Source organism: Pantherophis guttatus, chromosome 5 (genome assembly GCF_059756535.1).
Source record: "Pantherophis guttatus breed Tessera chromosome 5, ASM5975653v1, whole genome shotgun sequence".
Taxonomy (NCBI): Eukaryota; Metazoa; Chordata; class Lepidosauria; order Squamata; family Colubridae; genus Pantherophis; species Pantherophis guttatus.
In genome coordinates, this window is record NC_142067.1 from 49,692,012 (window position 1) to 49,815,255 (window position 123,244).

General features: G+C 36.6%; 1 protein-coding gene across 2 annotated transcripts; it reads right to left on the reverse strand.

Moving 5' to 3' along the window:
* Positions 1–58,509: 58,509 nt before the first annotated feature.
* On the reverse strand, positions 58,510–120,207 carry MRPL39 (mitochondrial ribosomal protein L39). Of its 2 annotated transcripts, none has more exons than XM_060686377.2 (10): positions 119,723–120,207; positions 117,886–118,092; positions 117,122–117,261; positions 115,853–115,952; positions 114,655–114,722; positions 113,296–113,408; positions 112,547–112,612; positions 111,495–111,645; positions 110,522–110,569; positions 58,510–58,853 (listed from the first exon to the last, which is right to left on the reverse strand). In XM_060686377.2, exons 1-10 carry the CDS (start codon positions 119,769–119,771, stop codon positions 58,848–58,850), a joined length of 948 nt encoding a protein of 315 aa, XP_060542360.2. In that variant the 5' UTR covers positions 119,772–120,207; the 3' UTR covers positions 58,510–58,847. The 2 variants fall into 2 exon arrangements, with proteins under 2 accessions (XP_060542360.2, XP_034283091.2); XM_034427200.3 differs by lacking the exon at positions 58,510–58,853 and adding an exon at positions 108,748–108,875.
* Positions 120,208–123,244: the final 3,037 nt, after the last annotated feature.

The following is a 123,244-nucleotide window of genomic DNA, read 5'->3' on the forward strand; positions in this document are numbered from 1 at the left end:
AGTGTGGTCTTCCGAGCCAGTCAGAAGGACAAAACCAATCTATGTTACAGGGAGATGATGTTCCTAAAGGTGGGCATCATGTTGAAAAGGGCTTCTTCCTGGGTCTCATTGCATACAATATTGCAAATTGTAAGATGATTCTGTCATATGGTTGGGTGGATATTTTGATAATGTCCTCATTTTAATAGACTATTTTATTGCAATTTCAAACCCACAAAAATATTAATGTGAGTCTTAACAGCTACAAGAGCTAAAATAATTGCTTTCAAAGTGGAAGCAATGTCAGCCAATATAGAATTAACAAACTCATTATAGATTGATAGTTTTCATAACCAAGTTTGGATAGATACCTCTACAGTTATTTCAATTTTAACAAATAAATGTAATCCAATAATGTAAGTCAGTTTTAAAGTTTACCAATCTGTAATACATTAATTTCATTAACCACATATTAATTAGTCAGCAACTACACACACTTATGATGCATTTTACATGTGAAAATATATGGTATAATTGGAGGGAAGAGTAAGATACACAATGGGATTCCTAATACATCCCCCTGTAATTATCTTTCTTATCACAATCTTGAGAGAGCAATGAACTTTTGCATTTTTTGTTTTCCAAATATATGTTACCTAAACACAGTTTCTACACAATCAGGGCTTAAGTATTTGAATTGTTGCATAGGAAGTTAGTTACTTTTCAAATCTTACACTAATTTGCAAGATACAATTGTTTGTAAAAATGTTGAGTACTGATCTTGGGTCTCAAAATATTGGGAGTGATTCTTAGCCACCCCATTAAGACTATTGTATGCTGTTATCTATGCTGTTTCTTATTTAAAATATGATTGTTTTATTGATTCCTATTTCTACCTTAATTGCTACTTCCCCTTCTTTGTTTCCCCTTTGCATGCTTCATGAATACTTTTCACATTTTGATTGTTTTATCCCTCAATATTGTTAATGTATTTAATGGTTATTTGTTCTTTTAACTAATTTGTTTTTAATAGTGATTTTATTAAAATTACCATGATAAAAGCTAATATAAACAAATGAAAGAATAAAAAAGGAAAGGAAGAGAAAATAGAAAGAAATAGTAAAGGAAGAAAAGTGAATTATAGTAAAGAAAAAGAATACATATATATATTAAGAAATGACTCCCATCTTTAATTTAACAAGTATAAACAATTTTAGTAACATTACTTTCTTGTAAAATGCAACAAATTATCTTCAATCCTATCTCTTATCTGTAAAGAAATCAATACTTTGTCATTTTAGTTCTGATTAGTAAAAGTCCATTAAAAATTACCAGAGATAATAACATATCTATTTTAAGCTTGACAAAACAAACTTTATATTCTGTCCTTTTATTTTTAATAATCTTGATCTTTAGTCCCTTTGAGTAATATCCCAGAACTTTGTTTCTTTTCATGTTTTCCCCATCCCTTTTCATAAAATTCTTCAAAGCTATAACAAGTCTCAGTTATAAACCAATATAGGAAAATTATCCAGATCACTTTTCTGGTTTGTTATTTGTATATTCCTTTTAATTATTAAGACATTCACCAGGTTTTTTTATACATCCAATGTAGTATGTTTTTCTATATCATGTTTATAGCTTGTCATTTTTAAATCCACTTTCATGTCGCTCTTTTATGGTAAAACTTATTCTTTTACATAACACCTTTAAACACTATAATTATAAATACATACTAATCTTAAAATTAATTCTGGGTTCATTGTTCAAAAATACCTTTAATATATCCACTACTAAAATATTTTGCTTCATGCTATATTAGTAAGTCAAATTGAAGCTTTTTTTCTCTTTTAATTGCAATCTTTCTTTCTTTCTAGTTCCCTCTAGTGCCCAATCTTCAAAATTCTATCCTATCACATTTTTTAAAAAAAATCAAACAAAAGCATTTTCCCATCAGAAGAATTATATTTAATTCTGAAACCTTATTTCAAATCCATCCGCATTCTTAGTCGGTTTGTAACTTTTTAAAATCAAAGGTCTAATCTTCCTTTCCTTTTGCTGCTTTTTTTTTAAAAAAGTCCTTAAATGTGTTTAAAAGTTGTTTTCACTAGGGATTGAGGGAAACTCATCTGGTGTTTTCAGACTTGTCAATCTAAAGGTTCCTAATGACTGAAAAGCAGTTAACAAGCAATTTTGAAAGTGATTAGAAAAGGAAGTATGCAGAGTCCTTTCAGAGGTGCCAACCAGAGTTTGGATAAAATGGCTATTCCCTCATCTCCCACACCTCTAACCTCACTGAAAACTGCTGTCTTGTGGTCTCCTTGAGAGCAGCAACTGTTTGAAGCACTTGTGGGTAATCTCAAATCCTCTCCTTTTTCAGAGAGGAATTACAAAAAGCTGGTCTACTCACTGGCACATTATTCTGTTGTGGTCATTGTCTCTGCTTTTTGGAGTCATTTTCAGTCTGCCATTTCTTCCCTGAAAGTTTGTTCAGCTTGTAAAATTAGCCAATTCTATCACTTCTATGTAGTGTAACATTCTCTTTTGAATCCTCTTTTCCTTGTACTATTATTTCCTACCTTTTCCCACCCTTACAGTTTGTCACACATCATTTTACACAATTTTATATATTTGCCGCTCAATCACATTTAAACTTTTTTCTCTGAAATGTGTGTGGTCACCATTACTGAAGCTCAAATTCACTCAGGGATGTGTAATTTTTAAATATTCTTGGTTAAAGTATTCTGCTTGGTTACTGGTCCTTGCTAAAGAGTCCTTGAATAAGAATATTACACATGCATGCATAAACATACACACCTTCATATTCACATATGTAACATTTTGTCAGGTATTCTAAGACAAGATCTGGCTACCTTGAATAAAATTATACCAAAGACTACATTCTGAAGTTGAAATGTTTCAATACTGAATAAGTTTTAATGTTAAATGTAAAAGATTTTCAGAACCTCATTCTACCTACAGTGTGATTATTTTAAAAACAAAATTCAGTAGGGATGTATGGTTGGGAAGGACAATAGCCTTGCTGTGGGTTTTTTAAAAAATCTAGTTGCATTAATGTGTATGGCTTTTGAAATGTCACATTTTGCAAATAGATCTGAGTTTCTTGCTCTTCTTTTACTTATGACAATCAGAACCTTAAATTACTTTTCAAGCACAGCCTATCTAAAGCTGTAATATATTACGTGGCCATGAAAAGCAAGAAGGAGTATAACTTTCAGAGCTAATATGATCCATTTATCTGAAGAGCTACACAGAGTGTCTGTAAGTATAATGACTTTTTCCCCTTTAAATGTGATATCTGAAGTCTGCATGAAATTCAAAGGTAGAACTTCCTGGAAGATTTAAACTCTTTTATTTTAAACTTCACTTTGATTTTATTTTATTTTTTAAAAAAATCATGTTTACATTCAGCAATATGGAAAATATTTTTTTTCTATTGTAAGCAAATAACATCAACAATGTTCATCATTTTTACATTTCAAAGTTTGAGTTGATGTAATATAATATTCATCTTATGTACAGCGACCTGATTTTAAATGCCTGAATATAGCGTTCGTTACAAGATGTTAGTAAATTTCCCCCACATACAGGGGCATTTGCATGATGTCAAAATGGGGGCACAACCTGGCAATTGATGCGCTGCTACTTTTTACTAGCATATGATGCATATTAAAAAAGGAATGGAACTACAGTTACCTGGCTGCACCTACTATTTTGTCATTGTTGATGACTCCTATAAAAACTCTTATACCAGAACTATATGGACCTATAATTTATATGTTTTAATGAATGTATCGTTGATGAATGCCATTGCTGTACATAAGATTAGGAAAATCTAGTAAGGTGTGCGTTCACACAGTACAATACTATAATTATTGGGATAGAGGATTTACTACAAGAAGATGATCTATGTGGAAAATCTTAGGAATATGTACACCGCTTCACTTTCAAATGCAAATGCTCCTGCATGGTCAATGCTTTGGACCATGCAGGAGCATTCACATAACAGCTAATTTCAATTCATTAAAATAGTCACATCTGTTTTAGAAACCAAGCAACTGCATTCACTAAGCGCAGCGCTAGTCAAGAAAGAATGTGTGAGGTAAACAGGTGCTATGCACACTGTGAAGCACCATTTTATCCTTGAATCAAAAGCACAAGAAAATATATATATCTATGTTTGGGCTGAGAATAGTAGCCTTCACTGACTTCACAATAAAAACATAGCCCTTTCATCATTTACTTCATCTTTTGTGTCTCTCCGACAAGATCAAACCAAACAATTCAAAATGTTTTGTCACCTCAACCTTATCAACTATTTTTTTTTTATGAACAGTAATTACAGTTATATCTGTGAGGCACCTGCTTTCTGTCATAGGGTCTTCATGTAGCTATGTGTCTATGTGGCTACCTAAACAAAATAGATTTTACTTGTTTTGATAAGGAGCTTAGCATAAGGGTTAGCTTAAATTCTTATACGAAAGTCTCATCAGAGGACTGCAGATGGGGGGATATCATTTGTCATGGTGATATTAGAGAATGAGTTTTAAATAGTATCTGGGAAGGAGAAACTTTGTGAGAAAAATACTGGAAATGGAGGTGAGGGTTGGCAGCTAAAATGACTAAAATTGGATTTGATAGCAACTAGCTGTTAAAGTTGGGTTTTTGTTTTTTTGTTTTTTCTTGTAAAAAGTTTTTTATTTTTTTTAAACACACAAACAAACAGTACATTTTTTCTGAATAGAGTATTGACTGAGTCAACCTTTATACAGCTTATTTTCCCCAAATTTAATTTTTATATTTCCATTTCTGCCATACTATTCCTTTTCTACTTTTTTATTTTCCATCTCTATTTAATATTTAATATATAGTCAATATTGCCATCCGCCCTAACACCTAATTTTATTTTATTTCATTCTCTTATTTCTCCCTTTATCACATATATTTCTCAATGTCTCCTTTTTTCTATTGAAACCCTTTAATTTAAACACAATCATTTCTATCCCTAATTTCTAATTTTTAACGATATTTCATATTTATTTCTTAATAACAATTATTTTCTAAAGTGGACCAATTGATCGTTTCTTACTTCCTTATTAATCATTTTACCATTTTATCAAAAACAATATACTTCTTCAAATTTATTATTCATACCACTTTTTTTTACTAGAAATATCTTAGTTCATTTCAATTATTTAAGTTTCCATATCTTATCCCCTTCTAAGTAACTCATTTTATATTTCACAATTTGTATCATTTACATTATGTTAAGTTCAATTTTTACAATAATAATATTAATACAATTCACTCAGTTCATTATTTTTCTCCATTTTACCATTTATATTACACAATATGTTTCATCTTATTCAAATATTACAATCACCAATATTAATAATTATATAATTTACTTGTTACTATAAGTATATATCTTATTATCCTTCCTCCTTTCCATTAATTGATTTTTTTAGCCATTTTCTCTTGGTCCATCCAGCAATCCACCTCTTAGAATTCCCCTTTTTTTATCCCATTCTCTCATTTTCTTTTTTTTTCTTTTTCTTATTTTTATAGTTATTATGTTTTTTTCTCCTGTATCCTTCCTTTGATTTTTAAATCCATTACTCACTTAGTAGCCCTTCTAATCTATTCCCTTTTTCTCCTCTCACCTTTCTTATTTTTCCATTGTTAATCTCAGTGTAATCATTTAATTTTTTGTCTCTAATCTCTTCCCCTTTTCTTGTCTCTCTTGCTTCTTTCTATCCTCTCTATTTTTGCCACTGTTAATCCCAGTGTAATCCTTAAAAGTATTTTTCTCTAACCTTTTCCCCTTTCCTTTCCTTCCCTTAATTTGCTTCTTTTTTATTGATAGTTTCCTCCTAACCCTTTCTCTTTTTTTCATTGTTTCTCCCAATGTAATCATTTAATTTTTCATCAATGTCTTTATCTTCAGTGCTGCTTTCTTGCTTCTCACTCATAGCCTGTTTATCCAATTGAATATGTCCTGATAAAATTCTTGATTTTTTCCTATCCAAATTGAATGATACACGTATCATTTTAACCATCTCAATTAATTCCTGCCACATTTTGACGTCCTGGTTCATTTTTAATTCCAATTTAAAGTTTTATTATTTTCCCTCTCCTTGGATTATCACAGTTGAACAGCTAAAAAGAAAACAAATCCTCCTTAAAACTTCTCACGGCTCTTGTAGATCAAGGTCACTGTAATTTTTTCCAAATTTCAAAGTGTTCGATGTAGTGCTTTTTTTTCCACCAGTAGATGTCTCTCTCCAGTCCACAAGTTTCAAATCAACAGCTTAAGAAAATATCCAATTTGTGTATTAAATCCACTTATCAAATGTTTTTCAAATTTCTTCTTTCTCTTCTTAATTCTGATATGTCCCAAATTCAAGTTTACAGTCCAATTTCAAATCCATTTAAAATCTCCTTTACAAGGCTTTTCTATTTTGAATACATCCACCCAGATCAAAACGGCTTTGTGCCAAAAAGGCAAAAAAAAAAAAAAAAATATGAGAATTATAATTGATGTATTAGAATATTATGAAACAAATCCAGATAAACAATTGGCATTAATATTTTTGGACACAAAAAGCCTTCAATAAGTTAAATTGGAGATTCCTTATTTTACAATTAGAAAATATGAAATTCGGTGATAAATTTGTAAAGATGGTAGAAAAAATATATTCAACTCAAACAGCAAGGATAGCAATAAATGGAGACACTAGCGAACAATTCACAATAGCAAAAGGAGTGAGACAGGGTTGTCCTCTATCCCCATACTATTTATCTTAACTCTAGAGATAATGTTAAACAAAATTAGAAGTGAAAATGAAATAAAAGGATTGAAAATAAAAAAAGGAGGAATATAAAGTCCAAGCCTTTGCTGACGACCTGGTCTTCATCTTAGAACAACCAATACTGTCAGGACCTAAATTAATAATGCAAATAGAGGAATATGGAAAAGTAACGGGACTTAAAATTAATAAACTCAAAACAAAGGCACTAACAAAAAACCTTACCAAGCAGCAGGAGAAAGAATTAGAAGACAAAATGGGTATCCAAATGACAAAAAACAAAAAACAAAAAAAACTTTAGGAATATGGTTAACAAATAAAGGTTCATCGATCAAAGAAGACAACTATAATAAATTAATACTACAGATAAAGAAAGACTTGGAAATTTGGAACAAATTACAATTATTCTTTTTAGGAAAAATAGCATCGATTAAAATGAAAGTGCTACCATGATTACTATTCTTATTCCAAATAATCCTCATATAATTAGGATTTTTTTTTTAAAAGATCTACATAAATTAATAGCGAACTATATTTGGCAGGGAAAAATATCAAGAATCAAAATATAATCACTGCAAGATAGTAGAGGATTTGGACTCTCAGATTGGGAAATCTACTCTAAAGCAACATCACTTATATGGATCAAAGACTGGATGGAATTACGAAATAAAAGAATGTTAACATTAGAGAGATATGATTTGCAGAGAGGGTGGAACGCCTTTTTATGGGAAGGAAAAAATAGCATAACTATTTTCAATGACACTTAATTAGAGTTGCACTACTACAAACATGGCAAGGGATAAAAAAGAATCACTATGATAAAATTCCAGAATGGTTATTCACAATGGAGGCACAAATCTACCCATATGCATTAGACATTGACAAAATGAAAAGATATAAAGATTTGTTAAATAGTCAAGGGGAATTGAAAACAAGGCAGGAATTAAAAGAACAGGGTACAGACATTGATTGGTGGCCTTGCATGCAAATAAAATCTAGATATAAGACAGATTTGACACAATATGGATTTCAAAGAGAAGTACATGAATTAGACAAAATCCTCCAAGGCACAGAAGATAAATTGATCAAAAAAATTTACAATTATTTATTAAGATACAAATTGGAAGAGGAGGTAGTAAAGGAAAATATGATAATTTGGGCAAAAAATTTTGAATTAGATAAATGAGAGAAATTATGGAACAAAAATTGTAAACTGACAATGTCTGTATCCTATAAAGAAAATTATATAAAATGTTTTACAGGTGGCACTTGCCACCAGCCAGATAGCAAAGATGTTTCCCAATATCTCACCAATGTATTACCACATGTGGTGGTCCTGCCATAAAGCGAAACAATATTGGAGTAGAATCACATCACAATTAGAAGAAATAACCAAACAACAGATAGAGATGAGGCCAGAAACTTTGTTACTAGGAATACTCCCAGGGTCGTATGAAAAAGAAATACAATATTTAATTATTCATATTATCACAGCAGCAAAAATAATCTACGCTCAGAATTGGAGAAATAATAATATGTACTATCCGAAGATAATTTGATCAGAAAAGTTTTGGAATGTGCGGAGATGGACAAATTAACAAAGGAGATACAAGAAAAAGAGGAAACAGAATATTACTTAATGTGGAAGAAATGGTATGAATGGCTGGAGGAAAGAGATAAAAGCAAGGAAAAATTAAATAATGGTTGAAATAGGAGTAGAAGTATAATTGCAAATATGAGGAAATAAAAACTGTAGAAATGAAAGTGTGTACAAGGGTATTTATATGTATATGTAAGCAAATAAATTAATATTAGATGTATATGTACAAAAGATATAGTAGAATAAGGAAGGAAAAATGTATAAGTATGAAATTCTTGACTGATGCAAAACTGTTGAAACGGAAAAAGTGTTAAAGCTTTCTTTTTGTTTTTAAAAAATGTTTAATTAAAAAAAAATTAAAAAAAGAAAGAAAGCTTTTGGTGGGGCTGAAGATGACTGAGGAGAATATTAAAGATTTCTTTGCCAGAAAGAAAATCCAGCAAACTGCAAATCTGATTAATTTATTAAGTTAATAACCCACCAATGTAAAATATTGCTTTAGGATATTGATACCAGCCAGCAAAATATTAAGTTATTTATTAATTCTACATGGAAATAAGAGTATTTAGCAACAATTGATTGATTGATTATATCATCAAGTCATTTTCAACTCCCAGGGACTACATAGATAGATTCTCCATGAATAAGGTGACCAGATTTTAACATTGGTAAAGAGGGACATTGTGGGCGTGGCTTATTTTGTGGGCGTGGCTAGCTGGTCATGTGACTGGGTGGGCGTGGCTAGCTGGTCATGTGACCGGGTGGCCATGGCTATGTGTATAGGGTAAGGTGAACAGATTTTAACATTGGTAAGAAGGACACCATTGTGGGCGTGACTTATTGTGTGGGCGTGGCTTGGAGGCCATGTGACTGGGTGGGCGTGGCTAGCTGGTCATGTGACTGGGTGGCCATGGCTATGTGTATAGGGACTACTCAGAGGGCTGAAAAGTCATTTCTGACAGGTCCTCACACTTTTGACTGGTCCTCACACTTATGACCATCCTCACATTTATGCCCGTGCAGCATTCTTAACAACCATGTCACTCATTTCACAACTGCTTCTCTTCAACAAGGTGACAAGATAGGGCAAAAACGTAAAATGTGAGGACAGTCGTAAGTTCGAGGACTGGACAAAAGTGCGAGGATCAATCAAAAATAACTTTTTCAGCCCTCTGAGTAGTCCATATGCACAAAAGGACTAACCAGAGGGCTGAAAAAAGTCATTTCTGACAGGTCCTCGCACTTTTGACTGGTCCTCACACTTATGACCATCCTCACATTTATGCCCGTGCAGTATTCTTAACAACCATGTCACTCATTTCACAACTGCTTCTCTTCAACATGGTGACAAGATAGGACAAAAACGTAAAATGTGAGGACAGTCGTAAGTTCAAGGACTGGTCAAAAGTGTGAGGATCAGTCAAAAATAACTTTTTCAGCCCTCTGAGTAGTCCATATGCACAAAAGGACTAACCAGAGGGCTGAAACAATCATTTCTGACAGGTCCTCGCACTTTTGACTGGTCCTCACACTTATGACCATCCTCACATTTATGCCCGTGCAGTATTCTTAACAACCATGTCACTCATTTCACAACTGCTTCTCTTCACCATGATGACAAGATAGGGCAAAAATGTAAAATGTGAGGACAGTCGTAAGTTTGAGGACTGGACAAAAGTGCGAGGATCAATCAAAAATAACTTTTTCAGCCCTCTGAGTAGTCCATATGCATAAAAGGATACAGCAATAGAGAGGGATGAAGGAAGGGAAGGGAAATTAGAGTAGGAGTGACGGTTAAGAGGGGGAGGAAGAGAGGAGAAGGAGAAAGGAAGAGGAAGTAGGGAGGAGAAGAAGAGGGGGGGAAGAGAAAGTAAGAAGGAAAGAAAAGAGAGAGGTGGTAGGTTTGAGGAGAAAGATTGCTGTACAATAAAAAAGATGAAAGGGAAGAAAGCCAATCCCAAATAAATATAAAGATATTAAGATAAAGAATGAATGGTTAAACTTTAAAGAATAAAAGAGAACAAATATGAATAAATAGCAGTAATTAGAAACACACATACAAACATACAATTTATTTTCTTTGAACAGAGTATTTGGCCGGTTCACAAATTTAAACAGTGTTTAGTCACTTCAATTAAATTTACAATTTCTATATTTCCTTTTTGCCATATTTATGCCTCATCTATTTTTTTTAAAAAACCAATATTACCCTTCATCCTCATCTCTAATCTTAATCAAATTCAATTTTTCCCTTCTATTCTATATTATACCCCTTTCCATTGTCATCTATTTTTATATCCATCCTCACATTGTTTAATTATGTAATTATGTAATACAGTTGTTTAATACAAATTCAACATTTTAATATAAATCAATTAGTTATAAAACTATCTTTTTTGTATATTAATCAATATGAACATGAATATTCCAATTATTTCCATGCAATCCAATTTCTTACAAATCAATTAATTATATTTACCAATAATAATAAACCAAATAATTTCCCCCATATATTCCTCTGAACCACAACTTAAACATTTCTGCTTTCAACACAATATACAATTAATAGTATCTCAATTCAATTATTACAATTCCCTAGTTAAATACAGCTTTTTTTTCTTTTGTGTTTTAAAATCTTGAACTCTCCTCCTAAATTTCCCATTGTTTGCAGTTTTTCACCTACCTTTTTTGGGGAGGAAAAATAAAAATAAAAATAAATCTCTCTCTGCCTCATTTTGTCACGTTCCACCAAAGATCCTGGTTTCGGTTTCGTTTCTGCAGTTTAGCTAGGGGAAAAAAAAACTGCTTTACACTGATTGCCTGTAGGGCGGCCCTTTGAAGCCCCGGCAAGAGTTTAAACAGTTTTTTTTTCTTCTAGCCATCAGCTGGGGCTCAAGAGGCAGCGGGACTGAGGAGGCAGAATGAAAAATCGGGACTTTTTTGAAACGCCGCGGGACGCGGGACAAATTGCTAAAAAGCGGGACTGTCCCGCCAAAAGCGGGATGTCTGGTCACCTTATCCATGAAGAACTATCACCTGTGTTTTCAAGTAACAGTATTCAACCACCTTGCTGCTGGTCATCTTTTTCCTCTCTTGTCTTCCACATTTCCTAGTATGAGAAATTTTTCCAGAGAGCTGGATCTTTGCATAATGTGTCTGAAGTAAGATAATTTGAGCCTGGTCAGTTCTGCTTCAAATGGCTTAACCTACAGGTTTAAAAGGAGAAAAAAAAAACTTGCTTGTTCTTTTTGCAAAAACTATGTCAAGTACATCTAGAAAAAGTAGGAGAACTGCATGCAAAATAATGCAAAACCATTAGGAAGATTTGGAGCTGTATAAATGAAATTCTTTGATTGGTCAAGCTTGGCTGTAATTGTTTCTTACTACAGGATCATGACAATGAATGTTAAAAAAAGGAAGGAGGAGTAAAATTGGAAGACCATGTGATTCTGTCTCTTTCAGTCATATCTGTTATTTTCTTAACATAGCCTATCACAAATACTTTGATCAATATTATATACAATGAAATATACAGAGGCTTTAAAAGTATGTTCACCATGTAGACTTGTTTTATGGCTCTTTGTCCTATGGAATTTAGGATTCTCAGTTTAGATGTTTCTCAGTTTTGAAAAAATAACTGCCAAATATTCCACTCCTTATATTTTTTTTTCCTGTAACTGGCAATAGAATTGGCTAACTTTTATTTAAATAGTTAAAAGGTGCAAAGAATACATTAACTCCTAAAGAAAGTTGCAAAAGACTGAAGAATGAACAGCTGGTAAATATAAAAGTAAGATTTTTCAAATTGTAATATTACATTGTTGATCTACCCTATGGTTTGAAAACACTTGCGATACTTACAGTACTTAAAAGTTTATTTATGTATGTGGAGGTTCAAAGTGATAAAAAAATTACAATCTCTTTTAGAGGACTGCCTAAATTTGGTGTCCTACATAAATTCAGAAAGAATAGTCTCTGAAAATCATGACATTTGCACTTCACCAAACGGAAATAGAGTGCAATATCTATTGTGTCTGTTATGGGGTGACAACTGATGGAGCAAACCTATAGACTTTGGAAAATTTGTTGAGAAAACATATTTCATAATATTTTCTGACATATCACAAAGCTCCTGATGATTGTTGGAACATTATTCTTGGGATGACAACAATGGGTAGCTTTCTGTGCCCATTTTAGGCATATTTATGTGATGTATTGCTTTCTTGTAGAAGATTCTAAATGTTTCTTAAACAAGTTACAGTAGATTCAATCTGCTTAAATGTGTTAGTAATTTATTTGAGACAATGAGCTACATAAAACATAGCTTGCTTTGATAGGTTGATCAGTGGTTTGACATGACTATGTTCATTCATAAAAGTAACTATTCATTTCGTGTTATTTTCCTTTTTCTCAATACATGAAAGAAATTATGCTAAACAAACAAATCTTAAAATGAAGGAATAAAATGTTGATGGTAATTAGAAAAATGACTGGTGAATGTAAAATAGAGTCTTTTTCAAAATAAATGTAGTAAAATTGAAGTAATTTATATGTTTTCTATCTTACTTTCTTTAGGTTTTTGAAACTATCAGTGAAAATATGAAAATATAATAATACTGTACCTAAATATTACATTTATTTTCTATTCAAATAGGGAAAAACATATTTTGCATTTGAAATTATAAAAGCCAACATTTATTTATTTATTTTATTTTATTTATTGCGATTTATATGCCGCCTTTCTCCCTAGGGACTCAAGGCGGCTTACAAAATGACAACTTCAATACAAATCACAATACAATACAAAATTAAAATCAGTAACCCAATTAAAAAACAATTTAAAATTATACCAGTGTACCCCCAAACGGATCAGTTTAATTGGCGGAAGAGCCACGTCTTCAGCTTGCGATGGAAGGAAAGAAGGTCGGGGGCTGTCCTGAGCTCAGTGGGCAATCCATTCCAGAGGGTCGGGGCTCCCACAGAGAACGCCCTCCCCCTGGGGGTCATCAGCCGACATTGTTTGGCCAACGGCACCCTGAGGAGGCCGACTCTGTGAAAGCACACAGGATGATGGGAGAACGGCTGGAGATGGTCCTGCAAGTACCCCGGGCCTAAGCCATGAAGGGCTTTATAGGTGAGCACCAGCACCTTGAAACATATCCGGAGTGCCACCTGTAGCCAGTGCAGCTCACGCAGGAGAGGTGTTACACCGGAGTATCTAGACGCCCCCGTAACTACCCGCACGGCTGCATTTTGGACTAGCTGAAGCCTCCGGACACATCTCAAGGGCAGCCCCATGTAGAGGCTGTTACAGTAGTCCAACCTAGAGGTAACAAGGGCGTGAGTGACCGTGGCGAGGGCATGCCGGTCTAGGAACAGGCGCAACTGGCGCACAAGATGGACCTGTGCGAAGGCCCCCCTGGTTACGGCCGTCAGATGGTCATCTAAAGACAGCCGAGAATCCAGGAGGACACCCAAGTTGCGGACCCTATCAGAGGGAGCAAGGGTTTCACCTCCGATCATTAAGGATGGAACCTCCAGATCCCGGCATCCACAGCCACTCAGTCTTGGAAGGGTTGAGTCTAAGCCTGTTCCTCCCCATCCAAACCTGCACCGCTTCCAGGCAGTGGGACATCACGGAAAGGGCATCCCTAGGGTGGTCAGGGGTGGAAATGTAAAGCTGGGTATCATCAGCATATTGATGATACCTCACCCCAAAACCACGGATGATCTCACCCAGCGGTTTCATATAGATGTTAAAGAGAAGAGGGGAGAGAACCAAGCCCTGAGGCACCCCACAAGTGAGAGGCCTCTGGCAGGATCCCTGACCCCCCACCCAAACAGACTGCAGACGGCCCGAGAGATAGGAGGAGAACCACTGTAAAACAGTGCCTCCTAACCCTATCCCCCTGAGCCGCTGCAGCAGGATACCATGATTGATGGTATCGAACGCCACTGAGAGGTCAAGAAGGACCAGGATGGAGGAGCAACTCCCATCCCTGGCCTGCCAGAGATCATTTACTAGGGCGACCAATGCCGTTTCCGTGCTGTGGCCATGCCTGAAACCAGATTGGTAAGGATCCAGGTAGTCAGTTTCCTCCAGGAATTGAGGGAATTGTTGTGCCACCATGGACTCAACAACCTTCACTAAAAAGCGAAGGTTGGAGACTGGACGGTAGTTGTTAAGTACGTCAGGATCCAGGTTAGGCTTCTTAAGGAGGGGTCGAACCACCGCCTCTTTAAGCACAGCGGGAAAGACCCCTTCCTTTAGTGAAGCGTTGACAACAGCCTGGATCCAGTCTCCAGTCACCTCCCTGGCTGCCGAAACTAGCCAGGAGGGACAAGGGTCCAGTAAACATGTGGAAGACCCCAGCCTACCCATAATCCTGTCCACATCATCCAATGAAACAGGCTCAAACTCAACCCAGATGTCTCCACCAAGACTAGGCCCTGTCACCTCAACGGACTCTGTCCAGTCGGAGTCCAACCCGGTCCGAATCTGAGTGATTTTATCTTGCAGAAACTGTGCAAAGTCCTCAGCACGGCCCTGTAAGGGGTCCTCCCTCGCTCCCTGATTAAGGAGGGAGCGGGTCACTCTAAACAGGGCTGCTGGGCGATTTTCTGCAGATGCAATGAGAGTGGCGAAATAGTTACGTTTCACCACTTCCATCGCCACAAGATAAGACCTAATATGGGTTCTTAGTTGTGTTCGGTCGGACTCGGATCGGGAGGATCTCCAACCACCTCTAGGCGTCTTTTCCGATGCTTCATTTCCCTGAGCTCCACGGTAAACCAAGGAGCCGCCCGGGATCTACGTCGGATCAGAGGCCGCAAAGGCGCGATTCGATCCAGGGCCCTCACTGCAGCCTGTTCCCAGGCCGCGACAAGGGTCTCAGATGAATCGTGGGCTAAGGAGGCGGGAAATGACCCAAGCTCCATCAGAAAACTTTCGGGTTCCATCAGGCACCTGGGGCGGAACCATCTTACTGGTTCCACACCCCTGTGATGGGGGATGGTGGAGGAAAAGTCGAGTCTAAGGAGGGAATGATCGGTCCATGACAGAGGGTCAGTAGATAAAGTCCCCTCTCCACGATCATTTATCCACTGTCCAGAGAGAAAAATAAGGTCGAGTGTGTGTCCTCCAATATGAGTTGGGCCCTGTACAATCTGAATCAGGTCCATGGCCGTCATGGAGGTCATGAACTCCCGCACCAACTCAGATGACTCACCGGCCGATGGCAGATTGAAATCTCCCACAACCAAAAGGTATCATAGGTATAGTAGAGAGTTGTACATCCTCTAGGTCAAGGGGCTCCAACCTTGGCAACTTTATGAGTTGAGGAAGTCAACTCTCAGAATTCCTCAGTCAACATGACTGATCTTCTGTTTCAAATTTCAATTTAAAAAATCATACATTTTACTCATTGCATGCTCATCATTTGCACACAATTCTATTTTAGACTTAGTCTTACAGTGTTCAAAACCATAAACTTTTTTGTTTGCCTTAAATCTTTCTATTAATTATAAATAAGAAAACTAAATAGTACTAAAACTCTTGTTGTTACAACCTTTTAACAGTTTTTGAACCAAGGTACCTGAAATGAGCTAACTTACAGAATAGATCTAAAATCTGGGATCCATTACTCTCAAGAGAATGAAAATTGGGATAGTTGTGACTATTTCAATGCTATTGGCTACTGCTATGATGCTGGGCTGCTGCAGTCATGGGATCTTCATTTTCAGTGTTCCATTACATTTTCCAGGCTTGTCTTGCAATCCCTTCTTCCCACCCCCACATGTTGTTGTTGTTAGTCACGAAGTCATGTTTGACCCCCATGGACAACATTCCTCCAGACCTTCCTGTCCTCTACCATCCCCTGTAGTCCATTTAAGCTCACACCAATTGCTTCAGTGACTCCATCCAGCCACCTCATTCTCTGTCGTCCACTTCTTCTTTTGCCCTCAATCGTTCCCACCATTAGGCTCTTCTCCAGTGAGTCCTTCCTTCTCATTAGGTGGCCAAAGTATTTGAGTTTCATCTTCAGGATCTGGCCTTCTAAAGAGCAGCCAGGGTTGATCTCCTCTAGGACTGACCGGTTGGATCACTTTGCAGTTCAAGGGACTCGCAGGAGTCTTCTCCAGCACCAGAGTTCAAAGGCCTCAATTCTTTGGTGCTCAGCCTTCCTTATGGTCCAACTTTCACAGCCAGACATTGCAACTGGGAAAAAACGTAACCTTGACTATACGCACTTTTGTTGGCAGGGTGACGTCTCTGCTTTTTAGTTTGCTGTCTAGATTTGCCATAGCTTTCATCCCCAGAAGCAAGAGTCTTTTAATTTCTTGGCTGTAGTCCCCATCTGCAGTGATCTTGGAGCCTAGAAAAATAAAATCTGTCACTGCCTCCATTTCTTCCCCATCTATTTGCCAGGAATTGAGCGGGCCTGATGCCATGATCTTAGTTTTCTTAATATTGAGTTTCAAGCCAACTTTTGCACTCTCCACATCAAGAGGCTCTTTAATTCCTCTTTACTTTCTGCCATTAGAGAGTGGTATCATCTGCATATCTGAGATTGTTGATATTTCTCCCGGAAATCTTAATTCTATCTTGTGATTCATCTAGCTCCGCCTTTCTCATGATGTGCTCTGCTGCATATAAGTTAAATAAACAGGGTGATAGTATACAACCTTGCCAAACTCCTTTCCCAATTTTGAACCAATCAGTGATTCTGTGTCCAGTTCTCACTGTTACTTCTTGACCCACATACAGGTTTCTCAAGAGACAAATAAGATGGTCTGAAACTCCCATCTCTTTAAGAACTTGCCACAATTTGTTGTGATCCACACAATCAAAGGCTTTAGCATAGTCAATGAAGCAGAAGTAGATGTTTTTCTGGAACTCTCTAGCTTTCTCCATGATCCAGCGTATGTTGGTAATTTGATCTCTAGTTCCTCTGCCTCTTCGAAATCCTGCCTGTACTTCTGGTAATTCTCGATCCACATACTGCTGGAGCCTAGCTTGTAGGATTTTAAGCATGACTTTACTAGCATGTGAAATGAGTGCAATGGTGTGATAGTTTGAACATTCTTTGGCATTGCTTTTCTTTGGAATTGGAATGTAAAGTAACCTTTTCCAATCCTGTGGCCACTGTTGAGTTTTCCAAATTTGCTGGCAAATTGAGTGTAGCACTTTTACTGCATCATCTTTCAAGATTTTGAATAGCTCAGCTGGAATACTGTCACTTCCACTAGCTTTGTTGTTGCTCAGACTTCCTAAGGCCCATTTGACTTCACATTCAGTGATCATGTCCTTCTACCTCCAAGAGCCTTTTATTTCCCAGCTGCACCCACTTTTTCATCAAAGCCAAATAGTACACTGCAAAATAAAATTTCAAATCAGGTAGACTCAATCTTCCTCTTTCCTTTGCATTTTGTAAAACCTTATGTTTAACTTGTGGTTATTTTTTCCCCTGCCACACAAATTTAGATAAATACTTCTGCCATTGTTTAAGTGGTACATCAGTTGTCAAAAAGGTATTGTCTTAAACAAAAACATCACTCTAGGAAAAACATTTTTTTTTCTTTTTTTTTCACAGACATTCTCCCCAGCAAAGGCAGTTGTAATTTCTCCCATCTTAGTATGTCTTTTTTAACATGATTCCATGCGGTGGTGGGCTGCTGCCGGTTGTAACAACCGGTTCACCCAGCACCAAAAATGTGAGTGTGTGCAGCCTTCCGCGCATGCGTGCAGCTTCAAAAACACGGCAATATAGGACAGGATAGCGCCAGGCCAGCTGGTCGCAACTACCAATTTTCCCGAACCAGTCTGAACCAACAGCAGCCCACCTCTGATTCCATGTCTGCATAGTTACTTTGAAACAACATGCAGTTCATTTGTTGTGGTGATTCCAAAATTTTTGCCTTCTTCATCATCATTTACAAGAACAGCATAGTAGAACTGTGAAACATCATACCTTGTAAAATAAAATGTTATTAGGAAGTCAACATTACTTGATCTTGAATTGGTAATTCGAGGAATCTTTTAAAAATACTGTAAATCATTAATAAATCCCTGATCAATCTTGTTTATAAAGAAATTTGGTGTAACTGTATTGAACTGCACCGATACATTTTTAATGGTACTGTTCAGATATAAGCATTAGTATCTCCAGATTAAGAACAAATTAATGTAACCTATATACATAAAATATAAAGATAAAGTAGGATACAACTATACAATACCTTCAAAGCAAAACATCTTCTGCTGATATCTATATATTTACTGTGTCTGCAGGAAACCCTGATGATGCCCAAATTATGACATGTGCTCAGTAACAATCATGTAAGTATGATCCAAGTAGATAAGTCAAAGATTTGTATTATGACATCATCAAGCATGTCCTCTCTTCCCTTTGTCCTTCTGATGATATGAAAATGAAAATAAAGAGACTATATAGGTAGTAATGCTGAAGACATACTTCCTGCAGCTAGTTTCTTCTTATTGGAACTTTCTTCTTTCTGTCATTTTTTGAGGGAAAGGGGTTAGAAATATTTAGAATGATTTGGGTTTTTTTAAATGTAAGTTAACATAGTTTTAAATTTCAATGAGTTTAACTTTCCTTTTATGAGTATTTTGCAGTAAAAAGTATACTTCTGAATTTTACCTGAATTCTAGTAACATAAATGAGAGTGAGATTGACCTGGACCAGATGTAAAATTGGTCTCCAGTCTCTTTGTAAGAGGTAACCCAATTGATTGAATCACTTAATGTGAACAAGGCTCCAGATGTTGCATTTTGCCTGCAATAATCAAAAAGAAATCCAGCTGTTAAGTGTCTCTGCTAGAATCACTATTTACATTCATAGATTATAAATATACTGTATTTATAGAACATAGAACACCCCAGTTCATAGATCATCTCTGTTTACATTCACACATCAGACCGATCATATACAAAAAATAGAGGGCAGGCAATAATAGTACAATTTTAAAAATAGATATAAAAATCCATGCAAATCATATTTCTGAGTATCATTAGCAAGTGTTATGCTAAACTTTTAAATGACAAAGGACCAAGCCTGGTTAGAAGCAAAAGATATAATCCAAGATGAGCAGGCAGGATTCAGAGAAGTGAGGTCAACAGCAGACCACATTCTAATATTCTACCATCTTGCACCAAAATACAGCCATAAAAAAAAAATTGTTCCTCTTTATGGCCTTTCTAGATTTATAACATGCCTTTGACTCAATTTCTAGAAATGCTCCTTGGAAAAAAATTACAAAACACAACTATTAACAGATGCCTCTTTTTCTGATAGAAATTATATTCCAGCACCTAAGAGTAAGGTGTTATCCCTAAGGATCCCTCTCTGACACACTAAATCACAGGTGTCAAACTTGTGATGTCACATTGCTGCCACATGATGTTTTGCAATGTTTTTTTCCCTTCGTGGAGCTGGAGTGGAGATGGCCTGAGTGTGACACATCCGGCCCGCAGGCCACCAGTTTGACACTCCTGCACTAAATGTTCAGAAAGGAGTGCAACAGGACATATTCTTGGCCTATTTCTTTTAAACTTATATGTCAATTTAATGGTGGCTCTTCTTCATAACCCAGACATTTATCCTTCTAAACTATCAGGGTACAAAATATACTTCTCTATGCTGGTGATGCTGCCATCATTTCAAAAACCCTTAAGGGACTGAAAAATTGCAATGGCAGCTATGTTTTGGTAGTGCAGGAAAAAAATCACTTGGTACTTAATTTTGAAATATCTATAATTTTGGTCTTTGCTAAGATAGCAAACCTGGACAGCAGAAGGGCACACCTTAGAGCAAATTACTGCATTTAAACACCTTAGAGTAGAGTAGAGTTTTCCTGGAGTGCACACCAAAATCTTATAGTACTGCTACCTTAGATCTACAGGTGTTATTAAGCACTTCATTTACACAAGCAAAGACTAATTAGTCCTTGCAGAATTAAAACGTTTTGAGGCCAATTACTGGACCAAATTCTTTACAGATTTACAGTGCATAAGTAGGAATTTATGTAAAGAAGGATACATTGAACAGTGGTGGTATTCAGCTGGTTCTATCCATAGCGGTGGCTGAGAGAGGCTCCGCCCACCCACCTGGATGTCATCACATCCCGTTTTTGACCTCTGCACATGCGCGCACTCACATTTGTGAACCGGTAGCGAAGGAAAGTGAATACCACCCCTGCACTGGAATCACTGCAAACAGCATTTTTGAGACCAATCCTTACTACACACAATGGAACAGCAAATACCTGGTTAAGGCTTGGGACAGGAATGCCTGAATCCAGATAAGGAGCTGGAGGATAATAATAAACTACTAGCTGACAATCCTGTTCATCCTAGTCAGCCTGACCCCTTTATTTTAAAAGACAATTTTCCTCCTCCCTGGAAGAAGGCTTTACAGCAGAAGTTGACCTTATATTTCTGCACTATTCCTGATTTCTTTCAGGTGTGACCAAGCCAAACAATACTCACTCAAAGAATAAGGAATAGGGAGTTCCAGGCTTAAGCTAATAGATTGCTCCAACATGGCAGAAACTGGATAAATAAGGGAATTTAGAAATCAGCAAAATACCTACAAATTTTAACTTTCTCCAAGCTAAGAGCACCATTTTTCAAAGTCAGGCATAACATTTTACCATCTGTATTGCTGCATGGCATATTAAGTTATTCAAGTTGCTTATGCATGGCTGAAAGGGGGAATATAATCATTGCTTATATATCTTTTTGTCTTATTTTTATTTTCTTCACCTTTTATATTTCTTTTATTTTATGTTGGTCTTTCATATTTATATTTGTAAACCATAATGATATCATTGCCTATATATAAAAAACACTCAAACCCTAAAACAAAAACGATTGTATCATGAAGTGGCTAAAGTCATCATAGACTAAAAATGCAGTTGCCAAGGATGGTATTAACTTTCTGCTGTGAAAATAAATAGTATTAAGACCATTCATCATTTTTCATGTATCTGAAAACTGAAGTTCTATTCAGGACTGAACATTTGCCACCTGAGGAGAGACAGCAAATATATCACCCTGAGGAAAAGTATATATTACTAAAGAATATTCAAGTTATTTTGGCACATAAAATCCTATGAGCAACTCTCTCATAGGAGATAAAAAAATATGCTAACCAAATAGCTAAAAATAACTGCCTAACAAAACTAAACTAAACTAAACTGTGTCTAACAGTAGAGCCAACCTACTGAAATCCGTGAGTTAAATCAGTGTCAAATTGATAACTTGACAACCGTTAATATAAGAGGTACAAGCCCAATTAACATTCTTTTCAGAGAACCTATAAGTCTGCAGTAGAAGAAATCTATAGCCATAGATTTTAGAATCAAAGGAAAATAATAGGCAAAAATCAAATTTGCAGATATTGACGTTTATTTATTTATTTATTTATTTATTTATTGTGATTTATATGCCGCCTTTCTCCCTAGGGACTCAAGGCGGCTTACAAAAAGACAACTTCAATACAAATCACAATACAATACCAAATTAAAATCAGTAACCCAATTAAAACAATTTAAAATTATATCAGTGTATCCCCAAACGGATCAGTTTAATTGGCGGAAGAGCCACGTCTTCAGCTCGCGACGGAAGGAAAGAAGGTCGGGGGCTGTCCTGAGCTCAGTGGGCAATCCATTCCAGAGGGTCGGGGCTCCCACAGAGAACGCCCTCCCCCTGGGGGTCGTCAGCCGACATTGTTTGGCCGACGGCACCCTGAGGAGGCCGACTCTGTGAGAGCGCACAGGACGATGGGAGAACGGCTGGAGATGGTCCTGCAAGTACCCCGGGCCTAAGCCATGAAGGGCTTTATAGGTGAGCACCAGCACCTTGAAATGTATCCGGAGTGCCACCGGTAGCCAGTGCAGCTCACGCAGGAGAGGTGTTACACGGGAGTATCTAGACGCCCCCGTAACTACCCGCGCGGCTGAGTGCATTAATTGGCTAATCCCAAAGTAGAATGATCCAGGTAATATTTGGGGTTTGAGGTAATTACCTGGTTCAATGGTAGTAACTGTGAGAGGGATCTTGGAGTCTTAGTAGACAATCATTTAAATATGAGCCAGCAGTGTGCTGCAGCTGCCAAAAAACCCAACACAGTTCTAGGCTGCATTAACAGAGGAATAGAATCAAGATCATGTGAAGTGTTTTTCTTTAAGTTTTATTGGATTTTTATTTTTAAATATATATCAATATCAATACATGAACAGTGTGGTTTCTGGGTATAATTCATTTTGATACAAACAGGAATGATAATAATAATAGTTGTTACATTAATCAAACTTATATAATCCTAGTATTGATATATATGTTTGTTTTAATATTTCAATGTTCCATTTTAATGTCAATGATATTATTAAGCATACATAGTATTACCATCTTTCAACCTCTAATCTTTCCATCTAATTATTACTTATATTCTATTATATAAAAAGTATATCTGCTAATATTCCCCCTATTTCTTATTTCTACCTCTATTCTAACTTCTAATCAGGCCATCATTGCTAATCCTAATATTAATACACTTGTTTATATTAAGACATAGTCCTTCATTATTTGTTCAAAGTCATAATGCGCCATTCAAGTACCAATCATCCTATTATTTAAACATACCTCATAATACCATCCTTCAACCTCCAATCTTTCCATCTAACTATTGCTTTATATAAAGGTGTGTGTTCTTATTTCTACCTCTATTCTAGTTTTTAATTAGGCCATCATTATATTAGAAAAAAGGGGGGAAAGTAATAATAATTCCTTTCTATCCATCATCTCTTACCTGTTTTAATACTTCAATTCTTATTCGTTTTTTGGCTTGCCTCCCATACTCCTCTCTTGGATCTTTGTCTATATCAGCATCTGTGTTTTCACCATTTAGTCTGAATATTTCTCCCATCTCTATCCTCCTAAGCTGCCAGGTCTCCAAAGTGTCCACCCAAACCCCTATCTCCTTTTCAAAAGTATCTTCCAGGTTATCCAATTCCATTTTTAAATCTCTTAAAGTACTTTTCCCTTGGTTTATTTCATCGGTCATTATTATCTTTATCGTCTCCTTCTCACCTTCTTGCTTTGTTTGCTTGTTTGTCTGTTTTATCTTTTCCTCCATTCTTTTTTCTGACTCTTCTCTTTCCTGGGCTCTTTGATCTTTGTTCATTATCAGTTGTAGCATATTTTCTATTTTCCCATTTATGTCTTGCATTAGGTTCTTTATCTCTCTATGATTCTTTGTCATAGTACTCTTAATGCTTTGAAACATCAACGCCATTTCTCTTGAAATCTCACTCATTTCCCTATGATGGAGCATCTTGTCTTATTTTAATAAGTCTTGCTCTTACTCAAGTCCAAAAACAATATATTCAATTCCAAAGTAGCTCCTCAGAAAGTTCAATAATCATAGTTCTTTACGTCAGGATTATTAATCAGTTCCATTTAAGTAGTCTAGGCAGCTTCCAAAAATCAAGAATCACTTTACTTTACTTAAGAGTCTTCCTTATTCTCACAATAGAGTCTCCAGTAATCATAAAGTAGATAGTTATAGAACAGTAAGTATCACCAAAGTCCTCCAGATAAATCTTGTTTATTTATCTTATTAAAAATTGTCCTAGTGTTGTAGGGGTATGGTATATTTTCCATTCACCAGTAGATGGCCCTCAGCTTAGGTTTCAGCATTGTTTCAAGACTGATAAATTGATTAATGCAAATTTAGTTCAATTTATGGAAGCAAAGTTGGCTATTCAAGTAGATTCAAGTAGATAGTTCCAGCATTTTATAATGCCTTTCCAAAACAACACCTATCCAGTTTAAAAATCCAATTTTCTATGTTTTAAAAGTTCTTTAGCTTTTCTCCCTTTAGTTCCTTTCTTTTGGGTCTAGGATTTTTCTCTCTATGGTTGTTCGCTGCTTTAAGAAATAGTTCTAAGAGTCTCTTTTCCTGGATTTTCCTCTTTTTTTTCATTAAAAAAATGAAATAAATAAGGAATCTTCTCATCCAGCTCCAATCACTGTTCATCTACACTGCTCCTGCACATTTCTTTGTTGCCTCAGCTGTCCCAGCTTCATGGCAGCCATAATGGATGCCTCTTCTCCTCATTGTGGATGAGAGGGAAGAAGCCCTGGGTCAAGCAGGAGAGTTGCTCCTCTCCGCAACCTGCAGGGTACCCCTGGCTTTAGCTCCTTTAGGAGCCCTCCAATGGGGAAAACTCAGCATGGGAGCATGGAAACCCCCTTCTCATGTCTGATCTCACCACAACATCAGCCAGAAGTCCAAGATCATAAGAAGTGTTATTACCACATTATAATGCCTTTGTAAGACTACATTTGGAATACTGCATTCAGTTTTGGTCACCATGATGTAAAAAAGATGTTGAGACTCTAGAAAGAGTGCAGAGAAGAGCAACAAAGAGGATTAGGGAACTGGAGGCTAAAACATATAAAGAATGGTTACTGGAATTGGGTACATCTATAATGAAAAGAAGGACTGGGGTGACATGATAGCAGTGTTCCAATATCTCAGGGGTTGCCAAAAAGAAGAGGGAGTCAAGCTATTTTCCAAAACACCTGAAGGCAAGACATGAAGCAATGGATGGAAACTAATCAAGGAGAGAAGCAATCTAGAACTAAGGAGAAATTTTCTGACAGAACAATTAATCAGTGGAACAAATTGCCTCCAGAAGCTGTCAATGCTCCAACACTAGAAGTTTTTAAGAAGAGATTGGACAACCATTTGTCTGAAATGGTATAGGGTTTCCTGCCTGAGCAGGGGGTTGGACTAGAAGACCTCCAAGGTCATTCCAACTCTGTTATTCTATATACTATGTTAAAAATTGTAGAATTATGTCCCTGGCAAACATTTCCCCAATCTTTTCAAAACTTGTTATTCTCAGCCACACAGATGAGAAGTCAAGCAGATGAATTTAAAAGTGATAAGAGGTGAAGCAACACATTTGTCTGTCAAATCATCTGGATTCACCTTTCCATCAAAAGTTTCCTGCCCTGTAGTGCAAGAGAAAAAATCTGTTACTTCAATAATTTCTCTCATTTTTCTTCATGTGAAAATTCATTTTGCAAGATATAGTTAATTAATTTCTCTCCTTCTCCACCCATAATATCTCAAGTTTTTTCTCTAAATGATTAAATGTAAAGTTTCCCCAAGTTTCTTTTTTTTTAAGTTTTAAAAATAAATTCTACAGCATGCACTGAGTGTGTTACTGATATTTGAAATACAGAATGATTCCAATTTAGAGAAACATTTTTTACAAATTTGCTGACACTGTAGAACTATTAAAAGAGAAAATAATCATGTGGATGATTGTATTTTCAGACAAGAACAATAAAAAAATCAACTGTGAGTGTTTAAAAAGTACTGCTAGCTTTTTTTAAAAAAAAGGTTGTTAAAAAGGAGATTGTTTAGTTATTTTTAATTTATTGATTTTTATTTATTAATATTATTTTATTTTTTGTTTATTTTTAAATTTTTGTCAGATGCTAGACTTGTATTTATCCCAACCATGTTTAAACCCGCTACCTCCACTGGAAGTTAGTTCCAAGTTTCCACCGCTCTTTTTGTGAAGTAATACTTTCTAACTTTACTTTTGAACTTCCCTCCTGTCATGTCCCTATGTCCTTGATTTTTGCTTAATATTGAAAATATGGCCTTCTAGAACCTTATTCTCACCCTTAATATACTTAAAGGTTTCAATCATGTCCCCCATTTCCCTTCTGTCCTCCAGATTATACATATTCAGTTCTTCCAATTTCTCCTCAGATAGGATACTGAGATGGAAAACATCAGCTTACTAAGGCTACCGAGTGAGTTCCAAGTTCAAACTGAAAATTGAATAGATGTCTTGATAGGTCTGTCACTTTGCCAGACATGTTTTGTACCTCAGACTATGCACCATTTTTGTTGCCCGTTTGAACTCTCTCAATCTTACCAATATCTTTTTTTTTTAAGTGAGGTTTCCAGAACTGGACACATTATTCCAAATGGGGTCTGACTAAAGGCCTATATAGTGGGATTAGGACTTCTTTTTTCCTGCTGGTGATCTCTCTAGTGATGCATCTCAGAATGTTTATTGTATTTAACAACATATATAACTTTATTATTCAACTATAAGTAAATTAGTACAGGAAGCAAGATTTTTAATTTTCAAAGAGTTTTTATGTGCTAGATATAAAAACAGGCTAACATTTGGACAAACTACTTGGAGACTATAATGCATGAAATCTTCTGTAGGGTCTGCTCCTTCTAGTACCTTTCCAGTCAGGTAATTAAGATGCTCTTCATAAATGGCTGCAAATTTGGCCTGCTAGTAATCAAAAGTCCTATCAATTCCAAACATATTACCTTTTGCATTATAGTTTCATCCAACTATTAGAAGAAATATAAATCTCAATATGATTCTGCTGGTAACAGCAGGATTATGGCAGAGAAAAAAAATGAATAAGCATGATTATAATTATTGTTGATTTGGTATGAAACTTATTAAGCACTTAAAAGTATACTGATGAGTAATTCCCAAAAATGAGTGCTTACTCATTTTAATTGGAAGTACCCTTGGAAATTGGAGCTGGCACTTGGAGTTTGAGAGAAAGTGTGCATGTGTGTGTGTGTGTATTTGTGAAATTGATACCCTTTATGAAACCAAAGAGGTTAATTAAGTAGGATGAAAACACAAAGAAATTCAATGCAGATGAGAATTCAGTTTCTTCAAATCTATTTCCTGTACATTATCCCTCTACTACTTGGCAAAGTAGACTTTCTTCATCTTTTAGTGGCATTTTGAAAATTCTGAAATGAAAAGTACAAATCATTTTAAATACCCAGTATAAAGTTAAAATTATATATGCAATTTGCTATTCATCTATGGCAAATATACTAACAGAACATTTAACAACTCTAATTTAAATTAGTATAGTAATCTGAATCTGATTCTGCTTCATTTTCTCTACTCATTAATTCAGCAAAACGTTATTTCAGCCATTCATTCATTCATTCATTCATTCATTCATTCATTCATTCATTCATTCATTCATTCATCTTATATGCTGCCCATCTGACCTGGAAGCAACTCTAGGCAATCATTAAAAACCATAAAAACATTCAAATAAATAATAACATTAAATTAGCTTAAACTTGGCAAAGATGAGGAGGAAGGGAGCAGGATGCACATGGGTGAGAAGTGGTGTCTAGTCTATTATCTAGTCTACTAACCATCTCCAGAATGATGTGTCCCCCTTGAGGCCCCAGGCCAATTGGAAGAACCAGATCTTCAGGAGGCCAAAAGGATGGGTACATATCTCACCCCAGGGGGCACAATGTTCCAAAGAACAAGAGCCAGTGCAGGAAAGGCTCTGCTCTGGTAGCTGGAATTCCTTGGCCAATGGGATCTGCAGCATGCCTTTTCTGCCAGTACAGATAGGGCAGGCTACTCCGATTGGGTTGAGATGGCTCCTTGGATACCATGAACCTATACCATGAAGGTCTTTAAATGTGATAATAACACTTTGAATTGGACCTGGAACCAATGCAGCTCATGAAACAGTGGTGTAACATGGGCCATCCTAGGGGCCTCAATTGCCTGAGCAGATGCATTCTGCACCAACTGAAGCTTCCGAATACTTTTCGGAAGAGTAGCCCCATGTATAGCATATATATTCATAGTAGTCCAAGCATGAGATGACCATGGGGCTCCCAATCCATGAAGAAGCATAACTGGTATACAACACAAAGTTGCATGACTCTCCTAACCATGTCTGCTACCTGCTCTTCAAGCAGGAGTTGTGAGCCTAAAAGAACCCCCAAGTTACACAGACTTTCTATCTGGGTTGGTGCAACCCCATATAAAGATATTAAAATCCCAGATCCTGAAGCCCCATGCACCCTAATCCACTTGGTTTTACAGGGTTCATCAACAGTCTGTTGTCCTCTATAAAGATCCCCACCATCCCCAGACACCATAAGAGGACAGCGACAGCATCACTTGGTCATGGGGATGGAGATTTAAAGTTGAGTATCATCAGCATACTAATGGTACCTCATCTGTGGTGGCAGATTATCTCACCCAATGACTTCCTGTAGATCAGGGGTGTCAAACTCATATCATCATGGTGGTGTCACATGATGCATCAGGACTTTTTTCTCCTTCACTAAACTGGGTGTGGAGATGGCCAGCATGTGATGCATCTGGCCCATGGGATGGGAGTTTGACAGCCCCGATGTAGATATTAAAAAGGAGAATACTGATCCCTGCAGGATTCAGTATTGCAGCCATGAACTGGATCTCTTACTCCCTATCAACAATGTTAATAACATTTAGGGCAACATTAACTTTAGAGGTGGGTTTCAGCAGGTTCTGACCAGTTCTCGAGAACCGGCAGCAGAAATTTTGAGTAGTTCGGAGAACCGGTAGTAAAAATTCTGACTGGCCCTGCCCCCATCTATTCTCTGCCTCCCAAGTTCTAGCTGATCGGGAGGAAATGGAGATTTTGCAGTAACCTTCCCCTGGAGAGAGGTAGGAATGGAGATTTTACAGTATCCTTCCCCTGCCACGCCCACCAAGCCACACCCACGAAGCCACACCCACAGAACCAGTAGTAAAAAATTTTGAAACCCACCGCTGGTTAACTTGCCCTAAAGTAAATATGACTTCAAGGCAAAATATTTAAAGAAAAATGTATCCATCTGAAATAAGTGCACTTGAAGAGAAGAATTGTCAATCACAGTTTAATCAAAGAATACCAGAAATGATTCTTGCTAGCATCACAGTAATACATCTTGTATTTATGCTGCCTTCTTTCTACAAGACTTGCTTGCATAAATTGACTACTTTATAGAGTCAGTAATTGTGGTGCAGATAGACTCATAACCTAGTTTCCAAAGAACACAAATCTAAGATACAAAAGCAAATGGAATATTTTTGTTAATAAGATATAAGACAGCAAAAGGAAAAAAAGCTTAGGAAACAAAGCTGCTAAGATACTTAATAATGAATGAATAATGAATAGATAATGAATGAAAAAAGCAGCCTTCAAAGTGCAATGAACTTCAAATGTATCAATGCAATATGGCTTTAACGAACACGAAAGAAATGTTTCTTATCCTTAGCAGCTTTACAACATGATAAAGTGTTTCCAAGATACAATAGGCTACAAAAGCTCACTGAGCCATCTCAATCCATCTTGAGATAATGTCCTTTCAAGTGATCCAGAATGAACTATGGTGGAACAAACATACCTCCTTGCTCTCCCTCCACCCAACAAAAAAAAGGGGGGAGGAATTTAAGAACTATAAAATTTAGTCTATACTGCAAAAAATAAAAGAGCAACAGAATTTACTGCACTGGAGAAAGAAACTGCCATTGTTTTTGCTCAGAAATCATGGGAGGCCAAAGAAAACCAGTCTGAAATCAGATTAAATAAGAATAATCAGAATGAAAGATCATAGACAAAACTGGTGCTAAATCGTTTAATAGTTTGTTATCTGTTTGCTTCCCCTCTTACACTTTCGTATAAGTTTATCACTCTTTTGTTATTAATAATGAGTAATGTAGAATATGCCGTAGTTTTAGATTCTTAACATAGCCTCTCTTATCGACAAATCATTATCCATTTAATTGCTTTTTCCCTTTCAGCCAAAACTACATCTTATCTTAAAAGAAAGCACAAGGCAAATTATTTTTCAATGAACAGAACAAGGAATGGAGGGAAACATCAGAGAGGAAGGAAAACAGGGTCTAAAAACTGCCAATGGCTACCCACTGGAGTCTGGGTTTTTACAGACATCCAACATGCCTAATTTTGAATATGAGATCTAAAAGGTTATGTTGGGATATTGAGTATGAAACATTACTGTTACTGATTTAAATTGGCCAGCCATAGAACTGTTGCAGCCTTTAACTTGCTTTCAGCATTGTGAGGAACAATAGTTGCTTTTCTGTCTGATTGGCTTTGATATTTAAATTTCATATTTCTCTCTGAAATCCAAAGAAAAAAACTATTTACAAAATGCACTAGCAGCCTTTGAAAACAAAACTTAGATTTCATTGGTTTTCTTCTCATATTAAAAAAATGGATGCAGAGAAAAAAGCATAGTTTCTTTTTCTTACTTATGTAACAGAGGGCTAGTGAATATGTCCATCTTCGCCTAACTTTCTATCATCTGGTTTCTTTTGCAGTTAGAGGTTTATGATTTATTGTATCTGGGTTGTCTTGGCAACAGTAGTCAGCTGAGCCAAGAGTTTATTTTAGGATTTGGAGGCAATAACCATACTTATTATGGCTATTGTATGGGCGATGCAATTTGCTATAGCTATATGGTTTAAAGTACAATAAGAAGCATAAGAGATATTATATAAATATACATTGGTTCTGCTGCCAGAAGCTCCTTCAAGACAGCAGACAACACTCCAGCTGGTCTGATAGACGATAGTAAGCATTTGTTGGTCTATGCCAAAGCTGCCAAAAATGCAAATGTCTCTTACTGCCTTTTCTATTGTAAGAAGAAATATCCTTCTGGGTTCAGCTCCAAGTGGGGAAAAAGACACTGGAAACATGGAGACTGCTTGGAAAGATGGTTTAATGGTGGACAGGATCACATGGTTTGAGTTTCTGAACAGAAAAGGGCAGAGATGCTGAGCGTGCCTTGGTTTATGCACTCTCTGTGCTTTGAACTTCCTGGAGCACAGGAAGAGTATCCTGAGTGGTTGTCGGACTCTCAGGGGCTGGGGGTCTTAGCTAGCCTTGCTGGTTGATGTAATCTTCCCAGGTGCCATGTGGTCAGTTTCTGTTGCCAGATGGGTCCTATTGTGTTAATTTCTGTTGCTAAATGGGTCCTATTGTGTTGCAGATGATGGTCCATTGACAAAGATTGAGTTTCTGCCTCTGGCCCATTGACAAAGGGTGGGGGAGCAAGAAGGTGGGAGCTGCTTGGTCTTTTAAAACATGCTTCTCCATTTCTCATCCAGGGAAACATAATATTCTGCCTTTTTAATACTTCCTAAAATATTTCATTCTTCTAGGAAAGGGGTGGATGCTAACTTCCTACACTATTTTAACACAACATATTTTGTTCTGACCATAAACTTCATTGGGCCAAGGTTAAGGACATCCTCATCTGAGTTTGCAGATGTGCTTGATAGAGAGTAGCCTAGTCCTAGGGCACAGATCCAGTTCCATATTATGTAAGTTTTTCTACACTGGAAAAGTACAAATAGATATAATTTCAACCTGTGCATATGAGATGAAAAATCTAACACCCCACTATAATCTCCCAGCCAAGAGAGCCAATTTATTTAAATAAATAAGGTACAGTATTAAAACATTATTAAAACAAAACAATTTTAAAACAAAATAATCAGGCTCCATTGCCACCTTTTGGGAAGCATTACTGTGATTATTACACCAGGGGATCTGATTCTTTTGCACATGTAAATTGCTAATTTAGGGTTGCTAATTAGCAAAAGTGACTAACATACAATAAGTATATGGACTGTTAGGAAAACAAAGGTGACATTTTGGCCCACAGACAGTGAACACATTGGTATCATCAAGTGCACACACAAAGATATGAAACATAACAAGTAACTTCAGAATAGCAAAAAATATTATCCAGGATAAGATGGCATTTCCATAACCTTTCATGGCTCAATCGTTTCTACATTAATATGCTACTTTAATTGGGATGAGGGAGGGGGAATAGTAAGCTTAGGTATAAAACAGAAAGGAACTGATTTAAAATTAGAGAGCTTTAAATAAATTGAAGAATAAATTGGAGTCCATAGTAAATTAGAGTAATTGGGCAATGAACCCTGATACTTCTTTTCTAGAATATTCATTTAAAAATACACATACACTTTTCTAATTTTAAGTTTAATGATAATACAAGACTTTGATAAGATACATTCCGCTTATACTAAATTAAAAATAGACTGTTATTTAAAAAATCTGACAAATTAACATTCATATAATGTATTTCCTAGGGCAACATTAGAAATTAAATGAAATTAATTTGGTAAAGAAAAGTTAGTGTTATTAAATTAACAATTATTTAATTAAATTGATGCTTGTCTATTCTCAATTGCAAATTTATTTTCTTGGAGCTATATTCTAAAAGAATGAATGTTGTTTTAACACTATATTCCCATAATTAATTAGAATATTTATTATTTGTTATCCTCTTGTTCATTAGAACATATTTATAGATAGATGAACACATGGGAAATTGCTTTACATTGGCTTTATATGACTCTGGGATCAGAACATTTATATTAAAGCAAGCAATATGAATGAATAATTATGTAAATTATAGAAGAGAATCTGAATCTAGGTTTGGAAACCAGTAGGGTTTTTTTCATACAGTATATTTCAAAACAAAAATCCTCCATCTCCTTACTACCTGAGGCTGCTGAGAATGGTCCACAACATTTGAAGGATCATAGAGTCCATATTCTTATATGGATTGAGATTGAGCCAGAAAATAAAATCAAAAAATAAAGTGAGGAACAGGCAGATTGGAGAAGGCTGTTTCCCGACAGGTTGTAGTAATCTTGATCTGAAACATTAAAAGCATGAGTCTCCACACTCTTTTTTCAGGATTCTACATAGACAGGATTGCTGCTTTCCCCACAGTTCTTATCAGTGACAAAATAATCAAAATCACTGAAGCAGGAACAACTTGAATCCTCTCTGTCACAAGTGATTTTTTTTTTTGCCAAGGTATATAAGAGAGCATATAAGAGAGAAAGAGAAGTTGAAGAACAGTTTAGCTTCTTCATTTTCTATTACCTTGTCTATTTTGTGGTCCCACCAGTTCTCGCTTGCAGGCCAATGATGTTTCTTGCAGAGGTTCCGAAGCACCATTGCTGCTATTTTGTTATGCTGTTTTTACAGTCAGTCTGTACAATCTTCTTGCTGGAGTTAACTAGGTAGTTTCTGTTTCTTCAGCTTCTTTGCAGAGGCAGCATTTGCTGTCTGTTGCCATCTTCTCAATTCTGGTTTTATATGCACTTGTTCTTAAGGCTTTGTCTTGTGCAGCCAGAATTAGCCATTTATTTATTTATTTATTTATTTATTTATTTATTTATTTATTTATTTATTTATTTATTTATTTATTTATTTATTTATTAAATTTATATACCGCCCTATTCCTGAGGGACTCAGGGCGGTGAACAGCGAACGATAAAATACATGTAATACAAACGTTTAAAAAAACCAATTAAAATATACTAAACACTCTGGTCCTAGATAATTCAAGACATCCCAGTTTAAAACAAAAGCAAAAGCAATATAAAGGGAAAGTTAGGCCAGGCCGGCCTGCTGAAACAGGAATGTTTTGAGGGCACGGCGGAAAGTGCGCAGATCCGGAATCCTCTGTATCTCTGGGGGGAGCTTGTTCCAGATGGTGGGTACCCTCACAGAAAAGGCTCTCCCCCTGGGAGCCGCCAGTCGACACTGTTTGGTTGATGGCACCCTGAGAAGCCCCTCTCTATGGGAGCGTACTGGGCCGTGAGAAGCTATTGGTGGCAGAAGGCGGTCTCGTAAGTACCCCAGTCCTAAGCCATGGAGGGCTCTAAAGGTGGTAACTAAGACCTTGAAGCACACCCAGAAGACCACAGGGAGCCATTGCAGCTTTAGTCTCTTTCTTCAATTTTCTTGCTCTCAGACATTGCCAGGTCCTGTTCTAATCTGCTTTGCCTGCTATTTTTTAATGTACTGGCAATGCAATACTTTGTCTTGCCATGCCTCTTTTTGTTCTTCATTTGATCTTTCTTGTAGGCCAGTTTGCCCTCTCCAGCATTCAGCAAATCTTCATGGTATACTAGCTTCAATATTTAGTTTTAGTATTATTATTTAAATTTGATTGCTTCCACAAACTCAATCATGGAGGTTTACTCAAAATTAAAATTATACTGGATTAACCCAGACACAAGGTAAACCTATTGTCAGGTTTCGAGGTCGTCTCAAATAAATTGCATTTCAAACAAAGTCTTTGAAGAAAAATTCCCATTTATTAAGCATGACATTCTACCTCCGACTCATCGAAGCCAACACTGACTTCCAGACCCAAAACCCTCCCTTTCCATTCCCCACTCCCCTGCACTCATTGGCCATCTTCCAAGTCATTCTACCCCTAATCTACCGCTCCAGCTCAAAGGAATTTCCCTCCTCCCATCCCATCTCCTAAGGGATATTATCTCCAGGGAAAATAAGTAGGTGAAAAGTCAAATGTCCCTTTCCAGATGCCTCCAATTCTCCTTCTTATGTCAGCACTAGAATAAATGCAGCTTGAAGTGCTGACATCTATCATATGATGTCATAATATACAAATGTTCTATGTACTCAAGAATTATTTTGTTAATATAAACACTGTATGAGAGGCCATATTTCATGTATTTCTCACTTGATCAATACAATTATTTGTATTGTATTCCATTTACATCAGGGGTGAAATCTACTTACCTTCCTTACCGGTTTGGAAGCGCACGCGCCACATGCATTCTTGCTTCACTTGTGCGTGTGCATCACGTGTGCATGCAGACCTGCGCATGCACAAAACTTTCTGCACATGCACAGAAGGTAAAAAACACATTACTTCCTGGTTAAAACCAGGAAGTAATGACACCCGTGGGTAGGCGGAGCTTTGCTCCACCATCGCTACCGGATTGCTGAACCACCATCGGGTGATCCGGTCCGATCTGGGAACATTTCACCCCTGGTTTACATGTGCTATACTTGTCCCTGTGCTCTTTTTTTAAAAAAACTCCTTATTTGGGTTCAATTTCCATCTTAGAAAGGGTAGCTTTCTTGCCTCCTATCCTTTATTTGACTTTACTTATTAATTATTCTATATCACTTTGTTCTACAGATTTGTGCAGCTTCTCCCTGACTAAACGTACAGTTAAAAACAAAATTACAAACAAAGTTAAAATTTAGAAATTAAAAGACTCAAAGTTTTAAAATTCAGATTTTATAGGTATTATTTCTTTTCTTTTGTATGAAAGCTTGCTAGAAGCTCCTAACAAGGAATTGGCATTGTCAAAATTGAAATGAATGAATAAATAATCAAATAAACAAACCCTATTGTCATAGAACTGCAATCTGCCTCAAAGGATATTTATCTCTTGGCAGCGTGAAGGCAGCTGAATGCACAAAGATTGGACAATGTTCTCCAAAAGTTCTCTCAGTTCACATTAATATAAACATGTTGATGATTATAGTATTATGGATATACCCCAAAAAGAGAAAGACAAGGAAAAAGTATTCAAATTTCATATAAATATTCATTGTACAGGTTTTAGAAACTAATAGACTGGCAGTCTGTAAAGCTTTCAGTCATAGCATTTTGAATATGGCTGTGGCTGCTAAAAACTATTAGGATCTGGACTATGTTATTACTAAATGCTTCCATGGTTTCAAAAATGATTAGACTTTATTAGCTATTCAAAATCTGTCTTTGTCCTTACAAATTATTGTTGGGCCACCAACTAGACAGAGAGTACCTCTTCATTTTAATCCAGCACTGTTCAGGTCATTTATTAGATAATTGCTTCTCTATAGAAAAGCTTAATTACTCCATGTTTTTGAAAAAGAAAAAATGGAATTCCATTTGAATACTGTATTGGGATGTAAACTAAAATCCACATGAGGACCGTGGAATTTCAAAAAGTTTTATTTATTACCTACTTAAATGGAAAAAGCTAAATGAACTTGTACATTTGGGGTTAAAACAGACAAACAGTCTTCTGTAGAGAAGATAAAAAGCATGAATTTTATGATGTTTCCAAGCTTAACACTAAACTGAGGGTACAAAATAATTTATGACTCCTATAATATAAGCTTTTCGGCCTATGGAAGCCTACTGCCCCCTGCTGGAATTATGGATTTTTTTTCAAATCCTCTCTCCCTTTTATCTTCAGTCCATATAGGCAGTGAATTTATTGCAATCGATATCTTGTTAAAATTCTGCTTTTGTTGTTGTGCTTATTGTTGATATTGTTAACAGTAATAACTTTTCAGTCTTGCACACAAAACATTCCACAGTGTCATCAAATTGAATGAAGAGCAGCACAGCAAACAAAAAATCTCATTTCATATATTTCAATACTAATCAGTTCCCAAAATTCCACGTGGTTTACAATAACAATGGATGAAAACACAACAAAAGCCAATAGTCTTAATAAAACCAAAACTCCCATGGCCAAAGAAATACAATTCCATTATGATGTTTCATCTTTTTTTTCCTTCTATCTACTGGCTGAACAACTACCTACAATATGAGTTTCAAAACAGAGATCCTCTACCTTCTAAAAAGAATAATGAGCATAATTCATAATTCATAATTTAATTTAATTTAATTTAATTTATCGCATTTCTATGCCGCCCAACTCCCAAGGGACTCTGGGCGGCTTACAGCATAAAGTTTTGACTGTATTACAGTATAAAAATTCAAAATTATTTTCAAGGAAGTCCATTCACAACTGGAATGGATCTCTCCTCCCATTACAACCACCTGGCAATGACCACCCAGGCATATAAATCATTGTTGCTACAAAGGATTGGATTACTGTCTAAAGCAGAAGTGGGGAAAGAGGGAATGAAAATTAGAGGCAGAAGATGAGGCAAGTGGAGAAAACGTTGGGTGTGATCATCAGATTTCTTACAAGACTGCTCATTACAAAGTCTCTTTTAAGGCATCTGCAGATTTACTGAAACAAAATAATGTAGTATAATAGGATATGAAGGAAAGGTTGACCAAAATTAATTGCTCTGAGTTATACACACAAAAGCAGTGTATTACAGCAAAACTACCATTGGATGTAATCTTACTCAACAGATTTTTTTTATTACTATCAATTGCCCTACAAGAAAAATACTATTTACACTTTCTAAGGCAGGCAATAATATATACTGCTCGAAAAAATAAAGGGAACACAAGCAGAAGACATCTGAGATCTGAATGAATGAAATAGCCTTATTAAATACTTTGTTCTTTACATACAGTAGTTTATACACTGCTCAAAGAACTAAAGGGAACACAAAACTAGTTAGATAGGAAACTAGTTAACCTGGGATCCCCAGAAAATTGCATGCTGAACAAGTTTTTTTTTCTCCCTGCCAACAAACAGCTGACTTTGCTGCCAAAATGGGTTCTTTGGGAACACAGTCCCCAGATTTGAATGGAAGCAAATAGGAATGAGCCATGACAACTCTTGGACAACCGTATACTTGCTTGGCAAGAGAAATCTAGAGGATTACGATTCTTGGTAAAAGCAGCTGGAAGATTGAGTCTCCATCTTTTCTAGTTGGTGCTTGTATTTTTAGGTGCATCTGCTTTTAACATCACTTTTTGAAATTTGTTAATAGTCTGACTGAACGCCGATTTGCTCTTTGCTGGATTACAAATGTAAACTGTCATTGTTTTACTCTGAAGTTTTAAAACACGTTCGTTTTCGCCACAAGGAAGTCGGCGGTTATTTTTTCTCTGCCATGAAAGTGATCTGATTATACTGGCTTTTAACTCTAAGGATTTTCCATTTCATTAGTCGTTCTAAAATAACTTTTTTTTTTATTTTAAAAGGGGACAGGAACTTTTCATTTTATTTCTGCTGTGAGAATTATTATCTCAGCTGCTTCTGTGGTTATTCTGTTATGGAATATCTATTCTCCCTGTCCTTGAAAAAGAATTGTTTACACTATACTGTGAAAGCTTGGCTATAAGAGAGAGTTGGACAATATTAAAATCAAAGCAACAATAAATTACAGGCAAGATAAAGGAGTCCCTATGGATTTTACTCTGCTAGTATTGCCAACTATAGGGGGCAATGCTCATCTCCATTTCAAGGGTGATTGAGCCAGCAGTCTCAAAAGAAGTTTCTGCGGTCATGTGGCCAGCATATCACAGAGCACTGGGACCTTAAATTAACTGTTAATAATAAATTATGTACATTGATTATACATTATATATTCTTTAAAAGCCCCACAAAAGAGATAAATAAGAGATATAGGACTCAGATGTTTTTAAAGTTAAAGCCTCCTTGGAAACTTTTTTTTAAAATGTTTGCCAACTTGCAAGTTTTAAAAGAAAAATTAGATAAATGTTTTGATGAATTCATAACAATCTCAAATCATCCAAAGAAGACATCAGTGATATTAGTGCTTGCAGACACATTCTGGCTGAAAAGAAAAATGGTCATACCTATTTATTTATTAATTCGTTACAAAACATCCCTTACCCGTTGCTGTCTGGTATTAAAATAAAATAAAATAAAAATTTGATCTAAAGCAGTTCCCTTTAGAGCTCGGCTGACTGTCTGAGCGTGCATCTGCTTGCATATAGTCAAATCAGTATTCATATTTAGATAATCTGTATTGCGCCTCTGCTCTCCTTTTTTTCCCCTCTTCTATCATTAACTATCATTGAAGGAAAATAGATACAATATATTTATTTATTTATTTATTTATTTATTTATTTATTTATTTATTTATTTATTCAATTTATATGCCGCCCTTCTCCGGAGACTCAGGGAGGCTTACAATGCATTAAGCAATAGCCTTTATACTATTTGTATATACCTGTTTAGTAGGGCTTTCAGCCCCCCCTAAGCCGTGTTCTTTTTATATAAAGTCAGCTTATTGCCCCCACAATCTGGGTCCTCATTTTACCTACCTCAGAAGGATGGAAGGCTGAGTCAACCTTGAGCCTGGTGAGATTTGAACTTGCAGTAATTGCAGGCAGCTGGCAGCTAAGTGCTACTTAACAGCACTTTAGTTCGCTGCACCACCAAGGCTCGCATAACAAGTATGCCAATTCTTTTAGAATCTGCTACAAGAATAAGAAGGAGAAAAAGGACACATAAAAGATAGTATTTTGTCACATTGAAATGGTACATGGAAATATAAAAATCACATCACCTGAAAGTATCCATAGGTTTGTGAACCAGAAACTGGTGCTAAACTGGGTCATCTGAGCTGAACAATTTATTTGAGTTATACAATTTATTTATCTATCAGTGAACTGAAGAAGTATTTGTGCAATGGGACTTATGTTTTTTCTCCTCCAGTTTATTCATACACCCAAATTTTTTGAAGAGGGTTCCTCAATAATCCAGAACAGATATAGGCGCAGCATAGGAGACTGAAGATGAATATGTTTCACTGCAGAATCTATGATCTTTTGATTGTAGGATGAAAGGAAGGGACAAGAGCAGAGCATGCAAAGTTTAGCAGGGATCTAGAAATAGCCCATCCAGGATAGACCTTCCATCTTTGCTTCCAGAATGTGATTTGGAAAAACAGAATTAATTCTTGCAAGGAAGCTACTTCTGGAATTATTAAACAAAAAAAGCTATCTTTGTGTCATCCCTCCTCTCTCTTTTATCTGAGAAAGTAATTGGACCATGGCTACTGTGATGGAACATATATATCTAGAATTAGGCAAAGAGATAAACTGTGCTTGACCCTGGTGATATCCAAAAGATGAGGAAAAGGGTTTTATTATAATTTTTTTTGCTGAATTTATTCCTGTTATTTCTGTTGTGACCGAGGTCCAAGTAGTGATTACCAAACACAATTCAGTCCTCAACAAACTTATTTTATTAAAACAGTGGCGAATTAATTCATTCTCAACTTAATCCAAAACAAAATTCTTAATAACCCATCCATCGGCCTTATCACCAACCTTTGATGTCTTTGGCAACCTGCCAAAGGCTTTTCTTGGCAAAAACCCCACAAACTTCAAGAGATGCTGACAACAAGCACGGGAATCAACGTTGCTTTTCTACAAAAAACCCAACGGCTCGTTCTTGCTCTTTTAAGTCTTATGGGAGTGATCAATCATCTTCTGGCCTTATTCCCGAGTTGTCCTTTTTTCTTCAGCTGCTCTTGCCTTCTGGCAGCTCTTCGCATGCGTGAACTAGGAACAGGCTCCTCCTGTTCCTCTGCCTCTCTGCTGTCCGCCTTTGGAGTCTCCGGAGTCTGCACATCGCTCCCAGATGGCCCTGGCCCCATCTCTGCCTCTGACGCAGAGCCCTCATCCGGGCCTTCCCCTGACTCCAGGACTGCCCATTGTCCTCCCCAACCTCCTCACTGTCTGACTCCACTGCCAGGTCTTCAGACAACAATTTCTCCAGAAAAGATCACAACCCTTACTCTGAGAGCACATCCACAGGTTTCATTTTCCAGTTGTATTGTCCTCACTGCTGAAATACTGAGGACACTCCAACCAATCACTGCTTATCTAGGTAACAGACAATCAGTGCACAAGATGTCACTGAATCAGTACCATATCCTGCTTTCCTTACCATCCAAGATTTTTGTTCATTTTGGTTATATTTGAAGAAAAAAAGCAGTTAATATAAGGAAAAGCAGCAAAATTACTCTGACATTGTTTTCCTACTGAATGTAAAGATCTATGAAATGATAATATCTTGGCATATATGGGATGGAGGGAGAAAGACCTTGACTTAAGTTTAGAAGTCATGAAGAAAGAGAAATTTTACATTTATTCAATAGGAATTAGCTCACCCAGAAGCTGTATGGTAACTGAGCATTTCAAATTAAAGATCACCTTTAATACGATTTCAGATATAGTACACTGATCTGGAAATAAATTGATTCAACTGCCAGCACTAAAGGATGGTATAAGATCATCCAAGTGGAACATGTATTATTCATAGCCATGTAATGGCCACCTGTGGAAGTACTCTGAATTATAGATGTTTTTTAATATATTGTATTTTGTATTTTGACCAAAGCAAGATTTGTTCAGGTTGTTTCAGTCTTCACACGCTTCTGGTAATATTTGAATGAGTCCTACCGTACTTTGATTTTTGACTTAATGTGGACTAAAAATCATTCTGAGGAAAGGCTGAACAGATTGTTTACCACCCACCAAAGTATTTTATTTGCAACCATTTTTTGCTTCACTTTCTAGAAGCTGCTATTGCATGAACAGAAGCAAAGCTTGGCAAAAAGTTATTAAAGACTGGAATATGTTAGAGCTGTTTGACATACAATGGAAAAGTAAAAAAATCTCAGGCTGTTCTTACTCATTATTTAATGGGGTTTTTTTCCCTGACCTAGAGCATGTGAACACACATATAAACATAGACTAAATACAGATGTAGAAGTATGTATGTCTGTATGTGAATATATATCAGTGTTCTAACAAAAACAATAATAATAAATCATGTCTTCCACCAGGAAATTGTGAAAAGGTCGGAATGAATTATCATATTAGTAGAAATGTATAACAGAATATCTATCTTCACAACTTCAAATCTCCTGGACTGAATGAATTACATCTTAGGTTACTCAATATACTGGCTTGTATCTTTGAAAAATCCTGAAATATTAGTGATGGGTGAGATGACTGGAGGAGGGCAAATGCTGTTCTTATCTCCAAAAGGGGAGGGGGAGGAAGACTAAGCAAACTATAGGTTGGTGTTTAAGCCAGATGTCAGCATGGATTTCTTAAGAACTAATTGTGGTCACTTCTTATGTCATAATTTGTGTAGTCAATTTCTTTAATTAATTGTTAGAAAGGTATTTACATACTAGATAGTATATACATGTTAGATGTGTATACACACACATACATACTAGATAAAGCTTTGGCAAACATTTTAATAAAATATTCTACGGCCTGTTGATTAGGAAGCTAAATAAGTGAATAGCATCCTAAAAATAGTATTCATTAATGGTCTGTCATCAAATTGGAAAAAGATATGAGAGTCTCCATCAAGGATCAGCCCTATATTCTTCAATATTTTCAGTACTAATATGAAGTAGAGAGAATCTTTATTAAATTTGCAATTAATACACGATTGCTAAGATAGTTGTCCAAAAAGAAAAATTCAAAACCATCTTGTAGATGAGAGGAATGGAAAAAAAATGAAATTTAGCAGAGAAAAGTACAAAGTTCTTCACTTATGAAACAAATTTTTTGATACCATCGACCATGGTATCATGCTGCACCGGTTGGAAGAGTTAGGGGTGGGGGGCACTGTGTTGTGATGGTTCTCCTCCTTTCTCTCCAACCAGTGGCAGTCTGTGTTGGCAGGGGGGCAGAGGTTGACCCCGAGGCCCCTCATATGTGGGGTGCCACAAGGGTCAGTCCTCTCGGCCCTCTTGTTCAACATTTATGTAAAGCCGCTGGGCAAGATCATCTGTGGTTTCGGGGTGAAGTACCACCAGTATGCTGATGACACCCAGCTGTACATCTCCACCCCGGACCATCCCAACGATGACCTTGAAGTGATGTCCCAGCGTCTGGAGGCCGTGCAGATCTGGATGGGGAGAAACAGGCTCAGGCTCAACCCATCCAAGACCGAGTGGCTGTGGTTTCCGACGTCCCGATATAGTCAGTTGACGCCATCGCTGACTATTGGGGGTGAATCACTGGCCCCCACGGAGAGGGCTCGCAATTTGGGTGTCCTCCTGGATTCACGGCTGTCTTTAGAAGAGCATTTGACGGCCGTGACCGGGAGGGTTTTTCATCAGGTTCGCCTGATTCGCCAGTTGCGTCCCTTTCTGGATCAGGACTCCTTACACACAGTCACTCATGCCCTCGTCATTTCCCACCTGGACTATTACAACGCTCTCTACATGGGGCTCCCCTTGAGGAGCACCCGGAGGCTCCGACTGGTGCAGAGTGCGGCTGCGCGGGTGGTTATGGGAGCACTCCCATGTAACACCTCTCCTGCGTGAGCTGCACTGGCTCCCGGTGGTCTTCCGGGTGCGCTTCAAGGTTTTGGTTACCACCTTTAGAGCGCTCCATGGCTTAGGACCTGGCTACTCACGGGACCGCCTACTACCACAAATAGCCTCCCACCGGCCAGTACGCTCTCATAGAGAGGGGCTCCTCCGGGTGCCGTCAGCCAAATAGTATCAACTGGCAGCCCCCAGGGGGAGGACCTTCTCTGTGGGGGCACCCACTATCTGGAACGAGCTCCCCCCGGAGATACGGAGGATCCCGGATCTGCGCACTTTCCGCCGCGCTCTTAAGACCTTCCTATTCCAGCAAGCTGGCCTGGCCTAACCTTTTCCCCCTTTTCTTTTAAATTGAAAATTTTAAATCTATTTTTAAATTATTGGGATGTTTTAAATTTGTCTCGGACTAAATTGTTTAATCTGGTTTTATTTCTGCTTTTAAATTTTGTATTTATGTATTTTATTTTGTGCCTGTTCACTGCCCTGAATCCTTCGGGAGTAGGGCAGCATATAAATCTAATAAAACAAACAAACAAACAAACAAATATATAAATATAAGATAGGGGATTGTAATGTACTTGAGGAACTTTTACTTGGGAAAGTTGTTGATTATAAACTAAATATTAGCACGATATTATGGTTTCAAATAAAGGAAAGGCAGTTTTAGGCAACATCAACAAAAGTATAATTCCAAATCTAGGAAGAAATTATTCTTCTCTTTTTTGCATGATTGGTCTATAATTAGCAAAATCATCTTTTTCCCCCTTTTTTATATATACAGATAATGATCACAAGCTCCCAGTCCTTGGGGACTCAGCCATATGTGGTGATGAAGAAAAAGAATAAGATTGAAGATGGGGATAGAAATCCAAGGCCTCTGGAGGGATAAAAAATGTGCAAAATTTCAAGACAATGATGTAAAACAAAGAAAAACACTGACAGCCTTCAGTGCGGAAAAGTCATAACCAGCTATCTAAAGAAAAAAATGAAGGGGAAGAAAAAGTATAAGTACAAGAGAGCCCAAAATATTGGAGGGATTTCAGGGTGAAGAAAAGAAATGTACATGATCTTCTGTGTAATTGAAAGCAAGTAACAAAACTCACCAATGAATGTTGCGTATTCTTTCTCAGATATAGTTTCCTTGCCATTCTATAAATTTCATCTTTTGCTTTTTGCAGACCTCCTTTCAAAACTTCCCCCAATCTATTTTCTTTCCTATCCAAATTTTTTGTAATCTTCTGATCCATTTGTACAGCAGGTAGATCTTTACTATAACTCATTTCATGAACTTATAATTAATATAAAAACTTTCAGTGTTAATTTTCTCATGATGATTGCTGGTAGAAATAAATGTTTTATTTCTATCGTCATCTGAAGCTGTAATTCTCATGTCATTTAAAACGAAGTTGTTCAGTATACTGCAAATGTTTGCTTTATAAATGCCAGTAAAAGTAGTCCTCAATTTATGACCACAGCTGGGCCAAATTTCTGTTGCTAAGCAGCATGGTTGTTAAATAAATTATGCCCTATTTTGTGACCTATTTGCCACAGGTGTTAAGAAAATCAATGAGGTTTTTAAGTGAATCACACAGTTACTAACCATATGCAGCTTTCTTCATTGATTTGACTTGTGGAAGCAGCTGGGAAGGTCACAAATGATGATCACATGACCCCAGGACACTGCAAACATTGTAAATATATGCTGTGGTCAATAAGCCAAGGACACATGTACCTTAATGTTTAATATTAATCTATTTTAAGTCTGTTTGTATCTTTATATTTTCATAGCTATCTTAGATGCTCACCAAAGCAAAAATATTTAATTAAATCTAATTAATCCATTAATTAGTACATGTTTTTATTTCCATGATCAAAAGCTACTTAGCATCCAAATAACAATAGCAATAGCACTTAGATTCATATACCACTTCACAGTGCTTTGCAGCCCTCTCTAAGCACTTTACAGAGTCAGCATATGGCCCCCAACAATTTGGGTCCTCGTTTTACTGACCTCAGAAGGATATAAGGCTGAGTCAACCTTGAGCCAGTCAGGATCAAACTGCCAAACTGCTGGCAACTGGCAGAAGTAGCCTGCAGTACTATATTTTAACCACTGCGCCACCATGGCTCATTAAATACTATAGTGATCATTAAACATTTTGTCTTATTTCTATTTGAAGTAAAGTTCCCTTTGGGGTTTTATTTGCACTGGGATTTTGATTTATTTGAAAGTAGTGTATTGTGATTGTTCTTATCAGCTCTATGAACCTTTTTTATACACAACCTTGGATATATACTAATTTAGATAACTTTTAATTCATCCATGTTGCAATACATTGCTGTGAAAAGAATAAAAACATTAATCAGTTCTATGAAATCATGTCTGCATGAATTAAGAGCACTTGTTTTGCCTCTGAGCAATCATATCATCTTTCTAGATTGGGTGTGGGCAACAGAGCCGCTTGCAGCTCTTTGGGTCCTCTGTTGCAGCTCTCTGTCCCATCACTGGCTGCCCCGCCCCTCACCCTCCCCTCCCAGTCACCCCTTGCCTGGCCTGAGAATGTAAGGGTGATGGCAGGGGGTGGAGAAGTGGCCAGGGCTGATTCTCCGGTGCCTCACTCTTGTTGGAGCTTCTTCCGGCCCTTGTTGGTGCTGGGCATGCCTCGGTCACTTGAGGAGATTCACAACCTGCTCTCTTCCCCAAGACACTGGCCCAACCCAGCAGTGACTGATGCCAGCCTCGCTAACATGAGGGTTGGCAGGGTGGGAATGGGATCTGGGAGGAGGGGATGACAGAAAGTGGGATGGGCCCAAAACACCCACCTGCGGCTTTAAGAAGCTCAGGGCCGTGGGAAAAAAGGGATGGCCCTGCCGAACCTTGCACACCCACCATCTGGATCAGGAAAGCTGAGGCTGGGCCAAGCAGGCAAGCTCTCCTTAGGGCTCTTCACTACTCCTTTTCTTTCTTCTTTTTGGAAATCCGGTCTGGCTATGGAACGAGCATTAACTGCAGTGGAGGCTTCCCTTTGGGCAACTCTCCTCTTCCTTCTCCTCTCATATTCCCCTGGCCAGATGTGATGGGCTGGGAGTGTGCACACAAGCAGGGAGACCCTCCTCAAGCAAGCCAGCGGGCTTGGCCAAAGCACAGCAAAGGGCCATGCTGGGTGGGTGGCCACTTGCTTGAGGAGAGAGTGAGAAGAGATACAGGCACAGACACAGATACAGAGAAATACATAGATACACACACACAGAGAGAAAGAGACATATATATATAGAGAGAGAGAGATACAAAGGGGGAGAGAGGGGGGAGAAAGCAGGAGAGAGAGAGATACAGAGAGAGGGGAGAGGGGGATGGGGGAGAAAGATAGAGCTACAGAGAGAGGGAGAGGGAGAGAGAGAGGGAGAGGGGAAGAGAGAAATACAGAGAGAGATACAGGGAGAGGAGGAAGAGCGAGACATATACAGAGAAAGGGGGAGATAAAGAGAGAACAGTTTTGTGGTTCCTGGTTCTCTGCCCTAATGACCAGCTGGGTAGGCGTGGCTAGGTGGTCATGTGACTGGGAGTGAGGGACGTCGAGTTGGCCATGCCCATCCAGGTTTTGTGGCTCCCAGTGGGTTGGTTTTTTTTTTTTTTTTTTTTTGGTGGGAAATGGGTCCAAATCACTCTTTGAGTGTTTAAGGTTGCAGACCCCTGATCTAGACCCAGGGTGAGAATAAATATGATGGAACAGCAGGGGTGAAATGCTCCCAGTTTGGACCGGATTGCCTGATCTGGTAGCGATGGAGGCGGGTGGTTCGGAGAACTGGTAGCAAAAATCCCTGCCCCCCCCCCCCCACCATGCCCAGCTGAGCCGCATAATTATCAGAGGCTTTTTTTTTACTTTTAAAAGCATTTTTTCTACAACCTCTTCAGAGGTTGTAGAAAAAATGCTTTCAAAAGGCTCTGACAATCCCGGATGAGTTGCCTGATCTACAGAGGCTTTTTTTCTTTTAAATGCCTCTGCCGATCAAGCAACTCAGCTTGGCTTGTTAGAGGCATTTAAAAGAAAAAAAACCTTTTTTTCTTTTAAATATCTCTGACGATCCAAGCTGAGTTGCCTGATCGGCAGAGGCATTTTTTCTTTTAAAAGCCTCTGACGATCCAAGCTGAGTTGCTTGATCGTCAGAGGCATTTAAAAGAAAAAAAAGCCTCTGCCGATCAGGCAACTCAGCTAGGATCAGCAGAGCCTTTTGAAAGCATTTTTTTACAACCTCTTCGCCGAAGAGGTTGTAGAAAAAATGCTTTTAAAATTTTTTTTTTTAATTGGCCACGCCCACCCAGTCACATTACCCCCCTCCCCACACACACCAAGCCACATTCACAGAATCGGTAGTAACAAATTCTAGATTTCACCACTGTGGAACAGGCATGCTGGTGTTTGTATATTTGAGAAAATAACTGCATGAAAGAGACCCATACTCTGTCTGCAGAAAAAGTCAGGATACTCTCCTTCCAGATTACTTTTTAAATATTACTGTCAGCTCTACCAGCTTTCTACACCTTCACAATATCTATTAAAATCCATGTCTTCTGCTTTTAGAATAGAAGTCAGGAAAATATTTCTTGTTGCCAAAATCCAGCTATTTTGGGGGTGAGTGGGGGATTTAAGATGGTATGATAATCAAAGACACCATGATTGTTTTTTCTACTTCTGTAGTGAACTAAAGTTCACCTTAGTGCCATGGCAACTAAAATATAGAACAAATGTAAACTTCTAAATGCATAATATAAACCAAAAAGAAAAAAAGAAAGAAGAAAAAGTACCACTAGCTCTAAATTCATTTTTACACCATCTGTCAAATGACTTTTACAGAAAACTCTGCTTTTATTCTCTATTTAAAGATTGTTTTAAAAAGTAGTCTTGTGAACTCATTGCTCTGACCTTCATAAAGAGAAAGTTTGATGTTAAATTATCTTAGATCTTGACATTTTTGATGTTGGATTATCACAGACCAGGTTTGTGATTCATCCCAAAAAATGATGATTAACACTTTGTGTTTATTCTTATAAGAAAAAAAAAATACTGAGATACATTTTGATGTTTGTATCACATTTTAAAAGAACTATTTCTTTAGCTCTTATTTAAAATCAGTCCTGAAAAGCTACCACCAGTGAAAGCTTTACATTATCACATTCTTGCCTCTGATGCATTTAATCAGCTTCCTACCCTTTCTAGGTTTTTTGCATATGTGCGCTGGCATTTATACCAAATAAATAAGATCAGTGTTTTTCCCTGTGCCTATTTAATTTTGAAGTGAAAGTCTAACATGGTAGTCAACATTTTGTTCCAGAAAAGAGGTCAGAAAATGTTGGGTTATCTCCTGTACTCATACAGGATAATATTGTGTGTCCATGTGACTGTGCATGTGATGAGACAGAGAGAGAGAGAGAGAGATGCAGTCAAAATATGGATGTAAATTTAAATAGACACAGAGAATGTATAGGTGTAATTGTAGACACACATACACATTATACATATACATCAGAGGTGGGTTTCAGCAGGTTCTGACCAGTTCTGGAGAACCGGTAGTGGAAATTTTGAGTAGTTCGGAGAACCGGTAAATACCACCTTTGACTGGCCCCGTCCCCATCTATTCTCTGCCCCCCAAGTCCCAGCTGATCAGGAGGAAATGGGGATTTTGCAGTATTCCCCTGCCATGCCCACCAAGCCATGCCACGCCCACCAAGCCACACCCACAGAATTGGTAGTAAAAAATTTTGAAATCCACCACTGATATACATGCACATAAACACACACACACAGGTGGAGATATATAGAGAGAGGGAGGGGGAGGGAGGAAGAGAGGGAGAGAGAGAAAGAGAGGCAATTACATATGCAGATATAGGTATATACACATATAAACACATATTTGTTGCTTCATTTTTTCCAAGAAACAGCTGGCAAAGTCTTCAAAGGATTATTAAATCCTATGTAGTGTTTTCTTCCACATCACTACCTGCTTTCATAAACAGCAACTTAAGTCCATTAGCCATAATATCAGAATCTGGCCTCCTGTGTAAGATTTCAGTGGATATATCACAGTAGTATTTGAACCCACCATTACTTATGTTTGTTCTTGAAATTGCCAGCAGATGGGTAATGTTCCTCCAATAGAACAGTTACCTCCAGGCACACATACTGGCAGATTACCATAAAATGCTTTGTTTGTCCCCTTTATTGCTTCTAGATGAAGTGGAAAAACTATTTCAAAGTTAAGAAAAACAACTGTGATTTCCACATCAGTTCCAAGCACTGGAAGAGCAGTCAATGAAGTCAGAATCTCATAAAACCACGCTGAAGAACTCAAAAATATTTATTTACTTTGTTCTCCCAACTGGTGCCAAACAATAGAAACAGAACACTTCCTACTACTCTTACAATATGTAGTATCTTATGGGCCATTTTTGTTGCCCAGAAGATGACTGCAATGATGCATATAATTCACAATAATGTTCAATTATTAAGCATTATATCTTATTTTTGTAACAGTCTGTCTTTCTTTAAATGTCCTTATCTGTCAAGAACATAAATTGAGACAAAAACTCTTTTTTAGGAATGGGCACTAGATGCATTTGTTTTGAGTTCCAGATAAAAAAGGAGTCTCAATAAGATATGGTTCAGAATCCAGATGATCATATAGATCAACACTTTTTCTACAAGGCAGCAAAACTAATAAGTGAAAATATTTTTCCAGTTTTGACTTTTCCCATACACTTCACTTTTCTGGACCATTAACTTCAATGAACAAATAGGGTGGGGGTGGTCCAAACCACAGGAGGTAACTGGTTCCAGAGAGCTGGGGCAGCCACAGAGAAGGTCCTCCCCTGCGGGCCCGCCAGCTGGCATTGTTTAGCTGACGAGACCCGGAGGAGACCAACTCTGTGGGATCTTACCGGTCACTGGGAGCTATGTGGTAGAAGGCGGTCTCAAAGATAACCTGGCCCAGGAATAGAGAGTTGATCTTCAGAGAGTATGCTAAAAGTGAATGTTTGGGAGACTAGCAAAAATATCAGAGCTAATGTAAGGATACATATTTAAAAATGAAAAATATTGTCACTCAAGAGTAGTTTACAACAAGAACTCCACATATTCTCATTAATAGAGAATTTTTCATCTGTGAATTAAACAGCCAAGTGTTGATGTGGATTTGGCAGCAACTCATCTTCAGTTTAATAAAAGTTCTCTGCTCAGATAATTAAGCTTGCTTAGAGCAAAAACAAAAAGAGAGAACTTCAGCCATTATTGCACAACCCTATTATACAGTTACCATGATAAATACCTCTCCCGGAGAAGCAATTTAATTTGAAATTCAGTTTTCAATAATTATATGCCACTCCTGTCTCACCCATAGCCTCTGTTTTCAGCACAGTGACTAGTTGCTGTTTAGCTCATCACCACTATTGCAGCCTGATTTGGATACTAATAGATTTTTGTTGTTGTTGAAAGTAAATAGATAGTAATTTCTCAGCCACAATTGTGAAGGAAATTATGCTGAATAATTTCAGATTAGGTTGACAAAGAAATTCAATATATTTATTGACCCAATTCTGTAAATTCTGCTTTTGATAATGTTAGAATAAATTACAATTAATGCTATCAAACAAGATCAATTCTTTTAAAGTTGAAGAGTTAACACTAGAAACTTTTACATGGTTCATAAGTCTGATTTCTAAAAGGTGGAAAGGGAACTTGTTCTTTTAATTTTGTCTTTATGACAGTATATTAGATTAATATCCTAATATGCTTGGAGAAACTATAGATCATTAGAATCACAAACATTCCTTTTTCTGATGCATAGTACTTTTTTTAGAATAAACTGACAAAGTCATGGTGTTTCAATAGAGACATATGTGTATGAATGTTCATCACTGTCTTAAATCTCTAGGACTATTTAGTCTTCTTTGCAAATATACTATAGCTAATTTATTTTCTCCATAAACAAATTGTCCAACATAATTTTTATGCATTCATTTATGTTAATATCTTAAATCTGTGGTTCAGAATATATTCAATTGCAGTTTCTTTGAATCTGGTGGCATTTACTTCATATGCTCCCTTTGCCATGAATTCTAAGTGGATCACAGTATTGAGCAGGACTCAGATTATGGGATAAAATATATTTAATTTTCCATCCATTGGTTTTTGGATGCAATCCTGAAAAGTCTCCTAGTATAAATGGAAGCTGCTGCTTAAAATAACAGTTTTATGTCTTTTTACTTGCTCTGTATAATGTTTAGTCAATATGTGCTAGGCTATAATCTTATTTTAACTTTCTCCAAGCTGAGAAGGAGCAGTTGTTGTAAAGGACAGGTCTAGACACATTCTGAAAATAAATGTGTTTCACTGAATAACCTAAAATATTACAGCTGAGAGTTTTTGAAAAATGGATTGATTCTTTTCAACAGCCTAACTTCCATTGTAAAGCAATTTCTCGTTTTCAGCTAGTTGCTTTAAAATGGACAGACCCATACTGCAACCCAACTACTTTGGCAGAAAAATAAGGGCAGAAGGGGGGGTGGCAGCAAAAAACAGTGCATCAGGGTGATCAAAAGAGATTATCTTTCTTGTAAGCTATTTTCGCTGCATTATACTTTTATGAAAATGTATGTATACAAAGCACTATGATATTTACAAGATTTTGTGCAATGCTGAATGTTTTGTTTTAATGCATAATATTTATCTTACACATGAGAAGTAAACAATCTGGAATGCATGAGGCTCCAATCATCTGATCTAACCACCACTCTGCAGAGGGAAGAGGGATTGTGACACTTCTGGACATAACTGAAAGAAAGAACTAAATTTAAGGCTACAGAGCAAAGAGAATAAGAGTCAGTGTTGCAGGGTCTTAGTGCTGTGGTGTCGGGAAAGATTTTTTTTCCTATTATTTTTTTCTCCTATTTTTTTTTTTTTAGGTGAATGAACATGGCTGCCCTGAAAATGAAACCAGTTTTTAAGAATTATGCCATAAGCAATAAGTACAAGCTGATCCTGATTCAAATGCAAAAAAAAAAAAAAATCATAAGAATGCATTTGTGTTCACACATAGCATCTAGAGCTCCCTATAAATTAAATGTATTCTTTCATGGGATTGTGCATGGCAATCACACAGGTCTGATAAAGATGGAGTTTTTAAAAAAGAGTTTCCAAATGCTCCAATCACCTTCAACTCTAGATTGTTACACAAGCCTAATTAACAAGGCATCCTTTCCTTTAAAATGTTATTTTACATTTGATGGTGGGTTTTTTTAAATGTTCAAAAAAACAGCTTTATTTTATAAACTGCATGGTTCTACTATAGCTTTGTTTTATATATGCAATAGGCTAAAATTTAATTCTTGAAAAATAATTGGTATATTTATTATTTTAGAACTTTATCCCCAATAATTGTTTTTCTTCATGGGAGATGGAGGTAGTCATCAAATTCATTTATCATTTTAGGCACTCATAGTATTGCCTTGGAGGTAGTCATCAAATTCATTTATCATTTTAGGCACTCATAGTATTGCCTTGTGTGGCTCTTCTTTACTCAAGAATACTCCTCACCTGATTGATGCCACACACTTTTGACACCATCTGAATCAAATAAGTTTATCTTGGTCTCATCGGACCACAGGACATGGTTCCAGGAATCCATGTCCTAAGTCTGCTTGTCTGCAGCAAACCGTTTGAGGGCTTTCTTTTTTTTTTTTATTGAAAAAGTTTTTCAAATACAATTTTCCCCCCTTTTTTCCCCCTCTTCTCTAACCCCCCCTCCCCCTCCCCTCCCCGTGGCTTCTCCAAAATAAAACCCAAGTTAATAACAGATTATATAATACTTTACCATCCTTTTATTCCACCCCCCATATACTGACCCTTTCTTTCTAACAATATTATTATATCCCCCTTATACTATACATTTCAAAGCAACATTCAACTGTAAAATTATATAATAAATCCTTCTAACAATATCATTATGTCCCGCTTATACTATACATTTCAAAGCAACATTCAAAGCAACATTCAGCTATAAGACTATATAATAAGTCCTAATTTAGCAATTTCAACTCATAATCTATCCATTTCCTCCTCCCCCATACATATATCTCTTAATTCAAATCTTTTACGTATATTGATATAACATAACATCCCTTTTCCTAAGCTAAACAATCAGTAAACTAACCTATCTCGACCCACTTTCCTACAGGTCTACATACATAATATTTTCAATATCTTTATTCTTCTGCCCATTCCACTAAAAATTTTTTTTTACATATATATATAAAATCCTCAATTGGCTTTAAATTTGTAATCCATATGATATCTTCTGTAATGTCTCTCAACTGGATAGTGAATTCCATTACCCATGTTAGGGTAACATCACATCCTAATTCCAACAGTATATTCGGTATCTTCAATTACCATCTGCCCACATCAATAATAAATGTTTTCATATATAAAAAACCACCCGAGTGACTTTATATTTATATTCCATATAGTGTCTTCTATAATGTCTTCCATCAAGATTATTAATTCCAACCACCGTGTTAGGGTAATAGCCAGATCTTCTGCATGCCCCAATCCCTTAGTTCTCTTGCCTTATAGCTCAGCATAAATGTAATCCATTTGTCAAAGAATCCAAAATAGAAAATTCCAATCCACTCAATTTAAGGCCACCTTCCACATCCCAAGAGTACAGCACTGCAGAGATCTGTCACTCTCCTCAAGATAATATAAACCAATACTTTGTCTCGATTATATTTCTATATATTCAATCAGCTCTTAAGTAACTGGCATTACACTGTTGTTTGGTCTAAAAAATTTTATTTTTGTAAGACCTGCTTCTTCTTTTCTTAACTTTTTGTGTAGATCTCCATCCTGGTTTCCTTTCTATGAGTTGTATATCAACTGTTTGGTTTCCATGCTGGTCTATAGCTTGATAAGTCATCACATTAGAATCCAAAGCCGCCTCTCTTGTAGTTATAGGTAATCCAACTGTAGCCTCTGAAGGAGAATCCAGAAGCGTCTCGTCCACAAAAGCCTCTGTAGCTTGTTGTTTTTCCATTACCTCCACCTCTATCTGCTTAGCCTGAATTTCAATCTCTTGTTGATTTTGCTTTTCTTTATTCCCCTTGTGTATTATACGTGGAGATGTTAGACATTTGATGGTGGGGGTTTTTAAATGTTCAAAAAAACAGCTTTATTTTATAAACTGCATGGTTCTACTATAGCTTTGTTTTATATATGCAATAGGCTAAAATTTAATTCTTGAAAAATAATTGGTATATTTATTATTTTAGAACTTTATCCCCAATAATTGTTTTTCTTCATGGGAGATGGAGGTAGTCATCAAATTCATTTATCATTTTAGGCACTCATAGTATTGCCTTGTGTGGCTCTTCTTTACTCAAGAATACTCCTCACCTGATTGCTGCCACACACTTTTGACACCATCTGAACCAAATAAGTTTATCTTGGTCTCATCGGACCACAGGACATGGTTCCAGGGATCCATGTCCTAAGTCTGCTTGTCTGCAGCAAACCGTTTGAGGGCTTTCTTGTGCATCATCTTTAGAAGAGGCTTCCTTCTGGGACAACAGCCCTGCAGACCAATTTGATGCAGAGTACGGTGTATGGTCTGAGCACTGACAGGCTGACCTCCCCACCACCACTTCAACCTCTGGAGCAATGCTGGCCACACTCATATGTCTATTTCTCAAAGCCATATTCTCTGGATATGACGCTGGGCATGGGCACTCAACTTCTTTGGTTAACCATGGCGAGGCCTGTTCTGAGTGGAACCTGTCCTGTTTAATTTAATTTTTAATTTAATTTAATTTTTAATTTAATTTAATTTCCAATTTATATACCGCCCTTCTCCCTGAGGACTCAGGGCGGTGTACAGCCAAGATAAAAAACATAGGATACAAATATTAAAACATTTAAAAATATATATAAATTTTGGCCCGAAAGTTAAGAATCACAGACTAATTAAAAGAATTTAAAAATTTTAAAATTTTAAAAATTTCTTCTTAGGCCAACCCGGCTTGTTGAAAAAGATGGGTTTTCAGGGAACGACGGAAGGCATTGAGGTCCTGGATTCTTCTTATCTCCGGGGGCAACTGATTCCAGAGGGTGGGAGCCCCCACAGAGAAGGCCCTCCCCCTGGGGGCCACCAGCCTACATTGTTTGGCTGATGGCACCCTGAGGAGGCCCTCTCTGTGGGAGCGCACGGGCCGATGGGAGATCGTCGGTAGCAGCAGGCGGTCTCGAAGATAGCTAGGCCCTATGCCATGGAGCGCTTTAAAGGTGATAACCAACACCTTGAAGCGCACCCGGAAGACCACCGGGAGCCAGTGCAGCTCGCGCAGGAGCGGTGTTACATGGGAGCGCCAGGCTGCTCCCGTCACTACCCGCGCTGCTGCATTCTGGACCAGCTGGAGCCTCCGGGTGCTCTTCAAGGGGAGCCCCATGTAGAGAGCGTTGCAGTAGTCAAGGCGAGAGGTGACGAGGGCGTGAGTGACTGTGCACAGGGAATCCCGATCCAGAAAGGGCCGCAACTGGCGAATCAGGCGAACCTGATAAAAGGTCCCCCTGGTAACAGCCGTCAGATGTTCCTCCAAAGACAGCTGCCTATCCAGGAGGACTCCCAGATTGCGAGCCCTTTCAGTGGGGGCCAAAGACTCGCCCCCAATAGTCAGTGATGGAGTCAACTGACTATATCGGGATGCCGGGAGCCACAGCCACTCAGTCTTGGAAGGGTTGAGCCTGAGCCTGTTCCTCCCCATCCAGATCCGCACAGCCTCCAGGCACTGGGACATCACTTCAAGGGCATCGTTGGGGTGGCCTGGGGTGGAAATGTACAGCTGGGTGTCATCAGCGTACTGGTGGTATCTCACCCCAAAGCCACGGATGATCTCGCCCAGCGGCTTCACATAAATGTTGAACAGAAGGGGCGAGAGGACCGATCCCTGCGGCACTCCACAAATGAGAGGCCTCGAGGTCGACCTCTGCCCCCCTGCCAACACAAACTGTGACCGGTCGGAGAGAAAGGAGGAGAACCACCGCAACACAGTGCCTCCCACCCCCAACTCTTCCAGCCGGTACAGCATGATACCATGGTCGATGGTATCAAAAGCCGCTGAGAGATCTAATAGGACCAGAACAGAGGAATAACCCCTGTCCCGAGCCCTCCAGAGATCATCCGCCAACGCGACCAATGCCGTTTCCGTGCTGTGCCCAGACCTGAAACCCGACTGGAACGGATCTAGATAGGATGTTTCCTCCAGGAATTGTGGAAACTGTTGCGCGACCACACTCTCAACAACCTTCGCAATGAAGCGAAGGTTGGAGACAGGACGATAGTTAGCCAATATTGCTGGGTCCAGGGACGGCTTCTTGAGGAGAGGCCTCACCACCGCCTCTTTCAGGGCAGCGGGGAAGTAACCCTCACTCAACGAAGCATTAATGACGCCCTGGAGCCAGCCTCGTGTAACCTCCCGGGAAGCCAGTACCAACCAGGAGGGACACGGGTCCAGTAAACATGTGGCCGCACTAAGTCTCCCCAAAATCCTGTCCACATCATCGGGAGTCACAGCATCAAACTCCTCCCAGATAACATTCTCAAGACTGTTCCTCGTCACCCTGCCCTGATCTACCCAGTCAGAGTCCAAATCCCCCCGGATCTGAGCGATTTTGTCATACAGGTATTGTCCGAAATCCTCCGCCCTGCCTTCTAAGGGATCCTCCCGCGCTCCCGGATGGAGCAGGGCGCGGGTCACCCTAAACAGGGCGGCCGGACGATTCCCTGATGACGCAATAGAGGCGGAAAAGTAGTTAGACTTTGCCGTCTTTATCGCCACTAGGTAGGTCTTAATATGCGACCTTACCAGTGTTCGATCAGATTCAGCGAGACTGGCCCTCCAACCGCTCTCCAGGCGTCTTTTCCGGCGCTTCATTTCCCTCAGCTCCTCAGTAAACCAAGGAGCCGCCCGGGATCGGCATCGGGTCAGAGGCCGCAAAGGCACAACTCGGTCCAAGGCCCCACCAGCCGCCCGATCCCAGGCGGCTACCAGGTCCTCGGCCGAGTCATGTGCTAGATCCTCAGGAAATGGCCCAAGCTCCGTCTGGAACCTATCAGGATCCATCAGGCGCCTGGGGCGGATCCATCTAGTTGGGTCCGCCTCCCTGCGGCGAGGGGTCGCGGTTCGAAGATCTAGGCGAAGGAGTGAGTGGTCAGTCCATGACAAGGGTTCCATGTCTATATCCCCTATAACAAGACCACTCAACCACTGGCCAGAGACAAAAATCAAATCCAGAGTGTGACCTCCCCTGTGAGTAGGGCCATGAACTAACTGGGTCAGGTCCATGGCCGTCATGGAAGCCATGAACTCCCGAGCCACCTCAGACGTTTCACCGACGGATGGCAAGTTGAAATCACCCATGACTAAAAGCCTGGGTGTATCTACTGCCACCGTGGCTATCACGTCGAGTAGCTCAGGTAGGGCTGTTGCCACGCGGCAGGGAGCCAGGTACGTAAGCAACAAGCCCATCTGAACCCCACGGCCCCACCTCACAAGGAGGGACTCACATCCGGCTATCTGAGGCACAGTGGTCTCCCTCGGATCCAGATCCTCGTTAATAATAACCGCCACCCCCCCGCCCCTCCCCTGGGCCCTCGGCTGATGGAATGCTCTGAAGCCTGGTGGGCACATTTCAACCAGAGGGACGCCACCCTCCGGGCCCAACCAGGTCTCCGTAATACCCGCCAGGTATTAAATTACTGTTAAATTACTGTATGGTCTTGGCCACCGTGCTGCAACTCAGTTTCAGGGTCTTGGTAATCTTCTTATAGCCTAGGCCATCTTTATGTAGAGCAACAATTCATTTTTTCAGATCCTCAGAGTTCATTGCCATGAGGTGCCATGTTGAACTTCCAGTGACCAGTATGAGAGAGTGAGAGCGATAACACCAAATTTAACACACCTGCTCCCCCATCACACTTGAGACCTTGTAACACTAATGCATCACATGACACTAGGGAGGGAAAATGGCTACTTGGGTCCCATTTGGACATTATCACTTAGGGGTGTACTCACTTTTGTTGCCAGCAGTTTAGACATTAATGGCTGTGTGTTGCATTATTTTGAGGGGACAGCACATTTACACTGTTATACAAGCTGTAGACTCACTACTTTACATTGTAGCCAAGTGTCATTTCTTCAGTGTTGTCACATGAAAAGATATACTTAAATATTTACAAAACGTGAGGGTGTGTACTCACTTCTGTGACATACTGTTTGAATAAGCACTGAGGCATTCTAAAAGTATATGCAAAATATGATTATTTCCAAACATTAAAAATACATTTTTTTTATCAGAGTTTTGTAGAGAGTGCTATTTTTAATTCCTTCTTCTCTGGAACCTGAGAGTTAAGCATCTGAAAAAGATTTGCTGAGCTGAGACAGTCAGTTTCAAAGAAAAGAGAGTGTCCTTTGATCTCATTTAACAGTGGCATGTCAAGAGACATTGATGCATACCATCTTTTGCGCATATCAAATAGCGAATACAAATCGGTGTTAAAGCCAAGTTGCATGTTGGATAGAAACAAAGTATTCTTCATTTTGATATTCTTCTGGTACACGCAGCAACCATTTTCCTTATATCTGAGAGAAACATTGGAAAGCAGAATTAAAAGCAGTATGGAATAAAATTTATCCAAAAGATTTAAATTATCCTCAAAACAATGTAGAGTACTTCAAGATTTCCTTAGCTTTCCATTTAACAGTATACTTTTTTTTTACAACAAGAAAGTAAAACTAATAAGTAAGTGGTAGAAGGCAAGATTAAGTATTGGTAAATATGAATTCAAGTTTACATCCACAGCACATGCTGATTTCATATAGCTACATTTTTAGCAATAACTTTTGAATCCAGCATTAATGGAGCTCATCTGAGAATATACAGGTAGTCCTCTACCAGTAGTGGGTTTCAATTTTGGTCGCTACTGGTTTGCTCATGGGCGCAGACACGCTCACACACGCACGCGACGCTTCAGCACATTTACAGAGACGTCCGGGCAGGTGGGTGGAACCTCCTGCCATCGCTACCAGTTCGCCCAATCTTGGGCGAACCGGTAGCAACCCACCACTGTCCTCTACCTACAACTACAATGGAGCTTACAGTGATAAATGGTGATAGCCATTAAGCAAGATGGCCACATTTAAGAACACTCCTTACAGATGAATGCAATCCCAAATCCAACCTAAACAGCTATCCAATTGTGCAATATACATATATAGTATATAATATACACACACTGTACACCTGGAAATGATCAACAATTCAAGTAAAAGAATAGCTTAGCAAATTTTTATACCATAATTTATTTATTTTTTTTAATTTTTTTTTAAAATTTATATACCGCCCTTCTCCCTGAGGACTCAGGGCAGTGTACAGCCAGAATTAAAAAACATGAAATACAAATATTAAAAACAATTAAAATATATATAAATTTGGCCCAAAATTAAAAATACAAACCAATTAAAACATTTAAAATTTCTTCTTAAGCCAGCCCGGCTTGCTGGAAAAAGTGGGTTTTAAGGGCACGGCGGAAGGCACTAAGGTCTTGGATTCTCCTTATCTCTGGGGGCAACTGATTCCAGAGGGTAGGTGCCCCCACAGAGAAGGCCCTCCCCCTGGGGGTCACCAGTCTACATTGATTGGCTGATGGCACCCTGAGGAGGCCCTCTCTGTGGGAGCGCACGGGACGATGGGAGGTCGTCGGTAGCAGCAGGTGGTCTCGAAGATAGCTAGGCCCGATGCCATGGAGCGCTTTAAAGGTGATAACCAGCACATGGGTCATTAAGCAAAGCACATGATGTCTTGGGGGTGGAGGCCTGCCTGCCCCAGGCCTCCCAAGTTCTCTTCCACTCAAACACTCCCTATGGTCTATTTCTGGCCTCTCAAGGTTTCCACAGCTCTGGGCCTGCTTTCCTTAACCCCACTGGATCCCCACAGGCTTTTCCACCTGCAGAGGTTGGGCATGCTCCCCACTCCCCATATCCATCACACACCTTTTGAAGATCTCTAGAGCTCCAGAGGTTTCCTCAGTGTGACACAGACTGCTTTAGAGAAGGAAAATGGAGCAATTCATCCCTGGGCCTCCCAGAAATGGCTGCTATTTTAGCATGTCCATGAGGAATTTTGAGTGCACTGAAAATATTAGCTGCTTCTGGGAGGCTATTGTGTGGCCCAGGGATGAACCACTCTATTTTTCTTCTTTAAAGTGGTCTGTGCAGCACTATTTTCAGTGCACCTACAATTTGGCACACTGAAATACTAACTGCTTCTGGGAGGTTCAGCACATTGCAGTAGTCCTAACATGAGATGACCAGGGTTTGAATGACTGAGCACAGGGACTCCTGATCCAGGAAAGGCACAACTAGCACACAATGTGAAGTCGCACAAAGGCTCTCCTAACTGTTCATCAAGCAGGAGCCATGAGTCCAAAGATTGCATACTGGATTTGTCTGGGCTACTGCAGCCCCATCCAATATAAAGATGTTAAAACCCAGAACAGAAAGCTGCATGTACTCAAAGCCAGTTGGTCTTACCAGCACTCAGCCAAATTCTGTTGTCCCTAATCAGACCCCCATAGTCTCCAGGCACCACAAGAGGGCAACAGCAGCATTACTTGAGTCACCCTTCATGGGTCACTTCCCCATAAAAAAGAAAAAATAACAGGGTCAAATCCTGCGTGCAGATATTTCTATAATGTTTTATCAGATTTTCTGTTCATTCATTAGATGCCTGGGCCTGTGATTTATAAGTTGTCTAAAATAAACTGTGATGATGAGGTAAAATAATGACAAAATATATATTGCAACATCACAGCATGACCATCAGCCTTTCATACTTGTGTCCCAATGTTGAAAGTAAACACATAAGCCATTTGCTTTGCCTTGTTATGTCAGAATGTATGCTGCATCATTTGTCCCTCTTCCCATTCTTCCTTGCAGACATCTATGCCACCATCACTGCTGAGATAAAACACTACTCGTGAACTCCGTCTTGTATGCAGTTCTAATTATAAAGTCTCTGAGTGACTAATAAGAAGAAACACGCAGACAAGAAATCAATGAATGATGGATTTTGAATATCCCATTTAAGACTGACTTAACTGTTTGTTTGCTACCAATAGCAACAAATTATTTGTTTGCCATCAGTTTGTCACCAGTGGCCACTAACTATTCAAGGATGTAGTGCAGACTAAGATCTGTAACCACTTTGCCATCAGTACTGCCACAAAGTAGGCAAAAGAATGTACTTTCATACATCATCTCTCTCCTAGATATCTTTCTGGCTATAACTCTCAAAGTTATAGAGACCTATTTATACTTGGGTTTTACAGTGCACAAAAGGAAGATATTCAGCCTTTCACCTAAACAAAAGAAAATGGCAACTTAACATCATTAAGAAGTAAATCAATAAAGAAAATAGAATACATATGATCAGCCTTTATTTCATCTGCATCAATAACCACATAGCCCAAAATGTTCTATATTGAAAGCCAGATATCTGGAAAGCATCACACTGAGAAAGACTGGTCTTGGGAACAACCTTCATTCATCAGCCTGAGGATGTTTAGGGGATGATTCTCCCAGAATGCAGTCATATCTATAATTGTATTCATTGGTATCTGCGAGTCCTTGAAATAGTTATTAAGTAGTCAGCTTGTATTCTCAATGAAAATAAACATTGCACATTTTCTTTAAGATAAAATTTGGCCTTAGATGTGGTCTAAAACTCTCCAGGAAAAATCACTTTTCCTTCCCTTACACTATAGGATAAACACAAATAATTCCTAAAACTTTTGTGGTAGCAGTTTGCTTGATTATTATTAAAATAAACGGGAAGGTGGATATTGTCAATAAATGTACGTAGTAAGTCTGAGGATATTTCATATAGTGTTGGAGTTCAAAATTTGATTAAAAGTGAACCAGGGAAATGAATTTTTACCATTTATATTATGTGTGTGTGTGTTATGTTTGTGTACACTTTTGAGAGCAGGCAACAGAATTTTATTTTTAATGTGTGCCAGTATAGACAAAGAAAAAAATGACAATAAAGGTTATCTAACTATCTTTCTACCTCATAGACCCCACTTTTTTTCTTTCCTGTGTCTAATTTTTTATTATTTGCTTGCCTCAGTTTCTGTGTAATTGTTTTCCCAGAAATATATCTGCTGCATCAGCATTCCAAGGTACCATTTTCAATTAGTGCAATATTGCCATTAAAGTAAAACATCTATTAAGTCTCCAGTATAATTCTAACAAAGGAAGAAAGTATAATGTAGAACTGTGGGAATCTTAGTTAAATTAACATTATGGCCTTTTAAAGAGACAATCTATATAAATACTATTCCCCAAACAAAGAAAACCAAAACAAAATTAGTTTCTCATCAGACTCATTTTGTGGCTTTTACAATGTATCCTTTCCTGTTGTGATGGTTTGATCGGCCAAGGCTAGCGTTGGAAATAAACTGTAGAAAAATTATATTCTAATATATTCTGTGGAATGGTAAGCTCCACTTCACATGTTAGATTTATGAATTCAGCAGTATCTAATGAGAATGTTTCTCTTAGACTGTGGGTAAATACAAACCATCAGTTTTATTACTACCCTCACCCAAGGGATAAAAAAGCTGCAGTCTCTGTCTCAAGAAACTAGCATGCCAGGAAAAAAAGTTTCCACAGAAGTTTTTTCCCTTAGGTACAATTTTTTTAGATGCACACAGAAATTCTTTCCAGATATCTGCAGGTGTGTGAAGAAGTCCAACACAGAAGATAGGCAATACAGAGAACTTAAGAGCTCTTTTTTACAGCCCTAAGTTCATTTCTGACCACACCACTGAAAGCCAACACCAAAAACTGGAGATAAAATTTCCTACCATTTAATGATGACAAAGGCATAAACATTGTAGTGTATTTAATTTATTAGAAATGTCATCTTTTCCCATGTTCACAGCATGGTACCATGCATTTTGCAGCACTACTTAGCGTTGTTGTCCTCAAACTGTCAGATGTAATTGTAAGCACCAAATGTCCCTATCCCACACAAAATATATAAATATAAGGGTTACGATAGGGCAAATTATTCCAGAATTTTGAACCATTTTTTTCTTTCATTCAATTGTGTCTGATTCTCAGAAAATGCCTGGATTTTTCAGAAGTGGTTTGCTATTGCCTCCTTCCTAGTGCTGAGAGAAAGTGATTATTGTTCCATTTTCTAAAAATATGAATGTAAATTATAGATTTGTAAGTGATCATGAGGAAGGTGGAACTAGAAGAAACAAGGAATCAGAATAAAAATTGGAAGGAAGGAATGTCAACAATCTTTAATTCAACACAACTTGAGAACATAACTCTCCTCTCAGAAACCAAAGAAGGCCTAAAACATATGAACAAAAGGATTAAAAAACAAAGCAAAAAATGAGCTTCTTCCTGAACATCAAACATCAAAAAGACCAAGCTCACAAACTTGGAATGAAATGGAAACAAAAAAAGGTTGATAAAGAGATCAAATTAGTGCAGGAATTCACTTTCCTAGGATTGCAGATTGACCAAATTTAGAAGTAAAGCTTTGGATTGCATTGGGTTGTGCAATGATGACCATGAATTGAATATGGAAAAACAAGGACATTAGCCTGGCAATTAAATGCAGATTAGTCCACCCTATCATGTTTCCCATAGTTACCTACAGTTGCAAAAGTTTACAGGAGGAAAAATGACTTGTTCAAGTTACTGTGTTGGATAAGCTCCTATGCATTCCTTACACATCAAAGGTGACAAAAAGCAAATACTGGAGTGCATAAAACTAAATTTATTGTGAGGGCAAAATCACAAATTTATGCCTTATTTATTTTGGTCATGTCATGCAATAAAAATCACCGGAAAAGCCAGTTATGCTCAGAATGGTGAACATTAGAAGAAAATGAGGCCACCATAAAACACACAAGTACTTGCTTGTTTGGAAAATCTTTCTAATTATGGGTTGTGTATAATGTTATTAAAAATCTCACATACTGACTTTGATGGTCCCAAACCCAAAATTATTTAAATATTTTTTTCTTTTTACAACCCTTTAATAAATTATTAAAATATTTTTTCATGTTCCTCTAGCTTAGCTCTCTATTTAGGAACAAAGTCTTACTGAATAGTTCTTCAATCTGGAGGGCCTTCTCTGTGGGGGCACCTACCCTCTGGAATCAGTTGCCCCCAGAGATAAGGAGAATCCAAGACCTTAGTGCCTTCCGCCATGCCCTTAAAACCCACTTTTTCCAGCAAGCCGGGCTGGCTTAAGAAGAAATTTTAAATGTTTTAATTGGTTTGTATTTTTAATTTTGGGCCAAATTTATATATATTTTAATTGTTTTTAATATTTGTATTTCATGTTTTTTAATTCTGGCTGTACACTGCCCTGAGTCCTCAGGGAGAAGGGCGGTATATAAATTTTAAAAAAAAATTAAAAAAAATAAATAAATTATGGTATAAAAATTTGCTAAGCTATTCTTTTACTTGAATTGTTGATCATTTCCAGGTGTACAGTGTGTGTATATTATATACTATATATGTATATTGCACAATTGGATAGCTGTTTAGGTTGGATTTGGGATTGCATTCATCTGTAAAATCCTTCCCAAGGACCTGGGATAGGTAGATGTTGTTTGATAGTGTTAAAGGTATTGTTGCAGGATGTAAACTGCTCCAAGTAAACACGCCTTTTGCAATTGACTGGTGGTGATTTTATCCATGCCGATGGCATTCAAATTGTGCTCCATTTGTTTTGGGATTGCTGAGTCTGTCAACATCTGCATGGATGGGGGGCATGAGTCATTGTCATTATTTTTCTTGTCTTACAATCCAAGAGCTTTTAGTTCTGCTTGAGTCCAGTCCACTATTTGATACAGCTGTGTATCTAATGACAGGAATTGTCCAGGTTTAATTGACTTGTCTGTAATTCCTCCACTGAGTTTAGACTTTAAGATCTTCTTCACTCTCAGGAGTATTCACTTCTATCCTTCTTAATTTCAATTAATTAATTAATTAATATTTGCCTTCAAATGCTTCATAGCACATATATCAATAAAGGTAATAAATCAATAAAAGGGGGACCTTTGCCTCATTTTAATTGCCTCATGGAAACATGCTTCTCAAACCATTTTGATATTTCTTATATCAAAATGTGAGTTAGCCAAAAAGGTTGGCAGCTATAGTCTATATATAGTACTTTGAGAGATCAATAGCTGAACATAACATGTTTCCAATGAACTCCATAATTTTTACTCTCCAATAAAAAGTTCCAACCTTGCTAACATAATATACAAATTATCCAGTGGACTGAGAGGAAAATATTGGTCTCAGACCTTGTAGAATCTTATTCTACAACCTAGAATATGAATAGAAATATTATATATATACAGTCAGCTGGTCTTTTATCCAACAATTTCTCATGCATATTCTATTTAAGAAGTAGAAATAATCTCTGAAATATTAATCTATGTTCCACAATGCTGCAATATAGAAAAAGAGATTATGGCCAATGCCATCATAACTAAATGTCTCATTTATGTGGGTAAGAATGAAATCTCAATATTTGTTTAGTTTAAAGATTAAAATAACGTTTCACGCTATAAAGCACTAGAAAGAAACATTGTGAAACAGATCTCTATGTGGTCTGTATTAAAGTAAATCAGTGAAGGATCTGAAAGGCAATGTGAAGTGAGTGAAAAATAACTCATCTCAAGCAATAGACAATCAGATAAAGGAACTACATCTCCTCAACAACACGATCAGCATATTGCCATGTTAAGGATGGGAAAGGGTGCATATATTGTTTAGAAGAAGACGAGAGACTGAGCAAATGAGTTTAGAAACCTTTCTCATCATAATACATGCTGTCAATATCATGCAGCCTTACCCTTCATCACCTACCAATGTAAATTGCCCAATAAGATTTAATGCACATCTTCATTGCTGTATGGCTTGGAAACTTTATCAGAAACAAGGTTTTATTTCAAATGCATTGAGCTTTAAGTAATGATTTACAATAGCATAGCCAATTACTGTAGAAGTTACAATTCTGAGAATTTTAGGCCAAACTTATATAGAATTGGGTGATGTGGATACAAAGAGTTTTAATGTATTATCCAAAATATGGAAATTCCTGGGGTTTGCGGAGGGGAGAAAAAGTGTACAGTAAACTCTTCTATTGCAAGTCTGTGGCAAATTAACTCGGTAGCCTAGCCAAATAGTAAGCAAACTGGGGAGGAGTTAGGAAGGATTGTGGGGAGGGAATGGACCATTCTCCTTTCTGTCTACAACTACTCATGCATATTGTTCTCTCAAGAAAGTTGTAATTTAGTCACTTTTAAAATGACATTTTTCATTGCATTGCATTGCATTAGCATTCCATTTTTTGAACTCTTGTTTAGAAAACTGCAAAAATTATCATACGTTCAATGGAAGCCCACTCATGGCTTCAAAATCTCCTTTAATAAAAGCTAAACATTGGCTGGGATGTTAGGACTCTTTGCCAGCCACTTTTTCCAGAACTGGCACAGCTTCATTAATTTCTGCAAGAAAATAATACACAGAGAGAGTGCGGGGAGGGAGGGAGAGAACACCAGAGAACTTCTGGTTCCAATGAAATGGAAATCCTGCCAGCACAGCATTTAATATAACTTGACCTGGTCTTTACTCTTTGCTTATGAACTGGCTGTTTATCGATGTAACAGACAGACTAATCAATATTATTGGGCATGTGAGCAAGATTCTTTACTTTTTTCTTTCCTTAGCTTTTGTTTGTTTTTATTTTTTTTCCCCTTTATTTCTGAAAATATAAAATGGTTACAATTTGCAATGCATTTGCACTAAATGCTATGTCTAATTAATGTTAATTTTGATTAAGGATTTTGCTACTGCTGTTGTTGCTAATTTAGCAAAGTGTGGGATCTACTAAGATAGCTGTTGGTATAATTTAATGTATGAACCCAGAATATTGGTCAGTTCTGTAAGCAGTACCTGCCAGCCATACAAAAATATCCAGTATTCTATTCTCATACCGGCACAGTAGGGAACTCTGAGAGACTCATAGCATGGCAGAAACACAATAGTATCTTCTTGCTCAAGTTTTTCAGCATTTGGCATTAAGAAATACATATATCTTGTAACAAGAATACAATAACATCTGATTGCAGGATCCAAACTGAGTCAGTCAGTGAAACCAGAGGTTTACTTTATCATGCAGGGTAGGGCTGAGGATTTTGTACAATTCCTGCGTGATAAAGTCACTCAGATTCGGGAAGGCCTAGACTCTGATTGGGTAGATTCAAATGGGGTGACAGAGGTGGTCTTGAGAATGTTATCTGGGAGGGGTTTGACCTTGTGACTCCCGAGGACGTGGACAGGATTCTGGGTAGGCTTAGCATTGCCACATGTTTATTGGACCCGTGTCCCTCCTGGTTGGTGCTGGCCTCCCAGACGGTTACATGAGGCTGGCTCCAGGGGATTATTAATGCTTCGTTGAGTGAGGGTTTCTTCCCTCCCTCCCTAAAAGAGGCGGTGATGCGGCCTCTCCTAAAGAAGCCTTCCTTGGACCCGGCTGTATTAGCGAACTATCGTCCAGTCTCTAACCTTCACTTTGTGGTGAAGGTTGTTGAGAGTGTGGTGGCGTGACAACTTCCCCAGTACCTAGATGAAGCTGTCTATCTAGATCTGTACCAGTCAGGCTTCAGGCCGGGGTACAGCATGGAAATGGCATTGGTCGCATTGGTTGATGATCTTTGGAGGGCCCGGGAGAGGGGTTGTTCCTCTGTCCTGGTCCTATTAGACCTCTCAGCGGCTTTTGATACCATTGACCATGGTATCATGCTGCGTCGATTGGAGGGGTTGGGAGTGGGGGGCACCATGTTGCGGTGGTTCTCCTCCTTCCTCTTTGACCATACACAGTTTATGTTGGCAGAGGTTGACCTCGAGGCGCCTTGTTTGTGGGGTGCCACAAGGGTCGGTCCTCTCGCCCCTTCTGTTCAACATTTATGTGAAGCCACTGGGTGAGATCATCCGTGGTTTTGGGGTGAAGTGCCATCAGTACGCTGATGATACTCAGCTGTACATCTCCACCCCGGACCACCCCAATGATGCCCTTGATGTGATGTCCCGGTGCCTGGAGGCTGTGCGGATCTGGATGGGGAGAAACAAGCTCAGACTCAACCCTTCCAAGACCGAGTGGCTGTGGTTTCCGGTGTCCCGATATAGCCAGCTAGCTCCATCGCTGACTGTTGGGGGTGAGATCCTGACCCCCTCAGAGAGGGCTCGCAACTTGGGTGTTCTCCTGGATGCACGGCTGTCTTTAGAAGACCATATGACAGCTGTGGCCAGGGAAGCTTTCTATCAGGTTTGCCTGATTTACCAGTTGCGTCCCTTTCTGGACCTGGACACCTTGCACATGGTCACTCATGCCCTCGTCACGTCACGTCTGGACTACTGTAATGCTCTCTACATGGGGCTCCCCTTGAAGAGCACCCGGAGGCTCCAACTGGTCCAGAATGCGCGGGTAATTATGGGTGCGACATGGCACACCCATGTAACACCTCTCCTGCACGAGCTGCACTGGCTCCCAGTGGTCTTCCGGGTGTGATTCAAGGTGCTGGTCACCACCTTTAAAGCGCTCCATGGCTTAGGACCTGGGTATGTGCGAGATCGCCTTCTGCCATCGGTAGCCTCCCACGGCCAATATGGTCCCACAGAGAGGGACTCCTCAGGGTGCCGTTGGCCAAACAATGCTGACTGGCGACACCCAGGGGGAGAGCCTTCTCTGTGGGGGCACCTGCTCTCTGAAATGACCTGCCCCTGGAGGTTTGTATGATCCCCGACCTACATACCTTTTGCCATGCCGTTAAGACTCTTTTGTTCCAACAGGCCGGGCTGGCTTAGAATATGAATTTTAAATTGGGTTGTTTGTTAATTTTTACTTTGTAGGCCAAATTTTATATATTCGTTTTAAATTGTTTGTAAATTTTGTGAGTTTATGTTTGTTTTAACATGGCTGTACACCACCCTGAGTCCTTCGGGAGAAGGGCAGTATAGAAGTTTAATAAACTAAACTAAACTAAACTAAACCTGGACTTGAACGAGAACCCATCCTCAAGGAACTCTCCAGTGGTGGGATTCAGCCAGTTCGCACTTCGGGAGAACCAGTTGTTAACTTTCTGAGCAGTTTGGTGAACTGATTATTGGAAGAAACCATTAGGGCAAAGAACCAGTTCTTAAATTATTTGAATCCTACCACTGAAACTCTCTGTCTAGAATGTATGCACTGGGATGTTCTATGCATAGTATTTATGTAGTGCCTGGTTGTGTGTGGCTTTTAGTTGTTAATTGGGATATTGATGGCCGGCTATTAAGTCATTGATTGTTGATTCCTTGTGCTGCCATGCTGGAGTCCTAGTGACTGACTCAGATTGGATCCTGCAACATTATCCCTGGACATTTGTATTTGCCTTCATTCGTAATGTCTGATTACCTCATTTTCCATGACTCTACCCATAAATGGCATTGTCTACTTATAATGGCTATCCACCACTTTCATAGCAAACTCAAAAATAGTAAATAGCAAACTTGAAAATTGCAAATCTGTATAGATAGATGTTTTTACGTACAATGGGAAAATCTCTGAAAATATAAAAATCTTTGATAGGCCAGGTTTCTTTTGAAAAGTAAAACCAATTAAAATTTCACTGAGTAAGTATGTGCTTTAGATCTCATGCAGCATTAATGAGAATTTTTAAAAGATGAGAAGAGTCTACTGTCAGGAAAATTTCAAACAAAGATAATTCATGTGAAATTATTGCAGATACATTCCCCTTTTCAGAAGAAAAAAAAACTTGAATGTGATTTACAATGTACATCTAAACAGATCAGTATTTCTTTAGATAAGAATGTAAGAGACATTTTGTTTTTTATTTAGCCAGAATTCTTTAAAAGTTGCTGAAATTGCTAAAACTAAAAATACTACAAAATATGGTAATAATTAGTGTGGCTGAAGATCTAACAAGTGTACTGTATATCCCATGTGTATGATGCTTGCATAGAAATCTCTTTCTAAATACACAGAACAGAAATGAACCATGCAGGGTGGAAAAGGAATTATTATTATTATTATTATTATTATTATTATTATTATTATTATTATTATTATTATTATTATTTTAATTAAAAATGAAACTCAGTCAACTGGACATTTAAAAATGTGTAACAAATACAATTGACTGGTGCTAATGGTTGATATGGATTGCTGCTAGCATCCTAGGTATCAACCAAGTACCTTCTTAAAATATATGATGTTCCGAGTAGCGCACTTTGCAATTTGCAGTTCCGCTGGTGTTATTGCAGGAAGCTGCAATTTCTTGAAGTGTTTTGTGAAATTCTTGGACATGGAACCAAGTGCCCCAGTGACAATGGGTATCACTGTGACATGTTTCATTCATAGCCATGTAGTTTCTATGGCCAGGTCGCAATATTTCATGGTTTTTTCCAGTTCTTTTTCTTCGACTCTGGCATCTCCTGCTACCGCGATGTCAATAAATTGTACGTTTTAGTTTTATTATTTTAATTTATATTAATATATATATATATAATTTAATATTAAATTATTATTATTGTTGTTGTTGTTAAATCTGATGTGTTATGCGCCAAGACTTTATCAATTTGTATTCCGAAATCTCACAACATTTTTGCCTACACTTTTACCTATCAACTACTCTCTCAACTATATAGTGCAACATTAATTTTTATTACTGGCACATGATAATTTTTACAAATGTTCCAGTGAATCATTGACTGTGACTGTGTGATGTTGTTTACATTCAGTTTGTGTGATCTCTTGCATGAGCTACGTATATGATCTTCTGGTTCTTTGCATAATGTGCAAATCAATTTGATGATTAATAAAGAATATTGGTAGCTCAGGATTGACATGAGGGGCCCTTGGTGCTCTCTGAACATGCTTGTTTTCTTGCAGAAGTTTCATTACCCAAACTAGGTAACATCATCAGTGTTAGTAAAGAATGCTGTTTGCTGTCAGTTTATATTCTGGTGGTTTGCCTGTCAGTATTGGTGAAGGTCATCTTAGAGATTTTTTCTATGATTTTTCAATTCTGCTCTTAATTATATTAGTTTGAATAGCTTGCTCCTGAGAAGCCAAACTCAAGCCTTCAGGTTTTTTAAAATGTTCCAGTTGTAAGCCTTTGCCAGATCTTATGTTTACTCACTTTCCCTTCAATCTTTTATAAAAATTGACTGAGTAATGCTTTTCCTTTCCAGCATTCTATTTGTGTTTTTATTACATTATTTCAATATCCACATGTTGTTTCCTCTACTTTCAGTTAGTTCTGATTTTTAACTTGTATCAGCTTCGTCTTTTATGCAATTTGCCAGTGCATGCTTTTTTTCTTTAGCCCTTTGTTTGACTTGAAATAAACTTCAGCCTCCACTTCTGTGAAGCAAATAAAAAGGTAAAGATCAAAATTTCCCCGGTCCAACTGTGTTTGACTCTAGGGGGTAGTGCTCATCTGTTTCTTAGCCAAGGGAACCAGCATTGTCCCCAGACATTTCCATGGTCATGTGGCTGGCATGCTGGGGCATACGGAATGCTATTACCTTTCCATCAAAGTGGTACCTATTCATCTACTTGCATTTGCATGCTTTTGAACTGCAGAGTGGGCAAGAGCTGGGCAAGTAACAGGAGCTCACCCCATCGTGCAGCACTTCGGTCTTCCAGATGACAAGCTCAGAATCTTTAACGTATACCTATATATGTTATATATAAACTATAAAGTATAATCTATCAATATTACTATGTATATAATGCATAGTGAATAGTCATCAGTTTTCTTCTTTTTTGGACAAAACTGTTCAGATCAGCTTGTATCAGTTAATACCAGTAGTGTATTGTATAACAGGTATGGCCCAGGTATTGGTGGATTTGATGATGCTTCCATGAGTCATTTTGTCTATAGCAGTTTTCTCATTCTTTGGATGAATTTTTTACTAATCACATTTTTAACTTGTCCCTACTTTATATTATCCAATTGTTAAATGCCCAAATAGTTATAGACTTTATCCTGATGGGATCTGATGGTTTAGTCATTCAGTATTTCAATTCCATTACTGTTTTTGATTTTACTCTGGTTTATTGCTTCTGTAACACATTTTAATCCAAATTTCTTATATGTTAATTATTATATATTAATTAAATTTATTACTTACAACTATTATTATTTAAATATATTGGCCAGCCACCTCAATTACATTACAACTATCTGACTTTTCCAGTCCTCTTTACATTCAGAAAAAGATGGATGCAGAAAATAGGGTTAGAGGAAGAGGAGAACATGGAGGAGAAATAAAGACAGACAGACATACAGACAGAAAGACAGACAGAGAGATTTATTTATTTATTTATTTATTTATTTATTTATTTATTTATTTATTTATTTATTGCGATTTATATGCCGCCTTTCTCCCTAGGGACTCAAGGCGGCTTACAAAATGACAACTTCAATACAAATCACAATACAATACCAAATTAAAATCAGTAACCCAATTAAAAATGTTAGACTAGACAACCCAATGAATGAATGAATTCCAAGTTAGAGGATTAATTTTGGGGAACAATCAGACTGGCATATTCTTGAGAAAAAATAGAATGTTCCAGATGTCTCCAGATAATTTCATTCTGGAATAGGCTTTGCACATAGTAAACTAATATCACTCTTGTACAAGATTTTACACAATTGTTTGGCTGTAGTATATTTTCATATACAATATAGGAACTGAAGAGGCATAAATTGAAATATTATAAAAACAAACAAACAACAGCAGCAGCAGCAACAACAACAACAATAATAATAATAGGTTGGTTTAGTTGCTTTCTTTTTACTGTTTGTCACAAAGAAGAAGAGAGACAAAGATAGATAGACCCACAGAGAGAGGGAGAAAGAGGTATGAATAGGTAATGATTTGTCCTAAGAAACCATTCTATTTTTAGCAATGTTACCATGTTAAAAAATGGAACATTTCTGGTTGATATTTTATTTAGAATGTAAGCTCTCTTGATACCACCTATATCTGACATTTAACTAATTATATAAAATGTATTATGCGTTGCTGAATTTTCCTGAAGGATGTTTCAAAGGCTGTTAGTGAGGAATCTTTGCCACAAAACTAAAATAAAACACAAACTAAAGAAACCTGGGTTAAGCAAATTAATTTTAAAAGGATTTCGAGAATTGTAGTGTGCAGCCATCACTGTATACTACACAAAGTATGTTCTGAACAAAACATATGCATTTCTGTAAATCAATTGAGATGTCATGATGTTACAAAACATGGCATCAAGCCAGTGTGGCAGAAAATTAATCTACCACAAATCTTTAGGATTGAGTTGTATAGATTTCATAAACCTATTTTCATATACACAATTATTTCACCTCCTTAAGCTTCTAACACACCTGAATTTCACCAAAGATATAGCATAATTTTAATAAAGTGAAATGTGCACGTAGTGATCATAGTACTATTGTAATTGTTTTTAACCTTCTCCTCTATTGAAAATGTAAGTCAACATTCTTCCCCAATTCAGAATTTGTACTGTAAAATACTACTAAAATGATACAGCTTTTAAAAAACTGTATAGCACATGAAAAATCTAATCACTAAATAGAATGTGTGTTTTAAAAGAAGTCTACTCCATCTATATATTACGGAATGTCATAGTTGTATTTACTTCTGTATACAATATTAACTTTAAAAAGTGTCTACTATGGAATTACTATATACACCTCTAGTGCAGGAAAAATAGAAAATAAAACAGAAAGACAATAACTATGAAATTCAGAAATTTCTAGGTGGCATGTGATGCTATTGCCATCTTGTGGCTTTTTAGAAATTATTTCTAGAGGTGCCCAATTTCTTTCTTTCAACAGTTGATCACATTTAAGGTATTATTTTCTGCCATAATGCATTCTTTTTACAATGTGGGGTGATCTTATTTTTTCTAAACAACTGTTCTCTTCACATATAGTCTTACAGTATTTTCTTATTTAACACTACTAAACAGTGTTATATAGAATGCTATTAGACTTTGATGTGGACAATAAAGGGTTACAGATAGTACAGGAAATGGACTTTGAGAACAAAATTGAGGAAAATATGTCTTGTTCACTATGGGGGTGGAAAACTTATTTTTGTCCCCAGCAAAAATACAAGAAATGCAGCTTAAAATATTCCATAGATAGTATCACATCATGTGTGTACTTTCCCATATGACAGATAGTTATTTAATTTCATGTTAGAGACAATGTTAAGGTTAAAGCAATGTTCCCTCATTTAAAGTAAGTTGATACCATTAAAAGATTAAATATTTATGAAGCCAACCATTCACAGTTTTTCTTAATAGCAGCAAGACAACGTACTCTGGATGGATATACATGCAACGAGAAGGGGGGATTCATTAAACCTTGTCCTTTATGGCCCTATATGCTGTGGCGCGCAGAACACTTTTACTTTCCCACTGAAGTGGAACCTATTTATCTACTTGCATTGGTATGCTTTTGAATTGCTAGGTTAGCAGGAGCTGCGGCAAGAATGGAAGCTCAACTTGTCACACGGTGCTTGGGACTCAATGCTTCCAGTCGACAAGCTTCCAGTCTCAACCTTCCAGTCAAAAAGCCCAGTGTCTTAACTGCTAGGCCAGCACGTCCCATTGTGTGTGTGTGTGTTTGTGTTTATATTGTGTGGAGAGATGAGAGAAAAATACAGATATATATACACACAATATAAATCAATACATATAAATACACTGTATACTAATAAAAATAAAAATTAAATAAAAATAAAAATACTTAATGCTTATAGAGAATGACTATATGGTTAATTACATTTTTAGGATATTGCAACCAGTGTGAGGATTGGTTATAAGTCACTTTTTTCAGTGCCATTGTAACTTCAAACAGTCACTAAAACAGTCACTAAACAAATAGTGTAAATCAAGGACTACTTGTATTACTCAAATGGGAAATTACCAGGAAATTCCAGGCCTTTAAATTAAGAGAATTGATAAAAAAATATATTTTAAAAGGAAAAGGCAAGCAATTGTTTATTAATTGACAGGAAAACACTGTCAACTAACACTGTTCTAAGGAACACTTTACGGATATGTCCATGTAATTCACCAGGACTCAAGTTCAAATAAGTTTCCCTTCTTCTCTTTAATTATAAATAACATATTGTGGGAAGTTAACACCCACCCTTTCCTGGAAGAGTGAAATATTTTAGGAAATATGAAAAAGGCAGAATATTATATTTCCCTGGATGAGAAATGGAGAAGCATATTTTACAGACAAAGCATGTCCCACCTTCCTGCCCCCCACCCTTTGGCAATGGGCCATTAAGGCCTGGGCCAGTCTATTCTACATAACAAAGATCTACCTCCTTCAGGCAGAGCCATAGTAGGAATTGCCAAAGATTCAACAAAGATAGGATTAGCCCTCTACACAATAGCAGCAGAAACTCACCACATGTGACCATCAGCCAGCAAGACTCCCACCCCCTGGGAGTCTGACAACCAATCAGAGTACTCTTTCTGGGCCCCAGGAAATGCAGAGACAGAGAGAGCATAAAAACCCAAGGATTTACTGTATCTGCCCCTTTTCTGTTCAGGAACTCAAGCCATGTGATCCTGTCCACCATTAAACCATCTTTCCAAGCAGTCTCCATGTTTCCAGTGTCTTTTTCCCCACTTGGAGCAGAACCTAGAAGGGGATTTTTTCCAACAATATAATTCATTTGAGTGGCAGGATTCAAAAGCAACTGTTTGTGACAAAGACAAGAGCATCTTTATTATGAACATTTACTCAAATATTTAAATTTTCAAAAGAGCTATAGATTACAAGATTTTCTTTTTCTTAGATCCTTTTCAGCTGTTTGTTATATATAGTCTGTTTAATCTAGCATTGATTCCAATTTAGATCTAAGTTAGATTCTTATTAACTGCATCATTTGCAAATGTGTTCCCAGTCTGTGCAGCTTTTGTTAGTGTGAAGGTAGTTCCAAAATAAAATTATTATTTGTATTAATAATAACTACAAATTAAAAATAGTAGAAGCATAAATAGCATGTATAAATATCCAATTATGTTCAGCTATTTCAGCCCAGCCTTGTCCAATTGTGAACTTCCAGATGTACTGAAACATTGGTCTCCAGAATGTCAACATGCTGGCTGAGAATTCTAGGAGCTGCAATCCTGACACATTTGGGGGGTGCTGGCTTGAAGTACCTGAAAATCATGTCAGCAAGTCAAAATTCCAAAACAATAATTATGTTAACCTTGAAAGCAAGAATCAAATAAAGAAAACTAAATTTTAATCTCAGGGTTTCTAATAGTTGTCAGGTCATTTGACATCTCTATTAAATAAGGACAAGTTGCTGGGGAAAGTTATATTTCAGAGGTCTCCTGATATCATGGACAACGTAGTTTAAGAAGCTAAGAAAAGAAGATAAGAAGAGCAAATTCTCTAGAGCATTCTGTCTGCCATTGATAGAGATGCTAGTTACGGATATTCATGATAGAGCTGACAATGACAAAATAAGGAGTGAGATGGATACTAAAGTTTAGATTTGAGCTTGAATCAAGAGAAATAAGCTATTTTCATCTTGTCTGGGGGAAACAGACTGTATTGCAAGGTCAAATTTTGAATCAAATCATCAAGAGATTTTTGGCCATATTAAACTTGTAAACAGTGTTTTCTTTGGTTTAACTTACTGTTACCAGTAATATATAAATGAAGTTATTGCAATTATTTTACCTGTACTTATATCAATTCTCTTTTGTTTTTAAAACATCTTTGGAATGTTTCTTCATATTCTTAATTATATATTTTTGCTTTCACATTGTTTTATCCTCAAATTTCTTTTCATTCACTTAATTCCTAAACTGGATATTTTTTTCACTCATCAATTAATCAGCTTCTAACACCGTAATCTGATCTTCCAAATTAGAATGTAAACAAATCTCAGGATCGAATTTGGATGCTAAAATAAATCATGTTTTGGTTTCAGAATGTAGAATCCACCCTCAACCACTGCACCTCATTGGCTATTACGAGGCCAGTCATTTTTTTCCCACTGGACTATCCCATATTTTGTTTGGTGTTAGAATAATTGGAGAAAAGAGTATCATATACATCACCTGGACCTCCTGGGAGGAAGTCAGGAAATACCTAAGTGAATAGTCTGCATGCTGAAATATCTCCACACATATTTGACCCTATTGCTATAAGAGAAGAAAGAGGACAAGGTATAAGCTCAAAGCTTATGCAGGTCTCTTTATGTAAGGAAGGAGTAGGTAACACATGATTCATTGTTCACTATTGAAAAGCAATTACCATCAGCTCTACCCAATGCACTCACCGGTAAAGAATGTGAATTACTGTAATTCAGTAACATCTTGAAATTTGCACAATGTCTCTACTTGATGTAGAGATCATCGTTTCCTATTATATCTGAATCAGGCCATTATGAAGAACATCTTACACTTTATTTGCATTGTTCTCCCTCATAAATTTTGCAAAGTGTGTTCAGATTTTAATCACAGTGTGACTGGCATCAAATGAGTAACTACAGAAATGAGCTCTGCTTTCCTTTCTGCCCTTGGTAGATTATAGCATTCTAAATCAAGCAAGGATCTAAAAGAATCAGAAGTCCTGAGGTACACCTGTTGGATGGGGACCCAAGCAAACAAGACATTTCATCCATTGTGACCCTCATATGAAGTGACTTATATGAGATATGTTAATATCTTAATATGTTATTCTGTCTCAGCTTTGGAGATGGATTCAGACCAATACACAATAGTAGGGCTGTGCAACCTTCAAAAATTAGTCAGAAGTGTTTTGAATTTCACATGAGCACAGCATCTCTCTGCTGTTCATTAAAGCAGCTTATTACTTTTAGGCCACCACTAGAAACTGAAAAAAAGATATAGCTGCTTTAACAATCACCTTGTTAAAGTACTTTTTATAGTACCCACAATTTTTAATATCATATAGGAATTTGAAAGTCTCAGGCTTCTTTAATAAACAGTAAAAGTGGTCCACTTATCTGAACCCCTTCTGTTAAATTATTTGGAAAGCCTACATTTGAATTAAAGAGCCTGTAGTACAGTGGACTAAAGCACTGTGATTAACAACTACTGCTTGCAATTACTGCAAGTTCAAATCTCACCAGGCTTAAGGTTGACTCAGCCTTCCATCCTTTCAAAGGTAGGTGAAATGAGGACCCAGATTGTGGGGGCAATAAGCTGATTTTGTATAAATATACAAAAGTATATCCAACCATACTTCACCATGGGGGTGGGGGGGGTTGAACAGTATAAGTCTATTTTACTAGCCAACATGGCTCTGGCCTAGAGAAAGATCTGACGATGAACTCCAGTTTTCTCCACCAAAAACTTTATGGATCGACCCAAAGGTGTGGAAGATATGGTACCAAGCAGTGAATCCCCCTGGCTGGAAGGTACCAATAAAACTACAAGGGAAGAGCAAAGGGACTATCATAGTAGCAGGAACATCCCTGATGTGGAAGAGGTGAATTCTAATAGGACTCCAGCCATTGACACAGCTCCTAGTGAAAAGAGATCTCTCCACTATTCAAAGATTTTCAATTTAGGAACATGGAATATCAATGGCTTAAATCTAGGAAAGCTGAACATTTATCAATGAAATGAATAGGCTCAACATTGATTTACTAGGCATCAGTGAAGTTCATTAGACTAGCTGTGGCTTCTTCATATCTGATGGTCATGTATACTACTCTGGCAATGATACCATCAAAAGAAGAATGGGTTTTCATACTGCACAAAAAAGTGAGCAGAACCATAGAAACTTTTCGAACAGTCAGTGTAGGATAATGGCAATATGTATTAATGAAAAACCATCAACATGACAATTCTGCAAGTTTACACTCCCACTGCACTCAGCAGTAGAGAACATCAAAGGACTCAATTCAGGAAATTCTAAAACAAACATCAAAAAAAGATATTATCTATATTATTGCAGATTTCAACGCAAAAGTGGGAGCAATGAAAGAAATAGGGATCACAGGCAAGTTTTGCCTTGGTGAATGAAATGAGAATATCTGATTCAAGTATGCCACAGACAACATCATAATGAACATGTGGTTTGAACAACTCAAGCAGTGCCTATACACTTGGACTTCACCAAATGCAGAACATTGAAACCAAACTAACTACATATTATGCCAAAAGAAGTAGAAATGTTCCATCCTTGCCATGAAAACATTCCCTGGTGCAGACTATGGGTCAGATCATGAACTGTTAGCTGCCAAGTAAAATTCAAACGCTGTAGTGTCAAACAACCACCCATGATTTAGAAATTTGACTTCAAGACGATTCCCCCAGCATATGCAGTTGAAGTTAAGAACAGTTTTGAACTGCTCAACTTCACAGAAAGAAAACCAGATGATCTATGAGAGGAAATAAAAACAAACATCACTGAAGTAGTCCAAGAACATATTGCATACGAGAAACAACAAAACTGGCCATATGCATATCAAAAGCTACAGTAGAGATTACAGAAGAGAAAGGGAAAATAAAAGCTGTTGGTGACAGGCAAGAAATGCAAAGACTAAATGCAAAATTCCAGAGAAAGTCAAGAAAAGATACAGAAAAATAGTGGATTGAGCAATGTAAGAAACTGGAGGAAGTAGCCATGAGAGATCATACAAGAGAATATTTCATTTATATGAAGAAAACTAGAAACCTTTTATGGCATGAAAGACTATGGGCAGAAGATGTAATGGGCAGGAATTGCATGACCAACAAGCAATCAGAAAAAGATGATAGGAATATGCAGAACAACTTTACACAAACAAAAAACAAGCCAAGCCATAAGAGAAGAAGTTGGCCTACCAGAAATGGAACCAGATATCCTGGAGGAGGAGGTACTCTGGGCACTCAACCAGTTGCCTAACTGCAAAACCCCAGGAATTGATGGAATTCCTATAGAGTTGCTGAGATCACTGCCAACAAAAGCCACACATGAATGAAATTCTCTTGAAGATAATCCAATGTTTGCATCGCCAACAGAGAACTGTCCAATGTACAAGCAGGATTTCAGAAAGGAAGAACACATGATCATGCTGTCAATCTACATTTGATGATGGAAAAAGCAAAAGACCTCTCCATGTGCTTCATTGATTACACAAAAGCCTTTGACTATGTTGACCATGACAAGCTCTGGAACTTCCTTGAAGAACTGGGAGTATCACAACACCACATCCAGCTCATTCAGTCATCATACTCTGATTGGGCAGCCACTATAATAATAAAATATAGAGGCACAAAATGGTTCAGAATTGGAAAAGGTGCTTGACAAGGTTGTTCCTTGTCTCCTCCACTATTCAGCAACTACACAGCAACAGTTATGAGAAATGCATGTTTGGACCAATCTACCATTAGGGTTAAAATCTGTGGTAGAAATATCAGCAATCTCTGATATGTTGATGCAACATTGCTTGTAGAAAGCAAGGAGGATCTGGAGTGCCTAATCCTGAGAGTCAAAGATGAAAGTGAAAAATTTGGACTGCACCTTAACAGCAAGAAAACAAAGATAAAGACAACTGCAGCGAATACATAGGTCAGAACACAAGCAGATCAACAAGACTATTGAAACAGTAAAGAAATTCATCTTCCTGGGCCCTAAAATTGACTGAAGTGTGTGTGTGTGTGTGTGTGTGTGTGTGTGTGTGTGTGTGTGTGTATTACACATACACAGAGAGAGAGAGAGAGAGGCATAAACAAACCTACAGTTACAGTAAAAGATATTTGGTTCCACTTTGCTTTGGATAAGTTAGATTTCAGATGAAATACATAACTAAGCTTCTTAGAGCAGGCGGGTCAAACTCAAGGCCTGGATCCGGCCCGGGGGGGGTGCTTACATCTGGCCTGCAGGGCTGCCCTGGAAAGGACTGGCCTGGAGTGCCTCTGCCAGTGAAAATGGAGCTCAGAGGGCCGCTGATGGCCTTCCTGAGTTCCATTTTTGCTAGCAGAGGGTTGCAGGAGGCCATCGCAGCTGAAAACAGAGCATGCGAGGGCTGCGGGTGGCCCTCCCGAGCTCTGTTTTCACTGGCAGAGGTTACAGGAGGCTGTTGCAGCCAAAAATGGAGCTCAGGAGCCCATTTTCTTTTTCTTTTTTTCTTTCTTTTTATTGCATTTTTACAATCAAACAAATATTACTCACACCTTATGCATAACTGCGACCATTTACATATCGTAACATTCCAATTCAAATATATTCTATACATTTTTACTATACATTTTAATTCTACTTCTGTTTTGTCTATTTCTTTTCCATTTTTCTGTTCTCAATCCAATCATACCAACTTCTCCCATATTGCGTAGTATTCTGAATCTATTTGTCCTTTCAGTTCAATTGTCAACTTGTCCATTTCTGCACAATCAAATATTTTTTTAATTACTAAGCCTTCGGGAGGTATGTTTGTATTTCTCCAGGATTGTGCAAAAGCTATCTTTGTTGCAGTTATTATATGTAAAATGATGTATATTATTCTTTTTTCATATTTCCTTTTGACTATCTCTAGGAGAAATAGTTCTGGAGTGTATTCTATCTGAAGTCCTGTTAATTCCTGTAACCACCTGTGTATTTTCTTCCAGTATTTTTTCATTTCAGGGCACAACCACCATGTATGATAAAAGGTACCTTGTTTTTGGCCACATTTCCAACAATTCGGGCTTAGATTTGGGTATATTTTCGCTAGTCTAGAGGGTGCCAAATACCAGCAATAAAACATTTTATACTGGTTCTCTTTGTATTTTGCTGATTTACTTATTTTATAATTTCTATTCTAAATTTTTCCCCAATCTTCCAATTCAATATTATGTCCCACGCTATCATAATTCCCTTCATTATATCTTCAGCTCTATCAAATTCTAATAGATAATTATAAATTTTTGTTAACAATTTTTCATCTGGGCCAATCAATAGTTTATCCCATTGTTACGGCACCATCTCAATTCCATATTCATCTTTGTCTTTTTATATCGTGATTGAAGTTGCAAATACGGCCACCAATCTATGATTATACCTTGTTCTTCCAATTCCTGTCTATTTTTAAAGTTCCCTTGGCTATCTAGAATTTTGTTATATTTGGCCATTTTACCTATATCCAGAGTGTTAGGGTATACCATCGCTTCCATTGTCGATAACCAACTGGGGATTTTCAAATAATGCTTCTTCTTAATCTCTTGCCATATTTACATCAGAACTTCCCTTACTTTATGTCTAAAAAAATATAAATGAGATTTATTCTCCCTGTTCCATAAGAAGGCATGCCATCCTTTTTGTAGGTCATGTTCTTCCAGAGTAAGCAGTCTTCTATTTCTCAAGTTAATCCACCCCCTGACCTATACTAAAGTTGCCGCTTTATAGTAAAGTCGCCAATCTGGGAGCCCTAAGCCACCTCTGGTTCTACTATCCTGAAGATCTGTTAATTTTATGCTTACTTTCTTACCTGCCCATATAAACTTTGTTGTAATTCCAAATCTGTAAAGAATTTCTTGTCCAACTTTATAGGTATAGTTTGAAAAAGGTAGAGCAGTTTTGGCAAAATATTCATTTTGATGGTTGCAATTCAACCTAGTATAGATAACTATAATGTCCCCCATCTTTCCAAATCCAATTTTATTTGTTGTATTAATTTCACATAATTATCTTCTTTAATCGAGGAACACCTTGCTGTCAGCCAAATTCCTAAGTATTTAAGTTTTTTTCTCTTTGGTCTCAATTCTTCCTCTAATTCTCTTTTCTGTTTTAATGCTATATTTTTAACTATATTTTTTGTTTTTGCTTTATTAATTTTAAGGCCCAATACTTCTTTGTATTTCTCTATTTCCTGTATTAAAATAGGTCCTCTCTCCTTTGGGTCCTCAATAAAAAATACCAGGTCATCTGCAAACGCCTGTATTTTATACTCTTCCTTTCTGATTTTGGTTCCTTTAATCTCTAGGTTTGCTCTAATTTACTTTAATAATGACTCTAATGTCAGAATGAAGAACAGAGGTGACAGTGGGCATCAGGAGCCCATTTTCACTGGCAGAACACTCGGGCCCCCACAGGCGACCCAACACAAGTGACCTTGAGCTGCCTACACCTACCCTGGCCATGCCCACTCCAGCCCCCTGAGGTCAAACACAATCCTGATGTGGCCCTCAATGAAATTGAGTTTGACAACTCTGTCTTAGATGCTCTATAAAACAAGAATCCCCAATACTCTGCTTGTGACTGGACCCAGTCTGCGGCCCACTAGGAACCAGGCCACGCAAGCAAGTGAAGCCCCATCCACACAAATGCAGGATCCAGACCATGTCCCCCCAGCCCCCATTAAACCATGTCCCACCCAGTCTGCGGAAAAACTATCCTCTATGGAACCAGCCTTTGACATCCAAAAGGTTGGGGGCCACCGCTATAAAACATTTTCTGAAACTTCTTATTCTTCCTATTTATACAGAAAAATTTAGCCGAGAGTAAATGACAAAGCAGCCAAATATACTTGAGTACATTGGAAAAGATATAAGCATAATGTGTAAAAGTATTCATCATTTAATAAGGAAATCAATGAAAATCAGTGTGATTATTGAAGTTAAACAAAGTTCATACATTCAATTATGATTTCGATTATGAAGAAATCTCAGAATAACTGGATTAAATTTGGGGGAAAACATTGCTCAGTGTTCATACATATACTTTGCAGATTCAGTTTCTGGCATAGCCATTAAAAACTTAGAAACTAAGAAAAACTTAGAAAGGCCTCTAAGATCTAGGACCTATAGAATTAGTAACAGTTTTTGTACTCGACAGCCCAGGGGTCTGACAGGAAACCATATCTAAGTATTAGAAGCTCAAATAAACCACAGCTATCAAGATACAGGCTTAACTGTAGAAATCCTGCAGCAGTATACTTTGAGGAAACACAGACTTTAAATCACACAGTCTAAAATTGAAATTGTTTGTAAAGAAGAAAATAAAAACAGGGATGGAGAAAGAGAAACTATAATTTTAATTTCTGTAGACATATTGATTGCAAGAGATTTTGGGCACTCAAAATACTCATTTGAATCAGGCAAAATTGCACATATAATGAGTAAAAACAAAACTGCTAAATGCTTTTGATAAAAGGGAATTTTATGTGTGAATAATCTCTGAAACAACCTTTTTTCAGAAATTACTCATGCACTACTTTTATTCTTCTTTAAAAAAAACAACTGAGATAGAAGAAGTTAATATACTGCTCATAGACATTGTGTAAACATAACTTGTTCTTATGGTAAAAGTCTTTGGATTTCAGATGCATTCCATGCAACTTAATTCCAGTTTAAAGGCTTTCATTAAAATACACTTCCCAAAACCTGCACTTTCTAAGTATGTTCAAGTTTTTTCAGCTGTCTTCCCAATGGAGGTTGATGACAGTAACATTGCAACATAATTAGGTCACATATGCACCAGTTATTTTCAATCCCTTCTTCCTAAATATTTATGGTCACCTTTGAGCATTCTTTTGAGTGTCGTCTTTGTGCTACTGAGTAGACCAATGTTCCTCCTAGCCACGGGTGGGTTCTACTTACCTTTACTACCAGTCTGCAACGGAGCCACGCACATGTGCAGAAGCGTTTTGATGATGTCGGGGTGAGTGGGCGGAGCCTCCCTCCGGTTTTACTACCGCTTCTATAGAACCGGTCCGAACCGGGGGCAACCCACCACTGCTCCTAGCCATTTTGCACAGGAATGACAAGGCTACCTCAATTAGAAACAAGGGTAAGGAGCAAAATGAAATGGTACCTTGACTTCTGGAGAAAAGGAGAACTTTGGGGAGCCAAGAGACAGGAACTCCAACCTATAGGAAACTATCACTACTCCCATATTATTTTTGCAGCATTTTACCTAGGGCACCAGTTAAACCAAAATAGAATTATCCCTCTTTGTGAAAACACAGGGGTATGGTACTCATTTTGACTTTGTACATTCCTCGTAATAAAAATTCCTAGAATGCAACAGACTGAAGAAGGCTGTTTCATAAGGAAAAAAATAGCAATTTTATGTCTTTGTAAAGATTAACAGATTTAATGTGGCTTAAGCTTTTATGCACCAGATGTACAGTAGGCTGAGTTGATAAACACTGCTGTCACAGAATAACTGTTACTATTTAATAAGACACTATATGTATTGTTTTTGTTGTAAAAGACTGACTCAAGAACCATTTTGAATTGTTCTTTTTAAGACAAATTCTGATTTGAACTTTTGGAAACTATTATTTCAGATTGCCGATGGATGGATGGATGGATGGATGGATGGATGGATGGATGGATGGACAGATGGATAGATGGATGGATGGGGGAGACATTCATTTCTCCATGAATTGTTTACCATAACTTCTAAATTGGAAATGTAATGATCTATTTATTTATTTGCAACATTTATAGGCCATTCTAATCAACTAACTTTTGAGTGGTGTACTATTCCCTGGAGCTGTAATCTAGGCTAAGATAAATTATAATAATGAAGTGTTGAAGCCAAGGTGATATATTAGAAAGCAACCGTATACACCAGGAATCAAAATTCCAAAAATACAATTAAAAATAATTACTCATCTTGAAAGATAATCATAGCAGTTCTGTTCCCAAAGTTTGGTGACATGGCCCAGTCTTCATAGACTTTCTAAAATATCTAAATCTCTGTAGGAATATCATTCCAGAGGATTGTATGTTGAAAATATCTCTGTAGTTGGCAAAATCTGATATAGGAGAAACATATGAGGTGCAGTGGTACAGTGGTTAGAGTACAGTACTGCAGGTTACTTCTGCTGACTGCTGGCTGACTGCAATTTGTCAGTTCAAATCTCACCAGGCTCAAGGTTGACTCAGCCTTCCATTCTTCTGAGGTCAGTAAAATGAGGACCCAGATAGTTGGGGGCAATATGCTGACTCTGTAAATCACTTAGAGAGGTCTGTAAAGCACTGTGAAGTGGTATATGAGTCTAAGTGCTATCGCTATTGCTATTTGGGTGCTAAGTAGCTTTTGATCATGGAAGTAAAAGCATGTACTAATTAATGGATTAATTAGATTTAATTAAATATTTTTGCTTTGGTGGGCAATATAAGTCTAAGTGCTATTGCAATAATCTCTACTTGACATTACCAGATAGTCAGATGATACTGGAAGAAGGCAATCAGTTGTAGGGATCATTGGTACAGTTTATCACACTAAAGAATATGTTATGTTTTGTGAAGCATAGACCATAGAGAAGAGAGAGATACAACCCCAATATTTAAACCGCATTAGAAATAGCAAAGTTAAACTAACCCTGTGTGAGTTGATATCAGGAGGAATGTTGACTTAACATGACCTATAATGTTAAAAACATATATTTATTAAAATATATATCAGCATTTTTATTAATCAATAAGCATCAATCCAGGTAGCTCTACTTTCTCATTTCTATCAGGTTTTATTTTATCTGCAGATTGATGCTGACACTTCCAACTTTTTTCCATCCTCCAAAAGTTTTTAGATAGTTCAATACAGTATTGATTTTAGTGTAAACCTTCTTAGAAGTAGTTTCTGTGTAGGATATTCTGGAATTAATTCATCCTGACTATTGAAACTTTCAGCTTTGGTACCATCCTGCTCTTTAAAAATAACTGTACTATGAATTAGGAGAGCTTACTATTAGACTTTAGCTAGACACATAAAAAGTTTAGAGGTCACTAAAAGAAAGTGCATGTGAATATATATCATTGACTTTAAGGCGTTTCAAAATAATTTTAACTGCAAGTTGATCAGATATTCCTATATTCCTATTTATCACATTTCGGGACAAGTACATTACCATCCACCCAGATTTTTAGTCTAAATTATACAAGTCATTTTTCCTGATTTTTAACTTTCACTATGAGTTATATTGTGTTGGGGGGGGCACAAAGGGAGGCTCAGCCAATCTCATTATACACATGTTGTACTCTGACAATAAAGGTTTGAATTTTGAATTGAACACAAGAATTAGGGCACATATGTGAAACTCTTCAGCTCCACATTATCACTCTGTCTTTTCAAGCTCACAATCAGAAGGATGTATGCCAAACTGAAGATATATATGCACTAATTGAGCTATGTCATAAGCTAAATAATACACTTTTATTATAGTCTGTCAATTAATATGTGAAAGTCAGAAACAAGTACAATCCACATAACTCCAGTCTTCTTTCAGATTTTCAGAGAAGACTTAAAAATTACTATAGTTATAGAGATTTCTGTAGGATATTATGAAATCAAATCTGGTTTGATGTTGAATTTGGATATTACTGTTACTCATCAATACGAAAATAAAGTTACAGATATAAAGTTGCAAAAACTGGAATTATGATTTTAGTAATTTATTATTAATAAAGAGTAATTAGAAAGCCAATTTGGTATAGTGGTTAAGACATCAGGCTAGAAACCAGGAGACTGTGAGCCCCATCTTAATGTCCTATTTCAGTCCACATGCATGACATGCACAAGAGTTTTAAGGACTTTCTTGATGCCCTTGCATCAAGCCCTTAATGTGAATTTCCATGCAAGCCCTTAAAGTGAATTTCCCAGGTTCCCACTCACACCAAAGACAAAGTCCCATTGAGTCCAGCAATGCTCAATCTAGGCAAGGATACTGAATTCAAAAACAAAGGCAGGGCAAGAGTCCACAAAGTCCACAATCCAGGTCCAGTCCAAAGCCCAAGACATGAACCCAAAATCCATGAACAAGTCTGTGTCCCAACGTAGCACAGTCCAGAGTCCAGGGAAATTGAGGTCATAAAAATGAAGCATGCAGGAGAATTGCCAATTGTTTCCAACAACCTCCTGCTCTACTCATCTAAATAAATAGGTACTTGCTGACAGAGTTCATGAGGAGGGGCAAGGCTGCTTCCTTGTGAGTAGCCTCACCAACCTTCATTGAGCCTGCCTCTGTTCCACCCTGTGCATCTGCAGATCAGATAGAGGAGGCAATTCTTTCTCATCCCTGCTGGCCAACTGCAACTACGCACCTTCTCCACCATGCACTTCCAGCAAGACCTCTATGCTATCCATCTGCAGCTGCATCTCTCCTTTTTCTTCTCCAGCTGAGTTTGTCCGAGTGCCCCTCCAGTGCCCACTCCATTGTACCTGGCCTCTCCACTCCTGGTTTTGAGCCCTCAGCAACTTCCCAGCACTTCTCTACCCACCCCTCCGAAGTCCCCAAAGTTGGCTCTTTTTCATCGTCCAAGCTGACATCCGGAGAAGCCATCACACTTAGGCACAAAGCTAACTGAATGACTTTGGGCCAGACACACAAGGAAGGACATAATATAATTTATTATTAGTGACAGATCAGTCATATTTATGAAAAGTTGAGAAACTTAAAAAAAAAGTTGCTATTTACAAATCAGGAGAAAAAAAATGTCTTCCGTTACTCCACCTAAAACTCTATGGATATATTGGTATAAACTTCCAGAATTCCCACCCAGCATGGTGGATAAGTGGTTGAAAACAATATACACCTGTTTCTTCAGATCCAGCTGCATTAAGGCATGGTTTATTTGAAAATATATTCCAAATGAAGGCAAATATACACGTCCCAGGATAATGTTGCAACATGCAACATTTTTTTCCAAAGAAAGAATAATAAAGATAGAAATAAGAGTCAGTTAATTTCTCTAAGTGGGTTTAGAAGATATAAATCACTTTACCAGGTCACTGTTTTTCTTGTCTAAGGTGAAATATACTATACTTCTTTTTAATAAAACAGTTTATTCTAATTTTACACCCAACAATGGTGTAATGTCCATATTTCCATGAAAAACTGAGATAAGAAAGAGCTGGGTGCAAATTGAATAATTTTTTGTACCATATTGTCTTCTTCAATGAAAAATAAATCTCTATAAGCTAAAGTTGTAAACTTTGTAAAATCTATGGTATTTCTGCAAGATTTCTAAATTTAAGGTATAAAACATACTTTCTCATTTGTAATAGAGGTCATTAAAATTGTGAAAATCTCCAATTCCAAATTCAAGGATAATTACTTGCATCTGATGCAACCAGCATAAACACCGAGATAAATTATTGTACATCACTGAAGCCTGTATAGTATCATTTATATTTGTTTCTTCCCAAATTCAATGTCTGAGAGTTGTTATTTTGTTGATTTAAGATATTTTTGGGTAACAGAATTTTTTTTGCTGGAGTTTGGATTTTAAAAAGTAACCATAGTTTGCTGAATATACACAGGCTAAAAGGAATAATGGATGAGAAAGACATATGCAAACTCCACTTCAACACACTGACTTCAACATAGCTACCAGCTCTTTATGTATCTAAGATTTGAAAACAGTTTGCAAGGATATTCATTTGGATGAATATGTGAGAAGTTTCCTTAGGAAAATTATTTGTAGCCTTGGCAGAATCTAAGAAAAGAGGGATAACCGTTTATATAAAGGAAAGGATAAACCCCAAACAAATTTATGCAGATAATGAGGGAAGGACACTAATGATTGAAGTTTCAATAAAACAAAAAAGAATATTAATTGTAGTTATTTATGCACCTAACACACATCAGAGAGAATATTATAGAAATTACATAAACAATTAATAGATTTAGAGGTGGATAATCTGTGCATATTAGGTGACTTTAATGCAGTGGTAGACCCCAAAAAAGATTATAAAACTGGAAAAAAGAAAAACCATGAAAGGAAAATATTACCAACTACATTCTTTGAATTGGCCCAGGAATTTAATTTAAAACATACATGGAGAGAAATTAATCCCAAAAAAAAAGCAATATACTTTCTTCTCTAACCCCCAAAATTCATCGTCTAGGATAGACATGGCGTGGATGGACCCAGAAACAGGGAAAGACATCGCAGAAATAGAAGTTAAAACTAATACCTGGGCAGACCACAACCCATTAAAAATTAGATGGAAAGGAGAAGTCAGGAGGAAAGGAAGATGGACCATGAGTCAAAGAGTAGTGAAAGAAAAGAATTTTATTCAACATATAGAAAAAGAATTAGGCCCTTTTCTAAAAGAAAATTGCAATGAACAAACCACCATTCAAAATCTATGGGATACAACTAAAGCCTATGTAAAAGGTCTATCGATAGCATATATAATAAGGAAAAACAGAATTAAAAAGAAACATCTTACAGAACTCCAAGGAAAATTGGCAAAATTAGAATCTAAGCTACAGAAAAAACCTCAAAATCAAGAAACCAAAGTAGAAAAATAATTAATTAAACATAAATTACAACTATTAACCGAAGAAGAAGTAGCACAAAAAATTAGAGCAGTTAAACAAAATTATTTTGAAAATGCCAACAAGCCCGGAAGATGGTTGGCCCATAAATTAAAAAAGGAAAGGAAAAGAAATTAATAAAACAATTAGAGGATGAGGACAGGACGATGTACTTCCAGAAAATAAAAAAGGAAAGCATAGTAGTAAATTATTTTCAAACATTATATAGTCAAGAAAAAATTGAAGGGAAAGATATCCATAGATATCTCCAAAAAAGGAATCCTCTCAGATTACCAGATTTAACAAAAGAAATATTAAATGAGAAAATAATGAAACTGGAGTTATAAAGAGCAGGCTTGGACAGAATCCCTGCTGAATTTTATAAAAAATTTCAAGAATCATTAGAACAATTGTTATTAGAAACATATAATGAAGTACTGGGAAAGGCCAAGATACCAGAATCCTGGACGGAAGCTTTAATAACTCTCAGCTCCAAAAACAATAATGAACAGCAGAAGATTCAGAATTATAGGCCAATCTCATTGCTAAATGCTGACTACAAAATATTTATGGCTATAATAGCAGATAGAATCAAAATTATACTAAACAAAATTATACATTTGGATCAAAATGGATTCCTACCCAACAGACATATAAAAAATAACATATGAATTATCATCAATGCCTTAGAATTCTATGAAGCTCACCCTGAAAAACAGGTAGCTGTGATGTTTTTGGTTGCACAAAAAGCTTTTGACAACTTAAATTGGGACTTTATTTTGGAGAAAAATGTACAGAAATGATTAGAGCCATATACATTACATAGACGGCAAAAATAATAATAAATGGGGAACAAACAGAAAGCTTTGAGATAGCTTTCTCATTGAGATACCTACCACCTCTCTTATTCAATCTGTCTCTGGAGACATTAATGTCACAAATTAGAGACAATTCAGAAATAAAGGGACTAAAAATTAAATCACAAGAATATAAGGTCCAAGCATTCGCAAATGATTTAGCATTCATTATTGAGGAACTTTTAGAATCTGGACCTACTTTATTACAAGACATAAACCAATTTGGCATGGTAGCAGGATTTAAAATGAATAAAGACAAAACTAAAATATTGACTAAGAATTTAACCAACAGACATAACAAAGAACTAGAGGAAAAGCTGGGAATCTCGAGATCGAAGAAAATTAAATATTTAGGAATTTGGCTATCGAAAAAATGTACCACGATAAAGAGAGATAATTACGATACACTTATATTACAAATACAAAAAGATTTGGACAATTGGACTAAATTACCAATATCATTAATTGGCAGAATTTCAACAATCAAAATGAACATATTACCCAAGTTACTTTATTTATTTCAAATGGCACCAATAAAATTAGGGAAAATATTATTTGAACAATTAAATAAACTGACATCAAAATTTATATGGTCAGGGAAAAAACCACATATCAAATTCAAATTACTGTAAGATAGCAGGAAAAAAGGAGGTTTCGGTTTACCAAAATGGGAACTTTACTACCAAGCAGCATCCCTAACATGGTTGGATACAACTCAAAAATAAACAAATACTAACAATAGAAGGTCATGATCTCCAGCTTGGATGGCATGGCTTTCTTTGGGATGGGAAAAATAAATCACATACCTCATGAGGCACCATTTTGTAAGCAGGCTGATGTGTACATGTCTAAAGGCCACACTTAGCCTTTGTGCTGTCATTTTATCAATCTGAATTTGAAAAAGTGACATCCGAAAATGTAAAGCATAGAACTTTGGTCCAAAATACAAATCTGCCACCATTGTAGCAATGCCTCTAATTTGTCTTGCTTTTTAATTGCCTCAAATAATGTATCTTGTTCACCAAGATATGATCAATTGTTTAAATATATTTACATTAGTATGAAAAAAGAAACCATGATTAGATGACTGAGCAAAGGTAGTGCTGTTTTCAAATAAATAAAATTTCTATTTTTTTTTAAAGCATATAGATTATATTATTCTTTTTAGATCAGCCTTGAATCAGCCTTGAACAAAAGTTATAGACAAATATTTGGGGAAAAATATATGCAAAACCCCCCAAAAAGGGATTTGTCACCAGATAATGTAATTTGCTTTTTATTAAAACAGGGTTGAACAAATTTGCTTGCTTGCATTACTATCCAATTCTGACTTGCTTCCAAAACATATTGTGACAGTTACTATCATAGAAAATAAACTGGATAGCTAAAATAATTTGCCTTTCGGCTAGTTTTGGTGCCTTTCTGTTTTAATAATCTTTCTTGCTTTGAGAAAAAGATTAAAATTGTTAGGACAATTTGCTGGATCTTCACTGCCAATTTCTAAATAATCTTAAAACTACTAATAGCCAATTTTTAAACAATCTTGAGGGGAGAATAATGTGATACCATACGTTTCAACAACTAAATTCTGGAAGTCAGTATGCTAATGTGTAATAACCACACTTAGTATCATTTGATCTCATGTGGATTTTTCCATTCACTCCAGAGATTTTGATATGAAAATGTTTGCTAGTCCTACTTCAATTCTGAGTTGGTTTCTCACCAACAGCTAAGCTGTTCAAAAAGTACTGGCAGTAGTTTCACTTTCATTTTGTCTCTATTCCTGCTGCAGTTTAGTAAAGTTCATCAGAAACGAAAATATGATTTATGATCTAGGATCCAGAAAGACAACAGGTGCTTTCCCAACTTATATGACGTTTTAAAGTACATTTTACATGTCTATATAAAAGAAACAGTTTTCATTAGTAGGGCACCCTTATGGCACAATTAAATCAACAATTATTTTATTTAAACACCATTTGTTGTGTCCTTAAAGGACACCAGAGTCAGAAGTAGGTTTTCCCCCCTTGCTTACTTTGCTGAAATGTGCAAAACAATTGAGACTTAAACCAAACTTTTCAGCAAATTTGTTGGTAACTGGGTCATGCGGTGCCGCTTATTTACTTTTCAATATTTATGTCCTACCCAATCCCAAAGGATTCCAGAAAGGTTAACAGCAAGATAAAATATACAAAACAAATACCAAAAATATATTCCCAATGCCAATTTTTTTTTAAGTAATTGAAACTGTTCATTTACAAACTGTGATTAATTATCATTCACAATTGTTCTAGGACAAAGGAAAAATGTGGAAAGAGTTACCTCAATACATCTCTGACTAGGTGATGATACTAAAGCCATTGGGAAATTGGCATACTGAATAGACATCCATCACAATTAAAAAAAAGTCTACATGAATTATTTTGCCATGGCAGACCAGTCCCATGGATGAAAGTAGTGATGTTTGGGGCATCTTTTGGAGACATTGGTAATATAAGCCATTGGGGCCGGAGAGAAAGGAGTCTGTTCTTAACTATTAAAAGAGTACAAGCAAATGCTTTCATATTTAACACTCTGTGATGTCCAACATGCAAGTCCATCCAACATTTGAGCTCTCAGCTTAGGTAGTATGGTATCTCTCTCTCCATATAACTGCCGTAAACCATAAATTTATCATAGTGTTGAAAAAACTTCCTAAATTGGGGGGGGGGAGAGAGGGGGGGGGAGAGAGAGATTTGGTGTTTATGCCAGACATAATAGTAGTTCTATAGTCTTGAGACATTGCTGAGTCTCTCTGGTCTCTATTTGGATAATTTCATTTGAGATGGAAAGGCCTCCGTCAGAAAAATCATGTCAAAGGAATTCTCATTTAATATTGATTTTTCAGATTGTCTTGTTAACCTCCATATAAAATAAATTACCCATCCACATTTGTATCATTGTCTGTACTTTTGAATTGTACATTATATCTTTATCTTCTAAAGCAAAAAGCCAAATGTTATATTCAAAGAAGCTGTAAGCAGAATTCTTTTTTGTAGATTGAAATTTGATTATCAGGAAGGATTGTAAATTCCCTTGCATACAAAAATCCTTTGGAACATTTAATTTCCCAAACCAAACTGAGAACTTCTCTATTTGCTTTTTATTTTGATTTGTTTTGTTTGGGGATGGTGTATAGCTGTGAGAGACCATACTGCAAAACCTATCGTCTTTCACAATGTGTGACATAACTACACCAGCTCCAAACAGTGAGACGTTGCAACCAATTTCATTGATAAAGACAGGTTATAATAAGTGAGTGTCAAGTCTGATGTGAACATTTTCTGGGAAAGTTTATTTTGTCCACTGACATGTACTCCCCATTTAAATAAAGTGTGGTTAAATTTGGTACAAATCTATTATAATCCTAAAACCAAAAATCATAACTTAGATGCATTCTATGGCCTCAGGACGTTAATAATTGACTGAATTACTCCTGTATACTTATGCATCAATGGTGTGATCACAATATGCAATGCCACGTTTCAAAACTCATATTTGTTCTGTTGCTTTCAAAATCCACCAATTTTTACAATGTTGTGTTAAGGTTTTGCAGGTGTACCTCATTAATTTCTGTGATGACAATGATATCATTTATATAGGTTTCCTAGAATGCCCAGAAAGACTAAAGCACTTAGGTAGATAATGCCCCAAACCAAAGTGTGTTATAATAATATATATTTTGTGTGCATTTATGATAAGAAATACCTTAGAATCTTCCTCTACTTCCTTCTGTAAATAAGTCCCTGCTTGGTCTATTTCATTTAACCTACAACTGGATTATCCAAAATGTCCAGCAAGGACATGTAGATGTGCATGTTCAGCTTGTAATCATGGGTTAATGGTAACTTCAAAATCCCCACTGATCCCCAGTTCTGTTCTATTTAGGTGTAAAACCACAGGTGTAGTCCATGGATTCCTTTCAAAAAGAACTTTTTGAAGAATTTCCTCAGCTTCTCTCCAATCCAGTTCAAGTTCTGTCTTTCCATATATAACGTGTGAATCTGGACTTTCACATGGCTTTCTTGTGACGCTTGTTTGCCTTGAATCAATTTGAATGTGCCAGTGCCATCTTTGAATACATGCATATGCTACACTTTCCAGTTTACTGGTGATGATCTCCATGAGAAGAAGGACGGAATGCAAACTGTTGCTACAACTCCAATTTAGCAGCAGCGTGACTTTACCTTGTCATTTCACAGCACATATGGTAAGTCTGATACATTGTGGTGGTTATTTTACAGTTACAGTAGCTGTATCATTCCATTGGGAACATTTTGTCCAGTATAAGTTTTAATTGTATTTCTCATGGCTATAATTTAAAAAGCTGATTAGCAGAACCAACAATAGCATTGATCTGATTTTGTCATTCCTTTCTACTATGATCACTATTCTTGGTCTCATTTTACCTTTTTAGCTATAGATTTCCAAGTTAGTAATCTGTTACATTTTCATCAATGAAATCGAACACTGCAAATTTTTCAAAACAGTGACTTGGTTATGTATATTTAGCAAATTGTTTGCATTTCCCTGAGTGATAGGCTGTCTGGATAGGTTCCACCTGATTTCAATTTTCTAAAGATTTCCTCCTTAAATTTGGACCGAATTTCTATATGTAGTGCCACAACAATAAGTTTGTTTTGAATTTTTCCTCTTGGTTATTATTTGATCTTATTCCACTGTTTTAATATATATATATTTATCAACTCCAGACAGTAAACATACTGCGTACAAACATGAATGAATCTAGTAATCCTGTCTCCCATTTTCCCAAAAACAACTCTGTGAGGCAGATAGGTCTGAGAGAGAGAAAGAGCGCCTGGTCTAAAGTCACCCAGCCAGCTTTCATGTCTAAAGGAGGCCTAGAACTCACAGTCTTCTGGTTGATAGGCCAACATGTTAACACCAAACTGGCTCTCTATAAACGTACACTTTTCTTTATTCAAAAATGGAGCTCTAATGGTTGCTTCTGTGCTCAAATGGTCTATCTGTTATTCTTATGTCTTTTGTTTCGTTTTCTTCTATAATTCCATAGATTAGCAAGTCTTCCAATGCCTCATTAAGTCCTTTTCTAAACTTGAAATATTCAGACATCTTCTTAAGTGCAACTGAATTCTTGCAACAGACTTTCTTTTAATTTGTGCTTATGAAATTTCAAAAACTACAATCAATAACAGTTTGGCATCCCCATTTCTGCATCACTGCTGCTAGTTCTGGAGAGCTGAACTGCTAGGATTTGTGGGTGGCAATTAAGCTTCTCAATGAATTGTGTGCTTTGTCTCCCATAATTCTCATTGAAACAGCTTTTTTTCCCTATTTGCCTCAAATAGCTGCTGAAGTCTCTCTGTATATAATGACCAGTCATCTGTGGTACTATGAAATACATCCATCTTTCCAATAAACACTCTCTCCTGCTGGGCTCTTTTTCCCTTTTGTCTTTATTCACTGTCACAAATTCAGCATTATTTTTGTTTGTCTATTTGTTTTTACTATTCTTTCTCTCTCTCCAGAGATAAGATAAGGCTTGAGAGATTTCTGTTATAGTCCCACTTCAATGCACTTGTGTGTTTTAATACTGACAAGGACTAAAATCAAGACTAGATGTTTTTTGCTGCTTGTCTTTAGAAAAACTTCTAGAGCTAGTCTGCAAGAAAGATAACTTATACCAACAGCCCAAGGCAGGTGAGTAACAATATATGAACAAAGCATAATTTATCAGTCCGATAGCTTAACATCATTATTCTTAATTTTAATTGGGAAAAGTTTGGCATGATCTTAAACATGTCAATGCAATGGTTCAGCTGGCCCATTACTGAATGCCACATAGAGCCTGAGTGGCGTAGGAGGCTAATGCCTCCTACTAAGGCAGCATTTAACATCCAGCTGCCTGCAATTACTGCGAGTTCAATTCTCACCAGGCTCAAGGTCGACTCAGCCTTCCATCCTTTCTAAGGTGGGTAAAATGAGGACCCGGTTTGTGGGGGCAATAAGCTGACTTTGTATAAAATATACAAAAGTATGAAGGCTATTGCTTAATGCATTGTAAGCCGCCCTGAGTCTCCGGAGAAGGGCGGCATATAAAAATAAATAAATAAAAATAAAATAAATAAATAAATAAATAAATAGTGCAAAGGCTATATCTATTTATCTTCATAAATTCATTGAACACATGACAGCTGAGCAATGTCCATGCTTCTGTCAATACATTATCAATGCATGGTCGATAATGCACAGAGAAAAATACCCTATATTGTTTCTATCTGATAATTTTATCATAATTTATCTTGATTTACATTTAAACAATTTAAACTTTCAGTACAGGACAATTAATGAATGAATGGGTTTTATTTATTTACTATAGAAAATATTGATAGTTAATTTAAGAAAAAGATATGGATTTCATCATAATAAAAGGCACTAACACAGTAATTTATATGGAGGCTGGGACAATTTCTTTTTTAAAAAGTCCAGCAAAATTTACTAATGATAATTTCTGGGAAGAAGGTGAAAAAAACCCTAGATTTTATTTAATAGTTTAAAATCCCCTGTACTTTTGTTCACCTAGTGATCAGTGAAAAGATTGGCTTGAAAACATGAAGAAGTTTAACTAAAGTCTCCCCCCACCTACATGATTTATGTCGTATGCATATTATCACGCTTCTCTTTCTTGCTTAGAGTCTGTTACCTACTATGTGCCAAATATAGTCAATTTTTTTAAAATTACAGGAAATCTATGTTCAGTTTCCTCCCATGTGTGCATACATTCATTCAAAGAATTAACCCTTCCAATAATTTAGTCCAGCTACAGCTCTACTAACATATCTAGTAACCAAAATTAAAATATTGAGGTTACTAATTGTTCAAATATAATTGTAAATCATAGACTTAATAATTGTAATATTATAAATCATAATATTAGAATTATAAACAATACAACATATTAAGCAGGATAGTTAGAACCCAAATAACTGCCAAGTTAAGGGCCAAAGTAGATTCAACCAGTCTGTGAAATATAGGTTATTATTATTATGGTTCGACGCACAGTCAGCCAGATGTTCAGACTCGGTTTGGCATTTTTGTCAAACTAGGAAGATGGGGATGTTTGATGGTTACAGATATTGTGACAGGATGTTAGCTGTTCCAAGTAAACCTGACTGTTGGTGAATCTGTCAATGCTGGTGGTGTTCGCTCAAGTGATTCTCCAGTTGTTTTAGGACTGCACGCAAGGTATCTATGAGTATTGGTACTAATTATTATTATTTACTTTATTCATTAAACATGAAACTCAGTCATCTGAACATTTTAAAATGTGTCACAAATACAATTGACTAGTACTAATGGTTGATACAGGTTGTTGCCAGAGTCCTAGGTATCAACCAAGTATCTTCTTAAAATATATGATATTCCGAGTAGCAGAGTTTTTTGCAGTTCCACTGGTGTTATTGCAGGAAGCTACAATTTCTTGATGTGTTTTGTTAAATGTGTTTTGTTAAGTGTGTTTTGTTCTTGGACATAGTACCAAGGGCCCAGATGACAATGGGTATCACTGTTACATATTTCATCCATAGCCGTGTAATTTTGATGGCCAGGTCGCGATATTTCATGATTTTTTCCCAGTTCTTTTTCTTCGACTCTGGCATCTCCTGGTACAGCGATATCAATCAACTGTACACTTCTATCGATATCGCTGTACCAGGAGACGCCAGAATTATTATTATTATTATTATTATTATTATTATTATTATTATTATTATTATTATTATTTATTTATTTATTTATTTATTTATTTATTTATTATTATTATTATTATATTTTAATGTACATTTTACCCAAGTGAGATGTCTGTAGAGATTCTCATCCAGGTCACAGTTGTCCCAAAAGTGCTTTTTCAAGAGGCAACTGGAATTTCTGGTTTTTCTTTGAAAAAAACAAACAGAAAACAAGAAAGTCCAGTTGCCTCTTGAAAAAGCACCTTTGGAACTACCAAAGTGAAAGCCAAAGACAACTTTTGAAGAAACAGGGAAGAGTAACCGAGCCATTTTCTCCTGTCTCAGAGTTCAAATTAACATTGGGAGTGAAATTTCCTTAATAGTAATGAAGTTCAAAGCTACGATCTTAGCAACTAATTTAGCAGAATTGATGATATTCCTATACTCAGTTCTTTCTCCAAATTCACATATGTTAATCCTACCTACCAAAGGCTTCTGAGCAAACTCAGCTGCTTTAAAACAAGAGGGCATATATATCAGACTGGCTCCCTAAATGTTAACCAGTTAACAATCTATAATAAAGCCAGTTAACTAATCCACAAGAACAACTGACCATTTTCATAATGAAAAGATGGACAAATTTGGATCTAATAAAGATATAAACTTGACCTAAGACTTTTATACTTGTATATAAAAGATCTGGAGTTAGGGATCAGCAATGAAATGGATAAATTTGTAAATGACATTAAATTATTCCAAATGATAAAATAAACTAGAATTGCAAAAGGCTTTTTTTAAAAATTCCCAAACTGACTGAATAAGCTTAAAATGGCAAATAGAAATCAATATAAATAATTGCAAGGTGACAAAAGCTTTTAATATGAATTGGTTTTGAACATGAACTGGAATGAAACTTTGGAGCATGGTAAAGAACTCAATAAAAACATCAGTGTGCAGTTGTCATAAAGATGAATGCAATTAACAGTTTAAATTAGCTCCTTTGGTCCAGAGGGCACATTTGGAATTGTGCAAGCAAGTCTGGATTCTTTCAGTAAGTCTTACCATGGAATAACCTTGTTTGTTTACAAAATGACTACCATTACATAGTTCTCATTTACAGAAGACAAACTAATAAAGCTCTCTCCTATCAATATTTTAGGAACAACTGTGTTCTGCATGTATTCTAGATATTCTAGATCAATGATACAGTGGCACAGAAGTAACTTATCAGGATTAATACCTAAGCATAATATTTATTTATTTATTTTTCCATTAGGGCTACTAACCTGTTCAATGACCCATTAACATTTGGAGTATATTTATAATATAATCACTCACATTATCAAGTCACAGCAGCGGATATCTTTTATTGCGGATACAATCAACAAAACATGACCCACAACAAACAAGCACATAGGCACCATGTACAGGTAGTCCTCAATTTACAACAGGTCATTTAGTGACAGTTCAAAGTTACAGCAGCACTGGAAAAAAGTGACTTATGGCCATTTTTCAGTTACAAACTTTGTAGCATCCCTATGATTACGTAATCAAAATTCAGATGTTTGGCAACTGGTTTCCTACTTAGGACCATTGCTGTGTCCCAAGGTCATGTGATCATCTTTTGCAACCTTTTGATAAGGAAACTCAAAGGGGAAGCCAGATTCAGTCAACAACCGGGTTACTAGTTTACCAACAGTGGTTAGAAAGGTTGTCAAATGGGGCAAAACTCACTTAACAACATAAATTTTGGACTCAATTGTGGTTGTAAGTCAACCACAATTGTACATGATTGGGGAAAAAAGGTCATCTGACAAAAGCCAAAATTAAATATCAATGTAATATTGTTTTCTCTGACATTCAGAAACATCCAAAATAGTCCTTTAGATCTATTTGCATGCCTTATAATTTCAACTGCATTGTCAAATTAAACTTGACACAATTTTCTGTTCACTTCAGGGCTAGAGGAAAATTTACTATGACTTGACAAGAGTGTTTCACAATGATAAGCTAGGCACTGCTCAGTAATAGATTTGGTCCATTCGTACAACTGAAAATAGAAAACTTAATCACAAATGCAAATAATTAGTTATTTCATATATTTAACCCATGTTTTCTATAGAAAGTAGAGTGTTTTTTTAAACATACATGGAAATTTTATAATGCCACTGAAAAAAACCTGAGCATTAGATTCTAAGAAGAAAAGATGTAGGGGAACCCCTGCAAAGAAGAGGATGAGTCACCTTCATGACTTATATAAAAGATCTTGGGATTTTATAGGACTGGCTTTCTTTGCCTATCTTTTGCAGCAAGGATGCAGGGTGCAGAGCCAGACACGAGACCGATTCAAGCAACTTCTGGGCCACTGAGAACCTCGTGTTTCCTTTTTATTTATGGTCCTTTTTCTCAAAAGTGGCAGAAAAGAACCTACACACTGAACACTTTTGATTTCCATGAAACATAACGAAAGGAAGTCTGTGGCTGCTTTGCTGAACTACTTATGTCTATGTAGAAACGGCTCCCAATAACAGGTAGGTGCATTCTCTTTCTTTCTTTCTAAAATAAAACTACAGGATGCAATGAAACAGAGCAGGCTTGGATCAGAGTCATTGACAGGTAAACAAATTTGAATATTTGTTTAAATAATACGAACAGTTAGTTAAAATTATATTTATGGGAACCATGGGTAGTCTTTGTATGCCATAGGAAATTGAGACAATATTTTCAGGCCAGACTAATTCTGTCAAAATAGAAGACATATGAGACTCATAGTAGCTTCATCACTAGTGATTTAACATTAGGCCACATCTACACATACAGGATGGTTATTTTACACAATATATTTTTTTCTTTTGACAAGGTAATGTCAAAAGAAAAGATTTTTTTTTCTTTGACAAGTTGCAATGAGTCTTCTGCATTGGCAAGGTAGAACTAAAATACCGTCATCAAAATCTTGTTACATTGAAGAACCACTGTATTAATAAGACTTGAATTAAATGCAGTTCTCTCTTCCACTGATTTTTATTGGATTTCAACATTGCGCCCTTTGAATTGTTTATAAATATGCTATTTATTCAGCATTCCTCTTTAAAAACTAAACCTTTAGAAATTTTTATCTGGAAAATGTACTTATAATTACACATTTCTTAAATATATATATATTTAGTGTTTAAAACTTCCATGGAATATTTTTAACAATTTTAACTCTGGTTTTTGAACTTCTTGTATATAGTTCCAGTTCAATTTACTGAAGTATCATTTACTAATTTCAGGGAAGGTTTCTCTTTGCTACAACACAAGTCAGATAAGATAGTTTGGTGAAATGTCAAACAAAATTTGATTTTATAGGAAGAATTTTAATTTAGGTTTTTCTTTTTACCAAATACTTCTAAAAAAGCATATTAATGGAGTGCCATAAATATATTGATATAAGGTTATATATGTATTATTCAGGGATGTTAGTCTTTAGTCTTCTCTAATGGTCCAGTGACACATACAGTGAAATCAAGTAATACTACTTCCTTGAGCAGTACCAATTCAAGTAACTCTGGGGGAGAGATACATTATGTTCCTCTATTTAAAAGAGGGAAATTCCCTGCAAATGTAGTCCGTAAGGTTGAAAACTAGGCTGATCATATCTCCTACACATACTGTAATTCTGTTGGCAGGAGTATTTTTATTCTGCTTTGATAATGGATACACAATTGTAGCTTTTGATAGCCGTCTGTACTCTGTTCGTATCTACAACCACATTATTACAGGGTACTACTACTGGCCATCACAGAAGAAAGGAAAATTCAAACTATGCTTTCATTTTAAAAAAATAATAAATTATTAAAGTCTCCAAATAATGTTTAACTGTGAACAAATCAGTTGGATAAATATCATTTTAAGTTCTATATGTTTCAATAAAACTTCAAAATTTCTGGAAGGTAAATGATATCCTTCAAATAACCGTGTAATATGTGGCTTTTATGTGGGTAGACACTATTAACTAAGGTCATATATGTTCTTATCCATAAGCAGAATTGAAACTGGTAACTGAGAGATTACTGTAATTTCCACACTAGGACTAAGTAACAAAATCTGAACCTCCACTACCTGACTTAATTAAAGCAATTCCATTTTCTAAGATCTGGAAGACAAAACAGAACTAAATCATTTGCTTTTTCACAAACCTTTATGAATCAGGATACGAAATAAGAATGATGCATTCCTGGCTACACTAATCAGGAAAGCCCAATCACTTAGGTACTTAGCTTGAAAACTCTTGCAAGGATATCTTGAGGATCATTGATTAAAATATTCAACTAGAATATATCAATGAATGATATATTCATTGAATGATATACTCATCAATGAATATATGCATTGCTGCTCATAAGAGGGGCAATCTGGAATGCTGGTAATCATATTTTACACTTTCTTCAGAAGTTATAGCATTTGTTTGCAAAAGCCCATATAGTTCACATTTACTGTTTCTTCTGGGCATTTACTATTGTGTCTTGTGATTATATTTAACTGGTTTAATTTAAAATAAAAAGGAAGAAGCAATTTCCATTTATCACTTAAATTAACTTACCACATCTTAACCCAACATCTACTTCCTCTTTGTTTTTCAGTTACTAACTGCAACTACTATGAAAACATAAGCTGTTTCATTTACTTCCATCTCCCCCCAAAAGAAAAACTTTGGAAATAAGCTGATGTACTTTAAAATAGGTTTCTCAATTACTGGAGCTGCAATTTAAATATACACTATATACTCATATACACTATGAACCAAAATGCCAAGTCTCCACAAAATTCCTGCTGTATAGAACCACCAGAAACTGCTTCTCAAGTACAAGTAATCGGTGCTAAGAGAGAAGGGATTATTATGTTTCATTTACATGGTAATCTACAAAACAGCATGTAATATTACATTAATATAATTAATATTCCTGAATTTAGAAATGGGAAATCTAATCTCAATTTTTCATAGAACCATAAAATTCATCAAATGATCTTAAACAACTCACTTCACATAGCTTAGTATATTTCAGAGAACAAAAGCAGGTCTATACTTCCTGCTTGAGTTATTGTTGACACCTGGTGACTGTTGAGACAAGTTCTTGCAATTTTCTTTCAGAAATATTTTAGTAGTGGTTTGTCATTACCTGCTTTCTGGGGCTGAGAAAGAATGACTGGCCCAAGGTCACTCAGCTGGCTACATAATTTGGGGAGAGGGGACTAGAATTGTTTAAAGCCAGATGACTTATCTACTACACCAAGCTGGGTCTCCTTCAGATATTTAACAGTTAAAATAATCTTATTTTTTTCAATTCACATATGCAATTCTGCTTGAAATACCATTTTTACCCAATTTAAATATTTCTAATACATGTATATCAAACTCGATAAAAAAAAATTGGTACAGTAATTGTTACAGATAAAGCTGTTGAGATGTATTTCCTATTAACAGAATATTTTAATATTTATTATTTTTAAAATGTTATTGTCCTTGATTTGTTTAACATGTACTCCATTCCTTAAATTCATTATTGCTTTTATATTATAGGTAAATTAGAGAGAATTGTCCAGAAGCTTCACCTTTATGGATTACATTAAATCTGCAGGCCATACACTGTTAATGCTAATTGTGATAGGTGTTTTATTCTGATCAACTCCTACATGTTAGCATTAATAGGGTGTGGTACTCTTTTCCAGAAGTAATATGGAATATACTGCTGCTGTTTGCACGAAAGCAAAGAAAATTAAAAAAATAAAGGAAACTGTTACATTTGCCAGTTTGCTAGCATGCATTTTTTTTCTCCCAACAAAAGTTAACCATTTTATCAATACATCTTTATGAGGACAACTGACAAGCACAGGTGATACACTACAACTTTTTCTGTCATGTCAAAACTCATCCATGTTGATACCAGCAAACTACAACAAATAAAGTGATGTATAATGTATTAGTAAATAAATTTTCTGAAGCCAAAAGAAAAATTAGGTTAAAATGTTCCACTTCACAGACTACACTCTGGGCACGTGCCACTTTTGAATGTAAACATGAGGGCATTGTAGCTCATACAGAAAGTTTCTGAAGTTCAAAGTTGAAATTTCTATCTATTAATAAGAACTTCGGACCACATTTCCCATCATTTCTATCCACGGCCACACTGGCTACAACTGACAATTTGCAGTTTAAAATATAGGGAAACTATTGATAATTCACAATCTCCAGCTCTTAAATAAATCTGAAAAATAAACATGCTATGCTCTTAGTTGTAAAGGACATTAAATGCATTTTATTTTCTTAAAGCAGGATAGTTTAACTTTTCTTTTAAAAAGAGTCAGGTTTCAAAATTTCCATACTCCCACCTATCCTTTGGCATAGAACCACTTTTTCTCCTTTCGCTGTTTCAATGTTTCCAGAAACTTTATATTACTTAACTCACTTCCCACGGTCTGAGTTTCAGAAGCATGAAAGTTCTGCTATTTCAAAAAGGTAATAAAATAAACTTCAGCATGCAGATAGTGGATCAGACATCATAGAGATTCAATAAAAATGCTTCAAATGCAACTATTGTAAGAGTACATTAGTTCCCTCATACACTAACATGCTTTTGCCTACATAAAAAGAGCCTTATTATCTGCAAACCACACGTGTTATACACATATAGGGTTTAAGTGGTTAGAAACTATGACTGGTATTAATTCTTGAAAGCAATGGACATTTGATTTGGCTCCAAGATATTTCCAAAGATTAAGGATTAATACTGAAAATTCATGCTGTTCTTTTTCAACAAGGGGACCATGGTAATACAGACTGCATTATGATCTCTTTCCAAATAACCCACACAAAAAAAGACTAAATATTAACACACACAAAAGAAGGTAAAGGCCAGGCCTATACACAGTTAAAGTGGAATAACCTAAAATACATTTCGGGCTGATGAATTACAAGATTACAAATTACAAATTCCTTTTTGATAGCCTCATTACATCCTTAACCAATTGGTTTTTCTCTCTTATATTTACCGGTATATAAAAAATTGTCACTAATAAATGGAAATTTCAACTTTGAACTTCAGAAATTTTCTGTACAAGCTGCAATGCCCTCATGTTTACATTCAATAGTGGTACATACCCAAATTAAAATGAGCTTTCAAAATATCACATTGGTACAAAGTATGCCCATTGTAGCTCTACTGAAACAGTAGTAGTATTTACTAATATACAAATGTCAATTTCAGCACTACAATCTAAATACAAAGATTGGATCTGATCATGCAACTTGGTAGTATTGCTCTAGTATCAAACTTATAACTAACTACTTTTTCCAACTTTATTCCTTCTATTTGGATTGCAACCTCTGAATTCACAGTCAGAATCCTGTAGCTTGAAATGTTTGGAAATGGACAGTTCAGCACATCTGAAAACATTAGAGACTAAGTAAGTCTGGTTACTGGTGCTGTATAAAGCTTTGGATTTTAATTAGAGGAAGGTTCAGTAAAATAATCACATCAAAGCACATTCATGAATCAATGCAGGGAACCACTTTGAAGCAGCAAATCAAACTAGATGACCGTGAAGCACTTTGTTAGCCTTGTAAAACACCCCCGACTTTAAAAGGTCATTTTGCCCCTTCTGAACTTGTTACTGAGGACATACAATGTTGACATTCTCTTTTCAGAAATGGAAATATCAGAGATAGCGGTGGAGTAGAGTGATGAACTCTCTGACACAGGCTTCAGCAGCTAATCTGAATTCTACCAAATTTTTAACTTCTTATTACCAAAACTCTTTTGAACTGGCAAGGACTTCATTCCCTCTTAGCTCTGGGCTTCTTTAATGTGGTCAGTTTCAAAACTGAACTTTGTTCTCTCTCATGCTGATGTATTAAACTTTGATACTAGTTCTGCCTACACAACTGATTCAGTTCAATTCTCAGCATTCTGAATATGGACTCAAGGCTGACCAGTCAGATTATGTATTATTGGCTGAAAGCTAACACTTACATTCACTATCATTTGGGCAAATTTAATTCTTTGTAAAAAGGGATGCGGTGGCTCAGTGACTAAGATGCTGAACTTGTCGATCGAAAGGTTGGCAGTTCAGTGGTTCGAATCCCTAGTGCCGCATAACGGGGTGAGCTCCTATTATTTGTCCCAGCTTCTGCCAACCTAGCAGTTCGAAAGCACGTAAAAAATGAAAGTAGAAAAACAGGGACCACTGTTCCTAGTGGGAAGGTAACAGCGCTCTGTGAGCCTTTGGCATTGAGTCATGCCGGCCACATGACCATGGAGATGTCTTCGGACAGCGCTGGCTCTTTGGCTTTGAAACAGAGATGAGCACCACCCCCTAGAGTCGGAAACAACTAGCACATGTGTGCAAGGGGAACCTTTACCTTTAATTTTTTGTAAGAACTAAAAGGGGACCATGGTACTACATTCAAACATTTATTGTTTTTTTAAAAAAGAAAGGTTATAAGCATATTAAATATTTTTCTGTGCTAGCCTCTTTCTATCTCAACTGCCTACCTCTATAGAATTGTATCTCTTTGACTTAACCTGTGTCTGTTGCCTCTGCTAACAGTTGCCAACGACACAACTGAGTCCCAATAGGGAGGAAAGGGTTCTTTTCAGAAAGCAGCAAGAAAGTCATCCTGATATATCTATTTTCCCATCACTCTGCAAATCCAGAGATAGGGTTGGCACTCCAGAAAACAAGCATTATCTTAGAATATTTTCTGAACATCTTTATTTTAAAACTGGAGTAGGGTACTTGCTGCATTGGTTCAGTAAGCACAAGTCAAGCTCTCTTTGCCTTCAAAGAGGTGCAAGAATATTACTTCAAAAATATTTTGTAACATCCAGCTGAAGCGTGACGGAGCTAAAATGTCTACTGAACCTGCTATTTTCATCTCATTCAATAATAAACATCTGTGGGTATTTCAATGCTTTGCTCTTATAGCCCATGGATGGATGGATGGATGGATGGATGGATGGATGGATGGATGGATGGATGGATGGATGGATAGATAGATAGATAGATAGATAGATAGATAGATAGATAGATAGATAGATAGATAGATAGATAGATAGATATTCTAATCTGAATCCCAATTGTTTAAATAGTTCAAATCAATTTGGCTCCAAATATCAAATTGCAAACATAAATTCAATCACACCCTCTTTGAATCTTCCATTCAAATTGAATTGGAGTGATGTGTACAGGCTTATTGCTCATATTCATTAACTGTGAATTGTAGAAGTATTTAAGCTGAGAGGAAAATCCAATGTCTGTCAGGATCAGTATCTGAACTCATCTCTCATTTTGCAACAGGCTTTGAATGCCTGCAGATACTGTAAAACACTCCTGGATATGCAATCTTTTTTTATTGCCATTACATCTAAATCCTAATCTGGTAGAGCAAGGGTGATGTTCTGTGAGTCTCTGAAAACCTTCTCTCAAAGAATTTTTTCAAGGAATTGATTTGAATCATGAATCTGTACTTTAAAACAATCTCAATTTAATTTATAAGTATTTCCACACATACAGATTAGAAAGGGTCAGGCTAGTTCAACGTTTGTAATTTCATTTCCATCGTTTGTTTCTTTTGGTCTTTTTTCACTGATCTGTAAAACATAATAAATGCTTGAGGTAAAATATGAACTTTCATATACCTTTTGCCAAATCCCCAAATCCATTCCAATTCCTCCCCTTTATTCACTGTTCATACTGATCCCCCTGCATGTTGGCAGCCACACTTTGATTTTCTTAATGAGAACTGCAAAAGGTAAACTGAAATATCTGGGCGGAAATGATAACACTGTGCCTCCTGAGAAAAATATAATTCATTTCTCATTAACATTTGCTTCAGAAAAAAAATACTACTGAAAAAACACACATTAAATGTGATTTGGTTTAATATTCAGACTAGCCAGGAAAGAAAGAGGATACAGAGATGCTTTAGAATTATGCTTGCTAGTAGATATTCTAACAGATGTACTAATACACCGGGTAATACTGAACATTTAGAAAATATATTTATATAAATATGAAAGTAGCACTGACATTTGAAATCTTAGCTTTTTGCCAATAGTTTAAATTATCTGATAACATTAGATTGACAATGCCATGATTCTTAAACCCAATTCCTACTATTACTTTTATACACTCAAGTTAAAAATCAATTTTGCAATTCAGTTCTCTCCCCATTCCACCCATAGGCAAAATAAAGTTTCAAGATTCCTAGCAATCTTCCAGTCATTTATGTGCAGCCCTCAGTGCTGCCTTTGGCCACAATTGTCAAAGACAAGCATTACATTTTTTTGGCCATCCAGAGATGAAAATCCCATGTATACTGTAATTTATATTATGACAAAAATAGACACTCACACACCTCCAAACCCGGTGGCAGATGGGTAAGAATAATAAGTCTCTACTTTTTAAAAGCAGGAAAATGTCAACAATAATTTTCATGGATGTTTGCAATACACATACAGTGTGTATGCAATCTAAAACATGGATCAATATAACATACAAATAATAACAGAATAGTGCTATTGTCATTTCTTCCAGGCCCAAGAAGGTAAAAATAGTTGTATGCCTTACATACAGTATTATGAACATCTTATGAAAAGTTCTTCTTTACACATTGGTACATAATGTAAGTAGTCCTAAACTTATGACCATTAGGTTCACAAATGCTTGAAGTTACAATGGTACTGAAAAAAGTAACTTACAACTAGTCCTCACATTTACATCTGTCACAACATCCCCATGGTCAAGTGATCACCATTTGCAACTTTCCCAGGGTGCTTCGAACAAACATAGTCTGATGAGGGAAGCCAGATTCACTTAATGAGTGTGGCAAAAAATCTCGTAAAATTGGGTGCCACTTAATGACATTTTTTAACAATGGACGTTCCGGTCACAATTGTGATCACAAGACCAGGATTTCCTATAAAAAAATTTACAGCAGGGGTCTCCAACCTTGGCAACTTTACAACTTGTGGACTTTACCTCCCAGAATTCCTCAGCCAGCATGAACTGGTTGAGAAATTCTGGGAGTTGAGGTCCACAAGTCATAAAGTTGCCAAGATTGGAGAACCCTATTCTAGAGTATCAGAGCAAAACAAACTGATTGTAATTTCTAAGGCATTTTTTCTGAAATATTGATATTTTATATTACATTTTATTACAGGGTTGTGTTTCTTCATAGCTTTCAGAAAAATAAGTCATGCAAATGTAATGATTATTCCTTGAGGTTTAAACTTACTAGTTTCTGTGATCTTTTCCGCAATCTGTGCCATATAGTATGATAAAGCTATAATGAAACAGAATCAGTCAGTATGTAAGTTTAATAAATCATTATTACTTTGCAATGAAAATGTGTTTCCGTGTTGTGTATTATGGGCAAAATCTCATGAGAGGATCAAATAACCACATTTCATAATTTTTCAGCTTTCTTATATAAAACCTCTCAAGATTTAAAAAGGGAAATCCAGTTGTATTTCTTAAGAATAAACATTAAATTCCATTATTTTGGGCACTAGTAGAATTTGTGTGTGTCTGTGTGTGATTAAAATTTAATGTTTCTCTGGAAAACATCTTTTCCCAAATATATCAAGCAAATGAAGCCTTTTGGGGGAAAGTGATGTTACATTTTCTAAATAGAAATACAGTACTATAATTTGAAGTTTGGCTGAATCTTTTCCACTAAACTCTAAGATGCTGGCTTTGTACTATTTATTTCTAGTAAAAAAAAAGGAACAAAAGATTATTTCCAATTTCCCATCATTTTTCTTTCATTCTCCTTATGGATTCTAATTCCATAATTCTATGGAGCAGAGACTGTTTAATAATTACCTTTCCTAATAATTCTTATATCAATTGTTGCTGGTGGTTGTGCGGTATAAAACCCGTAAGTAGCCCTTTCCTTTTTTACTGGCCCTTAAACTCTTCAGTATTGCACTGCCAAATTGCAAGCATGTTGTTTTTCATTCTTTTCAAAGAAATGACAAAAACTTTGCTAATTTTCCAAAACATTTAATGTGTTTATTTTACTTTTTTTAAAAAGACCTCAAAAATTCCCCAGGAGTTTTAAAAAGGGCAAAATATTTTCTCTTGCCTCATGAGAAACATCAGTGAATTTAGGACAAAGAATTTGAAGGCTATTTACTGCATACCATCCTAAGTCTATATTCTCTTTCTTATCCTAAACAAAAATACTAGTAAAATAGATTACTAACCTTTAAATGATGTGGTACAGAGATACCTTGGAATCTTCTTAATTCAGACTGGCTGCTTTGAAGATTATGAGCTGCTGTCACTTCATACTGATCACACAAGCTAGTTCTTGAAATATGAGGCCCTTCACTAATGTCTACAAAATCACCAAATCTGGTTGAAAACAAAACACAGAAAGCTTAATCACCCCAAAATGTGTTAGTGATAGTTTGAAAAGTGCATCTGTTACCTATCCAGTAGGGTGATAAGCTCCCATTCACTGCATGTGTTGAAGTGAAACTGAATAGATAACTGGAAGATGGACTAAATTTCTTAAGTGTTCCCTATTTGAATTTTTGCACAAATGTGGCTTGGAATCATGGCCTAAATTTCTGTTTTTCTGACAAACTCAAAGCTTCTAGAATAGACTGTCTTTAAGGATCTATAATGAATTTCTCTCTGGCTGAAAAATTAATGAAACATTAAACCTGTAACTTTTTATTTTTGCTACATACTTTGCCATTTAGAAGTGCTAAAATAAAGTCTTTAATGCCAGTTAACCAACATTTCTAAAATATATTATAGCTTTCTGGTGGTGATAGATTTGTCTACTGAGAAAACAGACCAAACATTTAAGATTTCCTTCACTCCATATAATTTTCAAGTGGAAGCTTCCAGAACAAAGGATTGAGGCCTTATTTATCCCTTATAAAATATTTGCCCTAATCACAAAAGATAATTCCACGAGTTCTGAAAGTGGATTGGGTCACTGAATATAATGCATTTTTGTACATTTTCACTATAATTTTAATGAAAAAGAAATTGCTGATAAATCATATATTCCGATGAGCCAGAAATGACTGGTCTCTTCTTTGACATGACTTTAAAGGGAGAGAAAAAGAGAGAGAGCAAAGATAACTTTCTTCTCACTGAAGTGTTAAAACATTGCTCAGATCCTTATCTCATTTATTCTCCCCATGATTATAAGAATATTTCACTTCTGGTTCAATGTAAAGATCATAAAGATAAAGATTTCTAGCTATTTTTAAAAAAGGCTGGCTTGGGGTTTGCTCACCTGTGCACTGTAACTACTCCTTTGGAATTCTGAGAAGCTCTTTCTTCAACCATATCCTGTTTGAACCTAAAACACAAAGAAACAGGTCCATAACAAAACTTCCTATTGTATGTAATGTAAAATAACCACAAATTCAGGTAGAAGAATATATACATGCTATTTCATTTTTTAAAATCATACGTCACTTTTCCTTCCTACATGCCAATTCTAGTAACACTGGGCTAAGGAATATTTTTTCTTTCTTTTCAAAAACTGAGAAAACATCTCTTTATACCCACCACCAGGCCTTTATTAACTGTTGCCAGCATTGCTTCTAGTAGAGATGTTCCTAAAACTTCAAAACCCTATTTTTATACAATAAATGTTGATGCATTTAAACCCACAGAAAACATATTTCATTTTACTCATTCTTGTTATTACTCTTCAAAGTGGAATGATGTGCATTATCTATTACATAATAAAGAATATACAACATATGTTAAGTACAGCTGCAAAATATGGCTATTTGTTTTAACTGGAGTTATACATTGTTCATCCATACTCCTTTTCATTATCAGTAGCATACTAATAGACATGAAAACCAAAAGTAAACTGATAAGGACCTGTTTATTTTTTTAATCTCAAATTATATTATAGATCTTCTGAATGAAATACTGATTTCAGATTATATACATGATTGCAGGGACAGGCAGATACACATCCTTTCTGAATGACATTTTAACTCTGACATATAGATTGTTAATACTAACTTGTTATACTCAAATATTTCAAGTGCCACTTTTGCATCGACATCCAGCACTTCAAACAGCAAGTCTTTCTGAATTAATCTGAAAGCATCTTTTGAAAGAGAATGGAGATTTTCCTTCAAAAATGAGATAAAAATACTGAGATTATATAGACAGACATGATAAACAAAAAGGTTCAAATAATTTAAGTACTTTAAATTCTTGGTGTGTAATATTTAAACATTATTCTGGAGACTTTTCAAGCTGTAGCTATTTAAGTTAGCTCTGTCTTTGCAGGAATATAGTAAGCATAAAAACCGGGACATATTTCATATTTACTATTCCTCCTTTCATCTAAGCTTAAAAAAAACTCAATATCCTCTATCTGCCCAGCAGTCTGGAAAATTATTTGGCTTAATTGATTTAAACATATCACATAGTGTTCCTTTTATTTCATCCCTAATGCAATACAGAAGGAAGTTTATGAATTAATAATTTTAGCAACTATAGCAAATACTATAAGAAATATTTGAGGAATAAAAGGGCAAGTTTGTGAGGCTATTTAAATCCAATTTATATATTTTAATACACCATACTTTTAAAAAAAGGTTCTACTATATTAAGGCAAGACTGAGCTTAAAATTAACCTGCCTCCTTGCATTTTTCTACATGACCTACAATCAATATTATTGGCTTCTCGCACAGTCAGTCAATTGTATTAGGTACTTTTGTATGCCTATGTACTGGTAGTCCTTTCCAAGGACCAGGGATAGACATATGTGGACGTTTGATGTTATTTTTATTATCATTTATTAAACATATGCTGTTCCACAGGGTAGAACAATGGCAAAAAAAATTTTACAATAGAAATATGACCAGACTAAATATGACCAGACCAGAGCAGAAGAAGTTCCAGATTAGGTTTTATAATTTATTATTATATGAATTAAGGTCTGAATCCAGAACAAATATTGACTAATATTGACTCTATCATCATAGGATTGATCAATCAATTTCTGGTCTGCTAATTCTGCATATATTCTGTTTTCAGATCAATTTTTACAAAATATTTAAATATTTCCTCACAATATGCATATTTTAAATATATTTTATTCAAAAAAATATACATTTGAAACCTAAATAAGTATTAGAAGCTTGGTCCAGCAGTCTAGGAAGTGCAGTTTAATATCTACATTTATAACAAATGAGTTTCTCCAGTAGTTCAAAATCATATTTTATTAGATAATAAGAGCAAATAACATAGGGCACAAACAGATAAAGTTCTGTGTGGATACAAATGCCCATTGCAATTTTTACATTTAGCAATTATTCTTTTAACAGAATGGATATATTGAGTTGTCCATTACACCAGTTTGATCTTACCTCAGTTGGTGTCCATGCATCAAGTTTGCTATCCAAGATTACATCATAGCAAAACGCTCCAGACGTCACTATATAGCAAGACAACATTTTGAAATATTGATATGAATAGATTTTTCAAAGTCAGATATTTAACAAAGTCAGCCAGCATATAGTTACAGTATCAGTTCTCCCTTCCAGAAATGTAGCTGTACAATTAATTCTAAATCCATAATTAGGCATATCTTCATTAAGCAAAATGTCAAACACAGAGTGCAAGTTTTTGGGTTATTCAGAATTCTTTATTAGACAAGATATTATCAAAACAAATAAACCCAGGATGGTAAAGGAATGAAATCTAAATATGGCTACATAGTTTATTCTTGAGTTCTACACATCCCACTTTTGAACAAAAATAATGAATTGTGTCAAGATCAAGATAGACTTTTAGCATAGACTTCCTCCAGCATTGACACTTCCTCAGGCAAAAAACTGAAGGAACATTTTGGTCAAATAACTGAATGTCTTTGGAACTTTTTCACACAAAAAAGTTCACCTAACACTATCTTAATTTCTCTTTTTATTCAAGAGAATAAAAAAGATTTTTATTCAAAAAAATTGGGGGGAGGGGGGTTATAACACAACTCTCTAGATACATACATAAGTAAATTTCTTCTAGTTCAATGGGGTAAAACCTTTCAGATAAATTGAACAAATTGCAGAATTAATTTGAATATTAAAAGTAATATTCAAACTATGTCTGCAATTCTGTTCTATTTAAATAGGAATTTTATCTGTTCTGCCATAGTATGCAATTGAGAATTGAACACCGGTTAATAAATCATTTTAAGAAGTATGCTTTCTCCAGCATCATGTTATTTAGCATGGCAGTTTTGGATATGGCCAATTCCAAATAAAGACCAACTGAAAAAACCATGTATACTATCTTCACAGAAAAAAGCAATTAAAGTATTTACCATCATAAGAAATGTATATAACTAGATGAACAAAAACAGTTAACAATGATCTACTGAAACTGGTAATTTAGTAAATTGTCTATTATAATTTTCTTCAGCTTTGTAACCTTCCAGTGGGTTCAGACTATAATTCGAAATATTTTGCATGCACTCCAAATGCTATAATACCTACATTTTTGAAATGTGTAAATTACAGAAATTATTTTCTATGTTCATTGTAATACTCTTCCAGAGAGTTATGTTACCTGGTATTTCTGGAGCTTTAACAAGAGTAACTGAATATTCATCTTTAAATGCTTGTTCTAAAACACAGCCCAGAATCATAGCACAAGAGCGCCAATAAGCCTGCAATAGATTATTAATTCAAATTATATCAAGACAGTTCAATGTAAGTTTCAAAAGCAAAATTGAAAAGACTCAAGGCATCATTTATAAAATTTTATGTTTAACAGCAAATGTAATTAAAAATGCAGCCAGACATAAAAGGTATTTGTATTCTGTTTCTGACTATCCTAAGGAATAAGAATTTATTTTATTTTATTTTATTTTATCAATCAAAAATACTCCACTTGTATTATTCAAATCTGTAATTAGTAGAAAGTCAGAAAGATGAAAGAAACTTTATCCTTTAGATCCTTTATCCCTTATAACAGACCTCTTAATCTATCATTCACTTAAATCTGGGGAAAAACAGAAACTTTAAGATGAATAATAAGAGAAACAGAATATCATTATATTCCAATCATTTTTTAATCAATTTCTCTACAAGTTGTTGTTGGGTTATGACCTCGATTTTGCTGAATGAATGGTATACTGTTATTGAATTTCGTGGCACTGCCACAGCAGTGCCACGAGAGTCACAATTGTGTTTCAGGCATTGGCAATTATCTCATTCTTATGACAGTTGCAATATTCTAGTTTTTTTCCTGAGGAGCCCTGCTACACATTTGAAGATCTGGAAAATCTGACATTCTGAAGCACATGCCGACTTGCAGCAATCACTGTATCTGCACTCTGCAGTGTATGCACACCTGATCATGCTTGCACTGGGCTATAGGCGCCCCACAACCGTGCCAGACTGCAAGACTTAACTTCTGCTTGGCTGCACTCCCAGCACAGCACCCTAAATTCTCCTCCACTTGCCCATATTCCATAGCACTTGCCTGCCCACTGGCCTGCTTGCAAGCTAAAGAAAGATTTGTTACAACTAGGACTTGCAACTTCCTGTCTGCTTCTCCTTTGACTTTGCTTGCAGGAAGTCACAGGAAGTCCTTGCTTAATAACCCATGATCCTCACATAACAACCACAATCAAAATTGCCATCACTAAATGATGTGGTCACATGACATTGTGCTTTACCACTGCATCGCTCAGTGACAGAAATTCCAGTTCCAATTATCAAAGTTAAGCAAAGACTACCTGTATTCACGTTCAACTAAATTTAAACCATGCATCCTTTTGTGCTTCAGGTTTAATAAAAACAATATAAAGCAAGAAATCCAGTATTATCATACTTTATTCACTTCCTCTGCATCTTCATCTTTGAAAGTAAGAAACTGAATTTCACAAGAATGAGTAAGAGGTCTGTACATATCCCAGTGCTGCCCATCTACAAGGGCAAGCACAGATCTCGTAGAATACCATTCACTTAAATCTGGAAAAGACAAACAAAATAAAATAAAAATTAAACTTCAAAGAATCATAGGATCATATTTTATTAGTGAAACAACAGTCTAAAACTATCACCTGTATAACACCTAAAGTAAAAACTAATTGTTTTTAAGAGAGGCAGCAAGGTTTCACCCATAGTTTTCTTGAATCATCTGTTACTTCTACTTGTTTTCTTTTTTTAATCCTACTATGAGACACTATCAGAATCTTTTTTGGTTAACAGGAAGAAGCCAGAATTTTTTTGCCTGTTTTGGATCAAGTTATAATTCATTGCTAAATAGCATGATGACTTTGAATATTTCTCTCCTTTAATGATGCTTCATGGGAAATTAATAGGGATTGGTGAAATTGACTCAACAAAACTGAGGATTCCAAATTGCTAGAGATTAGGTATCAAAGAGGAGAACAGATCTGTAGAAACCAAGAAACATGTTAGGGAAGCAGAATTACTGGTGATCCCAAGTGAATACTTACTAAGAGTAAGTTTAGCTCCCAAACATTATGTATTTGCACAACTAACTAAACCGTAGTCCTTCTTACATAAAACATGTTTCATTTGTTATTCAATTTGTTATTCAGCCTAACAACAACCATTTCAATTACTTACGCATAGCACAACTGTATGGAGTGGAAAGTCCTTTGTTCATTATAAATAAGGTGCCAGGATGTGATTTACCCACATGTTTTACTTCAATTTTCTCAATCCGTGGATTAAGAGACAGTTGTCTTTCTTTCTCTTTTGTGAACAGATCGTTGCGCCTTTGAGCAATTTCTGCTGCTGAAAGTTGAGGAGTAGATGCAGTGGAAATTAATCCTGAGAAGAAAAAAAGAAATGTTTGTTAAAATATATTATTTTAATTGTCTAATATCATCTTTGCTAATACATTTATATGAAACTATGATATTTGATTAAAACTAATGAAGGAAAAATATTCCTTGCTGCAAGACCTATAATTAATATCTCAGGAACATCTGTGAAAGTGCATTTCCTTTACTCAAAATCTGACAAAAATGACTTAAATCTTTTAAGAGAAGTATGGTAAGTTCCTGCTAGTTTGAAATATGTGTGTATGTATATGTGTATGAGACAGTGACAATATCACATGCCATTAATACCAGCCATATCACATAATCAAACGATTGAGTCTTTATAAATATGCACAATGATGCTATGAACTTCACTGCGCAAACACCTTACCACACACAATGCACACTGCTTCTAATATGTCAGACCTACCAACTCTGCTTTTCTTACCAACAATTATCAAGAAAATACTCTTCAATTTAAGGAGCATAGAGTTTGAAATGTCAGGCTATAAAATCTCCAGGGTCAAAAAGCAAGGCACCAGCCACATAAAACAAACTGAATTCAATGTTCAAAGTCATGGAATCCATTTTTAAATTCCAGGGTTAAACTTGAGAAATGCAAGCCTTCGACAGGAAATATTATTGATACTATGCAAATGGTTATCTAACTTTCCCTAATTATTTAAAGCAAACAGCCATCTCCATTCTCAGGAAGCTGTTCTTGCAAGATTTAAGGTCATGAGGGGTCCTTGATGCTGTCTGAGATTGTTTTCTTGCAGACATTTTGTTACCAAACTAGGCAACATAAGCAGTGCTAATAAGGAATGGGGTTTGCTCTCATTTTATATTCTAGTGGCTTTCCCTGTCAGTGTTAGTGGGAGTGATCTTGGTTGTTCTTTGGTCCCAACCAAATTTTAAACTTGTTAATGTAATATTAATCTTGGTGTAAATCTCTACTTATCTGGGTGTTGATTGCTGGTGAGGAGGTGTTCTAGTCTTTTTGTTCCCTTTTGGGCTTGTTGATTGTTTCTTTTGAGTGGTATATAGATGTTGTTTGTACCCGCTGATGGACAATTTGTCAGAGTTAGGGCCATCAAATTGGCCATCAACAAGCACACAGACATAAATATTATTTGAATATTTGAATAATGTTAACAATATTAGACCAATAACAATATTATATTGTTGTTGGTCTAATGTTAATATTCAGATTAGCATTAGACCAACAATCAAGAAACAAACAATATCCCAATCAAGGAATTGCCAAACAAGCTAACAGTAAACAGCCTAACCAAAGAAATACCAAGACCATTCCCACTAACACTGCCAGAGCAAGTCACTAGAATACAAATTGAGACCAAATGTGTATTCTCCTCCCTACCAGCAATGATGATGCTTCCTAGTTTGGGTATCGAAACGTCTCCAAGAAAACAACCAAAGGGCCCCCGATTTTCAATTCTGGGTTGCAGATATTCTGCTCTATCGTTAAGAAGGGCAGGCAGGGATTGCAATGTTTTAATCCAAGCAGTGCAATACCAAGATCTATCGACGAGAATGGCAATATAATAATTCCTTAGCTGTATCCCCTGAGCCCAGAGTTTAAAGCCGCCATCCCTCGGGTTCCTCCTTAGGCTTACTTTTGCTGCAGCCCCGCCATAGTCCACGGGCAAACGAAAGAGAAGCCATCCCCACTTTCCTTTCGCTCGTCCTCCACCACCTCCTCTGGGCGGTCCGACGCACTTCGCGTCCTCCGGAAACCACCGATCGCTACAAAAAGCGTTCCGTCTCTCGCGGTTCCTCTCATGCCGCTTCGCTTCAGCGGTAATCGAGGCTATTTGGAATGAATTTTTTTTTTTTTTTTTTTTTTTGGCGTCGCTATGAGAAAAGAATTGACGGGAGAAAAGACTGTTTAAGGCTTCTTTTTTTTAAGGCTGCCATATCGGTGCTACGAAGTTCCGAACAGCCACTCAGTGATAGCCAAGGAGTACTGGTGATTTCGTTGCGAAAGAAAGAGACCGCTTTATGACATTTGCTTTGAGCCATAGGTATAAGGAGCTTTGTCAGGAGGCGGGTCGAAAACAGCCACCTTTCTATCTTTTTGAGTTGTCTGATCTTGAACCATAGACAAAATTTCTTTTATGACGTGAAGAGACGGCACTGCCCTACTGTACTGTCTGGAGCCTGCAAAGTTTGCTTTGGAAATCCTGGGTAGGATTTCGTTACTCAGGGATGCAAAAAGACTGCCTTGCACTAGACTCTCCTATAAGGAATCAACTTATAGATGGAAAACTCTGTGATATAGGTAAAACTGGCTCCAATTAAATTATGATAGTGACGATTCATATTCGTCTTCGTTCCGAAACTGCAATCCTAAAACCCTTTACTTCGAAGTAACGCCACTTAAAATAAACGCAACTTATTTCTTCTGGATAAATATAAATGAACGGGAAGAGTTCCAAAGGGGTAAGAACGAAGGTTGTTTTCAAAGATAGTTGCGTTCCCTGATACCTTATGGATTCACCTAAACAGCAATTAATTCTACCGTATTTGGGACTGCAAACTCAAAGATGACCACCAGATGGCAGCGATGCGTTTCCGTATCTCTACTTTAGTCTCTTGTATCTGGACTGGAAGTTTGTAGTTAAGACATGATAGCCCTACCTTAGCTAGTGTATGTCTAAATAAGACCAAAGACAAAAAGAATAATGTTTATTTTAAATATACTTGTGTTTTACAGCATTGACAGTGATAAGTATCAGTGATGTTTTCAGGATAGTTTTCAACTTTCTAAAAGAAAGTGATGTGAAATAAACAGTCTTCATCTGACTTCGTACCTTATTATAAAGTAGCTTTCAATTACACTTTAGTGGAGATGGTGTTCAAAGAGTAGGATATCACCATTGAAAAAGTTCATTGCAATGCTCTGCTTGGAGGGCCTCAGCAGAAGATTTTATGCTCAAGTAGAAAGAGGATTTTTTTCTGACATTGTGGCCTTTAGCTTTTAGGGCTCTAGGGACTGAAACCAAGGACCATCCCAGGACAGTTCTTCAGTTCAATGCAACAGGCATGCAAGAAAGCAATAGGTGACAGCATGTGCATTAAAACCTTGTCCTTGAGCTGATATTAGTGTCTCCTTGTGGATTATGGTCTGATGTTTCATCTTTTGGTTGAACTCGGTCAATTGTTTCTTGGTCCAAGAAATAATCAATGAAAACTAATCAAGGAAAGAAGCAACCTAGAATTAAGGAGAAACTTCCTAGCAGGGAGGACAATTAACCAGTAGAACCTTCAGATGTTGTGAGTGCTTCATCACAGAAGGTTTTTAAGAAGTCACTTGTCTGAAATGGTATAGGATCTCCTGCTTGAGCAGGGGGTGGACCAGAAGACCTCCAAGGTCCCTCCAGCTCTATTCTGATTCTGATTATTCTGATTCCACAAAGCTGATTTGGCTTTGGTCTGTGTTCTATTTAATGTACATTTTTTTTATTGAAAAAGTTTTTCAAATACAGATTTTTCCCCCTTTCCCCCCCCCTCCTCCCTAACCCCCCCTCCCCCTCCCCTCCCTCCATGGCTTCTTCAAAATAAAATCATTGATATCAAATTAAATAATACTTTATCATCCTTTTACACCACCCCCCACATGCTAACCATTTCTTTCTAACATTGTTATTATATCTCCCTTATACTATACATTTCAAAGCAACCTTCAGCTATAAAACTATATAATAAATCCTAATTTGGCATTTATTCAACTCATAATCTACCCATTTCCTCCACCCCCATACATATATCTCTTAATTCAAATCTTTTACGTATATTAATATCTGAACCTAACATCCCTTTTCCTAAACTAAACAATCAGTAACTTAACCTATCTCCACCCCTTTTCCTACAGGTCTACCATACATAATATTTTAATATCTTTGTTCTTCTGCCCACACCACACCACTAAAAGATATTTCCATATATAAACAAAATCCTCAAATGACTTTAAATTTGTAATCCATATGATATCTTCTGTAATGTCTTTCAACTAGATTATTAATTCCATCGCCCATGTAAGGGTAACATCAAGTTCTAATTCCAACAGTATGTTCAGTATCTTCAATTACCATCTGCCCCCATCAATAATAAATGTTTTCGTATATAAAAAACCATCCGAGTGACTTTATATTTATATTTCATATAGTATCTTCTGTAGTGTCTTTCATCTAGATTATTAATTCCAACCACCATGTTAGGGTAACAACCAGATCTTCTGCATGCCCCAGTCCCATAGTTCTCTTGCCTTATAGCTCAACATATACGTAATCCATTTTTCAAAGAGTCCAAAATAGAAAGTTCCCATCCACTCAGTTAGAGGCCATCTTCCACATCCCAAAAGCACAGCACTGCAGAGATCTGTTATTCTTCTCAAAATAGTATAAGTCAATACTTTGCCTCAGCTATATTTTCATATTAATCGTCTCTTAAGTAACTGGCAATAGACTGTTGTTTAGTCTAAAAAATTTTAGTTTTGTAGAACCTGCTTCTTCTTTTCTTAATTTTTTGTGGTTTAGATCTCCATCCTGGTTGCCTTTCTAGGACTTGTATATCAGCTGATTGGTTTCCATGCTGGTCTGTAACTTGATAAGACATCACATTAAAATCCAAAGCCGCCTCTCTTGTATTTATAGGTAATCCAGCTATAACCTCTGAAGGAGAATCCAAAAGCGACTCGTCCGAAAGGGCCTCTGTGACTTGTTGTTTTTCCATTACCTCCATCTCCGTCTGCTTAGCCTGGGTTTCAATCTCTTGTTCATTTTGCATTTCTTTATTCCCCTCCTGTCCTAACACTGATGGCATACATGGAGATGTTGAATCCTTTTTAAGAGCCTTGTAGTAAAATTCTTTCGCTTTTCCAACAATATTTAATTGATATCTTTCTCCTTGGTATTTCAATATTATACCAACTGGAGCATCCCACCTAAATGGGATGTTTTGTTTCTTTAGCTCAGTCACCAAAAATCCAAATTCCTTTCTGTCTTTTAACATCTTAGACGGCAGCTCTTTATATATCCAAATGTTCCTTCCGTTCATTTCTAGAGTGGAATTAAAAGACTTTTGCACAATATCATTTCTTATTCCTTTATCAGTAAAGTAAATCACCACATCTCTAG

Bases quoted from the DNA above. Each gene is read 5' to 3' on its own strand.
- MRPL39 (XM_034427200.3), bottom strand. From the start codon at position 119,771: ATGGCTTCTCTTTCGTTTGCCCGTGGACTATGGCGGGGCTGCAGCAAA. The intron at 113,409-114,654 runs GTAAGATCAAAC...TCATTTTTGAAG, and splicing joins ATGCATGGACACCAACTGAG to GAAAATCTCCATTCTCTTTC. The intron at 111,646-112,546 runs GTGAGCAAACCC...GTTTTCAACCAG, and splicing joins GGAGTAGTTACAGTGCACAG to ATTTGGTGATTTTGTAGACA.